At 41.3% G+C, this 144179-nt stretch overlaps 1 protein-coding gene across 2 annotated transcripts; it reads left to right on the top strand.

Annotated features, from left to right (window-relative positions):
* Positions 1-72506: 72506 nt before the first annotated feature.
* On the top strand, positions 72507-142966 carry LOC127567342 (NEDD4 family-interacting protein 1-like). 2 transcript variants are annotated; one of them, XM_052010133.1, is made up of 6 exons: positions 72507-72597; positions 72858-72945; positions 86031-86092; positions 87519-87585; positions 135498-135603; positions 142864-142966. In XM_052010133.1, the coding sequence occupies exons 1-5, from the start codon at positions 72559-72561 to the stop codon at positions 135599-135601; spliced, it is 360 nt and encodes a 119-aa protein (XP_051866093.1). In that variant the 5' UTR covers positions 72507-72558; the 3' UTR covers positions 135602-135603; positions 142864-142966. The 2 variants fall into 2 exon arrangements, with proteins under 2 accessions (XP_051866093.1, XP_051866092.1); XM_052010132.1 differs by having other exon boundaries at positions 85968-86092.
* Positions 142967-144179: the final 1213 nt, after the last annotated feature.

Here is a 144179-nt window from a genome sequence, read left to right as displayed (position 1 = left end):
GCTGGTTCTCGTGTTTATTAATGGCTACTGCCCTATAATTCCTTATTATAGCTGCTTCTCCCTAACATATCTCTTATAATAACAGGATCTCAGAACTGTAGGGTTCATTTCATCAGCCAGTTTTCTCGTCCTCATAGATGCCATAACAATAGTTCTCAAATGATTTATATTTCTGGACCTTAAATCCATTTCATTTGATTTTACAGGATTTGGAGACATGTGTTAAACACATGAGTATATTAGTTCACCAGTTTCTGTCTCAGGCAAGGATCATTTTCATTTCTGATTGGCTGATTACGTTAGTGAGCCATGATTGACAGCAAGAATTGATCAACCCAAAGCAAAAGTGTTCAACGATGCTGGTTTGCAGCCAAATTCTCCATTCTGATCCATCTAGTAATGGTAATGGCAGTAATGATTTCTTCAAAATCCCATATACAAATCTGACTTCCTCAAATGTCAGGGCAAAATCATTTTTCAACTCTGAAATGAAATTGTCCTTTTGATATTGCATGTAACTAAAATTATACAACAAATAACAATGCAATAGCACCTAAATGAATCAATAACAACTTCAACAGTTATGACTCACTAAGCTGGGATTGGACCAACTAAGGTGAATGAGTCAAGGCTGAGTATGATTGACAAATGCACTTCCAACTGGCATCAATAAATAAAATCCAACCTTCCATCTGCCTATCACCCCTCCTCACCTGGAATCACCCATCACTTGCCAGTTCTTGTTCCACCCCTCCCCTCACCTCTTTATACTGGCTATCTCCCTTCTATCTTTCAGTCCAGATGAAATATTGACTGTCTATTTCACTCCACAGATGCTACTTGACCTGCCGAGTTCCTTCAGCAGTTTGTTTTTGCTGCAGATTCCAGCATCTGCGGTCTCTTGTGTCTTCATTCTATTTATATGCTGGGAAAAGTCATGTCACATAACCACAGTGATAGCAATAACATATCTTCCACCCATGAGTTCTAAAATATTCTATCAAAGGTTGCAAAAGACAATTTGTTGTAGATTGCAAAACTAAAAACAAGTTTTCATTTCAAGAATAAATGAAGTTCCAAGTTATTGAATGTCTCCATTATACTGCAGCTGACTTGAACCAGATCTGCCACGTTCCACAGGTGTTTACTTGTCCTGATCACGACTTTTGCTTTGACTGGGAAAGGACTGCATGTGTCAGCAATATTAAACAAAAATCAAGTTGCTGTGAGCTCTGAGATTTGGCAGCCTCCACTGGCTCCATTTTAAATTAATTGACAGAAGATTGAGGACTAATTCTGTCTTGGGAGGATATCTCTGTTGTTTAAAACACTAATGTTGAAGAAAGGAGTACAGAAGAGAAAATTGTTCTTTCATCTCAGAGAACATGGGTTTAAATTCAGTGAAGTAGTGAAATATTTCTCTCAATGAGTAGTCTTATTTCAGTCAGCCAGGAAGTGGTACAAAATTGTCCTATATTGATAATTTCATTCAGATGCAATTAACAGATTGGTAGGAAAAGTACAGTTGGCAATGATCTTCTCAGGTGCAATTGGGTGGCACAGTGGCATAGTAACAGTGACCTTGGACGGTCTGTGTGGAGTTTGATAGCTCTCCTTGTAACTGTGTGGGTTTTCATAAGGTGCTCCTGTTTCCTTTCAAATCCCAAAGATATGCTGATTAGCATATTAATTCGCCACTGTGAATTATCCCTTGTGAGGAGAGTTAGAGTGAAGTCAGTGGGCATGTGGGAGAGAATAGGTTACAGGGAATTAAGTGGGGAAATGGGACCAATGGAGATTGGTCTGAGAGCCAGTAAAGACTCGATGGGCCAAATGATCTTCTATGTTGTAAGAGAACATAAGATTATGTTTTTAGATGAACCTTCCTCATATATGAGATCTCTAACTTCAGGTAATGCCACCCCTTCTTTTTCCTTCCCCCCCTCCCCTGCCCCCACTCCTTTGTATTCCCTTATTCCTGTGGCTCCCTTCCCCTGCCTTGATGACCTGCCCATCTCCTCTTCTTTCCTCCATCCGTTATTCCACGGTCTACTGACCTCTCCTGTCAGATTCCTTCTTCCTCAGCCCTTTGCCTCTTCCACCTATCACCTCCCAGCTTCTCACATCACTCCCTTTCATTCCCCCCTCCCTACCCACCTACCTTCCCCCTCTCACCTGGACTCACTTATCACCTGCCAGCTTGTGCTCCTACCCCTCCCCTCACCTTCTTATTCTGGCTTCTGCCCTCTTCCTTTCCAGTCCTGATGAAGGGTCTCGGCCCAAAATGTCAACTGTTTATTTCCCTCTATGGATGCTGCCTGACCTGTTGAGTTCCTCCAGTACTTTTTGAGTATTGTTCCAGATTCCAGCATCTGCAGAATTCATTGTGTCTCCACATGAGATATCTCAGTGTATAGGCAGTTATATGCTTTTACAATAATATGGCACAGAAAGAGACCATTTAACTCACTGTGTCTATGCTCACTATGTAAAAGAATGAACCAATTAGTCCTAGTTACCGGCGCCTTCCCCATAGTCTTTTATTTTGTATCTCTCATATACCTGTATGATGGCTGATCTGTAAATATACTTAAAGGAAAACAGAAAGTTTATCAAGTACAGTTGACCGTGTAGAATTGACTCAGTCCACAAAGGTAACAGCTGGCTAAGTGGTGAAGTTGTCCAAAGCTCCTACGATTATCCTAAAGGGAATCTCCTTAGTTTTATGCTTCCTCCAGATTGCTTGCAGATAGCCAATCTGCAGAATGTTTGTAATTTACCTCAGGCAATCCCAAAGGGTGAAACTGTTGAGAAAGAGTGAGGATCAACCAAACATGTCCACTTATCGGCCTTTTTAGGTGACACGGGGGAATAATGCAGCTTTGTGAGATTTCCTGAATGTTCTTGTGATTTTCGTTTTAAATCCAATACTGAGAAAATGCTGAAGTCTTATCGCGGGAATGAAAATCTTGACATACAAATGCATTAGGCTCATAGCAGCTGTTTAAAGCAGCATGCAAAACAAAGATATGGATATTGTGAAGGACTGAGTGTCCCAGTGTGTTATTTAGTGTAATCATGGGAACCTGTAACAGATGTCTTTGTGAAAAACAGAGAATAGGCATAAAATCCCGAGGTTTCTTTGTGCAAAAGCAGAGGGTGGAATTAAATTTTGGGGTGTAACTCCTAGAGTTACTTTGGCTCGAGGCTATACCCCAAATTCTGGTTCAATTAGTTACTGGTAGAAATGCTTCAACTCTTAGCTAGCATGTGTCTACAAATGGAAGATTAATGAGAGCAAAAGCTACTGTCCCAAAGAATGGCACACAATTCATTCTTAGGGGAAAGACAGTGTACCAAAATCAACAAACAATCTGCTAGAGGAACTTAGCAGGTCAAGCAGCATCAGTTGGGGGAATTGTCGACGTTTCAGGTTGAAATCTTGCATCACTCTTTTACCTCCACAGATGCTGTTCAACCTGCTGAGTTGCTCCAGCAGATTGTTTGTTGCTTCAGATTCCAACATCTGCATTCTCTTGTGTCTCCAAAAGTAAAGCAAAACCAAAAGCAAGTTGCTCATAATCTTGGAAACTGGGAGTAAAAATAAAAATATAAAATGCCAATTAAACAGCATTCATGGAGGAAGAATCAGAGTTGATATTTTAAAAATGACAAAAGGTTATTCACTCATAGGAAACAGGCCCTTTGGCCCTCTGAATCTTCACTGTCCATCAAGCATCCATTTATATGAATCCTACATTGGTATTGGTATTGGTTTATTATTGTGACTTGTACTGAGGTACAGTGAAAAACTTGTCTTGCATTCTGTTCATACGGATCAATTCATTACACAGTGCATTGAGGTAGTACAGGGTGAAAACAATAACAGAATACAGAGTAAAATGTCATAGCTACAGGGAAGTGCATTGCAGGTGGACAATAAGGTGCAAGGTCAAACAAGGTAGATTGCGAGATCAAGAGTCCATCTCATCGTATAAGGGAACCGTTCAATAGTCTTATCACTGTGGGATAGAAGTTGTCCTTGAGTCTGGTGGTATGTGCCCTTCAGGCTCCCGTACCTTCTGTCTGATGGGAGAGGAGAGAAGCGAGAGTGACCCAGGCAGGTGGGGTCTTTGATTATGGGACATTAATCCCATTTCTATGCTCCCCACAATTGCAAAGACAAATCCAGATTTTACCACTAACCTACACAATAGAGGCAATTTGCAGTGGCCAATAAATGTAACAACTTGCATGTCTTTGGGATGTGGAAGGAAATTGGAGCACCCAGAGGAAACCCACAGAGAGACAGGGAGAACATGCAAACTCCACACAGACAGCGCCCAAGGTCAGGATAGAACCCTAGTCTCTGGTGCTGTGAGGCAGGGGCTCTACTAACTGAGTCACTGTGCCACCATTATCAATCTGAATTGTTAATTTTATTTCTCTCACCACAAATTCTGCTCAAAAGCTGAATATTTCTTGCATTTTCTTTGTATTTTCATTTATGAACTGAATACGGTGATACTGGTGGAGGATTTTCACTTTCCTAACATTGACTGTAGTTGCCTTAGAGCAAGGGCTTAGGTGTGTCAGAATTTGTTAACTGCATCCGAGGAAGTTTCTTGAGACAATATGTAGAGTCCTACGAGACAGCACGCGACCGTATCTTAGGAAATGAAACTAGGAAGATGGTGGAAGTGTCAGTGGGGGAACACTTTGGGAACAGTGACCAGAATTCCGTAAGTTTCATAGTTATGAAAAGGGATAAGTTGGCCCTCAAGTTAAGGTCTTGAACTGGGGGGAAAGCTCTCAGTAGCATAAGAGAGGACCTGGCAAATGCACATATTTGCAGGTAAAATGCCATCTGACAAGTGGAGTCTTTTAAAAGAGAGTTGGTAGGAGTTCATGGCCAGCACATTTCATTAATGGTGAAATGCAAAGATAGCAAGGTTAAGGAATCTAAGGGTATGGATGGTTTGATCAGGAAAAGTTGCAGGTATAGGCAACTGGGATTGAGGGAATCTTTGGAGGAATGTGGAGTGGTATGGAAACTCTAATGCACAGGAACACAAAAGGCTACAGAGTGTGGTGGACTGGGCCAGTTCCATCATGGGCACAGCTCTCCCAACCATGGAGGACATCTATAAAAGGTGAAGTCTCAGGAAGGTGGCATCAATCATCAGGGAGCTCCACCATCTGAACCATGCCCTCTTCTCGATGCTGCCATCAGGCAGGAGGTACAGGAGCCTGAAGACCCACACCTCAAAGTTCAACAACATTTTCTTCCTCACTGCCATCAGGTTCTTGACCAACCTGAAAAACTTTAACACTACCTCAGACTACCTCTTAATTTTGCACTGGTGTCATTATATTTATTTTGTTGTTTATTTTGCACATGTGTAAGTTATGTATAATTTATGGTAATTTAAGTCTATGTTAACTTATATTTGGCCTTGTCTTGTAACGTACTGTGCTGCTGCTGAAGAAAGCTAATTTTCATGGCACCTATACCCTGTGTATGTATGCCCATTAACTTGAACTCAAACTTGAGTATTTCAGAGAGGGCACTAAGGGGACAGGAAATATCCTTGGCAAACAAAATTATGGAGGATCCCAAGTCATTCTATAACAGGATCAAAAGGGTAGCCAGGGAAACAGTGTGTCCCCTTAGGGACCAAAGGGTGGTCTATGTGCAGAGTCCAAACAAATTCTTCTCATTTGTATTCACCAAAAAGAAGGGAATGGAAGATATTAAAAAAGAGGTGTTAGATATCGTGGGATAAATAAGGGCTGATAAATCCCCAGGGCCAGATGAGATCTATCCAGGTTGCCATGGGAAGTAAGAAGGGAGATAGCGAGGGTGCTGACAGAGATTTCTTGCATCTTTATTAGGACCAGGTGAGGTACAAGAAGACTGGAGGATAGTTAATGTTGTTCCTTTATTTGAGAAGGACAGAAGGGATAAGCCGGGTAACTACAGGCTGGTGAGCCTTGGCAGTGGTAGGGAAGTTATTGGAGAAAATCCCTAAGGATAGGATTTATGTATATTTGGAAAGGCAGGGACTGATCAGGGAGCGTGAGCATGGCTTTGTGTGGGGGAAATCCTGTCTTACTAATGTGATTGATTTTTTGAGGAGGTAACTAAGAAGATAGCTGAAGGCAACACAGTAGATGTTGTCTATCTGGACTTTATTAAGGCATATGACAAGATCCTGCATGTTAAACTGGTCCAGAAAGGCACATGGGATCTAATACGAGCTGGCTAATGGCATCAAAAATTGGCTTGGTGATAGGAGGCATGGGGTAGTGATTGCAAGTCTGTGACCGATGGTATACTGCAGGGATTGGTACTGGGACCCTGCTGTTTGTGTGTACATTAAAGGCTTGGATGTGAATAATGGAGATATGATTAGTAAGTTTGCAGATGACATGAAAGTTGGTGGTGTTGTGGATAGTGAGAAAGGTTGTCTAAGTCTACAGCAGTATATAGCTCAGACAGTATATGGGTGGAGCATTGGCAGATGGAACTTAATCCTGACAAGTGCGAGGTGATGCATTTTGGGAAGTCAAATAGGAGTAGGACATAGTAAATGTTAGGGTACTAAGGAATGTTGATGAACAGAGGGACCTTGGAGTTCAAGCCCATAGACTCCTAAAAGTGTCAACATAAGTAGATAGGGTGGTAAAGAAGGTGTATGGCATGCTTTCCTTCATAGGTCAGGGCACAGAATATAAAAGTTGGGACACTACGTTGTGACTTTACCAAATAGTGGTAGGACTGCACTTGGAGTATTATGTGCAATTCTGGTCTCTACACCTTAGGAAGGATGTAGTTGCACTGGAGGGAGTGCAGAGGAGATTCACCAGCATGTTGCCTGGATTGGAAGACTTTAGTTATGGGGAGAGAATGGGTAGGCTGCCTTTGTTTTCCATGCAGTGAAAGAGGCTGAGGGGTGACCTATATGTTCATAAGAGGCATAGCTCTGGGTAGATAGTATCAAAAATAAGAGATTATGGATTTATAATGAAAGGAATAAGTGTTAAAGGGGATTTGAAGGGAAAGTATTTTTACACAGAGAGTGCTTGTTATCTTGAACTCTCTGCCAGAGGAGGTGGTGGAGTCAGATATAATCACTGTGTATAAGAGACATTTAGACAGGCACTTAAATTGGCACGGCATAGAAGGATACAGACCTAGTGTGGGTAAATGGTAGTTGTGGAGAGGACAAAAAGGTTGGCATGGACATGCTGAGCTGATGGTCCTGCTTCTATGCTGTACAGCTCTATGCCTCTACGAATTAGTTGCATGATTTAACACTTAAGGAAGTTCACAAGCTTTTAATGTCCAGAAAACATATATCTGAAATATGAGGAATAATTCTTTCCAGGGAATCTCACAACTTTCCGCTGTGGCAATGTCACACTTCCTTCATGTAGTACCTTAGTGTGATAAAGCATCTCAAAATGCTTCACAAGAAGTCTAACAAACAGAGTTCATCACCAACTCACATGTAAAATCTGAAGGCCCCTTGGTACTGCTGCTAATTAAGATCAATAACAAGGGTGGAGCTACTAAGAAAACATCCTTTCTCGAAGACAATCAACACTCAACTAATAGCAGTGCCTCTATTGAAAATAATGGTATATTCCAGTTTTTAAAGGTACACTTACGCTTATATATGCTGAATAAACTGACAGAAACCATCAACCTGCTACATACATAAAATAAGACCATCAGTTGTCTATTTGTACATATGAAATTATGTAATTAACTAATTATCTATAATGTTAAAAGATTCATCAACAGAAACATGCTCAATCTTTTAGTCTCATGGACTACAAAACTCTTCACTTATGAGCTGCACTTAACATCCCTGAAGTATCTATTGCATCTACTGACAATTCCACGATTCAGCTCTTCAAATGGCTCCACATGCATCTGATTTTATATCCTTTACTGCAAATGTTAGTATAATACAGCTATAACGATGCATAACTATAAATACATTATATTGCAATATTCTGAATATCAGCTGCTAATTGCAATAGTAATTACAATCATACATTGATAAATCTTTGAAATTTTGAGGTTGTCAAAAATCAAAAAGAAGATGATTTTATTAAAGCTTATGCACAGGTTTTATTTCGATGTCAAGCATTTAATGTGTCAAATGGTACAGAAAAATGGTTGATACAAATGGAATTTAATGCAAACTGAATTTTTGAGCCCCCGAATTTATTATCCTCTTTCTGACAGGGAATGTGGCTAAGTTTCAGATTTTGAAGGTTGTAGATTGCTTGTAAATATTGATAGAACATCAATAACAATGAGAGCAATGTAGTAAGTCTTGTTAATGCACTGCCTGATTTACTAATATTTTAACAATTTAATAGTATAATTTAATACTGCCTAATGTCAGTTGATATTCAGGATAGTGCAGTACAATATATTCATAATTATGCATTGTTATATGCATTAACTTGCAAGTCTAGGATCTAAATTAATGCAGAAATGATTGAAAGAATTTTTAAATGCTCTCCTAATACAGTTACATGAAGGGATATATATAAGTGTTACTTATAATAATAACACTTGCAGTAAAGGATATAAAATCAGATGCATATGGAGCCATTTGAAGAGGTAAATTGTGGAATTGTCAGTAGATGGAATAGATATTTGAGAGATGTTAAGTGCAGCTCACAAGTGATAACAATGCAAGGGGAAGGGAATCGGAGGAGTAGGTCAGAGGAAGAAGGGGATGGGGAATAGTCAGATCTGACAGGTAGAGAGGCTTTGAAGAAGGAGAAGCAGAGTACAGGCTACAAAAGTAGTAGGGTGGATGGGCTAAAGTGCATTTACTTAAATGCAAGAAGCATTAGGAATAAAGGAGATGAACTGAGAGCTTGGATAAGTACACAGGACTATGATATTGTGGCTATTACAGAGATATGGCTGTCACCAGGGCAGGAATGGATATTGAATATTCCTGGTTTTCAGTGTTTTAAAAGGGATAGGGAGGGGGGGAGAAGAGGAGGAGGGGTGGCAATACTGGTCAGGGACACTGTTACAACTGCAAAAAGGTAGATAATGTAGAAGGATCCTCTCTAGATTCAATATGGGTGGAAGTTAGGAACAAGAAAGGAGCAGTTACCCTCCTGGGAGTATTCCATAGGCCCCCTGGTAGCAGTAGGGATACTGAGGAGCAGATTGGGAGGCAGTTTTTGGAAAGATGCGAAAATAACAGGGTTATTATAATGGGAGACTTCAACTTTCCAAATATTGATTGGCACCTAATTAGCGCCAAAGGTTTAGACGGGGCGGAGTTTGTTAAGTGTGTCCAGGACGGATTCCTGACACAGTATGTTGACAGGCTGACTAGAGGGAATGCCACATTAGATCTACTATTATATAATGAACCGGGACAGGTGACAGATCAATCGGTGGGTGAGCCTTTGGGGGACAGTGACCATTGCTCCATAACCTTTAGAATTGTCATGGACAGGGATAGGAGCAAAGAGGATGGGAAGATATTTAACTGGGGAAAGGCAAATTATGAGGCTATAAGGCGAGAACTTGAGAGTGTAAATTGGGATGACGTTTTTGAAGGGAAATGTACTATGGAGATGTGGTCGATGTTCAGGGATCTGTTGCAGGATAAGGATAAATTTGTCCTGGTGAGGCAGAGAAGGAATGGCAGGGTGAAGGAACTGCGGGTGGCGAGTGGGGTGGAACAACTAGTTAGGAAGAAGAAGGCAGCATACATAAGGTGTAAGCAGCAAGGATCAGACAGGGCTCGTGAGGAATATAGAGTAGCAAGGAAGGAACTTAAGAAGGGGCTGAGGAGAGTGAGAAGGGGACATGAAAAGGCTTTGGCGAGTAGGGTTAAGGAGAATCCTAAGGCTTTTTTCTCGTACATGAAGAGCAGAAGGATGGCTAGAGTAAAGGTAGGTCCGATTAAAGACAAAGGTGGGAGGATGTGCCTGGAAGCTGTGGAAGTGGGGGAGGTTCTCAATGAATACTTCTCTTCAGTATTCACCAAGGAGAGGGGTCTTGATGATGCTGAGGACAGTGTTGGAAAGGGTAATGTTCTAGAGTATGTAGATATCAAGAGAGAGGATGTGTTGGAGTTGTTAGAAAATATTAGGACAGGTAAGTCCCCGGGGCCTGACGGAATATTCCCCAGGCTGCTTTGTGAGGTGAGGGAGGAGATTGCTGAACCATTGGTTAGGATCTCTGAGTCCTCGTTGTCCATGAGAATGGTACCGGAGGATTGGAGGGTGGCGAATGTTGTCCCCTTATTCAAAAAAGGTAGTAAGGATAGTCCAGGGAATTACAGACCAATGAGCCTTACGTCTGTGGTGGGTAAGCTGTTAGAAAGGATTCTAAGAGATAGGATCTATGAGCATTTAGAGAATTATTAACTGATTAGGGACAGCCAGCATGGCTTTGTGAAGGGAAGATCTTGCCTCACAAGCCTGATAGGGTTCTTTGAGGAGGTGACCAGGAAGATTGATGAGGGTAGTGTAGTGGATGTCGTTTACATGGATCTTAGTAAGGCATTTGATAAGGTTCCATATGGTAAGCTTCTTCAGAAGGTCAGAGGCCAAACGATCCAGAGAGGCTTGACAGTGTGGATTCAGAATTGGCTTGCCTGTAGAAAGCAGAGGGTTGTGGTGGAGGGAGTGCATTCGGATTGGAGGGCTGTGACTAGTGGTGCCCTACAGGGATCAGTTCTGGGACCTCTACTTTTTGTGATACTTATTAATGACTTAGATGAGGGGGTGGAAGGGTGGGTTAGCAAGTTTGCAGATGACACAAAGATCAGTGGTGTTGTGGATAGTGTGGAGGGCTGTCGAAGCTTACACAGGGATATTGATAGGATGCAGAGCTGGGTTGAGAAGTGGCAGATGGAGTTCAATCTGGAGAAGTGTGAGGTGGTACACTTTGGAAGGACAACGGAATACAAGGTAAATGGCAGGATTCTGGGCAGTGTAGAGGAGCAGAGGGATCTGGGGGTTCATATGCACAGATCACTGAAAGTCGCCTCACAGGTAGATAGGGTAGTTAAGAAAGCTTATGGGATGTTAGCTTTCATAAATCGTGGGATTGAGTTTAAGAGCCACAAAGTAATGATGCAGCTTTACAAAACTCTGGTTAGGCCACACTTAGAGTACTGTGTCCATTTCTGGTCGCCTCATTTTTGGAAGGATGTGGAGGCGTTGGAAAGGGTGCAGGGGAGATTTACCAGGATGCTGCCTGGATTAGAGAGTATGGATTATGAGGAGAGACTAAAGGAGCTAGGGCTTTACTCATTGGAGAGAAGGAGGATGAGGGGAGACATAATAGAGGTATACAAGATATTAAGAGGAATAGCTAGAGTGGACAGCCATCGCCTCTTTCCCAGGGCACCAATGCTCAAAACAAGAGGACATGGCTTTAAGGTAATGGGTGGGAAGTTCAAGGGAGATGTCAGAGGGAGGTTTTTCACCCAGAGAGTGGTTGGTGTATGGAATGTGCTGCATGGGGTGGTGGTGGAGGCTGATACATTGGTCAAGTTCAAGAGATTGTTGGATAAGCATATGGAGGAATTTAAAATAGGGGGATATGTGGGAGGAAGGGGTTAGATAGTTTTAGGTGTGGTTCGAAGGGCGGCACAGCATCGTGGGCTGAAGGGCCTGTATTGCGCTGTATTGTTCTATGTTTCTATGGTAACACTTTCAGATGCATATGGAGCCTATTGAAAAGGTGATTTGTGGAATTGGCAGAATATGGATTGGATACTTTTGAGATGTTAAGTGCAGCTCATGAATGAGGAGTTTTGTAGTCCATAAATAAACTGATTTGTTTGCTGTTATACATATTTCAGAGAGATGGTGATCTAATAACTGAGAAATTTTCTATCATGAGTCTGGGTATTTCAAAAATGGAGTGCCATTGTCAACTGGAGTGCAATGATCATCCTAATAAATGTTACCCTGGAAACCCAGTGGGCTCAGTGACCCAGAGATCTTGTTGGTCTTATGAGGTGCCACTTAGTCTCCTCTTTTAATCAAAATGTTACAAATTTGGAGGAGAGCAGGAGTTTTATTTGAACAATGCTGTATTCAAAGTCCATCCACGTCAAGTGTAAAATGCCCGGTTGATTCCTGAACATTATTCCTTCCACCATAACATGTTAAAACAAAAATCAAAGTACTTTAGAAGGATGGGAAAAGTTACTTCACTGCTGAGTTCTGTTGCATATTCAATGGATCTCCTGAACTTAATTTTCCTTTGGTTTTTACAGTAAACTCAAAAACATTGCCACCTTCCCTTAGCTACCATCCAAAGAACACTGAAAATATAATTTTCATGTCATCCTTTCTGCTCTGAAAAAAATTCCACCTAACACAAAATGTTTAATGAGTAATGAATAACACTTTGTTGAAAATCCCAATTTAGTCTCTTTGTAAACAAATTCAATGAGGCAGCATTGCAACAATGAAGGCTACAGCGCTTACACACCCCCTGCTGGACTATCTAATGTATTAGGCTTCCATCTGACGTCCGAGATTTCTTGGTTTAGGTGCAGAAGATAATTTGATTCCGTATAAATTTACCGATAATTTGAATAAACTAGTCTTCATGTGAACAGGCGCCGAACCTTAGTTGACATAAAATAATTTGATGCAGTCTGCTGGGCCATTTTGTCTATACATCAAAATCATCTTTTCATGTAACTGTATTAGGAGAGCATTTAAAAATCCTTTCAATCATTTCTGCATCAATCTAGATCCTAGATCTACTTAGCCGTGCTTCACTTAATATTAACAGGCGTTGAAAGCACATTAGTGACATTGATATGAAACAGTAAAGCTTACTTAATGATGGTATGAAAGCCTTGAGTCCATGCATCAGAAGTACAGAGACACTGTACTGCAATGGAATGAGTGCACCACCTCACAAACTACTCCCCCCTTGGCCATGTCCAGTATCTCCTTCCCCCATTTGGGGTTCCCACACCAGCCTCATAAGTCACTTCAGAACCCACAAAAATCAGAATGAAAGCCTCAGTTCTGATGGTTTGACTTAGATGGAGAAAGATATTTAAAGATGCATTGTGCAGTTTTATCAATGTATTATACCTGGAACACAGTATTGTAAAAGCTGTTTAGATTTGGGGCAAAAGTTAGTTAATTTAGGCCAAAGACCTTTGAATTGCAAGCCACCTGCACATAATTCAGCACTCCATACCCTTTCATTTTTAAAAACCAAGGGTTGCAGCCTTGAATGTATCTGATACTCAACAGGCTAAACCATCTATTATTAGACCCATCAGAACCACACAAGGTGCCTTTCTCACCCTTGACAAAGGTGTCCTGTACTCCTAATCATTCCGAAAAGCAGAATCCACTGCTCACCATCTCCTCAACCTTCCAGCTGTTAAACACACCTTCATAAACAACGTACAAACTACACTTTGACTTATTTGAGCATTAAAATTGAATACGTCCAATCAGCTGTCTCTATTGCCTTTTCCCTTCCCTTCGCCCACCAAACCAAAACTTATCCAGGTTCTCCTCCCTTGGCCCTGTATATGCATGTTTCTTTAGTTTTACTCCCAACTCCTCTCAGTTCATTTCCAAGCATTCATGAATTAATCTTGCCTGACTCCAATCCCACCCAGTTGTGGACAATCTGATTTCTTTCTTTGCCCTCACACTACCCTAAATGGTAAATGGTTTCCCCTCTCATTTATTTGTCTTCCCCCGCATTGATATCATTTCCCTCCACAAACTTCTGTCCAAACATGGTTGATTATATTCATAGATTTAAATGAAGAATGGTAGGGCATTGCTCAAGGAGAGTATTGTGCTGGCACACACCATCAAGTCCCTGCTTCTGTGCTGCATATTTTATTAGCATATGGGGTAATCTGTCAAAACATCTGAACTTCATTTCCTTCCCTCTTCCTTGACCATTACCTGTCATTGAATCATACTGAGCATCTCACCACATAACATCTCTCTGACAATATTTGTACCTTTGACAAAACTTGTGTCTCCATGCTGCTGTTTTTTCTTCCTCTATCAGCCCATCCACTGCATTTGTTAACTCCATTGCTCCAATGCTGTCTTGACAAGTCTTTCATCTCTCACTTTCTATTACTGTTCGTTTATCAGGAATCCTGTTGCATCCCTCACATTCTACTCTCCCATTCTTCTGCCTGTGTAACTCTCTTCTCACCTCTTTCTATCTTCCTCTTTCTTTCTTTGGCCCCACCACACTCCCCGGTTTCTCTTTTCCTCCGACTCTTGCTTCTTGAGCAAGCTTCTTCCATTTGTTGCATTAATACTAGATGTGCATTCAGCTGTACAGTGCTTTGAAGCTCCCTCCTTAGTTCTCCCCACCACCTTCTTTAATGAAATAGCAGCTCAACTCTTCTCTCAGCAGTTTCTCTTAACTCCAGATCCTCCACCAACACCGCTCAGCATTAGATCTTCATCCAGTTTAAGCTTACAACCTCCTAAGTTTCAGTGAGTGCTTTTACTGCAGAATATCACCAAATGAGATCCTATTTACATAAAGTAACAAATTACATATTCAGAATTTAATTTTTTCTTTACTGATACTGAACAGGAGCTGTCTACACAATTTATGCATATTATTAATGTACTGTAGAAAAATGTTATGGTTCTAAAATACCACAAATATCCCAGTTCAAACTAAATGTCTGTATGCTACTATTAATATGCAGACATTAAGGTACTCAAATATCCACCATTTCAGTGAAGATAACAACCTATTTTAATTAAATGATTTAACAACTGCATTGAAAAGCAGTATGAACATTTAAGTGTCTGTCAGATTCACATTACCAACAGCTTTGTTCCATTTACACCAAAATGCCTTTATCAGACAGGCATGCTCAAAATACAGTTAGTATGCTGGCAATAATAGAAAAGAGAAGCTAAAAATATAATTGCTAATCAGTGTATATCATATACAATGGCATGTTTCTGATTGTTGCCTTGAAAGAAGGGTAAACAATAGACAAAAGAATTTCACATAATAAGTGGGCATACAGCAGAGGTTGAAGAGTATAATTTCCAAGCTGAAGTCTGAGCTGGCAATACTGAATTATACTGCTGGCTTTGCAACACTTTACATTGATGATAGACTGAGCATAGTGGGGAGCAGGGATATGCATTGGAATTTTAATTTGTTGCCTTTTACAGGCACACTTCCTTAATAATATCAGGTCCATTATCTCAAATTATACTACAGTTTGGATTATTACCGGGGAGGCCAGTGTGCACTGCTTCGCTCTTCCATGCACACACCAGTCCTCATTGAGGGGTCAACGGTGGAAAGGATGAGCAGCTTCAAGTTCCTGGTTGTCAACATCTCAGAGGATCTCTCGTGAGCCCAACACATTGATGCAATCATGAAGAAGGCACAACAGCAGCGCTATTTCATTAGGAGTTTGAGGAGGTTTGGTATGTCACCACAGACTCTTACAAATTTCTATAGATGTATGGTGGAGAGCATTTTGACTGGTTGTGAGAATGCACAGCCTGGTATGGAGGATCAAATGTGCAGGATCGCAAGAGGCTGCAGAGGGTTGTAGAATCAGTCAGCTCCATCACGGCACAAGCCTATCCACCATCGAGGACATCTTCAAGAGGAGGTTCCTCAAGAAGGCAGCATCCATCACTAAGCACCCTCACCATCCGGGACATGCCCTCTTCTCATTACTACCATTGGGGAGGAGGTACAGGAGCTTGAAGAGCCACATTCAACGTTTCAGGAACAGCTTCTTCCCCTCCGCCATCAGATTTCCGAACGGTCCATGAGCCCATGAACACTACTTCATTAATTTCTTTTTTTGCACTATTTATTTGTTTTGTAATTTATAGTAACTTTATGTCTTTCACTGTACTGCTGCCACAAAACAACAAATTTCATAACAAATAAGTCAGTAATAATGAACCTGGTTCTGATTCTGATTCTGATGGGGATTAAAACAAAAACAGAAATGCCAAAGAACTCAGTCAATCAAGCAGCATCTGTGGAAAGAGGAAGCAGTCAACGTTTTGCGTCTGTGACCCTTTGTCAGAATTGAAGGGAGAGTGGTAGGTTAACGGTTTTCAAAGCAGAGCTGCAGGGAGGAGTGAGGTCTAAGACAAAAGGTAAAATGGAGATAGGTTAAGACAGATCAGGTGATAAGGAGCATGCGTACTGACCATTAACAGGACATTTTAAAGAAACTAGTGAGAAAGGGAACATCAACGTGATAATAGAAAACAATGAGAGAGCAGCTTACCTGAAGTTGGAAAATACAGTGTTCATTCTGGAAAGTTTGCAAGGTGCCTAGACAGAAGATAAGATGTTATTCTTCTCCGTTACACTGGGCTTCACTATGGCAGTGGAGGGAGCTGCAGACAAACAAATTGAAATGGGAGTAGGACTGTAAATTAAAGTGTCATCAGGATCAGGGTCACCCCTGGGGACCAAGCACAAAACAATCACCCAATCTGTGTTTGGTTTCTCCATTGTAGACGAGGTCACTTTGTGAACACCTAATGCAGTACACTGGATTGGAAGAAGTGCAAGTGAATTGTTGCTTGAATGATTGGATCTCTGGATGGTGGGAAGGGGATGAGGTGAATGGACAGAAGATGGAAATTCTGTTTTTCTTTTGAATCCCAACATCTGCAGTTATATTTGTTTTCCATTAGTGATTAAAGGCTTTGCTTACTACTTGCTAAATGACATTCAAATGGAAATGCAACCTTTAAAATATGTGGATATCTGAAGGGTAATTACTGCTTTAGCAACATTTATAGTAGAGGACAGTCCTCAGAACACCAGGGCAATGTAATCAATTTACATTTGATTATAAAAGTATTTTTTTCCTAATTGTGTGAAGTTTCAGTGCTCTGAAAGCACTGCTTGATATTATCTCATGCTTGAAAAGTGAAAACCTCATGTTGTTATTGCAATTGCTACATCACTGTAAAGTCATAATCAATTTGTAATTATGCTGAGGTTGAAGCAAAACAGCAGGAGATCAAAGTCTTGAAATTATATCTTCAAATGTGTGAGAAAAAATGAGGACATCTCATTCTCAAAAGTTGATAAGTGATTGGAACACATTTCAATGTCTTACCCTGGAATAAAAAAAATCTATCACAATTGATAGGTTTCTTTTGGCCAGCAACAGATCAGATAAATACAAGAATATTGGGAGGCAAGTCAATAGCACCTAATTTAGAAATATGTATGCTACCACAATTGCGTGATTAGAACTCCAGATGTATAGGAACATCTCTTCTTTCTGTGAGGCGATACAACACAAGACATAATGATCAAGACATTTTCCATGCTTCAGAAAGCACATTAAACTGCACAGCATCAGAGTGTTGGGCTGTACAGTTGTCCTCAAGTATAACATCCACCACTCCTATCTTCTGTTGTACTGATGGATTCCCTTCCTTCCTCCCTGCCACATTCTGAAACTTTTATTATGACCCAAACTTGTTTGGTTCCTTGGAATCAGCTCAGGGTCTATGGCATTCTGCCCCTGGAGTTCCTGCCTGGAAGTCCCTTGCCTTGCTACAGAGTGGGAACTGGAGCTGAAGATACTAATGAGTTCCTCCCATTATATCTAGCAAGATATCCATGTTTCTGGCTTTTCCACGTTTCTGGGTCACAAGTATGCTCCTGTTCTCCATTCCTGCTTCCGTATAAATATCAGGGCCAATGATTGCTCTTTCCCTGGAAGCAACTAATGGTCTTAGTACATTCTCTTTGCAAAGCAAGAGCATGTTAGTTAAAGAGGTGTTCAAACTATTCTTATACTCACCTTAGTCAATCATCTGAGGTCATGAGTCTGTTTGATGGAGTATGCGGCAGTATCTCATAACTTGCCACGTCCTCCATCAAACAGACTCATGACCTCAGATGATTGACTAAGGAGAGTATAAGAATTGTTTTAACATGCTTTTATCATCTCTCTCCACGGAACTTGAACGACTTACCAACAAGGCTGCCTGTTCTCAGTCCCAGGATGTCATTCTTTCTAGCCTCTCCTTCAGTGAATAGGACAAAGATCTATCAAAGATTCTTTCTTTAATCATAAGTCTATCACCTCCTGTGTTATGGGTTCTTTTTAGTGACAAAGGTTTTTGCTCCTTTAATCAGCTGCAGAACTTCAAATTCTGTAGGATAAGTCAGCAGATACATTTTTATAAATTCATTCCACTTAAGTAATGAGCCACTCCAGAAAAATAAAGCAGGATGTTAGTTCAAGTCACATGGGAAGGCTAAACTCTCCCCACCAATAACCCAGTAATCAGAGGGAAATCCAGTCCCTTGTGACCAGTTCAAGGATCAAAAGGTCAGTTATATCACAGACCAATGTGTCTGCTACCTTGCCCTGTCATTAAGCTAAGAATCATTACAGCATGAATAATGCAAAGTGCTTAATACATTCATATGATATTTGCTGGTCCGTTTTAATGGAGATGTTAAGCCATTTAGTTAATTAGTTTAAGCATCAATTTATATTACAGGCAGTTGCTATGTAATGGGGGCTTCAAGTGTTCTTAAGCAATAATTGCCAACAATCTTAATACAACATAACTCTGACCTAAATAAATCACCCTTTAGGCCTCGATGTATATGGGCTGATTGTGCCATTGTCTAATTGGTGGTCCTGCAGAGAAATGCCAGCTCTCTGCAATGCAAGTGTCAGTATATTCCAGACTTCCACACCTTTGCTGGAACTTCTGACCTCCTGCTCCATTTCTGGGCTCACCATCGAGCTGAGGTGTTTTGTCCCTGATCATCAGAGACACTTAGAGACAATAAGGAAAGCTTTCTGACAACATGAGCTTTCAGAAGGCCATGAGAGTGATCACTGGGTGGGGAACCCGTTCATACTGTGTGAAACCTACCTGTTGCTCCCTGCCCGCTCCTCTTTGCAGAATGACTGTGGCAGCAAGTCCTTAAGGTCGGTAGGGGCCATTCAATGACAAGAAGTAAGTGTGAACGTAATGATCTGCAGGAGGTAAATGTGAGGAGGAAGTCTCACCAAAAATGATCTGGCCCATTATTTCTGTCTGTCATTCAGTGCATTGTTCTTAGTGGACTCTTTGAATGAAAATGCAAAGCTAATAACAATTAGTGTTGACTTGTGGAAATTTCTTTAGCTGTGGAGAGACTTCACTGAGACATATCACGTTTGTTTCTTGTGACACCAGATACCAAAGGAAAGGAAAATCCATTATTTTATTCCCCATTCCTTCCCTTCACTCTTTCCCTTTAGTAGGCTTTGCTACATTATACAAGTATAAATTGCAATGGTCACAGTGGCCCGGCTGGAAGTCCAGAGCAGTAGAAATTTTACTTGTTGCTTTGACCTGGATATGATTCCACCCCAAGGCTTGGGAAGGGAGTAATTGCCATGATGGTGTGCCTGTGCCAGTTGTAACACGTTAGGATTACTTGCAGTACCATGTCAATTCCAGAAATTGCAAACAGACACCTTATTAAAGGTTGCTTACATTGACAATGGAGCAGAAATGATTTGTTAAGTCCTGTGTCAGTAGAATTTGGTTAACACACTGTTAGGAGTAAGTGAGATTGACTTTAGAGAACAATACTCCATTCACTTTATTTTTTTTAAGGGGACAGTATCCCATTCTTACTGATAAAAATTGCTTAATTTCTATTTCCTCCATTTTTAGACTTTGTCTTATGAGGAAATTGACTTTGTATGCTCTATAAAAGACCGTTGCTGTGAGTTATATACGTGTTGTAGTGCTCTCCAAAAATGTGCCATTTTGTAAATTATTTTACCGGTTTGTTAACTGTGGTGCCTTCGGCTCTTTAGTCTTGCTACTTGCAAGACAGCAAGAGGTAGATCTATGAACAGAACATCCTTTATTGAAGGCAGTAACGCTCAACTAATGGCAGTGTCTGGTCCAACAATGTCTCAAAAGTCATACCACATGATACAATCTCTTTTTAAAGGTACATTTACACTTATAAAACTAACACTGCTTCCCCTTCAAAAAAAAAGTAATAAATCCATGCAAACCATTAACTATTGTATAAAATTATACAATTAGTTAACTATTTATATCTGTGACATGTTACACCTAACTAATTATTTATATTATAGTTACTGGTTTCACCAGTTTTACATTCACTCAACTTCTTAGTCTCATTGTCTGCAAATTACTTCATATAAACAGTAATCAATTTCTTTGAGATATCCACTTCGGGCACATCGGTTCTCAAGATAAGTTTCAAAAACATCTGGTCTTCTGTTCCAAAACTGTTGCTTCAACATAGTTGTTTTCATAAATATGAAGGTACTGTATTACATACCCTTAAATACAACCTTTCTGGTATCAATTGCAAATTCCAAACCATCCAGATAAAACAACACAGAGCAATAATTCTTATCAACTGTGATAATAGTTAACAATAATAAATTGTATTTGGTACATTACTGGACAGCATGAACTCAATCACAACAGTCTCTGTTTTGATTACTTCTTAAGGCTCTGTTTTCTCACTGCTTTGTATCTTGACTCCAATTCTAATTCTTGTAATTATGGAACCTCTATTATTTCCCATTTCTTTTAAATCACTAAACCATCTGCTCTGGCTTTCTTCTTCTGGATAATTTCCAAGGTGTTCAGTTCTATCATAATCACTTGCAGTCTGCCTTCTCACACTCTGGTTACACAATATTTGGCTAACATTGTCCATTCCTACTGTGACATTCCTCATAAGACCTTCAGCGCTGTTCATCTGCCTCCACATTGCAATGCAGTCCTCTCTTAATAAACTGTGCTTGAAAAAAAATCACTAGACTTCTTTGAGGATGTTACAAACTGGTGGATAAATGGGAACCAGCAAATGTTTTGCAATTGGATTTCCAGAAGGCATTCAATAAGTTGGCACATAAAATGTTACTGCACAAGATAAGGGTTGGGGGTAATGTAATGGCATAGACAGGGCAGAAGGTAACTGAAGGCAGTGAGCGAGGATAAAGGGGTCATTTTCAAATTGACAATCAATACTTAGTAGTGTGCCACAGGATCAGTGCAGGGACCCCAATTATTTATTACCTTGCACGAAGGAACCACATGTAATGTAGCCAAGTTTGTTGATGGTAGAGAGAAGTGGGTTAGTAAATTGGGAGGAGAACGCAAAGAGCCTGAAAAGCATATTGATAGGTTAACTGTGTGGGAAAGTTGACAGATGGAGAATAGTGTTGGAAAATATGAAGTTATTCACTTTGGAAACAGTTATTATTTTAGTGGGATAAGTCTATAAATTGTTGTGATAAAAAAGGGATCCAGGGATCCTAGCATATGAAACACAAAAAGTAAATGTGCAACTACAGCAAGTAAATAGGAAGGCTAATGGAATTTTGACCTTTATTGAAAGGATACAAAAGTAGGGAAAACATGATGCAACCTCACAGGGAATTGGTGAGACAACACCTGATGCATAGCATGCAGTATTGGTCTCCATTTTAAGGAAGGATTTACTTGCATTGGAGGCAGTGCAGAGAAATTTAACCAGGTTGATTTACAGGGATAAAGGAATTAATATATGGTTGTGAAAGTTGGATCTCGACTCAAGAATGAGAGGGATCTTAATCCATCTAAGACACCCAAGTCTGAACCATTGGAACAGCAGTGATGTTCAACCTCGTCCTTTAGGTTACTCACTACATGCAGATCCCCCTCTACACTACCTTGAATGCCACAAGGTGCTATAATTGGTGCTGGTGAAAGGTTCATCAGATGCAGTGAACCATGTTGTCATCTCCATCAAACAGCTCAAATGCTAGGTCCTCTGCAGACAGTCTCTCTGAAATGAGAAAAACATAAAGTTATGAGGTTGATGAGGGAAGGGAAGGTGCAGGGGAGCGGGCCATGTTAAAACCATTTGAATATTGTAAGGCGAAAGAGAAAATGGATGAAAGGAATATGGAACGGAGAATGAGCCTTAGAATGAGCCTCAAAACCTGTTTCTGGTAGTTTGTACACACAGCTTGGTGGATAAAATAATAAGTGGACACTGGAAGGCCTTCAAACAGAAGGCATTTCAGGTGCATTCTGGACAGTTTTCTGTGAGAGAGAAAGAGAAATACTCCAAGGTCTTGATAACTAAAGGTAAGAAACTAAGATGATAGGTATGTAATTCATAACATAGTAGAGAGTAGAGAAGCATGTCATAAGTGTAGTGGAGGACTGAGAAAGGATATAAGAGACTGCGTACGAGACAAAATTACTGATTGAAATAAAAGGGAACTCTAATAAATGACACCTAATATATCACATTGGCATAAAAACAGCAAACTTGACTACATTCTTTGATAGAAATGGTTGGTGAGGCTGGTGTGGGTGATGGTGGGCATATAGACTTTCACAAGGTTCTGATTAGAGTAACAGAAGATTTCACAGTTTGAAGCTGATGAAAATAAAGTTCCATGTGGATATACAAGTTTTTAACTGAGAGAAGCAGAGAATGAGATTGAACAGTTGTTTTTTCAGCCAGGAACTATAAAGTGGTGATCCCCTCAGGGTTGGTATTGAAATCACTGCTCCATTTGGTATATTGTAATTGTTCAGACATGATAACCAGGGCATTATTTAAGATTTCAAATCACAAAAAAAACTTGCAGATGTAGTGAATTATTAGCAGGATAACAGTGGGTTTCAGGAGGTTTAAATCAGACACCATTTGGTCTCAAATGGATTATTGCATCCACTTTTGTACATCATGCTTTTGGGAAAATATCAAAGCCTTGTATAAGATGCAGAGATTTTCTCAAATGGTATCAAAGATGAGTGGTTTTGGTTAAGTGGAGAGACCAGGGAAGCTGCGATTATTCTCCTCAGCGAAGAGAAGGTTAATGATAGATTGGTAATTGAAGGATCTTCAAAATCAAAAGGGTTTTTGAATACAGTAAATGCCAAAATTAGTAGAGCTAGAAAGATACAGATTTACAATCATTGGCAAAAGAAGCAGATAAGTGTGGATAGGATTTATTTCAAGTCAAGTCGAGTTTATTGTCATGTATGCAAGTATGGTGAGAAATGAATATACATACAATGAAAAACTTGCTTGCAGTAGCATTTGCAGGTACATAGGTACGGACAAAACACTGAATATAAATTATACGTAGGATTATACCATACAGTGAAAAAAAAGACTGCAAAAGCAGACACAATTAAAGACAGTGCAAGAGGTGGTCTGTAGTATTCCATTGTTGAGGTAGGGTTAGGGTTGCGTAAGTAGATTCGAGAACCTGATGGCTGTAGGAAAGTAGCTGTTCCTGAACCTGGCGGTGTAGGATTTCAGGCTTCTATACCTCCTGCTTGATGGTAGCAGCAAGAAGAGAACATGACTTGCACTGTATGGAAGGACAGTGGAAACAGATTTAATATCAGCTTTCAAAATGGAATTTGATAAATATTTGAAGAGGAAAATTTTGGTAGGTTATTGGGTAAGAGCAGAAGAGCGGGACAAATTTGATAGTTTGTTGAAAGAGGTTACCTAGGCACAATGGGCAAAATACCCTCCTTGTGATTCAGCACTCATAACTTTCATTATCCAATGTCTACCTACAGTTCTAAGATAAGAAGTTACTGTCACATATGTATGGTTTTTAGTTTGCAAAGCCTAACTCTGAAGACCAGCCAACAACTGGAGAAAGTATTATGTGCATTTGTGGAATGTTATTCTACATCCAAGCAAACAGCTGTTAACACAGAACTACCTTGAGGCAAAACCTTCTTTCCCTGTCTCAATGCACCTATGCTCACATTATGGTTGCTAACTGTAGCTGTTAAAATGTAGTCTTTCACTGTGATATTTAAGTCAAATGAGTTTAATTTACTCATAAATTAATCACATCTGTCAATTCACACATATCCTAGTTGAAGTAAATCAACAAAATCTTAAGTCACAAACCTCAGTGTAAAGAAATGAATGTGCATCCAAATGCTGCTGAATGTTGCTCCAGGGATTAGTTTTGTTCCAGCTTTAATTTATTAAGCCAAAAAAGGTAAACCATCAAAGTAAAATATCTCAGAAAATAAATTAATTTAATGACCCTATAAGAATCTAAGTACATGGAAGAAAAGATTTTACTGACTAAAACAGAAAAAAAAAGACTTTGAGGTCTCCAGTGTAGAACTATAAAGTAGACAAGCACCTCGAGTGATCTTTGACCTTGCCTGGTTTAGTTTACTAAAGTTACCAAGAGTACAGCCTGAAGTTATCATTAATAATGCAGACTATGGTGGTTTCTTCCATCAATCTTTAATTCTTACCACATGTTCTTCAGTGCTCCAGCACAACATAACCTCTGTAAAGCATTCCTAAAGAACCATTCCATTTTCAAGAGGAGGTAGTTCTTGTGTTCCTCCTTCACAGACTGTTTGAAAAGTGACCCCCACGAAATCTATCTAACCTACCCTCTAACCACAATACCCACCCCCACCACCTCCCTCCCCCCTCACCTCAATTGAAAGGAAATCTGTGATCTTGGTTACTTTGTTCTTTCAATGGAGCAAGTCTTCTGTGTCGGCTCAAGTTTACTGTGTTCATTTCTCTGTAGTAATGCAAATTACACATTAAAGTGATCCTGGAACAAGAATAATACTTCTTGGTGTTAAGAAGTAATTAAGAATAATTTCCATCTTCATATTTAAAAATAGATAAAAATGTCAAGAGCCAATTTCAAACACTTGCATTTCAGAGAAATGGAAGCTGTCCTGATTCATACAATACTTTTAAACTGTTGATCTGACCTTGAATTTCTTACCTCTTTTCTGAAGGTCATCAGAACAGATCCACATCTGCTGGCTATCCTCTGTTACCTGATCAAGGAGACCATTCTGCACTTGTCCATTAGGACTGTGTATTAGCTGACTGTCACACAGTTGGAGAAATCACAGCCAAGATCAATTCTTATCCAAGGTTAGTACTCAGCCGAGTTCATTGCTTAACCTGTTTCTTTCAATCCAAACAAAGTAATGAAAGGTAGATTTATTTGATTTAAATAATACAAGAAAGAATACAATTTGGTCTTCATTGTATTTGTTTTCTCTGTAAAATTAGGGAGAAAAGACCCAAAGCACTTCTAAGAAACTTTGCTGGTATGTTGTGGTATGCTCTGGGCTGTCCTGGTTTGTTGTTGGTCTCTCCTGCTTTGTTACTTTCCTCTGCTGGTGTGCTCTGGGTTCTACTGGTGTGCTGTTGGCCTCTGCTAGTATGCTCTGGGCTTCTGTTGATGTGCTCAGGGCCTCTGCTGGTGAGTAGTGGCTCCCTCGTAGTGTGCTGTGGTCCTCTGCTGGTATGCTTGGGTCTCTGTTGGTATGCTCTGAGCCTCTGCTGGTATGCAGTGGATTTCTTCTGTGAGTTGTGAGTAGTATGTTGTGAGCCTCTGCCATCATCTGCTGGCCTCCACCAATTTCCTGGCCAAATTGTTTCCCGTGATCTACTGGCAGCTGATGCTGGTGAGTTGGCCCAACTTGCCTAACTTGGTCCTACTTGGAAAGGCAAGCTGCTTCTGGAAGTGTTACAGGCACATCCAACTCAATGCTAATAATAAGAGGTCTAAGCCTTATTTTCCCATGAGCACTATGATTTCCGGCACGTGTTTGGAGGACATTAGTAATTCTGCACATAAAATGACCCTAAGTTATTGTTTAACCCATAGAGAAAATGGCAGTAACTCATTATTTAGGTTACACTGTATGAGCATCACTCGGGAATTTGATTCCCACTTTCTTTCAGTTTGCCATGCAGTTCATAGGTGAAAGTGGAGTGGTGATTGAAAGTAAAATTGATTTTTATTGCACCTCTTTGAAATGTATTGGGGCATTTGCTATGTCAAAGGTGATTTAGAAATGCAATTTGTTGTTGGAAAAGCAAAATGGGATCATGCAAAAGAGGGTATGACTTAGAAGATATGCCCTTGTACATTTATCTTCCTGTTCCCTTAGAATAAGTTGAGGATTTACATTACGTATTCCATCTTTACATCTCGTCTACAAACCAATCTGCTCTGAGTTTATTGTGCTTCTGTCCAAGACTGTTCTTTTTCCTTGTAACATTCAATTTGTCGCACTGGTTGACAGTTTATTACTGCTATCCAAGCAGATCACATTCTTTTTTTTATTACCTCTTTCCCTTCCGTAGTAAGGCAAACATTTAAGTTTTGTGTCCTCTGAGAGGGAGATTAATCCTCTTTGAGGTGAGATTATCTCAATACATAATAAGTACACAGTTCAGACCTGCACTGTGTGCCATTTGGAGCATTGGCTTTATTTCTCTATTGCCCAGTGATCATCAATCTAAGAAAGCACATGATTTAAACATTACGACAGGCACACCACTTGACAACTCATTAATTCACTACTAGATCAAGAAAGTGTGATTTTGCATTTCTTATAGAGGTGGTGGCAGAATACTACTTGCAGTGTAAGAATCAACACATTTTGCTCAGGCAAAGCAAGTTCTTTCTAAATGCAGAGTTGAACTAATTGTCATAGAGATGTGAGGAACTGACCTCCACTGAAATGGTATGAAATGAGCAAGATGTAACAAGAGCATGAGTACAATTTGATAGGTCATTGACTGTTCATCATGTGGGTGACAACATACTGTACATTGATTCAACAGTCTGGAGAACAGATCACTGGCAATAAAGCGCATGAAAGAAACTGCTGCAGGAGTTGAACACGTCAGGCAGTGTCTGGGGAGGCAGAGGGACAGTTGATGTTTTGGGTCAAGACACTGCATCCAGATGCTGCCTGATCCACTGAGTTTCTTCAGTAGTTTGTTCTTTGCTCCAGATTACAGCAACTGCAGTCCTTTGTGTTTCCAGAACACTGACAACTATTGGTGTGACTTCCAGAGTATCTGTAGCCTGCAGTGTCACAAAGACCATTGGAAATTTCAGTATGCTGGAGCCTCATGGTCTGGATTTTGTGTTTAGTGATCAGTCAATGGTATTTCAGTACTTAGCTTTAACGGTTCATCCATAGAACATAGAACACAAAACATAGAACAGTACAGAACAGGGACAGGCCCTTCGGCTCATATGTCTGTGCTGACCATGATGCAAAATTAAATTAAACCTATCTGTCTGCATCTGGTCAATATCTCTCCATTCCCTGCATATTCATGTGCCTATCTAAATGCCTCTTAGATGCCACTGTCGTCTCTACTTCCACCACCACCTCAGCAGCCCATTTCTCTCTTATCTGGTTCCACCTATCACCTGCTAGCCTGTGTCTTACAACTCCCCCCTCCCTCACCTGGCTCCATCTGCCCATCATCTGCCCCTCCATCTGGTTCCAGCTATCACTTCTATATCCTGGGTATAAGAACCTAAGAAATAGGAGCAGGAGTAGGCCATCTGGCTCATCGAGCCTGCTCCGCCATTCAATAAGGTCATGGCTGATCTGGCTGTGGACTCAACTCCACCTCCCTGCCTTTTTCCCATAGCCCTTAATTCCCCTATTATGCAAAAATCTGTCTAACTGTATCTTCAATATATATTTAATGAGGTAGACTCTACTGCTTCCCTGGGCAGAGAATTCCACAGATTCACTACTCTCTGGGAAAAGCAGCTTCTCCTCATCTCTGTCCTAAATCTATTTCCCTGAATGCTGAGGCTATGTCTCCTGGTTCTAGTCTCACCTACCAGTGGAGACAACCTTCCTGCCCCTATCTTATCTATCCCTTCCATAGTTTTATATGTTTCTATAAGATCCTCTCTCATTCTTCTGAATTCCAGCAAGTATAGTCCCAGGTGACTCAATCTCTCCTCATAGGCTAACCCTCTCATCTCCAGAATCAACCTGGTGAACTTCCTCTGCACTGTCTCCAAAGGCAGTATATCCTTTCTCAAGTAAGGAAACCAGAATTGCACGCAGTACTCCAGGTGCGGCCTCACCAGTACCCTGTACATTTGCAGCATAACATCCCTGCTCTTAAATTCAATGCCTCTAGCAATGAAGGCCAACATTCTATTTGCCTTCTTGATAACCTGTTGCACCTGCAAACCAACTTTTTGGGATGCATGCACAAGAACTCCCGGGTCGCTCTACACAATAGTATGCTGCAATCTTTCACCATTCAAATAATAATCTGATCATCTATTTTTCCTTCCAAAGTGGATGACTTCACATTTATCAACATTGTACTCCATCTGCCAGACCCTTGCACACTCACTTAACCTATTTATATCTCTCTGCAGACTCTCTGCATCCTCTGCACTATTTGTTTTTCCACTCAATTTAGTGTCATCAGCAAACTTATATAAGCTACACTTGGTCCCCTCTTCCAAATCATCAATGTAAATCTTCCCTCTTCACTCTCAGTCCTGATGCAGGGTCTCGATCCAAAATATCAACCATCCCTTTGCCTCCACAGATGTTGCCTGACCTGCTGAGTTCTTCTAGCAGTTTGTTATTGCTCCACATTTGGAAATGTCTCTTTGTATCTCCATTCACCTAAGTCTTGCCCAGAACTACCAAAGACGAAGCCTTTCAAACATATCTGTGGGTTTCTATGACATTTAAAATAATTAATGATATTTAAAAAATTTCCAGAATGTTAAAAAGAAAATGGGCATGCACAATAAGATGTTTAGTGCACCAGCAAACCTGGCTGAAAGCCTGCACAAAATGTCAAGGAGCATTGAGGAATCCAGCTTCAATCTTTCGGATAGGTTTCACAGAGTTTGGAGCTCATTGTTTCCAGTGTGGAAGTGATGCTGAGCTCAATTTCAGCTCCTGGGAACCCAAAAATCCTGCAGCATCTAAGCAAGCTCAGCTTGGTGTCAGGGCACAATCACTGTGGTTCTGGAATGCAGGGTTCAAAGAAGCTTTGAGGATTTAACCAGTCTTTCCTCACTGACCTGAAATGTTAACTGTTTCTCTCTTTGGATGCTGCCTGAATATTTCCAATATTTTCTATTTTTACTTCAAAAATTATTGAGATTCATGATCATACACAAAATCTAAATTTCACTGCTTTAGGAGAAGAATGTAACAGGGTGATGAGCAATGTACTTTTTTACCCTCTTTGTCCTGAAGGTGTTCATTCTAAATTATAACCCAGAGCAGTAAGTGTATTTAAAATCCAGACTTTAAAAGTAGATTATTAACAAAATTAAATTATAAATCAGTAGTTGAACTTAATAATTAAATAAAATAAATTATGATGTACATGGCAGGGCAGGTGATGTTGCCTCTGCCAGCAGATAGAAAACCACTGTATAAACATTAAGTGCAGCTTGAACTGGAGTCCCAGCTGCTAACACTATGATGCATCAGGGAGTGAGAAAGTTACTTTGACACTTTGTTGCAAGTTGCAGTCATGTACTTATGTTAAGTACTGTATGTTTGGTCAGCAGACAGGTACAGAAAGTCTGACTGCAAGTGAAATAATTATGAAGAACAAAAGGTTGCACTAGAGGTCTTGCATTTTGTAGTATTGTTATTTGATGCTATGTTAGTAAATTTCCTTGAGAACAATATGTGTAATCCTAAATCCGAGCATAGTTCTGAGCATCCCCAGTATCTTGGGTGCAACAATAAAGAAAACGGTAATTGTTTTCATTGCGCTCAATGGTATGCCTACATAATTAGTCACAGATACTTAAAAGGCACACTTTGCACTGGTGGAGGAGCTGGGAGTGCAATTGCTGTCAAGTTGAACATTTTGTGTGTGGAATCTTGCTGTTATCTTTTGATCCAACATGTAGAATTTATTGTAGCTATGTTAATAACTGAGTCACTCTGCTGTTTAGCTCTCCGATTATTGAGGAGACAATAAATTATCCCACCCACAGTAATTAATCCAAATTTGTGCAAGCCAACCAAGGCTGGAAATTTATGTCAAAATAAATAGTGATGCCTAGTATGTTCATTTCACCTACACTGTAGTTGCTTACTGTTTAGATGGTGATGGATATACCAGCCTTATGTCGTTCAGTGTCTATTCTGACCCATCCTTGGCCCTGACAGACCGGGCAGAAACAGGATTTGTAATCACAGGTGACAAGATTGGGCAGCACAGTGGTGCAGCTAGAGAGCCGCTGCATCAAAGCACCAGAGATGCTGGATTCAATCCCAATCTCTGCTGCTGTTCTGTTCTGTTCTCACTGTGACCACATGGGTTTCCTCTAGGTGGTCAGGTTTCCTCCCACATCCCAAAGACCTGTGAGTTGGTAGGTTAGTTGGCCACTGTAAAACCTCTAGTGTGCAGGTAAATAGTAGAATCTGGTGGGAACAGATGTGGGGAGAGTAAAAAATATAGAATTAATGTAGGATTAGTGTAAATGAGTGGATGATGGCTGATGTGGTCTCGATGGGCTGAAGGACCTGTTGCCATGCCTTATCACTCTTTGACTCTAAGAAAAAAATCTCTCCCATGACACTATTATGTGAAGAATTACAGGATATCTATGAAGCACTTCTCTCCTACAACTTTTGAGTCATAGAGCATACAAAAATGTCCTTCGGCCCACTGAGTGCATGCCAACCATCAAACATCCATTGACACTAATCCTGCACTAAAGCCGTTTTTTTTATTTTCCCAGCATTCCCATTAACTCTCTCCAAACTTTATCTCTCATCTATACCCTTGGACAATTTACACCAGTCAATTAACCTACCAATCCACACGTCCTTGGTATTTGAAAGGAAACCAAAGCACACAGCGGAAACCCATGCAGTCTCAGGGAGAATGTACAAACTCCACACAGACAGCGGTGGTGGTCTGGATTGAACCTATGTTGCTGGAGCATTGAGGCAGCAACTTTGTTAGCTGTGTCACTATGCCACTCCAAAGAGCAGATGATTGCAAATGAGCAAAAGCCACACTGACCACATATTTCACTCTACTGCAAAATGTGGCATTTGTGACTACTGGATCCTATCACACAAGATTAATAATGCACACACCTAAGATAACTTGCTGCAAAATGTGGAGCAAGAGCTGAAAATGCAATTCACTGAGGATATCTATCAGTGTACCTTTGATGAAAAGCCCATGGATAGAGTAACAAGTGGTTCAAAAGTTTGGGTTATCAAGGTCATTGTCACTTTCAGATTCTTGTACAATTGATGCTGAAACACCATAGGGTACTGCTGTGAATAGAACCAGGAGAGAAAGTAAATACCAGGTGACTTTTCACTTGAGATCATTAACAGTGAACAATTGCCTGCAATAGTACACCAAACAGAACTGAAAACTGTATTGTTTTTGTGGTAGAATAATGATGATGATAATGATAATAACAGAAATAAGTTCAATGCAAAGCAAAATGTTCTGCTATGGAAAAACGGTATGATTTTGATCAGCAAATTCAAAGTGTACACTAAGTGATCAAGTTAGTGCTGAGGTCAATAAAAATTCTAATGATTCTGAATATGCATTTGTTATTGAATACACTCAGCCACAGGTGGAGGTGAACATTTGCAATTCATTAACGAACATAATGGTTGATAAAAGGGCATCTGTCAACATGTTGAGTAAGCAAACCTTCAATCATCTTCCTTTTCATCCCTCTCTAATACAATGAGGAAATGCCAGGATATTTGCTTACTATTTCAGCATACCTTTAATCATTTTGGGAGAATGTTCATTGCAAGTGACATTCAAATCCAAGAGTGTTAACAGGACATTTTATGTAATCCCAAATGAATGTAAAACATCTCTGAGTTTCAATGCAACATCTGCTCTTCACATTGCAAAATCACGTATGCCGTGCCTACCGTCAATGTGATCTATAGCAGATTCCCAGATCTCTTTGCCGGTACTAGGAAGCTGAAAGGTATCAGTTGCAAGTTGCATGTTGATCATGGCGTACAGCCAGTTGTACAGCTACACTGGAGGTTTCCTTTTCATGTTCACAAACGGCGAAAGAACTTGAATGCCTGCTCGTTCTTGACATTAGTGAGAGATTTGGAAATGAGCCAATCCGATGGGTTTCTCTTTGATGGGTTGTCAAAAAGCCAAAGGCAAAACCAGGTTCACATCTGTGTGGATGCACATGTACCAATTAAACATGAGTAATCAAACATGAGCACCGACAATTGGTGGAATTATCATGGGAGTCAGTGGTTCCAAGCATTTCACACAGGCAGACCGAAATGTTGGAAACGACCAGACTGAGGTTGGGAAGAATTTCGCTATCTCACTGTTTTCTCTGCACATGTTGGATGTTTTGAAAACAAGACCTTTTGGAGCAGCAGAGCAACTGAGGTGCTTTAGAACCCCATAGCATCTGCTCTCCAAGGACTTGAAGTGATGCTGTATTGATATATGGCCATACAAAACATAAGCTCCAAGTGTAACCTGAAGTATCTTTGTACTGACTTCAAGGTTGCAACCTCACTTAAGTGGAGTCAAATGTTTACTCAAAGAATATAACAGGGAATTTTTTTGGAGATCAAGAACACAAGAAGAGCAGGAAACAGCAACAGGAGTAGGCCTCCAGGCCCTCCAAGCCTGTTCTACCTGGGCTGATGATGTCTCACGTGATCTGAAGAAATTTCAAGTTATCACTGATGCTGCAATCCCTACTAATGTGCATTGTTCGTAGTTTGCTTGGGCTTATCAATTATTGCAGCCAATTCAATCCTAGTTTAGTTTTGGTGTCAGTTCCCCGTGCCACCAAACAAAAGTATTAATTAAATGGAAACAGACTGCCTAAACAACTGCTTGACTAAACAACTTTTGACCACCAGTTGTGTTGCTGCTAACCCCAACCCAGAGAAAGCTCCTCAGCTTTTTGTAAACTTGAATCCAGTTGACCTTGGCACTCTTCACCTACAGAGAAACAAAGTGGGCCGAATGCCAATTGTCAAGATAGCAAGTAGAAAAATCATAGAAGCCAGCAAAATATGACAAAAAAGAGATGCAAAAATAAATTACAAGATTAAACTCACAAGAAATGAAAAATCAAACTCTTTGAGTATTGAAGAGCAAAAATATCTGGATGCTGGAAATCTGAATAAAAATAGAAAATGCTGGAAGTACTTAACAGGTCAGATAGACAAATACTTCCGATGCTACCTGGACAGGTGAGTATTTCCTGCACGTTTTGTTTTTAGTGAGAGATTCTGCAAGTATGGAACAAATGAGATAAACATTGTCTCCTGAGAGGATAAGGCTGGGGAATTAAAAATGGGAAATAAGGAAATAGCAGAGTCTTTGAACAAATATTTTGTGTCTGTCTTCAAGGCAAAGCACACTAAAAGCATCCTAATAATAATAGAAAATCAGAAGGCAAAGGGAGGAAGGAAGTTAAACAATCATCATCAGAGAAATGCATGAGGCAAACTAATCAGAGTAAAACCTAGCAAGACTCTTGGACTTCTTAGCCTGCATCCCAAGGTCTTAAATGAAGTTGCTGCAGAAATAATGGTTGTATTGCTTGTGAACTTCCAAAATTCCCTGGATCCCGGAAAGGTCCCAGCAGGTTAGAAGACTGCAAATTTAACAAACTATTCAAGAAAGGAAGGAGCAGAAAGCGGGAAACCAGTTAGTCTGACAGCAGTCATTGGGGAAATGCTTGAATCCACTGTTAAGGAAAAAATAACAGAACATTTAGAAATTCAAAATACAATTAAGCAGTGTCAACATAGTTTTATGAAAGGGAAATATTGCTTGACAACTTTATTGGAGGTTTTGAGAACACAGTGAATAAGGTGGATTAAAGGAAACCAGAAGGTATCACATATATAGATTTTCAAAAGGAATTTGATAATGTGCCACTTAAAATATTATTATGCCAGATAAGATCTCATGACATTGGAGGTTATATACTGACATGGTTTGGAGGATTGATTAACTAATAGAAAACAGAGAGCACGGAAAAAATGGCTCTTTTTCAGTGGGAATGCTGTAACTAGTCAGGAGTAGCAAACATTAGTACTAGTCCTTCAACTATTTACTCTCTATGTTAACGATGTAGATGAAGGGATCCAATGTATCCTAACTACATTTGTTATCAATACAAAGATGGGTTGGAATGCAAGTTGTAGGGAGGACACAAAAAAATCTGCAGTGGAATGTTGTTGGATTGGGTAAATGGCAGATAGAGTATTATCCAGACGAAGTATGACCATTCCCATCCACGGTTAGCCATGACTTCCATCAAAGACTTGACAGATGCCATTTAACCAGTTATATCACAACTGATCATCAGCCTGGGAGCTCATTCGGTACAGTCTCGATCTACACTATCCCATCGTCAGTCTGGGAAGTCTCCTGGTACTGTCCTGATGTACACTGTCCCATCGTCAGTCTGGGAACTCTCCTGGTACTGTCCCAGTGTACACTGTCCCATCGTCAGTCTGGGAACTCTCTTGGTACTGTCCCAGTGTACACTGTCCCATCGTCAGTCTGGGAACTCTCCTGGTATTGTCGCGATATTGGTCTGAGAGCTCCCTCCAACCTACACTGATGTTGGCTCTGAAATGCTGATTATTGGACTTACTGGTTAGTGAAATGCCAACAAGGTGTTTATTGCATCATGTTGGTAAATGGGAGATTACACACTTTAATGGGAAGAATAGAGAAATAGAGTATTGCTTAAATGAAAAGAGGTGACAGCATGTTGCAGTACAGGAGAATCTGGGTGTCCTTGCCTCTAAAGCACAGAAAATTAGTATGCCAGTACAGCAAGCAATTAGGGAGACAAGTGAATGTTTGTTTTTTATTGCAAGGAGCATAGTGTATAAAAGTTCTACCACAGCTGTACAGGAAGTCATTGAGACCCCACCTGGAATACCATTCACTGTTTTGGTTAAATAGGAATGTACTTGCATTGAAAATATTCTACAGAAAGTTTACTGGATAGATTTTTTAAGATGAAGAAGATGTCGTAGAAGGTTAAATTGAGCAGATTGAGACCATACTCATTATGGTTTAGAAGCATGCAAGGTGACATTACAAAAATATATCTGATTCTGAAGGATGTGGCGGGGTAAATGCTGCAAAGGTGGTTACGTGCATTGGGGAGCCCAGAATTAGTTTCAGAATAAGGAGTCAGTCATGTAAAACCGAGGAGGTATTTCTTTTCTCAGAGCAGACAGTAGGGAATCTTTGGAATTTTCTACTCCAGAGAGCTCTGGAGGCTGATTTATTGAATTTATTCAGGGCTGAGATAGACAGGTTTTCGAATACTATTGGTGAGTCAAGGGTAATGAGGAAATGACAGGAAGGTGGGCTGAGGCCAAGATCAGATCAGCCATGATCTTATTGAAAAGCAGAGCAGGCATGAGGGGCATATGCTCTACTCCTGCCCTATTTCTTTATATTCTTAATTGCCCTTGATACTGTGGTAGGAATGCTCCTTCTTGAATTGCTGTTTTGTGGTGAAGATACCGCACAGTGTTAGCTAGTGAGTTGCAGACTTTCTCTAATCTTTTCCTACATATTTGAGGCCATTAAACTTTCTGCAGTGCTCTCATACATCCTGGAAGTCCACTCCCAGCATGGACCTCAACTGAGGCCTCCTGCTAATATCACCTGTCATCTGAATATTGATATGACCATTCCCATCCACGGTTAGCCATCAATCTCCCTAAACCTGCAGATTACCTTTCACCATTGGTTGTAGGCAAAATCACCTCCCCTTTAAGAAGTATGGGTTTAGTTTCAGTCACTGTCAGTCAGCTTGGAATGGTGCTTGCAACTCATTAATGCTGCCCAGATACAACAACCTTTCCCTCAATGTCAACAAAACAAAAGAACTGGTCATTGACTTCAGGAAAGGGGGTGGTGTACATGCACCTGTCTACATCAATGATGCTGAGGTCGAGAGGGTTGAAAGATAAGATAAGATCAGATCAGATCAGATCAGATCAGATCAGATCAGATCAGATCTCTTTATTAGTCACATGTACATCGAAACACACAGTGAAATACATCTTTTACGTAATGATTTGGGGAGCACCCCGCAAGTTCCTTCAAGTTTCTGGGAGTGAACATCACCAATAGCCTGTCCTGGTCAAATCACGTAGATGCCATGGCCAAGATAGCTCACCAGCACTTCTACTTCCTCAGGAGGCTGAAGAAATTTGGTTTGTCCCCTTTGACTCTCACTAACTTTTACCAATGCACCATAGAAAGCATCCTATCTGGATGTATCACGGCTTGGTATGGCAACTGCTCTGCCCAGGACCGCAAGAAACTGCAGAGAGTTGTGGACACAGCCCCGCGTATCACGGACACCAGTCTCCCCTCCTTGGACTCTGTCTTTACCTCTCGTTGTCTTGGTGAAGCAGCCAGCATAATCAAAGACCCCACCAACCTGGGACATTCTCTCTTCTCTCTTCTCCCATCAGGTACTACCAGACTTAAGGTCAGCTTCTAACCCACTGTGATAAGACTATTGAACGGTTCCTTTATACAATGAAATGGACTATGACCTCACGACCTACCTTGTTGTGACCTTGTACCTTATTGCACTGCTCTTTCTCTGTAGCTGTGACACTTTACTCTGTACTGTTACTGTTTTTACCTGTACTACATCAATGCACTTTGTACTAACTCAATGTAACTGCACTGTGTAATGAATTGACCTGTACGATCGGTTTGTAAGACAAGCTTTTCACTATACCTTGGTACAAGTGACAATAATAAACCAATACCAATACCAATAATTAAAGTTTGACTTGACAGAGGTGTACAAGATGATAAGAGGCATAGATTGAGTGGACAGTCAGAGACTTTTTCCCAGGGCAACAATGGCTAACACAAGGGGACATAATTTTAGGGTGATTGGAGGAAGATATAAGGGGGAAGTTCTTTACACAGAGAGTGGTGGGTGTGTGGAATGCACTGCCGGCAGAGGTTGTGGGGGCAGATACATTAGGGAGATTTAAGACACATGAATGATAGAGAAGTGGGGGGGCTATGTGGTAGGGAAGGGTTAGATAGATCTTAGAGCAGGATAAAATGTCGGCACAACATTGTGGGCTAAAGTGCTTGTACTGTGCTGTAGTGTTCTATGTTCTATAAAGTTGGTGCCTGTATTCTATGTGTGTCCTGCAATGGATCAAACAGGCATGACACACGTTTCGTCACTCACCAGTTTCATCCCTGAGACCCAAGTCATTAAAAAAGGCTTGCAAAACTTGAATATTTATTTCTTTGGCTGGAACTTTAGAACAAAATTATTTGGGCAACATTAAAGGACGCTGGTAGCTTTTAGAGATTAATTGGACCTTCTGTATTGTTATTCTTCATTGAAGCAATAATGTATTTTTCAATAAAAATTGAAGTGAAATCTTGCTTATATGTGCAACAATTCTTAAATTTTGTTTCACATGTTGGAAAGAAAATTATTGACATGGCTGCTTCAACCCCAGCAGAAATTATAACATTTATTAAAGCAAATGAGATCATATTGGGCTCATACCTCTAAGTGATGTAACGGCTGATTTTCTAGACACTCTCTGTGAGAAACATTGGCTCAGACTTTGTTGGGTTTTGCCAGAAACTCCATCTACCCATGTAAATATCAGCAAGTTCATGACTTTGGCAAAAATGTATTCGAAGACTGGAGTCCCAAACTTACCCACAGATTCCTGCCAGCGAATTTGTTATTTGGCTTCACCACAGGAGTTGGCATGGATTCCAGCGGCAAACCACAAATTTGCCTGAATTCTGCAGCATTGAAGCCTGGGAATCTGCTTGCAGATCATTAACAAGGTAAGAGCTCATGCAGGATTCATTAGCCCAATCACTTGAATGGAGTTTACATTTGCAAAAAAGGAAGGTATGAATAAGTTATGTTATATTTTAATTCTTTATGTTTGCAGTATTGTATTTAACTATTTAAAATTACTTATAAGTATTATAAGAGTTTTAAATAATCATTAAATGCTTCAATTGTTTAGCTTTTTATATTTTTTGAATAAGGGAATCTGGAAGCATTATGTAAACTTGACAGTTTTGACGGGCAGGAAAGCTAGTGGTGCATACTTGATATCAGTCAAAGGTTTTCCCAGAAGATTTGTGGGCAGAGCTTCTCATCCACACACATGACCTGATTATATCACATTGGGCCCTGGTACCACATGCATCAAATTCAGAAGGTTTTCATCCAGCAAAATCTTCTTTATGGATGTGCATTAGCTAGTAGCTGGACAATTGAGGATGTCAGCAGAGAGTGTGAGTGCAGAGTCTCACTGAAAAAATCCAAATGAATTACCATTATAATCTAACAAGCTTTATCTTGGTATTTGAAACTCTTGTCATAATATTGAAGGGACTAAATGCCATAAGCCATGGCCACTTTTATCATTTAAATGATTAATTTGTTGTTTCCAGGTGGCTGCATGAATGTAAAGACAAGCTACTTAATTTTAATAAGCCATGCTGTGTGATTTGTTCAGAGAAATGCCTGATTGGTGTATTTTTAATCTAATGGCTGTTTACTTTCTCCTTGGCATTGGGTATTGTTACAGTGTGATTTATCAGCCTGCCTCTTTCAAATTCCTCTCTCTGTTCCTCCTGCTGAACAGAGTAAAATGTGCAGCTGTCTTGCTGCCACCTGGTGGGAACATTTAAAATCCATGTCATATCTGACACCCAAAGGGGACTTCGGTAAATTGCCCTTTTCCAAAGGCAGCAAAGCTGACAATGGAGCAGTCCCCAACTAAAGCCCGAGAGTGAGTTTGAACATACAATTATCAGTCACCAAGCCTTAAGAGGTACCAGATGAGCAGAGGCTGATACAAAAGTCAGGAACCTTACTAGTTGTCAGGAATATTAATAGTCAGCCTGGTGGATCTATAGCTGGTGAGATGTTAGTAAGAGGATTAAGATTTATTATCTGTTTGAAACAAACATTGTAGATTGGCCCAACACAAAAGATGCTGGAGGAACACAGCGGGTCAAGTAACATCTATGGAGAGAAATGGACAGTCGACATTTCAAGTCAAGATTCTTCATCTGGACCAGTCTTGACCCAAAATATCGACTATCCATTTCCCTCTGTAGATGCTGCCTGACCCACTGAGTTCCTCCAGTACTTTGTGTGTGTTGCTCCAGATTCCGGCATCTGCAGAATCTCTTGTGTCTCCATTATAGATTGGCCACTAGTTGAAGAAAATCCACACCGTCATGGAAAGGAAAATAAAACAATTTTTATAAACCATGGCAGATCTGTATCACGAATTAATGGCTAGAAGATAAAATTGAAAGTTTTGCTCTTTATTCATAACAGTTAAAATAGTAGTTTTCTTAGTATGAAAGTAATATATCATTGGTTGTTTTCAATTACAATGTTTTATTTAATTAACTACAATTATTTACTGTATAATATATTTATTTAAGAAAAAGCTTAACTATATGGCTATACTGTCCTTCTGTCACTTTTTGAAGGCACTAGATCACTTAGACACGGGACAGAACTGGTATCTAAAGCAAGTGAGAAAGGTGGGGTGGAATACATTGTTCTCTATTGTCTGGATGTACATTGCAAATTGGCCACCAATTGTAGAAACCAGCTGTTTTGTGGCAGATCTGCAATGCCAGCTTTACTCCCAGGTACCAACTTGAAGGTCTACACTGAGGTTTCTCTTCATTACCCAGGCTACACTCAGACACTACTGGCTGATGAAGCCACTCACAAGGATGAAGGGACTTCACCCCAAATAATACTCCAAGTATTATTTGGGGTGAAGTATCTGTTGCAAAAAGATAAAGAAAAAGCATAACACATGTCAATCAGAAGGGAACCATGTAAGCCTTCTTTGTACATCACCAACATCATGACTGTCGTCACATTCATGGCTGGAGATATGTTGGTAACACATTTTTGTTGGCCTGATTTGCCTGACAAAGCTGTTGGTGATCTCGCAGTATTCTGAAAGTATGCATTCCCTGCTTAACTTTGTAACCACTTAGATTTTATATTTATGGATCTTCCACAGCATTCTTTATAAAGCAGATCCCATATTCTTTATAAATCAGATCCCATAATGACTGTAGCACTACATAATGTACTACTAGTGTGCTGGTGGTTTTTTTGAGATCTGCTGGCAAAGTGGTCCTCATGGCTTAGCTTGTCTCTGACTGCCATCCTTGCCCATTGCAGCGCACAATTCAGAAATGAGCAGGAGATCAGATGATGGTGTGTTGTACTTCCCCTCTGCTGTTGTGCTGGCATTGAGCTTAGCCAAAGGGCCAGGTTGACCGTGTCAGGTCCCTCACATTTATGTCATGTGCAATGCTGCCCCCATGCATTCAAATCACTAGCCTGGCTTGCAAAGCTAAGTGATTCATTGCTATTTCTTTAGTTTTGCTTGTTCTTAATGTTTTTAATTTGTTTACATTACTTACTGTCTAACTGCTGCCACCTGAGGTCTAGCTACTGCTTGTAATTCCTCCACTTCACAGCAGCAAGGCCTGGAAATCATCTCCACCTGCAAGGCTACAAAAAGTGAAGCCATGGACTAGTGCCGGGAGTGAGTGTGTGGAGAGGGCTGGATCAAAGGTAGTCTGGCCCATTGTTCTATTGACAAGGTGCATCTGTATATCATAAGACCTGTCTCTACATAATTATCTGAAGTATGATTGACACAAATATATAGACTGTGGTTAGAATTCTGTATCCTATCTTGGGATGGATATAACAGCCATGGAGAATATAAGGGAAAGAGAATACCAGTATAGAGGATATGGTTCCAAGTGGAGTTTCTTGAGAAACTGAAACTCTTACCATGAGGAAAAAGAGGTAATGAGGAAAGTTATTAGAAACATTCAAAATTATGACCAATTTTCAGAAGGTAAGTTAGGAAGAACTTTTTGCTCTGGTCAAACACTTGACAACTATGAGGAATAAGTTAAAGACTGACACCAAAAACACAGAAAAACGTAAGTATAGCTTTTTAAACATGGACTTGCAGGGTCATGAAAATCTTGACTTGAAGCAAAGGTGGAAGAGAATTTAGCCACTTTTAAAATGGGTGTTAATTCATACTTGCAAAAGAAAAAAGAGTACTAAAAATTATGGGAGAAAGTCACCGGAAGGGACAAAGTGGTAGCCCCTTTAGAGAGCTGGCATAGTCACAATGACCATCTGTGCTATAAAATTTTATGATTGCGTGATTCTAGCTTATGTTAGTGTTTGCCAGACTTTGAGAAGTTCCAAAGCTTTTATTTTTATTTACAATTACATATGTCAATGCTGGCATGAGGTCATAGATTCAAGTCAGCCAAGGCCCTGGTCCTTTACTTAACAACAGCACAACATTGGCAAAAATAACATTGCCTCTTGAATCTAAGGACAATGTCATCATTATATAGAGGAGAGGGTGGATTTTTCATCTTTGAATGACTTCAGTGGAACCACATTTTGGAAGGACATTACAAATCATAATATTCCATGACTAGCATTGAGACGCAGGAGGAAACTCCAAGCCAACTCTCTTGGCAACCCATGTTATTCAGCATGCCACTGTCCATTAAAACCCAAGGTTGCACATTAATCTGTGATTTACTTTTCACCAAAATTTATGGATTTTGGATTATGGATCCCCAGCTATCACTTTCAACATTTTATACACTAGTAGCCTGGTTAGCACTTGTGAATCTATTGAGGTTATTTGCAGACTCCCAATTACGGACTTCAGTTAAGAAGACTCTGTGGGTTGCTTGGGCAGCAGCAAAAACCTTACTGTTTGTATTATTTTAGAGCACTCTTGATCCTCCAATTCAAATGCACACAGGTACATAACTCCTGTACCTTGGACTGCATGACTTTTTAAGCAGGAACTGGGTGTGAAGCCCTGCCCTCCTCAGTGCTGCACATTGCTGTGCCATGAACCTGACACAATTACCTGTCCTCCGCTGGTGCTCCTGCAGGAATGAATCTTCCACAGCTCAGTTGTGAGGTTGCCTATGAGGGCTGGTGTGGGCAGGCTGGGGCGAGTGCTGTGGCTGAATGAGAGACTCAGGGCTACACGCTAGCCAGCACGGTAAGTGTGGGCTGTTGCTGCGGAAGGGGAGCGGCAGCTCCATACGTTTGGCTGCACTGGTCTCCCCATCTCATTGACCTTGTGACTGTGCCAGCCAGGGTGCAGCCCTGAGCTGCAAATCTCAGCAATGAGTGGTCATACTGCTCTCCCTGGCCCACTCAACATCAGTCCCCACAGGCAGCCCCTCCACATCAAGCCACTGAGCATTTCATTACTGCAGGTGCGGCAGTGGAGGCCAGGATTCACGCTAGGTTCTTGACACAGCAGGGCACAACAATGGGGAGGGCACGGTTTGGGCCAGATTCTGGGCACAGCAGTGCTGTCAGTAATGCACACCTCTCTTAATGTTATAATGAACCCTTTTAACGCTGGTTCCATTTGCGCTCTAACATAACCTGCAACGCTGAGCAGTGTGTATTTCAATAAAATCATCTCTGTAACTCTCTGTAACTGTCACACTTTATTCTGCATTCTGCTATGGTTCTCCCGTCTACTACCTCAATGCACTGATGTGATGAAATGATTTGTATGGATAGCATGCAAAACAAAGTTTTTCACTGTACCCCTGTACATGTGAGAGTAATTAACCAATTTACCAATTCCATTTTCCTTAAACCAGTGGGTCAATCATAACCTATCCTGATTGGACATTCTCCTCCTCACAGGAATCAATCCCATCAATCTGCGTACAATCAGGTGACTCTGTGCTGCACCAACTGCGCACAGCACTCTGGTCTGCTCTCACCATAGACCTGTACAACTGGAGCAAGGCATCTTTACTTTTATACCCCAACCCACTTACATAGAAGCCAATATTGTATTCGCATTCCTAATTTCTTATTTAATGTATGCTAATTTTTTACCCTTCACAAAGCAGCGCACCAACATCCCATAAGATCTACCAGCCCCTTAACGTCCAAAAATCTGCTTTTTCTATTAATCTACCAATGTGAAGAGCCTCACCTTCCATCCTTTCCCACTCTCTCAGCCTGCATGTGCCCTTTAGCATCTTTTTCACAATTCACATTTCGAGGTAGCAAACCGAGATACAACGCACTGCCTTTTCATCAAAGCCATTAATATAGCTTTTAAACTGCTGAAGGCTTGGCTGTGTGCTCCATTAGTAACATTCTACCAACCTGAAATAGATAGATTTGGTTATTTGTCTGATGGGAATACTTGGGATGAGCTTCCCACCAGATTCTTGCTAGGAGACCACAGGACAGGCAGCTAGGAATGGTTATGCTGGATTCCCAGCTGACTACCTGGCTGCAACTTCCCTGGAGGCAAGGAGCTATGCTGAGCTCTGGGATATATCCACACAGAGGTGAAGTGGCCCCAAATGTGGTACCTGTCTACTTTGAAACCTGCAGTGTAGCGGCAGCAATGTGGCAGAAATGGAAGGAATCCGAATCAGAATCAGAATCAGGTTTATTGTCACCGACGTATGTCATGAAATTTGTTGTTTTGCAGCAACAATACAGTGCAAGACATAAAGACATAAAAATTACTGTAAGTTATAAAAGTAAATAATTTTTGCAAAAGAGGAGTGCAAATGAGGGATAATAAGTTAGTGTTCATGGGTTCATGGACGGTTCAGAAATCTGATGACGGAGCGTAAAAAGCTGCTCCTGAAATGTTGAGTGTGGGTCTTCAGGCTCCTGTACCTCCTCCCCGATGGTAGTAAGGTGAAGAGACCATGTCCCGGGTGGTGAGGGCCCTTGATGGTGGATACTGCCTTCTTGAGGCACTTCCTCTTGAAGATGTCCTAGATAGTGGGGAGGTTTGTGCCTGTGATGGAGCTAACTGAGTCTACAACCCTCCACAGCCTTTTTCGATCCTGCGCATTGGAGCCTCCTTACCAGGCAGTGATGCAACCAGTCAAAATGCTCTGCACTGTACATCTGTAGAAATTTGCAAGAGTGTTTAGTGACATACCAAATCTCCTCAAACTTCTAATGAAGTAGAGCTGCTGGCATGTCGTCTTCATGATTGCATCAATGTGTTGGGCCCAGGATAGATCCTCTGAGACGTTGACGCCCAGGAACTTGAAGCTGCTCACCAGATTCTTAATTGTGGATGACTGCTCGATGGACAGATCTAGTGTTCCAGAATTACAATGGCAACCGAGATCTGCCTCTGCAATGTATATATCCTCCTCACACTTCAGTACAGCTCAGAGATGTGGTCAATTGTGACATCTCAGTGCAGGAACCTGGATGATTGGACCACAGGTGTCTGTGACAGATACATTGTTTCCACTTCATTGAGCACATCAGCAGTGCTAAGTTCTGATTTTGAACAGCACGTGTTGGTGACTGGAATGGTCGGGGTTGTGATCCTTCGCTTCTACACGGTGCCTCAGCCAATCACACCACAGGCCTGTGTACCATCAATAAGCTGGACTGGAGCCAAGTTTGGGGCAGACCTCTGGTTGATGAGCGAAAAAGGGTTGAGGCTGACTGTGGTTTTCTACTATGCTCTGCATGCTAGTGTGTTCAGAATACTGGAGAAATCTCATGTGTATTATTGTCCGGTAGCCAAGGGCAAACCACTAAAGAAGCTGAAAAAGCTTTGTTTATTCTGACTTTTGCCCTTTAACCAATCATTGCTCCATGTGAATATTACACCTCTGCAAAGCAATGAGCTTTTACTTTGTACAACTTTCTTCTGTGTGGCACTCATTGAATGTCTTCTGAAAATCATCCTTAATGACCCTGCAAAAAATTATTAGATTTAGCAAACGTAATTTTCCTTTCATAAAACCATTTTACCTCTGCCTAATCATATTATGATAGTCTAAATGTCTTGTTACCACATTATTAATAATAGATTCCACCCTTTCTCTGACAAGTGAGCTGACTGGTTTAATAGTTCCCTAGTTTCTCTCTCTCCTTTCTAGAATACCAATGTTACATTACCTATGTTTCAATATACAGAGACTATTCAAGAATGCAGGAAATTTGCATGATCGCCGCTAGTTTTGCAGACACCTCCTTTAAAATCCTAGGATACTAGCCATCACGTACAGAAGATTTGTGGCTTTTAGTCCTCTTAGTTTCCCCAGTGTTCCTTATTAGTGATAATTACTTTTAAGTTTTTAACTGTCATTCAACTATTCAATCTGAACTATTTCTTCTGCACAGAAAATGCTGAAAAAACTCAGCAGATCAACATCTATGGAAAGAGAAATAGTTAAAGTTTCAGGTCAAACACTCTTCATCAGAACTGACAAAAAGAGTAAACATGTCTGGGAGGTCTGTTCTGATGAAGGATCTTCAACCCAAAACAGTAACTGTTTCTCTTTCCATAGATCTGCCTGACTGGCTGAGTTTTTCCATCATTTTCCTTCATCTGTTTTTACTTCGGATCCCCAGCATCTGCAGTTTTTGTTTTTTTGCAGTTTTTGTATATTTTTATTTCTGCTACACAGCAGACACATGCAAAATATTTGGTTCAGCCATTTCTTTATTCCTCAATATAATTTCTCTTGGATCTGCTTCTAAAGGGGCCACATTTATTTTAGTTACTTTATTTTTATATGGTTACAGAAACTCTTGAATTTCATTCTATATTTCTTGTTCGTTTACTATCATATTCTAACTTTCCTTTTTGTTGCTGATTCCTGAAACTACCCCAGTCCTCAAGCTTACTGCACTTCTTGATAATCTTAGAAATCTCTTAACCTTGTACTATCTTTCACTTCTTTAGTTAGCCATAGATGGAAACCCAGCAAACTAAAATTGTACCACATAGGTAGAACTAATAGACAAGGTCCTGCATGTTACCTGAATGTAGAAATCCACTGGTATGTGCCAAGCTGGAATAGCTATCAGAATTGAACCTTGCATGGATACTTCCCTGGGATGTATCAGAATTTCAAAACCTAAGGAAATGCAGAAAATACGAGCAAAGCACCAAAATTAGATATGAAAGTAAAATAGTTTTCAAATAAGGATATTTTATATTTGTTTTGTTTTAGTGAAATGGATATTGCTAGCAGCCATGGATGGTAGACATAAGTAATTGTTTGAAATTATTGAAGTCAGGATTCAGAAATCCCTCAGAGAAAGCTAAGATTTAAGGCAGAATGTTCACCTGGAAAAGCTCTTAGGTCTGGGTGCAAGTGGAGATTTAAATCAAGAAAAAATTACATTGAGTTGGGAAGCCAGCCAACTGTTCTGTTTAACTCAAGTTTGTAATTGGTCACAAGCCCCCTGAACTGACATGTAGGAATTGCTCAGCTGGAGTGGCATTTTAACAAAAAATGCCACTCCCACATGTTTCTCAGGCAATTTTTGCCTATGAAAGCAATTCAAAAACACAACAGGTCACAGCTCTTCAAGTACACATCCAAGCATTGGTCCAAAAGGTTAGATCCCACAGGAAATTAGGCAAGTTGATAAATTAGATCCAAAATTGGTTTGGTAATAGGAGACAGAGCTTTGCTTCTATGATTGGTGGAGGGTTGCTTTCATGATTGGAAGCCAGTGACCAGCAATGTACTATAGGAATTGATACTGGGATCCTTGCTGTTTGTTATATACATTAACAACTTAAATGTAAATAGAGGAGGTATGATTAGTAAGTTTGCAGATGACATGCACATTAGTAATGTTGTTGATAGTGAAGAGGGTAAATTTAGGCTACAGAATAATATTGATCAACTATTAAGGTAGGCATGGCAGTGACAGATAGAATTTAATCCTGGTAAGTATGAGGTGATGCATTTTGAGGGGTTCTAATAAGGGTTGGGACATATACCATGGATGGTAGGGCCCAAGGGTGAACTGATGAATAAAGCAACCTTGATGCACAAATCCAAAGATTCCTGGAAGCATCAGCACAAGTAAATGGGGTGGTTATGAAGGCATGCCGGATGCTTACCTTCATTAGCTGAGGCATAGAGATCTTGGTATATATTTATAAAACATTGGTTAGGCTACAGCTGGAATATTGTGTGCCGTTCTGGTCACCATGCCAGAGGAAGGGCATGAACGCTTTGGGGAGGGTGTGCAGGAGATTCACTATGATGTTGCCTGGGCTGGAATGTTTCAGTTATGAGGAGAGACTGGGTAGGCAATTTCTAGGCAATTTTATTTTTTGTCATCTAATGACTGTGGGGATTTTTGGCCCTGTTTGAACTCACATTGACAGACAGGTGGAGTTTGAAACATTGCTGTAGGAGGCCAATGAAACACATTTCATGACATTTTTGCCATTTGGCTTATGCATTACTTAGACAAAAGGAAAGTGTTAGTGTGTGTTATATTCATATAGGGAATTTCTGTACACCAATGAATGCAGAGTCAATGCTGTAGTCCTGTCATGAGGAGACATAGGAAGGTTGCCAAGGGATCACTGCCAGAGAAACTGTGTGGGTTAGAAATTCCATGCATCTAAAAGCATGCCAGTATTATTAAGAAGAAAACATTTGTCTTGAACAGGGTGACAGAAGATGTTTAGTGCAAACTTTATATCTGATGCAACATATGAAAACTTTATATTATATTAGTCATAGAGTACTATCACACAGAAACAGCTATTTGGTATTGGTATTGGTTTAATATTGTCACTTGTACCAAGGTACAGTGAAAAACCTGTCTTGCATACTGTTCATACAGATCAATTCATTACACAGTGCTTTGAGGTAGTACAGGGTAACAACAATAACAGAATACAAAGTAATGTGTCACATATACAAGGAAGTGCATTGCAGGTAGACAATAAGGTGCAAGGTCATAACAAGGTAGATTGTGAGGTCAAGAGTCCATCTCACCGTATAAGAGAACCGTTCAATAGTCTTATCACAGTGGGATAGAAGCTGTCCTTGAGCCGGGTGGTACGTGCCCTCAGGCTCCTCTATCTTCTGCCTGATGGGAGGGGGAGAAGAGAGAATGACCCTAGTGAGTGGGGTCTTTGATTATGCTGGCTGCTTCACCAAGGCAGCAAGACTTATATACAGAGTCCATGGAGGGGAGGCTGGTTTCCATAATGTGCTGGGCTGTTTCCACAACTTTCTGCAGTTTCTTCTGGTCCTGGGCAGAGCAGTTGCCATACCAAGCCATGATGCATCTAGATAGGATGCTTTCTACAGTGCATCAATAAAAGTTGATAAGTGTCAAAGGGGACATACCAAATTTCTTTAGCCTCCTGAGGAAGTAAAGGCACTGGTGAGCTTTCTTGGCCATGGCGTCTACGTGGTTGGAACAGAACAGGCTTTTGGTGATGTTCACTCCTAGGAACTTGAAGCTCTCAACCCTCTCGACCTCAGCACCATTCATGTAGACAGGTGCATGTACACCGCTCTCTTTCCTGAAGGCAATGACCAGCTCTTTTGTTTTGCTGACAGTGAGGGAAAGGTTGTTGTCATGACACCATGTCACTATGTCACTAGGCTCTCTGTCTCCTTCCCGTACTCCGACTTATCGTTATTTGAGATACAGTCCACTACGGCAGTATTATCGGCAAACTTGTAGATGGAGTTAGAGCAGAATCTGGCCACGCAGTCATGAGTATATAGGGAGTAGAGTAGAGGGCTGATGACGCAGCCTTGTGGGGCACCAGTGTTGAGAATAATCGTGCTGGAGGTGTTGCTGCCTATCCTCACTGATTGCGGTCTGTTGGTCGGAAAGTCAAGGATCCAGTTGCAGAGGGTGATGTTGAGTCCCAGGTCTCGAAGTTTGGTGATGTTTGCTTGGGATTATAGCACTGAAGGCGGAGCTGTAGTCAATAAACAATAGTCTAACGTAGGTGCCTTTACTGTCCAGATGCTCCAAAGGTGAGTGTGGACCAGGGAAATGACATCCACTGTAGACCTGTTACGGCAGTAGGCAAATTGCAGTGGATCAAGGTTGTGTGGGAGGCTGGAGTTGATGCGTGCCATGACCAGCCTCTCGAAGCACTTTATGATGGTGGATGTCAGAGCCACTGGTCGGTAGTGACTAAGGCATGTTACCTTGCTTTTCTTAGGTACTGGGATGATAGTGGCCTTTTTAAAACAGGTGGGAATCTCAGATTGAAGCAGGGAGAGGTTAAAACTCCATGCCGGCCTGGTTTTCTGACTAGTCCCATCTACCTGCACCTGGACGATAGCCCTCCATACCTCTCTCATCCATGCACCTATCCAAATTTCTCTTAAACGTTACAATTGAACCCACATCCCCCACTTCTGCTGGTAGCTCGGTCCACACTTACACCACCCTCTGAGTGATATTAGTTAATGTCCATATTAAACTACAGCAAGCTCTAACCAGAAAGAACTGGCTCTGTGCTATAAGGTTTATATAAATCTGTTCCTACACCTCCAGACAAATTTCAGGCTTAACCTTTAGAGCAGAGTTGGTCCAGAGAAGAAGCTTTTGGACTTGGCCTTTAGTCTAAGTCCCCAGTTCCACAGTTGATTGCAAATCCAATATTCACAAACTAATTCATGTTGAATTCCACTCATGTTACATTCACAGCTGTAATAGAATAAGAACAGTAAATATTGGAAATACTTAACTGCACAGGCAGCATCTGTGGGAAAAGAAATAGACTCCACACATCTGTTTTCAGATTTCCAGCATTAGCAACATTTTTCACCTACTCCTCACTATTTCCTTATGAGCATTAACCATAACTACCTGCCGGAAGCTAATCTTGCTAACATCATAGACATTGCAAGCAGATCAACAATCACTACCACACTTCACATTTGCCATAAGAATGTCTGTTCACTCATCATTGGGACCCAGCCACACAAGCTCTTATTTTGAATGATTGTATTAACTTTATATTCTCAACAGAAACTTGATTCACATTTGCTAATACCTTCTCGCATGTATCTTCTTCCTTTTCGAATCTCCCCCAACTCCTGCTCTTTCCAAATCAGTATGGTGCTAGTGAGGAGCTTATCACTATGATATACGTGGCATATGTAATATTGGTGCCACTTTAAAAATTGTATCATGTCCTGGAGGCTCTGTTGTTGCTACATTTTTCAGAGAGTCTGTATGTCTCAGAAGAGAAAATCACAGCGAGAATGCTGTCTTGATACTTTAAGCTTCTCTTTTTTATAATAGTATCCTTATTGATTGAATTACTGACTATACTACAGTATCTTAATGAGAAATAGTAAGACAACCACCAAATCTCAACATGATCTGTTTATTACCCACACTGTATCTCCACCTTCCTTGAGCAGTTGACCTTGTTCCAATCCTTTGAATTTTGCACGAAAATTCTCGGTCTCTAACCAAGCCTTATGTCAATTTTCTCAGTGAGGCACCCTCAGTCCACTCCTCCTCCTCCTTTTATACTGAACACATCTCATCCTCTGTGATTCCAACTCACTTCAGCCTCTGAGTTCAGGAGTCAACTTTTCTTCCTTAATTTCTCCCTCCATTTAAAACTTTGCATCTTCCTTTACAGATTTTGACCTTGTCATTGCACCTAATCTCAAAGTTCCAGTTATGGACAAGGTCAGCACGGATCACCTCCTTATACCCCTCGCTATTCAGTCCACCCATCATGAGAAGCAACTCTTACTCATCAAAACTGGATTTTGTAGGCTTTAACAATACCATTCAATTGAATAGACGAAGGTGCAAGAAATGGAAAAGAATACTTTCTACCAGAGCTGAGTTATGGCTTACTAACATTTAGTTTTACACCATAAACATCTTAGTAAAGTTCATATCAACCAACACTGTGTCAGGAGCAAATCCAAATTTATTGGTCTTCGTGGAGGTGTGCATCATCTTGCTAAATGTCCCTATAATTTTCTCCCACCATGACTTAAATCCATATGAGCACAGCACTAAATATACTTGCCAATCTTTTTTTCTGCTAGATGATTCAAAACTTTATTGCAGCAGTGTCAGCACATGGTGACTCATGGATCAACCTCCAGAGGTGGGTGTGAACTCTGGCACTTTTAAATTGGGGGCTGAAGTTTTTTGCAAACTCTGACAAATAAACACTGGATTCCAAACACTAATTCTCTGTTTAAAACATGGGCAACTTGCAAAGGGATAGAGGAGGATCATTGAGCTGACGTGTATAAAATGTTTGAGTTTAGGTGGACAGACAACGTACTGGAGATTGAGTCATATCATGCATGTTTCTCACATTAGGATCATACACTGGTAACTTTTAAAGCCAAAATAATGTTTGAAGATGAGGGCCCTGTGTTCTATCTATTTGTTATTTTGCATCATCCCAGTGTGTAACCATCCATGTGTTGACTTGCTTACTGCAATGTGACATTCAACAGAGGAAGGCTTCCTTTATTGGTGCTACTGAAAGGCATCATACAGTATTCAATATTTAGTGGCTGGTTTGCTATCTCTGCTTGATTTTATTTGTAGGCCATTGTTGTTGTATTCCAGCATTCCTGGAAGTTCTGCATAGGAAATATTCTTGCTGCTTTAACGCTGTCACTAATTTCTATTTTAAAAAATGCCCGGCTGCATATGGGCTGACAGGGATGCCTTTTGGAATAGAGGACAATTGGGAGCTGCAAGGTAGATTTACCTGAGCAGGATGGGCTGCAAAAAAAATGTGGAGAACATGGACATTCAGTGGGAGACCATATAACAAAGGGTATTAACAAAACATATCTGTTGATGGAGCAACAATCTATGAGTCACCTTTTCTTTATTAATAAGCCTGATACTGACCCATATCTTATCTATTACCCCACACCAAGGCATGGACAGCACCACCTGTAGCTGTCAAGTTTATCATTGCTTTCCACATTCATACCAACAATTTATTTTGGAATCAGAGAGATCTTGCAGTGAGCAGAGTATTGATACATAAGAACATTACTGAGGCTCTCTATCCAAGAAGGAACACCTACAACTCCGGCCTTATTGGCAGTTTTGAATCAGAAAAAGCACAAGGTTTCACCCTGTATGCCAGAGTTCCCCATGATGTTAGTTGTCATTGACTGCATGCCCATTCTTTTGAATCCTCCAACAAAACATGGAATATCTTAAAATTAAAAGGGAGTCCACTCACTCAATATGCCACAGGCATTGCATCATGCAAACTCTACCTGTAAAGTATGTAAATGGAAGTGCACCTTGAAGGACCAAGTGCATCTTGTGATAATATAATTGTTGTACTGGACTCTGCTGTTAGCTGAGAGTTCACTGCCTCTTTTGATAGCTTAGCCTCTGTTAATTGTCTTTCTAATCAATGAAAGAGCCCACAGACATTACACTGAGCTTGGGATGTTGCTCCTTGAAGAAGTCACAGAAAACTAATCAGGTATGAAGAATATAGAAAAGAGGGTTCATTTGTTGAGCAATGTGATGTTGAGAGGCAACAGATGTGGTAGATAGATTTGTATCTTGAGAGGTACAAGCAAACTCATACACTATGTAGGTAATGAGCACAAATATTCCTGAGGCTGACTGAAAACATTGAGCTCCTGGGGACAGAGTGAAAGACCTCAAAGTGGCGTTTACAGCAAGAGATTTTTCAGAGTTAGAAGTCTGGCACATGCAACCAGGGATCAGAAGAGACCATTGATAAATGTGTGGTCAGCCTGAAGACATTGGAAAAGGTACATTTTAGTGACCTTTTCAAATTCTGTATTGTTGGATGGCTCAGTGTTCAGACTGGAAAATAGGAGCATTCAGGAGAAGCTATTGGATGACCTGGAGGGAGCATGTGGACCAGTCACCAGTGCGAAGATAATACTTAAAAATGTGAGGAGTTTTGCTGAGGGCACAATTCCGAGTTGCAAACAAGGAACAAACCCACAGAAGTGGCAAAAGCAGTGTGCTCTTCTTCATTGTCTAACCTTGTGGACTAGCGACTTCAGCAGGAAACTAGTAGATTCCATGGTGCAAAAGGAAGATTTGGAATATTGTGTTCAGTTTTGGTCACCCTGCTATAGGAAAGATGCCATTAAGCTGGAAAGAATTCAGAGGAGATTTACAAGGGTGTTGCTGGGACTCGAGGGACTGAGTTATGGAGAGAGGTTGAGCAAGTTGGGACTTTTTCATTGGAACCTAAGAGAATGAGGGGAGGTGTATAAAATTATGAGGGGCATAAAATGGGGTGAATGCACATAGTTTTTTTTTCTTAGGATTGGGGAATCAAGAACTAGATGGCATAGGTTTAAGATGGGGGAAATTTAATAGGAAACTGAGGGGCACTTTTTTCACCCAGAGAGTGGTCAATGTATGAATGAGCAGCCGAGGAAATGGTTGAGGCAGGTACATTAACAATATTTAAAAGATGCTTGGACAGGTACATGGATAGGAAAGGTTTAGAGGAATATGGGCCAAATGTGGGTAAATAGGACTAGCTTCGATGGGAATCTTCATCGGCATGGACCAGTTGGGCCGAAGGACTTGTTTCCGTGCTGTATGGCTCTATGACTATTATTCTATGACTCTGTGATTAATGGGTGGCCTAGTAATGGATATTTTGGGGACTTCCTGCCTTCAGAGTGCTCTGGGTAGAGCTACAATTGTCACAGGGCAGGGCAGATTGCATGGCCAACACACACAAAAACTGCTGGGGGAACTCAGCAGGTCAGGCAGTATCTATGGAGAGAAATAAACAGTGGACGTTTCGGGTCGAGACCCTTCATCAGGACTGGAAAGGAAGAGGGCAGAAGCCAGAACATGGTCATGGGAGGGGGAAGAGTACACACAGCCAGGTGGTAGGTGAATTCAGGTGATAGGTGAGTTCAGGTGAGAGGGGAAAGGTGGGTGGGTGGGGAAGGGGGGAGATGTAATAAGCTGAGAGGTGATAAGTAGAAGAGGCAAAGGGCCGAAGAAGAAGGAATCAGGTAGGAGAGGGCAGTGGACCATGGAATAAAGGGAAGGAGGTGGGGAATAGATGGGCAGGTCATGTGGGCATGTTCCTCCTCTACCTCCACGTTGAGACCAGACACAGGATGGAGGAACAACACCTCATATTCCACCTTAGTAGTCTCCAACCTGACGGCCTCAACATTGATTTCTCGAACTTCTGGCAACCTTTCCCCTCTTCTCTCCCCTTTTCTCTCCCTCCTTCGCTCCACTCCTTTGTCTTCCCTCATTCCTATGGCCCCTTCCCCTTCTCTTTCCCCTTCCCCCGCCCTCATGACCTGCCCATCTATTCCCCACCTCCTTCCCTTTATTCCATGGTCTACTGTCCTCTCCCACCGGATTCCATCTTCCTCAGTCCTTTGCCTCTTCTACCTATCACCTCTCAGCTTCTTACATCTACCCCCTCCCTCACCCACCTACCTTCCCCCCCTCACCTGGACTCACCTATCACCTGGTTGCGTGTGCTCCTCCCCCTCCCCCTCCCCTCCCCCCCCCCCCCCAACCTTATTCTGGCTTCTGCCCTCTTCCTTTCCAGTCCTGATGAAGGATCTCGACCCAAAATGTCGACTGTTCATTTCCCTCCATAGATGCTGGCCTGACCTGCTGAGTTCCTCCAGCACTTCTTGTGTATTGCTCCAGATTCCAGCATCTGCAGATTTTTTGTGTCTCCAAATCATGTCAAACTCTTCTTTGGCTGTTTTTTAAGATTCTTCATCCTTTCACACTGGTTTGCATTCTGGTTCCCTATTGATACTCCGGCTTATTTCCTTTTTACTCTCCCTTTTGAAGCATAAAGTCATCACCCTCTGATTTTCCTTTCTTCTTTTCTGGATAATCTTCAAGCTTTTCAGTTTCTTGACAGTTTTCAGACTGCCTGACACCTTTGCAATGCAGCCCTCTGTTAAGCAGATCCAATTCAATTTGTGCTTAACTCAGACCATTCAGCAAGTTTGTAAACAAGAATCTTGTTGATGCTGAGCTCAACTAATGGCAGTGTCTGGAACATGAAAAGCTCAATTTCTAAAGGTACATTTGCACCAGTATCCAGAGGTCTAATACCACATCGCCAAACAATTCACTAATTTACACTGCACTGAAAGTGGGATTTGCATGTAATATGGCCACAGGTGTGATTTGTGAGAAAAATAGCTCATCTGAAGTTTGGCCCCAGCTGACATAAAGTACCATCAGAGTAATAGACAAGAAATATAAGCTTAAGAACTTTAAATCCTTATTCTTTTTTTTGGTGGGGGGTAGAGGCTGACCAGTTGTACTTTTCTAAACACAATCCTTAACCAGTCGTATTTTTCTACTGACCTGTCATAGCTTGACTGGGTGTGACCACTGGGTGGTTATTTATCATACTTTGTCTATATTACTCAAGCTGTTCATCATCAGCAGCATCAAGTTCAGGTTTATTGTCATAGGGTATGAATGCCATGAAATTTAACTTTTTGCAGCAGCAACACTGTATATTACAAACATGCCAAAAATAATTTAACATAAATTAACATTCTTTATGGCAATCTGCAAAATACATTGTTTAATAATGCAGGTGGCAATATACCACTGAACATGTATTATTCAGTCCTGTTAGTGATGCAAATGAGCACATTTTGGGTTAAATTAAACCCTGTGGCTCCCTTCCTCCACCTTGATGACCTGTCCATCTCCTCTCCTCCCCTCCCCCATCCTTTATTCCATGGTCCACTGCCCTCTCCAATCGGATTCCTTCTTCTTCAGACCTTTGCCTCTTCTACTTCTCACCTCTCAGCTTATTACATCTTCTCCCCCTCCCCCACCCACCTCTCTTCCCCCCTCACCTGGACTCACTTATCGCCTGAACTCACTATCACCTGCCTGCGTGTGGTCCTCTCCCTCCCCCTCCCCCAACCTTATTCTGGCTTCTGCCCTCTTCCTTTCCAGTCCTGATAAAGGGTCTCAACCCGAAATTTCGACTGTTTCTTTCCCTCCATAGATGCTGCCTGACCTGCTGAGTTCCTCCAGCACTTTTTGTGTATTGCTCCAGATTCCAGCATCTGCAGAATCTGTGTCTGCATATTGCATGGGGATGCACGTCCCTGAAAAATGTAGCTGCCATTAAAGATGGTAGTTCCTGTTTGCCTTGAATACAATGGGCTAAGGTTATGGAACAGGCTCAATGAGATACTTGGTAGAATAGGATAAAGAGAAGGTTTATCTCAACACCTAGACTTTAACATTCTCCACCCTTGTCCCTTCTTGTTTCTATAACTTCCTCTGGCTCTATAATGCACTGAGATTTCTACTCTGTTCCATTCCTAGCCTCTTGATCATCCTTGGATTTAATTGACTCATAATGAAGCTCAACTGAATTTTTATTTTCACTTTGGAATTCTCTAAATTTCTACACCTTTCTTTTTTTCCTTTCTTTATAATCTACTTCTTTGACCTAGTTTTATATTCACCTTCTACAATATCATCTTACAAGCCTCATTGTCGGAACTTATTTACTGTTGTGCTGTGAAGTGTCTTTTGATATTTTGCTATGTTGAAGGTGTTCTATTCTGAAGCTAGCAGTTTCTGGGCAGATTATCACTGAGCCAAGCAAAAGTGTTTGCTTTCTGGTCACGGTCTGGTCTGATTGCACCATCTTGTGGCAGAATGCATCCTCTTCACATCAAGTTACTGTGGTAAAATGCTCCAATGAACCTCTTGTTTCATGTTATAGCTGAAGACACTAGAGTTAAGAGTGGTTTGTCTTTGCTATTGTGTAACTCACTAGTGTGTTCTGTGCCTTACCTCCCTTTAGCTGCTGGATTTCCTGAGAAAAGGATGTGAGGCACACAACCTCATTGAAACCCTACTCATATTGTCACTTTGCTTTTTGTGATCAGCAAACTTGGAAATGTTACATTTGGTTCCCGATGCCAAATTCTTGATGTAGATTCTGAATAGTTGGGGCCCAAGTGCAAATCCCTGTAGTATCTCACCAGAGTGGTCACTAGTGTGGTGAGCAGTACTGCACACAATATTCTAAGTGAGGCCTGTCAGCCTGAGAAGGACCTGTTTATTCTTACAGTCATGAGTTATGTCCATGCCCACCACGACTGCCTTTGCCAAAATTAGAAATTATGATTATGAATGACATTGCAGTCAGATTTGTGATTTTAACTTGAATATCATACTGGAAGCGTTCTAAAGGGATAAAATATTCCCACTGTGTCGAAGACTTTGTGTTTATTTATGTCATGTCATTTACATAGCAGATTTCTTATTGTGTATTTCTTATTTCAAAGTCCCCAGAAGACATTTTAGCACCGGGTTAGAGGGAGGTCTTCAGTATTACTGCAATGTAAATTCAGGAAAGCAGTACTCTTTGGGGACTCTCCAAGCACCTACCTGAACAAAGAGTGGCCTTATGAAGATATCTAAAGTATGTCACCTTCCCTGACCTCATACACATGAGAAGATTGGAAGTTGTTCAGTCTTTTGGTAATGGGAGCAAAATTCCCACATTTGCTGTAATTTGAGCTATTGTTTGAGGTCTTTATTCTTTGGATAAACCTCATAAATGTAATTTTATATACTGAATGCTATAATACAAGTGGAAGAGCCATGATGTTGCAGAAGCTTGCTAAAGTCCTCCAATCCAGGCAACACCCTGGTGAATCACCTCAGCACTCTCTCCAGTCCAACAACATTCTTCCTATAGTGTGGTGACCAGATATGCACACAATACTCCAAGTGAGGTCAATCAAGTGTTTAGTGAAGTTGCAACATAGCATCCCAATGTTTATATTCTATGTCCCAACCTACGAAGGCTAGCATGCTGGTAATGACTGACTAAACTGAGCCACACGGAAGCTGTAACTGGGAGATATAAAAGATTTTTATTCACACAGAAGATCTTTTGGAGATAATCTAGAATCATCTCTCGACACAATGTTTTATATTTTTTAAAAGACAAAGATAACAATAAACTACAGTTTCAATGGCTATAATCACTTACTTAACTTTAACATTTTTAATGTAGACAGGTAACTTGCAGAATTACATATTCATAATGGTACCACATCCCAACTAGCAGAACCCATTTGAATATTCAAATACTAGTAACTGGTCCAAGAGCTTCTAAGCACAAACTCCAGACACTCAAAATATGCATCCTTTTGTTACACAGTTAAGGGGTGGCTCTCTGAATCTACAACTAGCCAGAATACTAAATGAAAAAAGAAACCTGTCCTGAAACCATATTAAGTGGCAGGGATATGCCTTTAAGGATGCATTATTACAGGAGATGGTCACCGGTGAGCCTGACTTCAGTTGTAGGGAGGTTACTGGAGGGAATTCTGAGGGACAAGATCTGTCATTTGTATAGTCAAGGCCTGATCAGGAATAGTCAGCATGGCTTTTTGTGTGGGAGGTCATGTCTGACAAATCCTTTGGGAGACTTTTGAAGAGGTACCTAAGGGGATAGATGAAGGTAGGGCAGTGGCAATTGTCTATATGGACTTTAGTAAGGCCTTTGACAAGGTCCCGCATGACAGGCTGATCTGGAAGGTTAGGTCGCATGGGATTCAGGAGGAGCTCGTGAGGTGGATCCAGAATTGGCTCGATGATAGGAAGCAGAGGGTGATGGTTGAAGGTCAATTCTCTGACTGGAGGCCTGTGACCAGTAGGAGCCTCAGGGGTCAGTGTTGTGACCTCTGTTATTCATTATGTTTGTAAATGATTTTGATATGAATATGTGGCACAATTAGCAAGTTTGCTGATGACACTAAATTAGGGGGTCTTGTTGATAGTGAAGCAGATTACATTGAAATGTAAAGTGATCTTAAGCAACACACACAAAATTCTGGAGGAACTCAGCAGGTCAGGCAGCAACTATGGAGGGAAGTAAACAGTCGACATTTCGGGTCGAGACCCTTCATCAGGACTGGAAAGGAAGAGGGCAGAAGGCAGAATATGCCTGACCTGCTGCATCCCTCCAGCATTTTGTGTGTGTTGCTCTAGATTTCCAGTATCTGCAGAATCTCTTGATCAGTTAGGGAGATGGGCTGAGGAATGGCAAATGGATTTCAACTTAGGTAAGTGTGAGATGATGCACTTTGGACATTCAAACCAGGATATGACTTATAAAATGAATGGCAGGGTTCTCACGAGTATTGTAGAACAGAAGGACCTGGGAGTACAAGTGCACAGTTCGCTGAAAGTAGCCACACAAGTAGACAGGGTGAAGAAGGCGTTTAGCATGCTGGCCTTCATCAGTCAGTGCATTGATTTTAGGAGTAGGGACATTATGTTGCAGTTATATAAGTTGTTGGAGAGGCTGCACTTGGAGTATTGTGTACAGTTTTGGTCATCCTGTTATAGGAAAGACATTGTCAGGCTGGAGACGGTGCAGAAGAGATTTACAAGGATGCTGCCTGGGCTAGAGGGCCTGAGTTATAGGGAGAGGTTGGCCATGCTGGATCTTTATTCCTTGGAGCATTGGAGAATGAGAGGTGACCTCATAAAAGTTTATAAAATCATGAGTGGTACGGATAAGGTAGACAGTCATACTCTTTTCCCCAAGAGTCCAAAACTAGAGGGCACAGATGCAAAATAAGAGGGGAGAGATTTGAAAGAGATCTGAAGTAACTTCTTTACACTGGGGGTGGTCAGTACCTGGAATGAGCTGCCAGAGGAAGTCGATGAGGCGGATTGCAACATTTAAGAGACATTTGGATAGGTACATGGAGGGGAGGGGCTTGGAGGGTTATGGGCCAAACGCAGGCAACTGCGACTAGCAGGGATGATGCTGTGGTCGGCATGGACCAGTTGGGCCGAAGGACCTGTTTCAGTGCTGTGTTACTCCATGACTCAACTTTCCATCTGATCCATGTCCTATTGTGGCCTTAGACAACCTTCCAATTGCTGTGGTACACCACCAGTCAGAGACTTACAATCAGAAAAGCATCCTTCCACCACTACCCTCTACCTCCTATTATCAAGCCAGTTTTGGATCCACTAATCCAGTTGACCTTGGATCCCATGTGCCTTACCCTTCTGGACCAGCCTACAATGCAGAACCTTGTCAAATGCCTCACTAAAGTCCATATAGAAGCTGTCTAGTGCACTGCTTTCATCAATATTCTTAGTTTCTTTTTCAAAAACTCTAAAGGATTTCCCCTGCATAAAGCCATGCTGACTATCCCTGATCAGGCCTTACCTTTCCAAATGTACAGAAATTCTGTTCCTTATGATTTTCTCCATTGACTTCCCGACCACTGACAAAAGGCTCATCAGTCTACAATTGCCTGGCTTATCTTTGCTGCCTTGTTAAAATAAAGGAACAATGTTAGCTTTCCTCCAGTCTTCTGGCATCTCACCTGTGGCTTATCTCCATCAAGGCCCCAACTATCTCCTCCCTTGCTTCCCACGGAAACCTAGGATAGATCTCATACAGCCCTGGGGATTTATCTTATGCATTTCATGACACATCCCCCTTCTTAATACTGACATGCTCCAAACTATAATCATGCCTGTCCCTGAACTCACTATCTTCCATGTTTTTTTCATTGGTGAATACAGATGAGGAATTTTCATATGCTGGAGTGGAAATTTCCTGTGTGCAGTTTCTTTTAAATGGGGTGGCTATTCCACACAGGCTTCACAGAGCAAGGTCAAGATCAAGTGGCAAGGAGGACCGAGACAACTGGAGACCAGGCCTTCTGCATGGATATTAATGATCATACATAAAGATAGGTACAAAGTCACCCACAGGAACACACGGCCACAGCTGTGGACTTAGTGCAGGGATTGGAGTTCTCCACTGGGAACTGGCATTGTTTAGATGCCTGAAGAACCTCCTTCCATGTCATGATAAGTATAAGATAAGAAAGTCATCACCAATGCAGTATCTGTTGACTTTTCTAGGTTGCTACTTTCAAAGGCAAACTAATAATAGAACAGCCTTTATTGAAAGATTTAACTCTCAACTCATGGTAGTATCTGGTTCAACAATGAATCAAAGGTCATTTCAGATGGTATGCACAGATCTGAAACGTGGACTTATATATAGTACAGTTTGGAAGAGAACAGAAGAGCTCAGGACCCAGAACCAAGACAACAGAAAAATTTGTGATGCAGGAGATAAAAGATGCAGGGAGTAAGCACTCCAGCTGACAGTTCCACCAGGGGCAGAGCAAATTACAGGGCTCTTATGTAAACATGTTTAATTTAAAAATTCAACTAGCTCTGTACAAGTGTTTATGCATGAAAAATATTAATCTTAGAAAAAATCTTTGTTATTCCTTTGATTTTTTTTTTAAACAAACAATGCTTCAAAGGAACCCCTGCAGATGAAATAGATCAATGCCACTCCTCATTTCCAAAACTTGGTCTTTCATTGATCTTTAAGTTTTGACAGTATGAGACTCTGAACAGTAGAGAAAGGCAAGAATCAAATTCACTGTTCACTGAGTTCAGCTGCTTGGAATTATAATTACGTTGAGGCTGTGCCCTAATTTTGTTGTCATACTCTTTGCTTTCTGAATATTCGTCAGGGAGGTTACAAACAATCTTCTGGATGAATTCTGGGAAAGTTCACGAGAAAATTGTCATCATACTTTTCTGCAGATGTTTTTATGGTTTCCAGTGAACTCTGTAGGTTCATCTACAATAGGACATTTGACCTGTGACCAGTGGGTTTGATGCGCTATAGAGAGAAAGCTTGACACTTTCCACTCCCAACCTGACCCAAACTGCCAGCTGGCCCAACGTAGAAACCAACTAATATCTCTGTCTCCATGTCTGTCATGGAGTTGCCCATTTCCTTCTGTGTTTTACTGGCACCATTTACACAGTTTGGACTTTAGGCTGTGTGGATGAAATTTTTTGTTGATTTTGCATTTGTTTTAGGTATAAACTAAAATTCTCAGCATCAGTATAGACACTTGCTGATTACAAGACTGGAACTGAGTGTGATGATTCTCACGTCCAAACAGCTAACTGAAACTCATTATCTGACGTCACATTGGAATTATATCAACCTGGCTGCATTGGAGGGGTCTTATTATCAGTAAATCTGTGAGAAAAGGGGAAGATTGACAAAAAAATTGTCAATAAAATTGCACACTGGTATGAACTACTGACTATTCAATTAACAAATTTGATTCTCCTAGAGATAATTTAAGGATGTCAAATGTTACACATCTTGATATAGGTATGTCCATATCTATGAAGCTGGAAGTACAAGCACCTAATTAATCCCTAGGCAACTATTAACTGAGCCCTGAAGAAATAAATGAACAAAGAAAAGCATTCTATATTTAGAGCTGCTCAATGTCCTATTTCATGAATATATTCTCTTAGCTACCTCTGTTGCCTATATAGTTGTAAATTACAAGAGATTCCTCACAAATTTTCTCATTTTGATTTAATAAATGGAAAGATTTGTGTGTCCATAATCTGTTGTAACCTCTATACTCGGTAGATACAATATATAATTAAAGTGCTTGCTTGTAGAAATCATTTAAACAATCTCTTTCAAGAATTTTGAAATGCTTGTGAATAAAAATAAAAAAAGGAAATACCATAAATGGGAATATGGGAGAAATAAGAAAGGCCTTAGATATGTCCACAGATCCTTAAAAGGAGAACTTCAGGTTGGTAAATTGGATAAAGGGCATACTGCACAAGAGGTTTTCCTTTATTAACCAATGCAGGGAGGTTATGGTGGAATTGAGTACAAGTACTAATTAAACCATAACTTAAGTACTGCATACAGTTTTGGTCAGTATATTAAAGGCAAAACATGATTGCATTAGAGACGTTGCAGAGGAGATTTCTGAGGATGTTGCCAAGATTGGAAGACTTTAGATAAGAAGAAAGATTGGATGGACTGGGGATATTTTCTTCTGAACAGATAAGACTGTGGGGAGACTTATTTGAGGTGTACTACATAATGATGGGTCTGGATCAGTTTGAAAAAAGGAAGGACCTTTTTCCCTTAGCAAAGGGGTCAAAAATCAAGCAGCATATAAAATACCTAGCAGCAAGATTAGAGAGAAAATGAAAGATGTTTATATCCAGAGGAACTCTCTGCCAGAAAGGGTGGGAGAGGCAGAAAACCTCATCACATTTAAAACATGCCTGGGTGTATATTTAAAAAGCCCTGACTTGCAGGTCTATGGACAAAGTGACGGAAGGTGAGATTAGGTGGGGCTAAATAGCCTCTTACGAGTTGTAAATGTTCTATAATTCTGCATTCTATGATGACGACAAAGAGGAAGATAGTGACTGATTCAAACTCCCAGCTACCTGAAATCTCAGACTTTCTATGATTCCTGAAGAGTATCCATCTTGCAGGTTCAAAGTAGTGAAAAGCAGTATGGTCAATGTCCGGTAACATGTTCCTTACATGCATTTATACGAGGAATATTTTCTGTGAAAATTAGTCTTAGTCTGTGTTTCTACAATATTTTTTCAGTCCCTCTGTTGAAGGCAATGAAACCCTCTGAGCTTTAACTCTACAGGTCTCTAGATAGCAATCAGGAGCCTCAGAAGAATATTTTCTCTTAGTCCGGGGAGAGTTATTTCAATTCCTTGAAATGCATACTTAAGCAACAAATGACAAACCTTCTGACTCAGTATGCCTCAAGACAACATTAAGTCATTGGAGGAGTGCTAGTCTTATAGTTAATGATCAGGAGATTTTTTTGTTGTGTCCAAAGGAGGCCGTCCAGGAACCGACTGAATGCATTTGTTGACATTGTCTCAGGCAGCACTTAATACAAGTGCAGCCCACTATTAATCAAGCATCAGGCAGGCAGCCAGCATTACCCATATTGTCCATTGGCTGCATGATTGTTCGGGAGGGTGATCTTCAGGCAGCTTTCTTAGGCCTTTTACACGTTGAGCTCTAACAGGTGAAGGAAGCAGAAGTTGTGAACAGAAAAGACGCTGTAACAGTGACAGACAGTTCTCTGATTCGGTCTCATATGCACTGATGACAGCTCCGAACAGAACTATGTTCTCTTTTCCCATAACTTTTATTTCAGAGATGTACTTTATTCATAAAAATATATACAGGAAATACAATATAACCAGACCATGAATGCAAACTCTTTCAGTCTAGATGAAGGACCCAAAATATCGACTGCCCACTACCCTCCACAGATGCTGCCTGATCCATTAAGTCCCTCCAGCTGTTTGTTTTTTGCTCCAGATTCCAGTTATGCAGTTTCTTGTGTCTCCATAATCGGAACATGCCTTTCTTTACATTCATTATGCCTTCAGATCAATACACTCATCATATCATCAAACCAATACATACTTTTACAAAACACCAATGCACTCATGTTTCCTCTAGACCCATGAAGCATTTGAAAGGCTGTTACACAGGATTCAGACCCTCAGTGTCCAGTGGTGACAGGACCTTAGACTCTTCTTCACAAAGCCTTTGTGGCGGCTGCACCAAGCTTCTCAGCACGTACTCCTGCAACATTCCCTTACGGACCTCGAGCTACACAGGAAGACCAACAAGTTTCGGGCAGACCAAAGTGTGTCTTTCACCAAGCTGATGATCTTCCAGCAGCACTTGATATTTGCCTCAGTATTCATCCCTGGGAACAGCCTGCAGATCTGTTATGCAGTTGCTTGGGACAATCTTTGATAAGGACCACTGCATTCTTTTCCAGACCTTCATGGCAAATACACGAGGCAAGTCCACAAAGCCTCTTATGGGCAACAACTTTCTAGTCAAAGGGACGTTGCCACTGAGGAAAATGCTGCAAGAGGTCAGCCCTTCATGTCATGATGACAAAACAAAATTAATGATTTCACCAGAGTCCTTCACATAGCTGCCTTGTTCTCTCTCTGAGGACTCTGCTTCAATGGGCTATGGATGCTCAGTTACAGATTAATAGATTTTTTTCAGACACTAAGGCAGTAAAGAATATGTAAATAAGAGATAAAAGGGACTTGAAGTATAAGGTCAGCCGGGATCTTACAGAATGGCAAAGTAGGCTCAAAAAAGTGTATGCCTTTTATTTCTTCTGTTCTCTGATTCTCTGCTTATATTTCAAACAAGTCAAGTCACATTACTTAACAATATTTCTCTCGACTTGCTCCATTTCCCTTAATCACTGTACTAAATCACACCTCATTTCTCATCACAGATATCAAATGCAAAAGTACTTTAGACAGAAATGTAACTATTAATGCCAGTGTTCAGCAACCAAGTAAGAGTCATGATGCATTTAAGATGCAGTTGTCTGTAGTGCTTCCGTTATTCAATGTGTTGTTCTGTAAGAGGAGAGGACACTGTGTTAATGGTTATAATCTGCATCTGTTACTCCTGACCAAATATCAGGAATAACATATTTCTGCGCCAATATCTGCGCCGACTCCAGATAGACATACAACAACTCTCCTTCTGCAGTCAAGGGGGGGGGGGGGGGGTGGATGTAAGAGAGGAAGTCCAAGAGTTGAAGAGCCAGCAAGCTGCGTACTTTGCCTCTGAATCCTCCAAGATCATCTTCCAATCCAGGGTCCACTTTGTGGAGTAGGATGAGACGTGCTCACTAAGGAAGATGGTGGTGCAGTTACATCCTCACAGACAGACATGCTGAGGATCTGCAGATCCTTCTACGCAGGTCTGTATGATGGAAAGGCTACAGACAACACACACTCCCAGAACTTCCTGTCCTCTGTCACAGAGGTGTTAGATGATAGCAAGCAGGAGAGTTTGGATCAGCCAGTGACCTTGAGGAGCTGACTGGCTCCATCCATTCCTTTGGCATGAATAAAACTCCCAGAAGCAACGGCTTACCAGCAGAGTTATACTCGGCTCTGTGGAACTGGATGGCGCAGACCCACTGAAAGTGTATAACACTATGCTTCTGGTGGGCAGCATGTCAGACGCCATGAGGAAGAGCATCATTACCCTCATCAACAAGCAGGAGGAGGAGATGGAGGACATCAGGAATTGGAGACTAATTTCACTGTTGACTATGGACTATAAGATCCTGTCCAAGACCATTGCCAGTCGGGTCAAGTCTGCTCTGAGACAGGTGATCCGCCTAAATCAAACCCGTTCTGTACCAGGCAGGAAAATCTGACAGCCTTGCGCTACACAGGGATACCATTGCTTACGTGCAGGATAGAGGGGTGGATGCCTGCCTGGTCAGCTTGGACCAGGAGAGGGCCTTCGGCAGGAGATCACACCCATAGATGATGGATGTGCTCTCCAAAATGGGTTTTGGGGAGGGAATCAAACTGCTGGAGGAACTTAATGGGTCAGGCGATGAGAGGTACCCTCCTAATCAGAGCTAACCTCTCCTGTACGCTGCCCTCGAGATGGCTGCAGTGGGGAAGAAACGGTCACCCACCATTTTGCAGAGGGTGGATTTGCTAAGAGGGTGTGGAGATGGATGTGAAGGTCTGTGTCCCGGTTCATCCCCAGCAGCTGCATAATAGAGGACTCTCCGGTCTACGGGCTGTTCCCAGGGACACACACCGAGACAGACATCAAGTGCTGCTGGAAGGTCATCAACTCAGTGAAGCAGACCTTTTGGTCTGCCCGAAACTTGTTGATCTTCCAGCACAGCGAGATGTCCGTAAGGGAATGCTGCAGACTGGCACAGTCCAGGCTGCAGGAGTACGTGCTGAGGGACACACTGAAGCTCAGTGCAGCCAATGCTAAGTCTCTGTGGGGAAGGACCACAGTATCGGCTCCTTCCGCTACTGCACATGGAGGGGCAGAGTTGGGTGGGGAAGCCCTTCGAACAATGAAAGGAGTATCACCTCAGGGAGCCACGTGAGTTGCAATGGTCTTATGTTTGTTTGTGTTTTTTTTAAAAAGGTTTACACAACTGAACGCAATGACCATGAATGTAAAAGGGTTTGGCACTGTTTCTTCCTTTGTATATATTTTTTATTATGAATAAAGTCTATTTTTGAAATATGTTAAGAAATCTGTTATTCCTGACCCCATGGACACTGTCGTCCTGAGAGGGGATAGATGATTCATCAGTCATTCTCCACGGAGACATTGCCACTCTATCAGAGCAGTGTTTCGCAATTACATAGAACGTAGAACATTACAGCGCAGTACAGGCCCTTCGGCTCAAAGTGTTGTGCCAACATTTTATCCTGCTCTAATATCTATCTAACCCTTCCCTCCCACATAGCCCTCATTCATGTGGCTATCTAAGACCCTTTTAAATGTCCCTAATATATCTGCCCCCACAACCTCTGCTGGCAGTGCATTCCACGCACCCACCACTCTCCGTGTAAAAAAAATTTCCTCTGATATCCCACTTATACCTTCCTCCAATCACCTTAAAATTATGTCCCCTCGTGTTAACCATTTTCACCCTAGGTAAAAGTCTGTCCACTCGATCTATGCCTTTCATCATCTAGTACATCTCTATCAAGTCACCTCTCATCCTCCTCTCCAAAGAGAGAAGCCCTAGATCACTCAACCTATCCTCATAAGATATGCTCTGCAATCCAGGCAGCATCCTGGTAGATCTCCTCTGCATCCTCTCTAAAGCTTCCACATCCTTCCTATAATGAGGCGACCAGAACCGAACACAATACTCCAAGTGTGGTCTAACCAGAGTTCCATAGAGCTGCAACATCACCTCATGGCTCTTGAACTCAATACCCCAACTTATGAAGGCCAACACACCATACACCTTCTTAACAACCCTATCAACCTGCGCGGCAACCTTGAGGGATCTATGGATGTGGACCCCAAGATCCCCCTGTTCCTCCACACTGCTAAGAGTCCTGCCATCAACCTTGTATTCTGCCTTCAAATTTGATCTTGTGAAGTTTATCACTTCACACTTTTCCGGGTTGAACTCCATCTGCCACTACTCAGCTCAGGTCTGCATTTATCAATATCCTGTTGTAATTTACAGCAACCTTCTACTTTGGAGTATGGATTCCTACATTGCCATGACACCCTGTAAACTCCTTTAATTATAGATATTGAGTCATAATGTCAGCAATGTGAATTTAGACAGCAGCAAGCTGACCTTGTATGCTGGAAGTCGAAACTTCTATTCATATGTAGATAACTGGTATAATCATATATCATATTATAGTCCAGTGAGTCTAACATCAATGGCAGGAAGGTTATTAGAAAAAATTCTGAGGGACAGGATTTATCTTGAAAAAGGTGGTGATTAATCAGATGGTCAGAATGGTTTTATTGGGATGCAATCCTTTCTAACCACTTTGATTGAATTTTTCAAAAAGATAACAAATGCTTGATGAAGGTAGTGCAGTTACTGTGGTCTACATGGACTTCAGCAAGGCCTTTGACAAGGTCCCATATGGGAAACTGGTCCAAAGTTTGAGCTCATGGGATCCAAGTTGGCAAATTGGATCCAAAATTAATTTGGTAATAGAAGACAGAAGGTGATGGTGGAGGGTTGTCGTTGTGATTGGAAACTTGTGACCAATGGTTGACCACAGTGATTGATGCTGGGACCTTACTGTTTCTTGTACACATTATCAATTTGGATATGAATGTAGGAGGTATGGTTAGTAAATTTGCAAATGGCTTGAAAATTGGTGTTGGTGTTGAAAGTGCGGGGGATAGTTGCAGGCTACAGGAAGATATTGCAGTTGCTAAGATGGACAGAGGAATGGTAGATGGAATTTAATCCTGATAATGTGGAGATGCACTTTGAGAGGACAAATAAGGGTAGGACATTCACAATGAATGAATGATAGGGCCCCAGGGAGTATTGAGGAAAAGAGGTTCCTTGGTGTACAAATTCAAGGTTCTTTGAAGGTAGCAGCACAAATAGTTAAGATGAAAAAAGCATATGAGATACTTGCTTTCATTAACTGGGGCATAGGATAAAAGAGCAGGGAGATTATGGCACAATTTATAAACCTTTGGTTAGATCCCTGCAGTATACTGTATATAGTTCTGGTTACCACACTATAAGAACAATGTTATTGCAACGCTTCACCTGAGAGTCCAAGGGTGTCATTTATTGCATCCAGTACTCCCAGTGCAGCATCCTGTACATCGGTGAGACCCAACGTAGATTGGGTGACAGCTTCGTCGAGCAGATTCGCTCCATCCGCCACGACAGTCAGAACCTCCTGGTGGTCACCCACTTCACTTCCACATCCCACTCCCGTACTGACGTGTCTATTTATGGCCTCCTCTACTGCCATGTTGAGGCCAGACACAGGATTCCTGCCTCTTCTACCTATCGCCTCTCAGCTTATTACATCTTCTCCCCCTCACCCACCCACCTACCTTCCCCCTCTCACCTGGAGTCACCGATCCCCTGCCTGCATGTGCTCCTTCCCCTCCCCCAACATTATTCTGGCTTATTCCCTCTTCCTTTCCAGTCCTGATGAAGGGTCTCGGCCTGAAATGTCAACTGTTTATTTCCCTCCATGGATGCTGCCTGACCTGCTGAGTTCCTCCAGCACTTTTTGTGTATTGCTCCAGATTCCAGCATCTGCAGAACTTTTTGTGCCTTAGAGTGAGGTATATTCTGGGCTGTGAGGTTACAGATTGTGCTGCTGTACATTTCTGATGTTCTGATGGTTCTTAGCCTCATGGATGTACAGTTTTGAGCTCCCAGGTCTGTTCTGAGTCTCTCCTATTTAGCATTATGATAGTGCTACAACATGGAGAGTGTCCTTCATATGAAGATGGGTCTTTGTCTCACAAGGACTATGCAGTGGTCACTTCTGCCATTGCTATTGTGGACAAATACATCTGCCACAGATGGATTGGTGAGGACAAGATCAAGTAGATTTATTTCTTGTGTTGGTTCATTCACTAATTACAGCACTACCAGTCTGATCCATGCCCTTCAGGACTCCGCCAGCACAGTCTGTGGTTGTGCTACCAAACCATTCTTGGCAATGGACGTTTAAGTCCCTTATACATTCTGCGCATTGACTGCATTCAGTGTTTCTTCCAAGTGTTCTTCAACATGGAGAACCATTGATACGTCACTGTGTAAAAATGGCAGGTGGATCAGCCATGATACAGTCAAAGGCATGAACATCACCAATAGCTTGTCTTGGTCCAACCACGTAGATGCTATTACCAAGAAAGCACACCAGCACCTCTACTTCCTCAGAAGGGTTAGGAAATTTGGCGTGTCCTGATTGACACTCACCAATTTTTATAGAAGCATCTTAGAAAACATCCTATCTGGATGCACCACAGCTTGCTATGGCAACTGCTCTGCCCAAGACCACAAGAAATTGCAGAGAGTTGTGGACACAGCTCAGTACATCATGAAGACCACCCTCCCCTGCATGGACTCCGTCTATACCCCTCGCTGCCTCAGTAAAGCAGCCAACATAATCAAAGACCCCTCCCACCCTGGACATTCTCTCTTCTCCCCCCTTCCATCAGGCAGAAGATACAAAAGCTTGAAAACTTCTGCCACTAGGCTCAAGCAAAAGCTTCTATCCTGCTGTTATAAGACTCTTGAATGAACTTCTTTTACGTTAATGATGAACTCTTGACCTCACAATCTACCTCGTCATGGCCCTTGCATCTTATTGTCTACCTGCATTGCACTTTCTCTGTAACTATAATTGTAGCACTCTATTCTGCATTCTGTTATTGTTTTTCCCTTGTACCGCCTCAATGTACTTATATTTTGAAATGATCTGTATGGATGGCTTGGAAAACTAAGTTTTTCACTGTTTCTCGGTATTGTTATGGGAGAAGGTTCTTTCGGGTCTCAAAAACAGAGGTATCTGGACACAGTCTTTGGATTTTAAGAAGAACTTATTTGCAAAGACAAACGTGGGAACAGAATGACAGGAATGGATGTACACTCACACGCACGCACTCGGGTAATCGTGAAAAGTGAGGGGAGTCGCAACGGGGAAGAAGTGTACACACACGAACACACACACACACAGTAAGCTAGATACAAATAGTCAGGGAAAAACGCAATACAGTGCCTGAACCCCTCCCTGCCTCTGGGAGGAGCAACTGCTCTACACTACTGGGAATCTACTTAAAAATGCCCCTAAACCCCTGTGGACGCACACACTCTTACCAGTGGTCCCTCGACGTGGTTTTGACCCTGGCAGCAATCAAAAGAGAGAAAGAGCCACACCCATGTGGCATCCTTTATTGTGCTGGAGAGCTGGGTGGAGCTAGCTCAGGTAATTCAAGAAGTCCAATGGGTCGTGGTCAGGTATGAGAGATGTGCATAGGGACCAATGGTCAGAGTTTGCTGCTAAATGGTTGGGTGGGGCTAGACCCTGATTGACAGTGGTGTCACTTTCAACAGCCATGACCTTTCACATTACAGGTATATGTGACTATGATAAACCAATTCCAATTTCAATTCATGTGGAATGGCGGCAAGCTTATGGGGCCTGGTGACCTGCTCCTGTTCCTACTTTCTTGTGACCTGCTTCTTCTCCTGTTATGACAGTGCCACAACATGATGGAGAATGTCCTTCATATGAAGATGGGTCTTTGTCTCACAAGGACTATGCAGTTGTCACTTCTACCACTGTGTATCCAAGAGCCCACATTTGAACTGATGGGATCTGAAGTAAATGTTGAGCTACCCCCTCCTGCCTGTAAACCACTGTGCCACCACCTCTGGTGGGTCTGGTGTGCTGCTGAGATGAGACATACCCAGGAATTGTAATGATGATGGAGGAGTCTGGCACATTGCGTGAAAGGTGTGATTCTGTGAGTACAACTATGTCAGGCTTTAGCTTGACTACGTTGTGATACAGCACTCCTAATTTAGACCAGTCCCCAGTTTTAGTGAAGAGGACTTTGCAAGGTCCAATGGCTGAGAGCAACTATACTGTGTTTGACTTTGATGCGTAGGTCAATGCCTAATCAATGTAAGATGGTCCATCTGGTTTTATTTCTTCTCTGAACATTGCAGTGATATTACAACTGAGTGGCTTGCTAGACCATTTCAAAGGTCATTTAAAAGATAACCACATGTGGTTGCATGTAGGGTAAGGATGGCAGATTTCCTGACCTGAAAGAGATTAGTGAATCAGATGGATTTTTATTAGAATCCAATAGTTTTCATGGTCATCATGACTAAGGTTAGTTTTTATTTCCACCCCTCCACCCCAGCAAAATAATTGGTTGAATTTAAATTCCATAGCAGCTGTGGTGGGATTTGAACTCAGGTCTCCAGATTGTTAGTCCAGTAATTCATTTGTGTCACCACCATATATGTGTATTTGGTAACATCTGGCTTTCAGAATATATTTAAAGAAAAAAACTATCTGATTTATTTTTCTTTCTTTCTCATTAACATACTTTGCTATTAAATTCTGATATAAAACAAAGAGCAAATATATCCAACACAATGCCAAGAGGTGCTTTGATATCAAATGTCAGTACAACATGTTAGAAAGCATCAACATTCCAGACGTGAAATGAATCCAACTGCTAATGGACGTGCTTATGTACTTAAAATAGCTCCCTTCTCTTGGTGACTATATATTCCAAGCAGGGGGCAGATGTGCCTTTTTGTGTATCTTAATGACAAGGATTTTTTCCGTGGTTCTAAACTGAATACCACAGGAGTTACATAATACATTTAGGGAAGGGGTCTATTTTTATTGCCTTTTCTGTTTTCCACCCCCTTGTTGTAACGTAACTTAGTTTATCCCAACATGGCTGTCCTCCTCCAGTGAGTAAAAAAGATGTGAAACTTGACAAGGTGACTTCTAGGTGATGGATTTTAATGGCAAGCCAATTATCTTCTGCGAATATGTGAGTGTTTTTTGTTACGAGCTAGATTTCAGTTCAGCTGTACTTATTTGCTAGCTCATAATAGAACCCAAACGCCACAACAATTCTAAATTATAGCTTAAATAGATGTAGGAGAGAGAGAGAAGGGATTTGGACTTTTGGTTTGTGGCTTTTCACTGTGCAGCAAATTAACTTACTGGTAGCAGATCATGAGTGCAAAACGACAAATGCGATAGAACTAGCTTTTGTACGATAACTTGCTTGTCTTTTGGTGAAAATAGGATGATGATTTCACATTAGGAGATGGTTACGATGAAGGCAATCAGCTGATCCTAGGAAATGATGGGATTTTTCTTCTGACCTTCATCAGTAAGTTCATTTTTAATTTATTTCCAACAATAGCTGATCAGCAAAGCCATTTTCAAATTGATGTAATTTAAAAGGGACTGGTGTCAATGTGGCTTTTAAAAGGTGTTAGAAACCCGCCTCTGGCTGTAAATTTATATATAGCACATTTACAGATTCCACGACACAGTCCAGAAGCCATTTGAATTAATTTCATTGACAGATTTGGACATTTGCTCAGAATTTATATACTAATGTGGTTTTGCTGTATCCTATGTGACTTACTCTACTTAAAGCTTTGCATTAACTGAATAGCATCCTGTATGTACAGCATGAAATGCTGATAGATGTGTAACCTTTCAAATTCTCTTTTTATATTTGTGCTCCTGCTATAGTCTTGATTCAAACACTTGATGTGGTCTGCAAATACTGTTGATAAAATGTTACAGCTATGGCAACTTGTCAAAAGAGGCAGAGTGAACCTAAGCATTACTGAAACCCATTTGGAAATCATTTTTCAAGGAGTATCACTTTCTGTATCTTTAAGTTAAAAACATACAGAAATAGAGTCATTATCATGAACTTTATTTCTCTCTGTCTCTGTCTGTCTGTCTCTCTCTCTGCTAACTTCTTCAATGTATATTGACATTTCTAGGTTTTCCATAAGTATTTTAAAGATCAATAGATGAGAAAAATTGTGATCGACAAGAGAGAATAGGAATAGAAGGAGAAGTAAGGAAGAAAGCAGTATAGAACAAGATAACTACATTTAACAAGACAAGAGTCAGAAAAATGAAGGCTTTGTCACAATTTGCCTCTGGTTTTTTTACCCAACCATTGCATTTCCAATATCATTTCAAAATTCCTGATCAATTAACATCAATTTGGCAAGATAAGGATATACGTGTCAGTTTCAACTCCAGTATTTAAACAAACAATGTTAAAATGCAAGATGAAACATTGGAGTCCAGATGTTTAAAGGCTGTGCCTCATTTTAGTGACTTCCTAGAATGAAATGCTGAGCTCTAAGGGGCTTCAGGTACATTGTACTCCCTACTGACAAGAGGAAAAGCCTGAGGTGAAACAGAGAGGGGCAGATGGTAGTTGCCAGTGATGTCAGCAGTAAGATCATGGCATCAACATCCTGGACTCAATGCCAGAAATGGACGTTGAGCTAGCACAGCTGGAAAGGTGGGTAGACTGTCACACTTAATTACATCCCAACGTGAACATCACCCTCATCCTTCACTTTTCCTTCTCCAACCCATCCTTCTTTACACCAACTTAGCCTGTCAGTACCTCCATTCCTCTGTATATGCACTTTCTTTTATCCCTATATCTGATGAAGACTCACATCTTGCAGACAGAGATGGAAAACCTTACATACTGTTGGTCCAAAATTATTGGTAGCAGTGAAAATACTAGAATTTATAATGAAGGTTGTGATATCAAGAAATAATATGAATAGAATCAACCTGGGCTTATAGAAAGGAAATCATGTTTAACTAAACCATTGCATCTATTGAGGAAGAATCAGTGGATGCGATGTGTTTGGATTTTCAGAAGGGTCCCAGTAACTCAACACAGGAGGCCAATTTACAATAGCAGATCACATGGAATTGGGGTTAATATTCAAGCATGGCTTGACAATTGGTTAACGGATAGAATTGGAATTGCAATTGGTTTATTATTGTCACTTGTATCGAGGTACAGTGAAAAACTTGTCTTGCATACTGTTCACACAGATCAATTCATTACATAAAGCATTGAGGTAGTATAAAGTAAAACAAACAGAATGCAGAATAAGGTGTAACAGGGAAAGTGCAGTGCAGGTGGATAATAAGGTGCAAGGTCATAACGAGGTGGTTTGTGAGGTCAAGAGTCCATCTTATCGTACTAGGGAACTGTTCAATAGTCTTATAACGGTGGGATAGAAGCTGTCCTTGAGCCTGGTGGTATATGCTTTCAGGCTTTTGTATCTTCTGCCTGATGGGAGAGGGGAGAAGAGAGAATATTGGGGGTGGGTGGGGTCTTTGATTATGCTGGCTGCTTTACCAAGGAAGCGAGAAATATAGACAGAGTCCGTGAGAACAAAGCATGGGAATATATTGGTTGTAAGACAGTGAGCTGTGATTAGTAGGGACTGCATTGATTGGAGTTATGGCCTCAATTATTCATAATCTATATCAACTATTTAGCTGAAGGGACCAGATATAACATTTCCAAGTTTGCTAATGACACAAAACTAAGTAAGAATGTAAGCAGTGATGAGGATACAAAGAGGTTTTAGGGGAATATGGACAAGTTATGTGAGTGACAGGATGACAGGTAGAGTGAAATATGGCAAAATGTGAATATACACTCCAGCAGAAAAAAGAAATGCTGAGTATTTTTAAATGCTGAGAGGTTGCAAAGCCTTGATATTCAAGGGGGCCTTGGTGTCTTTGTATGCAAGTCACTGAAAGCTGACATGTTGATGCAGCAGGCATGTTGGCAGGCAAATGGTATGTTGGCTTTTATTGAAAGGGGATTTAACTACAAGATTCTTACAATAATTATGTAGGGCCTTGGTGAGATCACATTTGGACTATCTGTGTACAATTTTAGTGTTCTTATCTAAACAAAAAGGTGCATTTCCTGTAGAACTGCAGGAAATATTCACCAGACTGCCTCCTGGGTTAATCCCTTTGTCGTGGGAGGAAAGATGGGGTATTCTCTAGAGTTTAGAAGGATGAGAGGTGACTTCATTGAAACACACAAAATTGGTCAATATGTTAGATGCAAAATTGGTCAACACGTTACAAAGAATGGTCAACACATCAGATGCAGGAAGGATGTTTCCCTAACTTAAGAGTCTAGAACTTAGAGTCTGTTGTGTGAAAAGGTTCTTTTGGGTCTTAAAGATGGAGGACTCTGGACACAATCTGTGGATCTTAAAAACAGTTTAATCGCAAAGGCAAATGCGGGAACAGAATGAATGGGAACAGATGCACACTCACACACACACAAGCAGGAGATCGTGAACATGAGGGAAATCGCAACAAGGGTGCGATACACACACACACACACACACACAATATCTGGTTATAAATGATCAAGGAATAAACAATACAATGCCTGAACACCCTGACTCTGGACAAGCATTGGTTCTAACACTCCCTGGAATCTACTAGGACACTCCTAAACCTTGTGGCAGTGCCCACTCTTACCAATGGTCTCTTCAGCATTGTTCCACGATTCCTGGGGCAGTCGAGAGAGAGAGCCAGGAACATGCGGCACTCTTATAGTGCTGGAAGGCTGGGTGGAGCCAGACCAGGTAATTCAAACAAGCCAATGATTTGGGGTCAAGGACAAACATGTTTACCAAAGCCATTGGTCAGGTATGCCCAGGAACAAAGGTGATCACCAAGACCAATCCTTAGGTGCATACCTAATGGATGGGGTGGAGCCAAACCTTGACTGACAGTGGTGTCACTTCCGTCCCAATGAGCAATGCTGTCCTGTGACCAGAAAGGTCAGTGTTGTCACTGTCACATGACAGCCATGTGCTTTCATACTACATTCCACCCCTCGGAAGTTACGCTATCTGCTAATCATGGGGATAAGTAAAACTAAGCAAAGAAATATGCGTCAGTATGTGGTACTAATGGAAGGCTGAAGTGCCTCTAATAACTTGACAAGCACAGCACAAACTACAAAAAACTATAACAACTAAAAGGAGGGTGGTGGCCCAGCAGGTGACAGTTGCCCACCGTCCCCCTAGTGACCCAAACAGCCACATTTTCCCATAAGGGGGTCGTGCTGGAGGAGCTGGTCCCTCGCGTTTTGAATTTTGGCCACCAAGTCCCTAATGTGAGCAGCCAGGTTGGTGGTGTTGCTGGATTCATCAGGGATAAAAGTGCAGTACTCCTTACTAATCACTGCACACATACCACCATGCACAGCGAGTAGGTAATCCAGGGCCATCCGATTCTTCAGGGCTACCAGCCTGATGGCAGCCAGCTCCGCTGCTGTCCTCATTTCGTCAGCCAGCGTCTGGAGCACGCTGGTCACTTGTATGACATTACGGGACAGTCGGCCCATGCCATACATGGGGAAGGCTATCATCCAGAACCTCTCCACCTCCATGATGGCCCTCCTGTCCCTGTGGCAGCTGTATGCAGGGTGCTCCCCAAGTTCATTGAGAATGTGGATATAGGGCACCATGAACACCAGAAAGCAGCAGCCATACCAGCTCGTGGGGAGTCACAGGTAGGCACTGTAGCCGCAAATCCAGTGGGACCCATTCAAAGTCCAGAGAGCCCCCAGTTTAGCAGCACCATCGTCAGTGGTCACTGAGGCACCTGGATACCAGTTTCGCTCACACTCACTATGGCCAACTGAAAAGGTGGAAGTCTGCTCATTCCGGAGTCTGCACCAGCATTCCCTTGGCTTACTCAGCAGCTGTGGGATGACTCTGAGGGTCGGGACTCTGGTGGAGGCCAAATTGTAGGAAGGGAAATACCAGCTCCTGAAACACCCACCCCATCGGGGATCGCTGGAAGGAATGTGCTGTAGTGGTGGGGGGAGTGGTGGGGAACTGCCATTCGGCTCCCCCCCCCCAAACCGATATACCGAACCCGACAGGCACAATAAGTCAATGTAAACAGTTCATTTGAAGATCATCCAGGGAGGGGAGTCCTGATGGAAGTTTATAAAATTATGAGAGGCATAGATAGAGTAGACAGAATCCATTTCCCAGGGTAGAAATGTCAAGTACTAGAGGACAAACATTTAAGGTGAAAGGTGGAAAGTTTAAAGATGCGCGGGCAAGTTTTTTATGCAGGGTAGTCAGTCCCTCGAACAATCTGCCAGGGGGAGTGGTGGAAGCAGATACGATAGTGTTGTTTAAGAGGCTGTTAGATAGAAACATGAATATGCAGGGTTGGAGGGATATGGATCATGTGCAGGCAGAAAAGATTTAGTCTAATTTGGCATGGTGTTCAGTGCAGATGTTGTGGGCCAGGGGTCCTGTTCCCATGCTGTACTGTTCAACATTCTATGTTCTATCTATGATCTTGTTGAATGGTGGAGTAGACACAAGGGACCAAATATACTTCTCCTGCTACCATTTCCTATGTTCTTTATGCATTTTCATGCCTCTCTCTTGTTATCAATGCCAATAAAAATGCTCCATCTATCCATTCAACATAAATCTGCTGGATAAGAGAATACAGGAAGAGATAGATGATCTGAGGTTTTCCTTCATCTATCTCTTCTCTGAATGTGATCTAGGAGGAAGTCATAGACATCTGTGGAGTCTTGAATAAATGCAGAGAATTCTGGATTTTCTCAGCTAGTCAGGACAGATCTGTCGAGAGAGAAAAAAAATAATGTTTCAGGTTGACAGCTTTCATCTATAGTTCTTTCACTTTTTGATCAGTGGAGTCTTGATGTACTTGACTGTGGAACTTGGATGCTTCATATTGACATTGAGACAGAATAAAATATTGTCCAGGCACAAGGCATATCATGCATAGCAATCTTGATTTGGTGTCGAAAGCAAATGAAATATTATGATGATCACCAAAGCATTCATACCTAGGCAGTTGTAATTTGTGCCTTTTATCTACAAAGAGCTTTCAAGCATTCATCAGGAGATACCTCAGGAGAATGACCCCTCAGAGGATGTTATTCGCCCATGGAGACCCTGTGCCAGCTGAATTACTTCACCAATGTACCAGTGTAGAGATTCTTACCTCACAACCCACATGTGACAAATGAGCAAGAACAGATGGTGACACCAGTTGAAATTCCATGTCAGATAGTAGAAATCTGTCCCAGTTCTGCTGAGCTGGATAGAAATGCAATGCCATTGGCGCTGACAACAGGCGAGATACTTCAGGAGATGCATTGGCAGGAGTTCCAACTGCCTGCAGAGAACTCGGAAGGATCCATCTCAAGTATGAGAGCATGATGCCATATGCATTTGCACTGTTCTATCGAAAGAGTGGCCACCCACATCAAATATGCCAATGAACACCTGTGGGTTTCCTCTTTGGCTTGAAAAATGAACACCACATTTAAAAGAATAAAAAAGCATTAACTGTTCATTACCTGACTGGTAAGGCAATGACCAGCGAAAGCTTTTTTATTCTTTTAAAGGGATGATGGTATAAGGCAGCACAGAAGTGGGAACTCAGAAAGCTTTGCTTCTTCCCAACCACTACACAACATCCTCCTCATCCTTAGACAATGCCCACAAGATACCCATTACCGTGATGGCTGGGTCTACCCCTGCTCGGACAGAGGGGGTAGAGTCTGTAGTAGGTGCTCAAAGGCCCCAAGACCCAAAGGAAAATCAAGAAGAGTGTATCAGTAGTTAGACAACGGATCAAGCTGTCTCCACTGACTTCTCTGGAGCCACAGGCTATGAAATATGCAGAAGTACTAGGAAGAATGGTGGTATGTACAAGATGCATTGATGTTTCTTTCAATTTATGTTTTAAAATAATAAATATTTCCACCACTTACCTACCTTGCCCATATTTAGGTGGTGCTTGACAAGTTCCCATTTTATTTGTGATAATTGTGAAGACATGAATTGACGCTGAGCAATGGGGGATTGGTGAAAGGGTTCACAGTGCGTTTCTGTGTCCTTCTCATCGGGATCATCAGAAGAGGTGCTGGTTTCTGTACCGGTCTCTCCAGCAGGTCCAGCTATACTGTTGAGCAATGTTGTGCAGAGTGCAGCATACCATGGCCACAAGCCATGGTTCCTGAAGCACGTCTCCAGCATGGCAATCACTTGTCGGATGATGTATCTGGTTGTCATATGGATTTCATTACATCACCCTTGGGCCCCTTTGTGGGTGTCATCATGTTTTAGATTCCTGTCCAATCAGCCAACTGATGAATCTGCTTCAAGTTGCCCAGAGATGAATGAATTCACTGCAGGATGAGAACATCATGACAGCTATTTGGGAATATTCTGCACACCTGCACAAAGATCCTCTGGTTACACACCACTTAACAGTCTGATGGTGGAAACCCCTAGGGAGTCATCTGGAGTTGCCTTGATTGTTAGCAGATGTCATGAGGGATACCTACTTAAAATGTGCCTGATGACACTCCCAGTAAGGCCCAAGGGTGATACAATGAATTCCATATGACAACCAGATGTATCACTGAGCAAATCATTGGCATGCTGGGGATGTGCTTTAGGAACTAGAAAAGATCTGGTTGTGCCTTTCTGTGTGCACCAGTCAGATTACTGTGAGTGGCCAATGTGACACACTCAAGAACACACTCATTTTGACTGGGTGCATTGCAAGAAAAGTGTACAAGGTGACATCCTGGCAAAGAACCATAGGTCACCTGCTATATACAGTAAAACTCTGATAATGTTATCTGAAATCCAGATGATCCAGCATCTGGCTCATTAGGTGATTCTTGCTGTACTTCCTTCCCACTCCCCAGGGCCCTGGTTTCAGCGCCTCCCTCCAACTCCATGAGGTCCTGATTCCCGGACTTCCTTCTGACTCCCCGGAACCCTGATTCTGCTGCTCCCTTTCAACTGACCAGGAGCCCAGTTCCAGCACTGTCTTTAAACTGACCAGGATCCAGTTTCCCATGTTCCCTTTAAACTTATTGAGTTCACTGCAAAATTTATGATGAATCTATGTGCATTGGGGTATTAATAGGAAGAACATCCAATAGTCCGGAAAATCTGCCAGTCCAGCACCATCAAAATCCCAAGCATGTTCGATTACCAAAGCTTTGCTGATTATCTGTAGATTGCTGGCTATGAGATCCTGTAAGCTTCCCCAGCAGATCTGAAAAGATTCAGAGGGAATATCACTGAGTGGTTACTTTGATGGACCTCCTGGTAGTAAGTCTTCTTCTAGCCAGCTACAAATTGAGCCTCCTCGAACATTTCTCTGCTGATCTCCTATTTCCCTTTAAAGCTGCAAGCCTGTTATGAAAAAGCTATTGCTCTTTCTGAAGTTCTTTTTCCTACTGGTGTTGTTCCATCATTTCATGCTGGTGCTGGTGAAGTTACTGTGACTGGTCCTCACCTAAGTTCCAAAGTAACATAGCAACCAGCCTGATCTGATACATCAGGGCTCCACAATACAAACCTGATGTACAATGCTCCAAAGTTGTCAAAATAACTTCCAAAGTTTTTGAGGTAACCAGCAAAGGTGTTAAATGGCCTCAGTATATGAACTGTGAACTAGATCTTCCACGCACATAGTCAAAAAAACAATTGGTTGTCAGAATCAGAATTAGATTTATTATCATTGACATATGACATGAAATTTGTTGTTTTGAGGCAGTAGTGTAGTGCAAAGACATAAAAATTACCATAGATTACAAAAATAAATAAATAGTGCAAAATTAAAGGAATAGCGAGGTGGTAAAGGTTCATGGACCATTCAGAAATCTGATGGCGAAGGGGAGAAACTGTTTCTGAATCACTGAGTGTGGTTCTTCAGGTTCCTGTACTTCCGCCCTGCTGGTAGTAATGAGAAGAGGGCATGTCTCAGATGGTGAAGGTCCTTAATGATGGATGCCGCCTTTTTGAGGCACCGCCTCTTGTAGATGTCCTTGATGAAGATTTAATTCTTGTTTGCTTATCTCCCTGACATAATGACACCTTCCGTCATTCCCAACTGGCTCCATCTGCCCATTATCCCTCCCTTATCTGGTTCCACTTTTCACCTTCCTTCCTTATCAGATTGCAGCATCTGCAAGTCTCTTGTGTTTCTGTTCATCACCTTCCAGCGTCTGCCTCTACATCCACCCTCCCCTTCCCCATCTTGTTCCATCTGTCACCTTTTTTCTCTCTCCTTATCTATCATCCACTAGCCACTGTCTCCTGAATCCACCCCTCCCCCTCCCCTGCCTGGCTTCATCTGCCCATCATCTCTCTCCTCACCTGGTTCCACCTATCACCTGCCAGTCTCTGCCTCACCCCTCCCTTTCCCTTCTTTATACTGGCTACCTCCCCTCCACACTCTCAGTCCTGATGCTGGGTCTGGACCCAAAATGTCGACCATCCCTTTGCCTCCACAGCTGTTGCTCCACCCACTAAGTTTCTACAGTAGTCTGTGTTGTTACTCCAGATTCCAGCATCTGCAGTCCCTTGTGTCTCCATTACCAATGTATTTTCACTGAAATTTCACTGATGAGATCCATGAAGCCCAGGAGATTCAAAATTAAATTGAAGAAGTTGTTTAAGTTTAACTGAGTCTCTAACATATTGAAACTAAAGCCAATCTCTCCCGAGGCTGACCGTGGGCACTCAGCTGAATGCATGCATTCAAATGTGGAACCAGGCAGGTTGGAGCTGGTCAACTTTGCTGGTTGTAACTCATTCCATTCTTTAATATACATTCCTGGAGATTAAAATCTTCCTCACCTAGTGCTTATAATTTGGACTCGATGTGACTGTGACAAAACACAGTTTGTCATTTTGTTCACTTGTTTCATTTTTCTTTATGACATAGAAGGATGCTATTTGGTGCACAGAGTCTATGCTGGCTCTCAGGGCAATCCTGTTCCTCCTCGCATTTCCCTGTAAACTGTTCGCTCTCACCGGCCCATCAACTCTCCCACCCACTTACAAGATAAGATATCTTTATTAGTCACATGTACATCGAAACACACAGTGAAATGCACCTTTTGTGTAGAGTGTCCTGGGGGCAGCCCGCAAGTGTCGCCACGCTTCCGGCACCAACATAGCATGCTCACAATTTCCTAACCTGTACGTCTTTGGAATGTGGGAGGAAACTGGAGCACCCGGAGGAAACCCATGCAGTGACGGGGAGAACATACAAACTCCTTATAGACGGTGGCTGGAATTGAACCCGGGTTGCTGGCGCTGTAATAGCATTACGCTAACTGCTACACTACCATGCCTGCAGGGGCAAGTTACAGTGGCCGATTAACCTACCAATCAACACGTGCTCTAGTTAGGGGAATAAACTGGAGCACCTAGGGGAAAATACACACAATGACAGGGAGAACGTACAAACTCCACACAGATCACACTGGAGGCCGGATCGAACCGGGGTCACTGGAGCTGTAAGGCAGCACTTCTACCTGCCGTGCCACCATGCCACTCCACGAATTACTTCTCCCCATTAACTTTAGATACAATGTAAATCAGGATAGATATTTAATGATTATCTGTTTTACACCAGTAACCACATTCAAAAATTAAACAAAAAAAGACAGATAGGGGGAAATAACAATAGAGAACAATCAGACAGGCAAAGGATAGAGGTAAAATCAGAAAAGTTAGCAGAAAAGGCAAACCGAGGCTCAGGAATTCAGCTTTGGTTTAGTCTTGGTTCAGAGGTTTAGAAGGATCTGCCCCTGCAACCTCCTCATTTGGTAAATTCTTAATATTGTTCGCAATATATAGTGGAGGAGGGTTAGTTTCTGTAAACAGCTCTTTACTTAGGACAGAGAAAACTGGGAGAGCTACTTGCACCTTTCATATGACTGAACTCCCCAAAACATTTCAGGTAAGTGTAATCAGACAATGACTGGTATTGAGCCAGTAAAGAGATAATAAGGCAGGTGGTTAAAAACCTGAGGAAAGTGCAATGTTTTAAAAAGTGAAGAGAGGGGTGGGATATTAGGAAAGGAATTCTAAAGCCTGGGTTTAGACCATCGAAGGCACAGTTACCTAGGGTTCAATGAAGAAAGTAAAGGATAGGCAAGAGGCAGGAATGGAAGATTCTCAGATGGTTTTAGAACTGCAAGGGTTTACAGAAGTAGGAAAAGGCAAGGCCACATCAAGATTTAAACCTGAGGATGAGAATTTTATAATTCAAACACCTGTTCGATGAGCAGCAGAGCATTGGGTGAGTGACACTTTAGTGTTACAGTCAGGGGAGTTTTATAGGTGGTAAAATACTGAAGAAGAGCCAGTGGAACTTTGAAATAACTAAGTGGAGGTAACTAGAAGATGAGAGGGTTTAGGAAGAAGTATTGGTAGAGATGATTGATATTGCAAAGGTAGATCTAGGCTTTCTTTGTAATAGAGACGATATGCATCATAAGTAAAGCTCAGGGTCAACTAGTACACTGAAGTCGCTCAGTCTAAGAATAGAGGAGGTTTGAAATGATATCTAGGCAACTGATACAACACCTGTTCTCGGTTGCTTCTCTGAACATTATTCTGTCTATTTGTCTTTAAATGGGCAGATAAAGATACACTTTAAATATTAACGCAAGTTAATAGTGGTGTCAGATCATGTGACATTAGAATTTTTTTATGGAACTGGTTATACTTAGTATTGTTCATATGAGAAGTTATTCTATATAACATGTCAATGGTAACTTAATTATTATCCAGATTTGACTATTGTCTCCAATATGGTAAATATTAAAACAGTTTTCAAGCACTGTTCTGTTGAACAGAGGTATATGTACATACAATGAATCTTGGATGCACTTCTGCGAATGAGCAGCAACCCACCATCACCAACTGTCCCTACTGCCCCTGCCCACCTCCCCCCCCACCCCCACACCACTCTGTGCATTTATAACAGTGCACAATTGCGAGCTATGGATTCTTGGAATGAAATCATTATTGTTGACTTCTGTTTCTGGAAACTTGTCAATTAAAAGTTTTGGCAGAAGAAGTGGCATAGATGGCATAGCCCAGCGAGCAATTTTGGAAATAAGCCACATCTCTAAACAGCCCTGATCTCCAGTCAGTAAAGACAGTAGATTGTTGGTTTGCTTGGCCCACTGTTCTCAGCTCACTACTATAGTCAATATAATTCATATAGCCATAACATTGGAAATATCTCTGGGCCCATAAGTATCAGTACTTGATGTGGTCAAACATTAATATGAGCTAGAAGGCCTCCGCGCACTGGCTCATCCAATGGCAGGGCCTAATCCCAGAAATGTGGTAGCAGGTTGAAAGGGGGAATAAAGATGGGAGAATGAGCATAGCAAAAAAAAAAATTAAAAATGACCTCTATTTCCCTGTCTTTGACTGTTACTTGAACCCTCATACATTTTCTGGGGAATAGTGGAAGAGCCCATAACATATTGCCAGCAATAATCTGAGGAAGTGAAGGAGATCTAGGAAGTTTCCCTCGCCATTGCTATAGCCTCAATGGATCTACATCTGTTGCAGATTTGGGCACTTCCTCCTTTCAGAAGCACCTGGAACCTGGGAGAATGTAAAGTCATAGAGCTGTACAGCACAGAAACAGACCCCTTCGGTCCACGACATCCAGACCGACCTTTTTGCCCAACTGCATCAAAGTCATTTGCCTTCATTAGGACCATATCCATAAGAGTGTTAAAGATTAATAAATGGGATTCTTTTTATTTTGCTTAACCTCTGCTCCAGGGTAATTGGGATTCTGCAAGGATATGGCAATGAAGATACACATTAATATTTTTGAATGTATTAAAAAAGATTGCTTTTGTGTTAGATGAAAAGAATTGAGACTTATCTGATAGATGTCTCATTGACTAGTTTTTAACTAGTGTGTTTTCAGACAGAATTTAGGTCAAAAATAAAGAGTCTGTGCAAAAGATTTCTCTAACTCTTCTGGAGAAAGATTTTCCATTCCATTTATAAACAAGCTCTGTTGGTGTGTCCTTTTTGGCTGTAAGGACATGAGTGAATTTCCTTTGTAAAATAAATTGCAAAATAAGTTGCAATTGACACACTAGAATTATCTCCGTGCTTTCATAAATTGGGCATAAAAGTTTTTCCAGACCTACATCGGTGACCAGAGTTCCAATGTTTATTCTGATGTCCTTAAAGGGACATGAAAGGGTCTTGATAGATTTGTCTTCTTTTCTTCATAGGAAATTTTGGGTTTAACATTATACAAATGAGTTTGTTCAGAAATCTAAACCATAACCTCTGTTTGTTTTACTTCCAACAGTGCCCAAACACAAATTCTATGTCCTAACTAATTTCAGTACACATGAATGTTAGCGCTAGGCAGTGTAAATAGCAAAGTTTGTACTTCTATTAACTCTTCCAAGTTAATGACTATTTTCATTTTGTTTGGTTTTAGTTGCATTCATATTTAACTGGATTGGATTCTTTTTAACCTTCTGCTCAACCAATACCATTGCAGGAAGATATGGGGCCATATCTGGATTTGGGTTGTCCCTTATAAAGTGGATCCTCATTGTTAGGGTAAGTATTCAATATCTGTGACATAATCATGCACCATTTGGAATAAATCTACCCCTTTAATTGGCTATGTTTTTCATGTTCTAACAATTGCTATGCTTAAGAATGTACAATGACATGGTGAACATTATTGTTCTTGGGAGTATCTATATGTCAAGGCCCTAAGTGGCCTTGGAGCACAGACTATTGCAGGTTTGCTCCTTGGGAAAACTGTGGATCTTAGCTGGGATTTGTGTTTTGCCTTGGGATATCTGTTTTGTAGCCAGAAATCTTGAAATTGCTGGTTTCTGAAATGTCCTTTAGTTTTTATGGGTAGGATGTTTTTAATTGAATATGCCTAAATTCCAAGGGTGCTGAGACCCTTCTCAGAGCATGCAAGAGGTTACGGAGAGGAGCACCAATTGTAGTTTCTAATCATAGGGTGTCCAGTAGTGGACAGGATGGGTGGGAAGAGGTGGAGAAGGGCTGGTAATCAGATATTGTTGTGGGGTTAACATATACATTGAACATACAACAGTGCAGGAACAGGCCTTTCACCCACCATGTCTGTGCCAACCATGATACCAATCTAAACTAAACCCATTTGCTTGCACATGGTCCATATTCCTCTATTTCCTGCCTGTTCATGTGTCTGTCTAAATGTCTCTTAAGTGTCACTATCGTATCTGCTTCTTTCACCACCCCTGCCAGCGCATTCCAGGCACCTACAACTCTGTGTTAAAAAAAAACTTGCCTCACATACCTCCTTTAAACTTTCCCCCTCTCACCTTAAACCTATGCCCTCTAGTATTTGACCTTTCCACCTTAGGGAAAAGACTCTTGCCTAATCTCTCATAATTCTATATTCTTTTATCAGAAAGGATTTAAGAACCATATTCTAGTCCATCAGCCTCTGATGTGCCAACAAAAACTATCTGTTTGTCCAACCTCTCCCTATAGCTAATGTACTCCAAAGTCAATAACTTGGCATCACAAATAGTGATAAATGGGTTTCATTTAATGACTACTATTAATAATCAGAGAACTGAAAATACAGACATTCTTCAGATGCATGCTGAGAGATCACTTCCCTTGCCTGGAGGGTCTAAAACCAAGGGGTATAGTGTCAGGATAAAAAGATTCAAAATTTATTTTGTTTTACATGTAGCAGAATGTGAGACTTTGCACTTCTCCAGAGTGTGGTGTATGTTCAGTCACTGAGTTAATTCAGGGATGAGATTGATAGATAATCCAGATATTAATGCAATCAAGGGAAACTAGGATCAGAATGGGAAAGTGGAGTTTAGATAGATTATCAGTAATGATTTTCTCAAAAGGCAAAGCAGACTCAGTGGGCGATGTGGCAAAGTCTTGCTCATACTTGGTTCTTATGTCTTAGGTTTCAATGCAGAATTGTCTTGTAATTACATACAAACATTTGTATTTTCAGTTCTCCGATTATTTTTTCGGTTATTTTGAGGGGAAACTATGGCTCTGGTGGATTTTTCTGGGTGTTGGTAAGTCATATTTCAATTTAAGTTGATCTGTTTTATGGCTTTTTTTGCTGAAGCTCAGTTCTTTGAATGGAATTTTGTTGCATGTTAGGCATACACATTGGTAAGTGTGGAAATAGAAGTAGTAGCATTTCTCGTAGCTTAAAACTATTTTCAATAATATTAGCAGTCAAATAACTAAATTACATTGAATAATATCTGGAATAAAATGCAGAGATTTAAAATGTCACCTAGATGTCTTTTGTTTACTAATTTACTAAGAGTAATTTCTAGATAATAACTGCATCTCTCCCCAGTTTACTTTGTGTTACGTAACAAGGAAGTTTCAATCTGCGCCATTCATTATGTTCTCATGAAAGGCTTAACAGCTTCACTTAACTGCTTAGCTTCTGATTCAGGTTGTAGGTTTGATCATGAGTTTATCACAAGTCTTGTGGCATCTTGCAGTGTATATGGGATATCACAGGAAGGTGCAGTTACTATGATGTTTTTCTTCCCTTTTTGTGACTGAATTGTTGTCATACATGGTGACAGATCCACACTTTCTTTCATTGCTGCTTTGATTTTACTCAGTGTCATCGTTTTGGGAACCACATTCATGTGACTTCTTTTTCACTAGTGGAATAAATTGCAGGCACTGCAGATGTGATGTCTGCAACAGGATCATCTGCAACATGGAGATGATTGCACTCACCTGAGATTACATAAAAAGTTATGTTGAAACTCTTGGATTTGAATGAAATTTGTATTGAAAGTGTTCCCAGAACTAATGAATTGACTAGTACGATTGGTATGCAAGACAAGTTTTTCACTGTACCTCGGTACAAGAGACAATAAAAACCAATACCAATAAAATCATAGGGAAATATAGGTTATTTCCTTACTGAGTTAGGGTAGGATGACTGAAAAGATTGTTGAAGGTTTGGTCACTTGTCACATTGACAGCTGTGCTTCTATTAACCTGTATGAGTTATAACTGTTTATTTTACTTGTGGCTTAATCTCTTGGAGAGCATGGCTAACAGCAAATGTGTACTCGGCAATTATTGTTAACCTCCATCATATCTTCATTACATGCTTTGATGAATTTCAATGCACTAGATACGATTTAATTTTTCATCACCATATTGAAATTGAAGTGCCTTTTTTGTATGTTATCTGTGATTCCCAACACTAATTTCTTTTTGGCAAAGCCATTTCTCCCAAGGCCAAGACTGCTTGAAAGTTGCATGGCATGAGCTTAGGTGTGCCCCTCACCATCATAATACATAGAACATAGAACAGTACAGCATAATATGGGCCCTCCGGCCCACGATGTTTTGCCAACCTATATAAACCTTAACCCCATTCAATCTATTCCCCTCTCTACCTCACCTCCCATAACTCTCTTTCATCCATGTGCCTATCTAATAGTCTCTTAAATGACCCTATCGTGTCAGCCCCTACCACCACCCCTGGCAGTGCATTCCAGGCACCCACCACGCTGTGTAAAAATCTACCTCTGACATCTCCCCAGAACTTTCCTTTATGCACCTTAAACAGGTGACCTCTAGTATTGGTCATTGTCACCTTGAGGAAAGATGCTGGCTGTCCACTCTGTCTATGCCTCTCATAATCTTATATACCTCTATCAAGTCTCCTCTCATCCTCCATTGCTCAACCTCTCCTCATAAGACATGTTCTCCAATCCAGGCAGCATGCTTGTAAATCTCCTCTGCATCCTCTCTAAAGCTTCCACATCCTTCTTCTAATAAGGTGACCAGAACTGAACACAATATTCGAGTGTGGTCTAACCAGAGTCTTACAGAGCTGCACCATTACCTTTCAGCTCTTGAATTCAACCCCCTGGCTAATGAAGGTCAGCACACCATACACCTTCTTAACCGCCCTATCCACTTGTGTGGCAACTTTGAGGGATTTATGTACTTGGACCCCAAGATCTCTTTCTCCACACTGCTCTAAGAATCCTGCCATTAACCATGTACTCTGCCTTTAAGTTCGTTCTTCCAAAGTGTATCACTTCACACTTCTCCAGACTGAGCTCCATCTGCCACTTCTCTGCCCAGCTCTGCATCTTGTCTAAATCCCGTTGCAACCTGTGACAATCTTCTTTACTATCTACTACACCACCAACCTTTGTGTCATCTGCAAACTTACCAACCTATCCTTCCACTTCCTCATCCAAGTCATTTATAAAAATCATAAAGAGCAGGGGTCCCAGAACAGATCCATGTGGAACACCACTGGTCACCATCCTCCAGGTGGAATACTTCCCTTCTACAACCACCCTCTGCCTTCTGTGGGCAAGCCAATTTTGAATCCACACAGCCAATTTTCTATGGATCCCATACCTCATGACTTTCTGAATGAGCCTACCATGGGAACCTTGTCAAATGCCTTGGTAAAACCCATTTATACCACATCCACCACCCTACCTTCATCAATTTGTCTTATCACTTCCTCAAAAAACTCAGGCTCATGTGGCATGACCTGCCCTTCGCAAAGTCATGTTGACTATCCCTAATAAGACTATGCTTCTCCAAATGCTCATAAATCCTATCCCTAAGAATCCTCTCTAATAGTTCACTGATGTAAGACTCACTGGTCTATGATTCCCGGGATTATTCTTCTACCTTTCTTGAACAATGGAACAACGTTTGCCAACCTCCAATACCACTCCTGTGGCCAGGGAGGACTCAAAGATCATTGTTAATGCTCCAGCAATCTCTTCCCTCACTTCCCATAGTAACCTGGAGTATATCCTGTCCGACCCCAGGGACTTATCTATTTTAATGCTTTTTAGTAGCTCCAACACTGCTTCTTTCTTAACCTCGACATGCTCCAAATCATTTGCCTGTTCTATGCTAACCTCACACTTGTCTAAGTCCCTCTCCCTGGTGAACACAGAAGCAAAATATTCAGTTAGGACCTCCCCTACCTCCTTCACCTCCAGACACCTTATTCCCCCTCATCCCTTAGCAGTCCTACCCTCGATCTGGTCATCCTCTTGTTCCTCACGTATGTGTAGAAAACTTTAGGGTTTTCCTTAACCCTACTTGCCAAGGCCTTCTCATGTCCCCTTCTAGCTCTCCTAAGTCCTTTCTTAAGCTCCTTCCTGGCTACCTTGTAACTCTCAAGAGCCCCGTCTGATTTTCGCTTTCTAAACCTTAAATATGCTTCCTTCTTCCTCATGACTAAACCTTCCAGCTCTCTTGTTAACCATGATTCCTTCACCCTACCATCCTTTCCTTGTCTCAGTGGGACAAATCTGTCCAGAACACCATGTAAATGGCCCCTAAACAATCTCCACATTTCTGAGGTGCATTGTCAGAGAACATCTGTTCCCAGTTTACTCTTCCAAGTTCTTGCCCAATACCATTGTAATTTGCCCTCCCCCAATTAAATACTTTTCCATAATATCTGCTCCTATCTTTGTCCATGGCTATGCTAAAGGTCAGGGAGTTGTGGTCACTATTCCTAAAATGCTCGCCCACCAAGAGGTCTTTCACCTGACCAGGTTCATTGTCTAATACCAGATCCAGCATAGCCTCTCCTCTAGTCGGCCTGTCCACATAATGTGTCAGGAATCCTTCCTGTACACACCTAACATATTCTGCCCCATCTAAATCTTTTGCACTAAGGAGGTGCCAATCAATATTAGGGAAGTTGAAGTCACCCATGACAACAGCCCTGTTATTTTTGCACCTTTCTAAAATCTGCCTAGTTATCTGCTCCTCAGTTGCCCAATGGCTACTTGGGGGCCTTAGGGAAGGTAAGGGATGAGGTCCTGAAGAGCAAGTATTGGGAGTCAGGAAGGAAGCTAAAAGCAGGACCCCAAGGGTAGTAATCTCTGGATTGCTGCCTGTGCCACACACCAGGGAGGGAAAGAACAAGAAGATACGCCAGACTAATGAGTGGCTGAAGAGTTGGTACAGGGGGCAGGGCTTCAGATTTTTGGATCATTGGGATCTCTTCAGGGATAGAGTGATCACTCCCCTTCCTGTTTCTGACTTCGACCCACACTGACTCAATAGATGATCCTTCTATGATGTCCTCCCTTCCTACAGCAGTGATACTATCCCTGATTAGCAACTCTACCCCCACTGCTTCTACCCCCTTCCCTGTCCCTTTTGAAACATCTAAACCCCAAAACCTCAAGCAGCCACCCTTGTGGCCCTTGCGACAGCTATGTCTCTAATGGCCATAACATCATAATTCCATGTACTGATCCATGCTGTAAGTTCATCACCCTTATTCTTAACACTTCTTGCATTAAGGTAACCACATTTCAACCCATCTAACTGATTCAATTTATGCCCCATCCCCTGCCTATCCTTCTTCACCTTCTCTGTACACATCTACTTGTACACCAACTGATCCATCTACTAATCTAACACTTCAGTTCCCATTCCTCTGCCAACCTAGTTTAAACCCTCCCCAACAGCTCTAGCAAACCTGCCTGCAAGGACATTGGCCGCTCTCTGTCTATTTCAGGTGTAACCCGTCCCTTTTGTACGGGTCATACCTTCCCCAGAAGAGATCCCAATGATCCACAAATCTGAAGCCCTGCCCCCTGCACCAACTCTTCAGCCACTCATTAGCTGCCATATCTTCCTATTCTTTCCCTCCCTGGTGTGTGGCACAGGCAGCAATCCAGAGATTACTACCCTTGGGGTCCTGCTTTTTAGCTTACTTCCTGACTCCCAATACTCGCTCTTCAGGACCTCATCCCTTACCTTCCCTATGTCATTGATGCCAATGTGCACCACAACTTCTGGCTCCTCCCCCTTAAGAATGCCGTGTACTCGATCTGAGATGTCACTGACCCTGGCACTTGGGAGGCAATGTACCATTTGGGAGTCTTGTTCTTGTCCACAGGATCTCCTGTCTGTCCCCTAACCAATGAACCCCCTAACACTATCCCCCCCCCCCCCCCCCACTTCCCCCCTTTCTGAGCCACTCAACCAGACTCCACACCAGAGACCTGGTTGCTGTGACTCTCTACCGGTGATTCATTCCCTCCAACAGCATTCAAAATGATATACCTGTTATCAAGGGGAGCGGTCACCAGGGAATCCTGTACTGACTGCCTATTCCTTTTCCTTCCCCTAACGGTCACCCAACCACCTACATCCCACACCTTAGATACAACTGCCTCCTGGTAACTCCTATCTATCATCTCCTCAGCTTACCGAATGATCCAGAGTTCATCCAACTGCAGCTCCAGCTCCCTAACACGTTCTGTCAGGAGCTGCAGCTGGACACACTTCCTGCAGGTGTAGTTATCATGGACACTGGGGGTCTCCCTGATTTCCCACACCCTACAGGAAGAGCAGACTTCTGCCCTGACTGCCATTCCCACTGTTCTATACAAAGAAAATTACAAATAACAAAGAAAGAAAGAGAACCTACCAGAGGCCTCCACTCACCTACTCTGCTTCTTCACACCGAAGCCTCAGCTCCCCCACTCTAACACTGGCCCACTCCCACAATGGCCACTCCACAATGGCTGCTCTGTTTGACCCTGACTTCTTTTTATTGGCAGCTGCTGCCTAATTATCCAATTAGCTCATTAACAGGCCTATCAACTCACTACAGCAACAAGAACAACAACAACGGGCCTACCATTTCAAACTGCTTCCCACTCTCATTCTTGCCCTAGTTCTCGCATATTTACCACGGCAACGAGACTTCCCGCACCCGTACTCGTACTACTCACCACAGCAACATGTAGACAAAAACAGTGCAGGTATACTCAGTGTACTTGGCATTATTGTTCATCTAAACATACATTTTTGATGTTTGTTGACTTGCACAAAATTGGGTATAAAAAGTTATTGTCTTCTCAACAGCTGCAAGATTAAGCAGCAGTCTTCCTCAGTTAAGAGCATAACTGCAAGGCATTCTACACAGGGAATCAAAAATCAACAGCATGAGTCATTTTGGCTGGTACTCTTGCATTAAATATTCATACCAACACCAGGTGCCCTCCTCGATTGTTCACCCTTGTTGCTCATGTATACTGCAACTGTTTAGCCCAAGTAACTAATTAATTACATAGATTCACTGCTGAGTATCAGGTAAACACTGCTACTTTCTTTATTGGCACAACCAAATAACTGGCTATGCTCAGAACTATACACAGTATTCTTAAAAAGGAAATACACTAACCTAGCATAGCAATAATCTGACAACACTATTGTTTCCAATCTATATCTGTGTGATTCATCCCTTGTCTTTGATGAGGGTTTTGCTGATCAAAATCTGAATTTTATTGTATAACTTTGAGAGGTTCAAAGAATATCTTTGCCTTGTTTGTACAAACATAATTTCAAATGTCTTTTCTTGCCTATCACTCATCCTGCATTTTCTTCTGTCAGATTAAACAATATTCTATTGGTGTTTAAATTGGTAAATCAGTTTACTATTGCCACATATATCAAGGTGCAGTGAAAACTTTGTTTTGCATGCCATCCATACAGATCATTTCACCTCATCAATAGATCAAGGTAGTGCAGGGGAAAAGCAATAACAGAATGCAGAATATAGTGTTACAGTTACAGAGAAAGTGCAGTGCAGGCAGACAGTAAGGTGCAAGGACATGAGGAGGTAGATTGTGAGGTCAAGTTAACGTACAAGAGGTCCATTCAGTAGTCTAATAACAGTGGGATAGAAGCTATCCTTGAACTGTCCTTTTTATATTAACAACTTATGTGTTTTGAGTTGGAGGTGAGTTAGTTATGCTATTTATCTTTGCTTTCTATTTTTCTATTCATTTTATGGGATGCAGGTATCCCTGGCAAGGCCAGAATTTGTTGCCCATTTCTGAACTCCCTTGAGAAGGTGGTAGTGAGCCACCTCCTTGAACTGCTGCCGTCCATCTGGTGAAGGTGCTTCCCCAGTGTTCTTGGGTAGGGAGTTCCAGGATTGAGATCCAACAGCACTTTGGCATTTAGTGATGTCCTCATTGTTCTCATCAAAGCAATCCTAATGCTGTCTTTTCTTTGGCCTGGATCTTAGAACTGCTTTTATTCTTCTGCTGGGTAGCCAGTATGGAGTGGGCATAGTTAAACTTGTCATCTACTAACTGTTGAAACTATATTCCTGTCACTTTGAAGCAGCTTACTGAGTTTGAGTAGATATATTCACTATAATTAAATATCAATCATACACTGCTCTTACCAAGCTGTGTTCTCTCTAGCACTCTGCATCATTTATCGCTCTGATAATGCTGATGCCTTGTTGGTGAAAGACCATGTACTTGATCATGTACCATGTTGTTCACCTATGTCATTTTGTGCTTTTTTTTTCATGGCAGTCGTAGTGAATAAGTTGTTCTCTACATGTATGTAAGAGGAGTTTGTTACCACTGCTGTTCATCCATCCCTCTCCTTGTTGTCCAGTCATCGCGGTCTCTATCACCTCTATCACTATATTCCAGCAGGGTGAATTTTCCAACTGCAGGTATTATTCTCAGGATGAATACATTACGTATGAAATAGGACTAAAAGGAGGCCAAATGACTGCTCAAGTCCAGTCTGCCATTCAATGACATCGTAGTGGAACTGATCTTTTGACTCATTTCCACTTTCCACCCTTGTACCTTCAAACGTCTATCTATCTCAGGCTTGAATACACTTAAAGATTTGGCATCCAGAGCCTTCTAAATGTCACAACCTGCTAGCAAACTGTCTCCACTGCACAACACTGTCCCCCGCCCCTCTTCCCCCACAATGATAATGGTTCACCGCAAATGTAGGCCACTTCTTATATCTTGGGAGCCACCTCTTAGTGAAAGTGGACGTCAGTGATAAAATACACCACTGCTTTCAATGTGCCAGAACCGTTACCCACCTCCTGCTTTATCTGTGAACATTTGCCTCATCAGTGATCTCAGATGTCACAAAGCTGAAATGAAATTAAGTCATCCACAACCCAAAGGACTGCCTACAAAGAGGAAAGTCCTTGTGGGTGCCTGTGTTTCTGGAAGATGTCTGTTCAATATCCATGTCATCCATGAGGAAGAGTGGCAGCTCTGGACAAAAGGTCATTGTAAGTCAGTTTTGGCTGTGGCAGTGTTTGAAAGTGCAAGGAAGTCAGTGTGAGTGGCATTCACAGTAAGCAATGAGGATATATCATGTGCTGCAGTTTGGCTCTGAATTTAAGTTAGATATGATTGACCCTTTACCGTTAATAAAAGCTGGTTCTCCTGTGAGTAAACAGTGACTGTCGTATTGCTAACCAATCATTCTGTTGATGAATTTTGGGCCTTGCACCACCTCTGGGGAAGTTTGACACTGGAAAACGGTGCTTGTATACAAGAAAATCTCACCTCAAAATAAGCCGATGACATGAGAAAAGGGCGCAAAATTGCATCACCACACTAATTTTCAATATCACAACACTATTGTTTGATGTTTCTAGCCTTTTGTCTTTGAAAGGCAAAGTAGAAAGTAATCCTTAAAATGCATTAGAGCTATGGTGGGGAAGATATCAATGATTTATATCTCTTTAAACCAAATCGAAAGTCTATAATTCTTGTTTAGACTTCATTTAATCAGATTGATATAATATTTAAAAGTAACTGATCCCCCTAAAAGGTTCCCCTGCATTTTCTTTGGTTACCACTGAATTTATGGACATTTGCAATCTTGAGTTTTGGGGAGAAGAATTTTTACTCATCTGTAACTTCAGGTAATTGAGGGTAGTATCTTTCACATTGATAAATTCACCAAAAACATTTCAACATATAAAGGTATGTGAAGAATGAAGTTATTATATACTAGAGAGTGACTGTCCATGAGTAGGTAGCCAATGCTTCATGGATTTCCCATAAAATTTCAAAAAGACAGATATGTAATACTTAGATTTGTCAAATGGCCTGAGTTTCACTGATAAGTATTTATCTGTTTGACAGAAAGTAAGTCTGGAACTTTTATGTATGCATAGTCAACAATGAAATTTTGAACTTATTAATGGATGTAAGCATTAGATCCATTCAAGTTTTTCATAGGCGATATCTATTGATTGAAGGTGATTTATTTCCATGCCAGTTTTATGGGTTCTGAGATGCCTAATGAGGCCAATGTGGGAAATACCAACTCATCCAAAGCTGGGGCAAACAGTGGCCAACAGGGTGGGTAGGTGAGTAGTTTTCGAGCCGATGCTCTCCTTCCAAAGCTTTGTAAGGCTTCTGCGTGCTCCCAGATGCATGAACTCAACGTTCTCAATACCACCCTGAATGCTCCTTCTCCACTTTGAGTCATGGGCCAAAGATTCCCAAGCATCAGTGCACTCCACAGCTAGATTTCACAGGGAGTCCCGTGGCAGAACTCAATCCCATTGAGATTTCCCATTGCACAGTTGGTGCAGTATTCATGACCCCCATTGATTTCAATAGGGTTTGTGGGTGGCAGATGAGGAAGTGGGGAGGAAAGGAAGTTCCTTAATTATTTATTTTAAGCTTTCTTTTTCAGATTTAATGACATTTAAAAATTCTGTGTGTCAGAGACAGTCAGAAAAATTTGAAAACCTCATAGCTTTTACAGTCAGCAAAACCTGGGAGCAGGGGTTTACCTGGTTATCACAGCTGTCAGTGACATATGTGAAGCAGGTCTCCTTGAGTACACTGCTGGAGACTCTGCCACCAGTCAAGCCACACTGTTGGAATCTGGGGAGCTTTGGGCTAGCAAGGTAGTCCCTCTTTATCACGATCAGATAAGTGGGCGTGGGATGATCACAGGCTTCAGCTGTGAGTGGTGAGCCTGTGCCAGTACGATTTGGCCCAATATAGTCTACCAATATTATTTTTCATTGCCTGGGTAAATTATATCGGGGCACCCAGTAGCATAGTGAGAAGAACTGCTGCCTCACAACTCCAGTTACCAATCCTGTTCTCTATTGCTTTCTGTGTGGAGTTTGCATGTTCTCCCTACCACTGTGTGGGTTTCCTCCAGGTACTCCAGCTTCCTCCTTCATCCCAAAGGTGTGCAGGTTGGTAAGTTAGTTAGCCACTGTATATTGTCCATAGTTTATAGATGAGTGGTAGAATCTGAGGGGAGCTGATGGGAATGAAGGGAGAATAAAATAGGATTAGTGTAATTAAATTGGTGCTTGATAGTCAGTGTGGACTCAGTGGGTCCAGGGCTCAGTTTCCATGCTGTATGGTTCTATGACTATATAATTGTCAGTTGATTTATGCCTTGATGTTTGTTACATTTTTCTAGAATTAGGCACCATCCGATGATTGGCCATTATTTTATGGCAATAAAGCTTACAGATACTATAACTAAGTTGACGTGGGTCAACAGGTTGGTGAACAATTTGCATTTTCCATTTGATTCACGTTTTGCATATTGGTTGCTTTTTTCTGTGTTAGTCTGGTTAAGAACAAGTATATTGCCACTTGAGGGCACTGTGGTCATTTTCAGAAACCAGCAGATTAATTTGACTTGACATTTACATATCCAGACACTACACACAAAGTCAACATTTGGCATAGATAATCAAATTACATCAAGTAATTGCTAATAACAATCAGTTTTGTTCTACCTGTTACTGTCAATTTAGCATATATTAGCAAACATTATAACAGAATGGTCCTGCTAACCCTTACCAAAACATTTTTTGATAAAGTCAATCTACAGCTGCAAAGCTTTAGAAATGTTTTCCACTAAAATACAAATGATGTGAAAGTTGTAACTATGTTGAAATTTAGATTGACTCATTCAAGTTGGTTCCAGAGGTAATGATGTTAGCTGACTTTCAATGAAGTTTTCATCTTGCACCTCATACCTGTATTGCCGTGGGCTTATGCTCTGGAGTCACTCATTTGCTTTGTAATTCAATCTCAGGTGGCTATTGTTCTTCCACTAGGGATTTACGGACACTTCATTATTAAATGTTTTGCCATAAACTTCCTTGAGGGGCTGCAGTTTCTATCAATTAATTGAAAAATAAGTTTGTTCTTTGGTCTTAATAGAGATGTAATTGAAATAGGTTTGTCTGTAATTTGGTAAATCCTTTCTGTGACAAACTTTAAATATATTTATTTTGAATAAAGAAGGGTAGGTTCATGTTTACAACTCTCAATATAGGAGTGCTAACTGGGTAACATGTTTGTAAGGACCAGAGCAAAGATGAGAGAAAAAAAATCAATGATCTGAAATGCACTGTTCGAAAGGGTGGTGAAAGAAATCTCTTTGGTAAATTGGAAATAGCAGTTACGTGGATTAATCGAAACACTCTTTCAAAGAACTGAGATAGTCACAATGGGGTAACTGGACTGTTCCAGAGTGTACTATTCTTTGGGAATTATGAATTTGAACCTCATATTTAAGTACATATTCTAGTTTAGCACACTTGAGTGCAGTAATGAGGAAGTTTTTTGGAGGTGCCTTCTTTTGGATGAGATGTGAAATGAGGTCTGAAGTGAAAATGCTGGGAACTCTCACCTAGTGCCAAAAGAAGCCTTGTTAACATTTCAGGTCAATGACCATTCATGAGAATGGAAGAACTTAGCAGATTTAATAGTTTATAAGTACATGCAGAGCCAGTGAAATGTTCGGAGCAGAGTGGGTTCTTTGGAAAATAAAGGGAAGATCTGTGCAAGTGCTTACATGACAGAGGAGATCATGGTGAAAAACAGTCTTGGGTAGACGGGGATGGTAATGGGACAATAAAAATAATAAACAATGAATCCAGATGTGTAAGTGTTTACAGCAAAACTTTACCCAACTCCCACTACCTGAAAACTTGGAAGGGTTGCTATGACTTGAACAAATTGAACATGGAGCTGAAGTTGGAAGGTTATAAAGTATCTAATCATAGGATGAGATGCTGTTCCTTTAGTTGCATTGACCTTCAGACAAACACCCTACAGTAAGTGGACAAGGACAGGAAGTTCATAGTGAAATTGGAGCAGACAAAGTGTCCAGAAACTCAGAACCATACTTGCATAGACGTGTTCAGCAAAGTCTGCATTTGATTTCCCAGTGCAGAGGAGGGTTCAACCTGGGGAATGAATGAAGTATAGAAGGGTGAAAGAAGTAGAAGTAAATCTCTATTTTACTCAGAAGGATTGCTTTGGACATTAGATGTTAGAAAGAGGAGAGATGAAACGAGGGGCATTGCATCTTCTGTGCTGACAGTGGAAGATGTTAGGGGAAGGGGATAGAGGATTGGGGGTGAAGGAGGAGTGGTCAGGAGTTTGGGAGGAAATGGTGCCTTCAGACTGGTGACAGGGAGGGAAAGCTTTGTTTGATTGGAAAATTGTATTGGTGAACGATCCCTGAATGGTGAGGCGGGAGATGAAGGCAAGTGAAACCTCATTATGGTTCTGTCAGAGAGGAGGCTCAAGGCCAAAACTACAGGAAATGATATGGATTTGTTCAGACTGTCACTTTGTAAAAGAGCATGAAAATTATCCTGACTTTAAGATATACCAACAAAAGCAGTATAACTGGTCCTTTATTGTTATAGACTTACATAGAACAGTACAGCTCAGGAACAGGCCCACAATATCTGTGCCGCACATGATGCCAAATTAAACTAAACCCTTCTGCAGGTTTCAATTGAGTTGATGACCTCACTGCTATTAATAACTTTCCACATGGCTGGGCGACTAAAAGTAATTTATAGTTGTAAAATATTTTGAATAGTGCTGATAATGTGAATGTCAATGCGTAAGTGTAAGTTTCACAAGTGTGTGGGGGGGGGGAAGAGTTAGAGAGAGAGAGGAGGAAAGAAAGCTAGAGGAGGGGAAAGAGAGAGTGAGGGAGCAGAAACATGAGAGAGGGAGCAAGTGAGGATAAATGTGAGAGAGGGAGAAAGAAGAAAGATGTATAGTAATAAAAGAAGGGGAAAAGAGAAAATTAGAGAGAAATAGAGAGGAGAGGTTGAGGGAAGTCCTGTGGCTGGAGAACAGGCAGTGAATCAAACTGATCACTGGCTTTTAATCAAATAAGCCTAAGTCCAAATGCTTTTAACAAAAGAAGTTCTGACCCTCTGTGACTGGGACAGTTTAGGGCTTCTCTAAATCTACTCATCACTCTGAAGAGTATAATTCACATTGAATACCAAATGCATTTTCCCTGAAGAAATATTCACGTTACATGAATATATTGGAAAAATGTAATGTCATCTCCGTGTTGTTTAATTCATTATCTCATTCATGCTCCCTCTCAGCAGCAGCAGAAGACACTTATCAACCAAAATTTAACCTTGGCCACATAAGGAGGTCAAAGAGATGGGCTTTGAGGATATTTTAAAAGGAAGAATCAGAGGCAGAGAGAAGAGAGGTTTGTGGAAGGTATTTCAGATGTTGGAGTCTTTGTAGCTGAATCCATGTCTCCTCATGATAGAGAAATTACAATCAAGAATGTTCAGGAGGTCAGAATTGGAAGAATAATCTCAATGGATTGTAGGACTAGAGGAAATTAGGGGGAAAATAATGAGTATTAGATACTTTAGTTTCCTGAAGAAATAATGGAGAATTATGGTCTAAATCCTGTGGTCAATAGTAACCAAATGGTGCAACAGTATATTATACCTCTACTTGTTCACAAATTTTCTGCTGGTTTTGCATGGTTGTATGCAGTAACTAGAAGGCCAAGATAGCAAAGAGACATACACACAGAAACATGAGCTTTGGCCCACTAAGTCTGCACAGACCATCAACTGCATATTTACACTAATCCTTCACTGATCCGATTTGTTACTCTCCTCACATTCTCATCAACTCCCTCCAGATTCTACCAATCACCTGTTGTGACTGTGACTGAGTCACTGGAGGCTGAAGCTGGTAGACATTAAAGATCTTTATTCATCACAAGCAGGCTTACTGGAGAATCTATTTCTCCTCTCCTGACATACAATAGTACAGTGACATTATATACTTTTTAAACACATAGACAACAATAAATGATTAACTACAGTTTCAAAGGCTATAATTACCTACTTAACTTTAATATTTTGAGTGTAGACAGGTAACTTCACAGAATTACATATTTATAAAGGTAGCATATCCTAACTGGCAGAACCCCTTTGAATATTCAAATACCAGTGGCTGGGCCAAGGGACTCTGAGCACCAGACACTCAGAATATACCTCTTTTGTTACTGTGTTGAAGGATGGCTCCCTGGATATACAAACAGCCAAAATATTAAGTAATAAAATAGACATGTCCTGAACTGTGTATTAAGTGGCAAGGATATATCTTTAACAATGTGTTAATACATTCACATATGTCTTTAATAATGTGTTAATACATTAATGCATGGTCACTTAATACCTTCCCTGATCTATCATGAGGGTTTCAATGAGGGCTGATTAACATGAACATTCATTTATTGTCTTCCCTTGTGTAGCTGCAATGGTGCAGAATCAGAATGTCCCACACCTGATGTCTGGTTTCGATGGTCTTTAAGTATCAGTGGAAGTTAAATTGTGAACAAGTTTTTTTGGAAAACTGTTTCTTGTTTGAATTAACCGGCTGCTCTCCCTATTTCATAGCTCCTCAAAGATGTCCCAAATAATCCCTAACATCACCTACATACCAGGGGCAATTTACAGCAGTCAATTAACCTACCAACCTGCATGTCTTTGGGACATGGGGGGAAGCCAGAGCACCCATTCACAGAAAGAACATGCAAATTTCATACAAACAGCACCCGAGGTCTCTGGCACTGTGAAGCAGCAGTCTATTTGTTGTCCTTTACAAGAGATCTGGGATCTGTGTGAATAGGGCATGGAACAAAATACCTCCCTAAATCAATCAAACTGAAGAATCCTTATAGATGCATGCCAAGTTATAATGTAGAAGCACAAGGTAATATTTACATAAATACAGAATCATGTACAAAAAGAAAGCTGTGATTAAAATTTGTAAAAAAAGAGACTCCACAATTTGACAAGTTAACTTTAGGTGAGATGATTAATTCTCTTGGTGTGAAACAGTATAGCCAAGCTTCTGGAGGAGCCAGGCAACTTGAACAGTAAAACAAGGATTTCCACATCTAACTGCTCATGTGTGTATGGCAACGTGCTATTCAATCTCTTCCTTAGTAGAAAGAGATAATAACCACAAATTCTAGACCAATATTTCATTTATTTAATAATATTCTCAGTGACAGATTGCCCAACTATTTGTACTGAAATTACCATATTCCTAGCGATGTCAACGCAGTAACTCATAATTCATGCTTATTTGAAAAGACCCTGGAGATTCACCCACTGTCTGCTGGTACTGCCTGGGGTTGAGATTTACCAGGAATGACTTCTGAAGTCTGCGGTTTTAAAATTCTGGCTTTCCTTTACCCCTTTATCGCTTGGAGACATACATAAAAATACTGGATAAGATTACTATTCAAAAAATACTGGCTGCTTAAGAGATTTTTTTCCCCACTGTGCGTGTGTGTAACTCTCAAAGCCACAGAGTTTGAAATGGGCTAAGGTGATCACCCTGCAGCATTGTGAGGATTATTAGTCTTTTATGTCATAACACATATTGTCTTATTGCCCCATAGTGGCCACGTTACTTTATGTATGATTACGCAGTTGTCCTGCCCACTTTGCTCATTTACAAATTCATAAAATTTTCTTCTGTATGATTATTTTGGAATTTTCTTTCTGTCCCCCTACGCCAAGTTTGCATGTAATTTACATTGACACGCAAGGGTATTTGGGAGTAGGATGATTTATTTAATTAACAAACATCTGTTTGTGTTTCTTGGTGTGATTCCTTTTTTAAGGTATTCTGTAAACCTGATGCATGCCTTCTCATTAAGAGCCAGGTTCAATCCTGATCTTAGGATCATAGTAACATAAAAACGTACATAGAAATGGACTCCTACGGTGCACCTTGTCCATGCTGACCATGATACCTACCTAGGCTAATCCTGTTTGCCTGCATTAATCCTGTTTCCCTCTACTTTCCTAACCAAATGTGTGTCCAAATGTCTTTTTAATGTTGCAATAGTATATGCCTCAACTATCTCTTCTGGCAGCTCATTCCATATACTCACCACCCTCTGTGTGAAAAACTTACCCCTCAGATCTCCTTTATTTTTTCTCCCCTCTCACGGCAGGCATGGTAGCATAGTGGTTAGCGTGACACTATTACAGCCCCAGCGACCCGGGTTCAATTCCGGCCACTGTCTGCAAGGAGTTTGTACATTCTCCCCATGACTGCGTGGGTTTCCTCCAGGTGCTCCAGTTTCCCCCCATATTCCAAAGGGTTAGGAAGTTGTGGGCATGCTATGTTGGCGCCGGAAGCATGGCGACACTTGCGGGCTGTCCCCAGAACACTCTACGCAAAAAATGCATTTCACTGTGTGTTTCGATGTACATGTGACTAATAAAGATATCTTATCTTATCTTAAACCTGTGTCTTTCATTCTGGATTCCACTGTCCTGGAAAAAGATTCTACCTATACTATTTATGCCCCTCATAATTTTATAAGCCTCTATTAAAGTCACCCCTCAGCCTCCTACATTCTAGTGAGAATAAGCCCAGCCTATCCAATCTCTCTGTAACTACAGCCTTCCATTCCAGTCAATATCCTGGTGAATCACTTCCACACTCTCTCTATTGCTGTCATGTACGGTGGCGACCAAAACAGTACACAACACTTTTAGTGCGGTCTAACTAATATTTTGGACAACTGCAACATGACATCCCCACTTTCATCCTGAATCCCTCAGCCTATGAAGGCAAGCATACCAAATTCCACTTCGCTTTCCCTTCCACCTGTGTTGCCACTCACAGGGAGCTATGGACTTGCACCCCAAGGTCTCTCTCTGTACAACAACGCTCCTAAGGTCCCTGCTATTTACCCTATATGTCCGAACAGAATTAAACCTGCCAGACTGCATTACCTCACACTTGTCTGGATTGAATTCTATCTGCTATTGCTTCACCCAACATTCCAGCTGATCTATATCCCACTCTACTTTTAAACAATCTTCTTCACTATCCACGATTCCATCAATTATTGTGATTGCAATTGAATTCAGCACGACTGCTCCAATGGTTTCAATCTTACCTTTAACAACAATGCTATAATATAAAAGAAGCAGTGTTAACATGTTCAGTGGCACAGAGCCGTAAATTCTTTTGCAATGTTTCTAGAGACACAGCGGAATAAGCTTTGCTCCCCCTCATTTTGGTAGTGATCAGGCTACACTTTTATTCCATCTGCAGAGAGCATCATGGATGGGCCAATACCAGAACACAAAAATTGTAAAATGCTGTTAGTTATAATCATGAACAAATACAAATTCCTCATATTTTATGCAGATGATGGGCATTTGAGAACTTTGTCACCATTTGACCATGAGAATGAGGCCCCAACTGAAATACCAACAGTTATGTTTTAATGTACAGGCAATGTTGCCCTCAGAGTTTCCACATCTTGTGGGACTGTATTGGACTAATGGACAAAGAAAAGTGACATGTCTCTGCGTATAACTTAATAGCAGATGAGTTTCCATCTAGAGGAGAGCACAAGTTACTGTCTGACCCAACACTATTTTTACATTTTGTTAGGACAGAACATTCTTTAAAGAGCTTTAAGGTAACACTTTTCCACTTGTTGAAGCAATTGGCTGAAGCTTCAGGCTGAGTTTCAGAACTGCAGGTCAAATGAATTGTTGCAAGTAAAATTTTAATGAGTAAAGTATATGGTCCATGTTTAATTCAATGTCATAAGGCTAGAAACATAGATTTGTTGATGATTGCACATGCTCTGTTCCATTAATAACTCCTCAGATAATGTAATATTCTGTTTCCATACATTGCAAGATCTAAACAACAATTAGACTTGAGCTGATGTTTAGTGCAAATAATACTTGATACTTAAGTACCAAATAGCTAATATTTCCCACAAGAGAGAGTCTAATCACTTCAGCTTTAAATTTAACAATATTAACATCATCAAATCCTCAATCATCAACATTGATATGAAAGTTATTTGAATCAACCACACAAATACTGTGGCTATAAGACTGGCTATTCTATGGTGAGAGGTTCACATTCTGACTCCACAAAGCTTTCACACCATGGTGAAAGATATCATATAACAGATTACTCTCCAGTTTGTTAGCAGCTCCAAAAACATTCAGAAAGTTCAACACCACCCCTGACAAAACAGCCCACTTAATCGGTATCCCATTACAACCTTAAATGTTTACTCCCTCCACCATCAGCTCCCCAGGTGTGTACCACCTAAAAGATGCAAAGTCAAACCTTCGACAATTCCTCACAAATCCGAGACCTGTAAAAGGGCAAGGTATCTTTATTAGTCACATGTACATCGAAACACACAGTGAAATGCATCTTTTGCATAGTGTTCTGGGGGCAGTCCGCAAGTGTCGCCATACTTCCGGCTCCAACATAGCATGCCCACAACTTCCTAACTTGTATGTCTTTTGGAATGTGGGAGGAAACCGGCGTACCCGGAGGAAACCCACGCAGACACGGGGAGAACATACAAACTCCTTACAGGCAGTGGCCGGAATTGAACCTGGGTCGCTGGCACTGTAAAACGTTATGCTAACTGCTACACTACCGTGCCTGCCCTGGCAGCATGCACACTGGAGCACCTGACTAGCACTGATCCTGGAAATCCCTCCTTGACAACACTGTGGGAGCACTTTCACCACAAGTGGTGCAGCACTTCAAGAAAGAAGGTTTGCTGCCATCTCCCCAAATATAATTAAAGAAAGGCACCCAGTGTTGGTCTTAGCACACCCCATGAAAGAATATAAAGAGCCAGTTTTAAGATGTAGACAGGACAGTCCTTTGATCTGATGTTCAAAGGGCAGAAGAACCCCTTTGAAACGTTAAGGCAATATTGTAAAATTTTGGAGATTCTAAACAAAAATATCCTGTAAACAATGCACATAACTTCATTGTTCCTGATAGAGCTTTATAGAAAAACAAATCCTGTGGAAATTACATGCAGGCATGTTATATACAAATAAATTCAAATCCTAAACCAACACTTTTATGTGAGGATGCATCCATTTTAATTTCACAGTCTTAAGTGGAATGTAATGTTCCCTTTCCTTATTTTTACTCTGAGCCATAACTAACATTTCTGAGGTCTGCCTCGTCTGATTTTATATTTTGGATCAATGCTTCACCTCAGTCCTGCTCTGTTAAAGAGCTGAATTTGTTGGTTATGTTCTCTGCTGGGTTTGTTCCCCTTTAAATATAATGTTCTGCGAGAGTAAAACACCATCAGAATCAGTACTGAAATTATGGTATAATGAATTCTACCCTATACCACAATTAAAATCAAAGTAAAGTATCAAAGGACACAGAAGTATAAATAAAACCAACTATTTGTGATAAGTAAAGAGTATTGGATTTTTAAACTATAGACACCACACTGAAAAACAACATTTTTCAGTCCCAAGATCGATGGATGTCAAGTTTAGGATAATACAACATGTGTTGTTAGATATTTGCAAATCACGCATTGCAAAGCAATAGTAAAGCTATTCTGAATAACAAAGATCTGTAACGTTGTCTACCTACAGTTTACAAGCCTCAGGCCTCACCTTACTTATGTTCTGAGGTGGTACCTTTAATTATCTGTCCCTAATGCTGTAAGTAGCTACTGTGGTATAGCTGACAGGTCGGTTGTCTGTGGTGCTGTATTTCCCCAAGGTAATGAATGAATTATTGAGGGAGCCAGATTTATGGTAGACAATGTGCCAGTGTGAAAGCAGTTGATTATAGAGCTTTAATTACAGCTTTCCACTCAGAATGTCACGCAGAGATGCAAAGGCTGCCAGATTTCTCAAGGGCCTTTGCAGCATGTAGAATTGGAACAAGTTAGTTTAGTTCCCTCCTATTTATTTTGTAATATGCATTACTGAGTAAGAGAAAAATGTTGCTGAGGATGTCCCTCTACAATAGCATAATGTTTATACTAAAGTATGCAAATGTTTTAAAATTTGAAGAATGGTCAAGGCATGAGATATTTTATGAAATATAAATGGTTTCAGAACATCTTTTACTGTGTAAGAAAGCAGTATTCATCAATTGTGTTTCGACAAGGTTTTTTCATGGTGTTATTTTATAAGTGCTCACAATTTCTCCAGGACATGCACCAGCTGTACTACCACTGTAAAATTTAGCATCCTGTATATGTAGCTCTTTCTAAAAAATCCCAGACTGAGTTCAATTTGCCATTATTTCTGGCATACAAATAAAAACTCAAGAAGGTAAATCAGTTTGACCCCAGATGGAATGGTATTCACAAATATTCATTGTTTATAGTGAGCAAAGAAAACTTCAAGTCAGTCTTTATTAAAACATAATTACCCGCAAAATAAGGATTTGTGTCACTAAAAAGTTACAAGAAGTAAAATATGACTATGTAAACAAAATCATCAGTTATGTTTTATCACCGGAGGGTACTTTTCAAGCGGTCACAGAATTAATTTTTTTCCTTCAGTTTTGTGAAATAAAGTTTGGATGAAATAATGCACAAGGAGCAACTCTAACAAAAATAAATAAATGGGAATCTAATGACTGTTGAGAAGTGTTAATGGAGATTCATGTCTTGCTGAACATACTTCCATCAAGTGTGTCTCAGCAGTTATCTGTTAAATATCTGATCACTTCTTGTAATCAGTTTCCCAACATCCACATCAATGAATAAATATGTGCAGTCTACACCACTTCTTGCTCTTAGACCATGGTACGTTAAAAGAGTGCTTGGCTCCAAAGCTCTTCAGTCTCACCAGCTTTCAACAACTGCATTTTTGCTTTGTTATACACAATATTGTAAGGCAGCACAATAATTTGAGAATGAATGTGAAGCTGGCAAAAATTCAATGAGTTTTGCATTCACATTCATGTAACACAGAGCAAATAAGACTAACAAAGCCTTCTAACCTTGGGCATCTTCTAACACAACCCAGAACACCCAGTCAGCTGCAAGCCTCTGCAAGGCAGAGCCAGTTAGTGCATCGCCCTTCAGATACATACAGAATTACACTCCTGGTCAGCGTGCAATTCTGCCCCTTCATGTTAGGTAATTCTCATTGAAATCCTTTGAGTATTCCTCTTGATGAACATGTTTTTATAAAATTGCAAAATTAAAATTTCTGCTAATGTATTTTTTTAACAAATTTCTGCGAACAAATTATTGTGCTGCCTTACAATATTGTGTATAACAAAGCAAAAATGCAGGTGTTGAAAGCTGGTGAGACTGAGAGCTTTGGAGCCAAGCACTCCTTTAATATACCATGGTCTAAGGAGCAAGAGGTGTGTAGACTGCACATATTTGCTCATTGATGTGGATGTTGGGAAACTGATTGCAAGAAGTGATCAGATATTTAACAGATAACTGCTGAGACACACTTGATGGAAGTACGTTCAGCAAGACATGAATCTCCAGCAACACTTCTCAACAATCATTAGATTCCCATTTATTTATTTTTACTCAAACTACTATGGTACAATAATCAATGCTTGCCACCTTCTATTCTAAATAGATGACTCATTTTAAACTGAACAGGTTTCTACTGTATCGTGTATTACTCCCCGTTGCACATGTGCAACATTCCTGACATACCCGTGGCTATGTACAGGAAATTATCCCACATTTGATGTTGTGGTCTGCATTGGTGGTTGGAAGAAGGGTCTTGGAGTGAAAGTAAAGATAACTGTGCCATGAGGAGCAATACTTGTAGGCTCCAGTGCACAGCTAGGATAATAGGAGGTTGCTATCTGAATACTACCCACCCTTTGTTCTACCTTCTCTTCTTTCTAGTACTTGATAATCAATCAGTGACTAGCAGGCTGCTTTGCTTTGCTGCCAAAAAATGTAGCATCCCTTTAGTATGTTGAGCCTTAGTTACGCACTTTAGCTAACACATGTTCCTTTTCCGAGCTCATCGAACGAGCACACACTAAGTATTCCTTTCCCTCAATGTACTTCCCAGGTTGTGGGAAATCAGAGAGGGGAATTCAGGGATCCAAAAAATGGCATGAATCATACAGAACAGAAGGAGAACTTTTAGATCAAGGTCTACTTTGTTCGTTGTCATATCTAATCCTACTGCTCTGTTCCCCATCGCCTTGAGATTTTTAATGTATTATTTAATAGTATATTGAGAAGCACAATCTGAAGCACTCGATACAAGTAAGAAGGACAACATGTGAACTACAACCAGCAGAATGGGGTATTAGGTTTAGGTAGCCAAGAATAGTTTGTTCCATCTTTCTCACTAACCAAAATTGGACTTATTTCTCAAATAGACTAGGTTGAGCACCATGCAATAGCATTTTGAAAATAAACAATAAAACATATGGGAAGGGTCTTTCATTCCTCTAGTTTCTGTCCTTCCCGCATTGGAGCCTCCTTTCTTGAAGCAGAGCCTGACATATTTCCAGCAGTTCAGGATTCCTGCAGTCACTACCCTGAGGGGAAGAATGCCCAGGGCTGCTGTGGGTTGGCAGCGGCTCAGCGGGAGGATGATGCTGCTGTCCTTCCACCACTGGTTGCTGCCCCAACACTGCTCTCTGTTGCTCACATCCCATGCTGAAGGCCACAGCAGGGCATTACTGGCATCCCATCCACCTATCTCCTCTCCTCTGGACTGCCAGCAGCCATGGGCAGCTGGTAAGTCCAGGAGCCATTGCATTCACACATTACAGCCCAGCAGCAACACTGATCCCGTCCCTGATCTAATTAATCCCCTTCCTCTGCATCTGACTGAAAAGTAGACATTGCGCATTTTTATTGCCACCCAGATATCAACAAACAGACTTTCCCAGTAAAATCTGGACAAGTACATCCCTGGGCAAGAAGTGAGGCAACTGTTGGAATTGGAATTGGTTTATTATTGTCACTTGTACCAAGGTACGGTGAAAACTTGTCTTGCATACTGTTCATACAGATCAATTCATGACACAGTGCATTGAGGTAATACAAAGTAAAACAACAATGGAATGCAGAGTAAAGTGTCACAGCTACAGAGAAAGTGCAGTGCAGGTAGACAATAAGGCGCATGGTCAAAATGAGGTAGATTGTGAGGTCAAGAGTCCATCTTATCATAATATGGAACTGTTCAATAGTCTTATGACAGCGGAATAGAAGCTGTCCATGAGCCTGGTGGTACGTGCTTTCAGGATTTTGTATCTTCTGCCTGATGGGAGAGGGGAGAAGAGAGAATGTCCAGAGTGGGTGGGGTCTTTGATTATGCTGGCTGCTTTACCGAGGCAGCGAGAAGTATAGACAGAGGCCATGGAGGGGAGGCTGGTTTCCGTGATGTGCTGAGCTGTGTCCATATCTCTCTGCAGTTCCTTGTGGTCCCAGGCAGAGCAGTTGCCATACCAAGCCATGATGCATCCAGATAGGATGCTTCCTATGGTTCATTGATAAAAGTTGGTGACTAAAACTGTAGGCAGCACAAACTGGATTTTACTGGAATTGCACTGAATAATTTACAGGTGGTTCACATTTCTGGCAATTAGAAGATGGGATATTGGCATAAAGATAACTTAATGGAAAGTTTTACACTTTTTAGATCTCTGGTTAGCTCCATGGGATACCACCTATTGGGAGGATCTAGTAGATATTGGAAGGGAACATCTGGATAGTACAGATGCTGGGGAGTGGCAGACCCCTCTCACAACAAGGTAAAAATAATCTGCATGCTGCAATGAATCACTAGAACTCATTGAGAAAATGAAGCAATATATTAACAATTACTGAACACGTCAGAGGAAGTCCAGAAATCAATGTTACATAATGTTACAATGTTACAATGTTACATACGCGGCACGGTAGCATAGTGGTTAGTGCGACGCTATTACAGCACCGGTGATCGGGGTTCGATTCCCGTCGCTGTCTGTAAGGAGTTTGTACGTTCTCCCGTGTCTGCGTGTGTTTTCTCCGGGTGCTTCATTTTCCTCCCACATTCCAAAGATGTACGGGTAGGTTAATTTGGGTTTAAAATGGGCGGCGCGAACTCGTTGGGCCGGAAGGGCCTGTTACTATGTTGTAAATAAAATTAAAAAAAACATTTAAAACAGTAGCCATGGGAATGTACAGCCAGGCTAATTCCAGCATACATACCAGGATTCTAGGATTCGCCTATGACTGCATAAGAACATATTAAACAGAAGCAGCAATAGGCCAGTCAGCTGTCTGTACCTGCCCTGACATTCATTAAGACAACGACTTATTTTTTACCTCAGCACCACTGTCCTGTCCTAACCTCATACCCTTTAATTCCCTTAAATAAATCACTACTTGCATTATACTCAGAGACTGGACCTTCTCTTGGGTAAAGAATTCCAAAGATTCACTACACTCTAGATGGAAAAAAATCTTCTCATCTTAGACCTGAATGGCCAACGATATTGAGACTGTGACTCCTGGTTCCAGTCTCCCTTGCTAAGGAAACATTATCCCCACATCTATCCTTTCAAGTCCCTGGAGCATTTATATGTTTCAATGAGATCACCTCTCATTCTTCTAAACTTAAGACAGTATAAAGCCCAGTCTGCTTAATCTTGCCACAGAGGACAATCTGGTGGACCTTCATTGCACTCCTCTTTTGCAAATAGATCCGTTCCTAGGTAGGAAGATCAAACCTGAACACAATTTTCCAGGTGCATTCTCAGCAGGACCTGGAATGCTACTGTTGGAGAGTGTAGTTAAGTGTGAGACCATCACAAGTAGAGATTTTGTGCTTGTAAGTATAGTTAGGAAGTAGAAGAAGAGGCTGTATAATGCCAGAAAAAGCGACTCCCTAGGCAGGAACATGGATGCCCACCCCATCTTTACATTTCCCACACCTCTAAACCCCAGAATAAAAATAAGCCAACTCAGTAAATGGCTGCTTCTGATCCTTCTTTCCTTACAGGGCCTGGAACACTGTGTGGAATCCACATGCCAATATGGGGGGACCAGATTGCCCTTTTCCCTTATCATGTTATGTAGGGTAGCATATATGGCAAGCAGAGTCCAGTTATGGAAGTGTATGCCTCCATGCTTGCAGTTCCTCTGCAGGCATGATCTTCCTGATTTTTCTGGAATTAAAATCTCTGGAATAGATGACAGATAGAGGTGCATAACTGAGTTTACTTGTGGAAAGCCTGCATTTAATATCATGTGAATGGAGGAGAAACTGAAACCAAACAAGCATTAAGCATTGAGCTATTGAGAAAGTCTTGTTTAGTATTATGGTGGTTGGATTGTTTGTATATCAATTTATGGCTACTGGGTGATGCTTTGATCTTTGTATTCTATACCATTCAGAAATGGCTTATGTAGCATGCAAAAGCCCTAGAAAAATACCACTAATACTGCCTTTGTAAAATCCTCCAAAAGGTTTGGAAGATTTGAACCCACATCAGCTGCCTCTTGCAGGCCAACATTCCCAGCACTGAGGCCCTAGTTACTCCCAGTCAACTACCTTGGGCAAGTCATGCCCAACACTAGACAGCTGAAACAGGTATTCTATTCTGAGTACGGTCATGGGAAGATATCACCCGGGCGCACAGAAGAAAAGATTCAAGTTATGTGTCTTAAAAACACAAAGCAACCCCACAGATCCCTGGGAATTTCTGGCCCACAATCACTCAAGGTGAAGGAGAAACATTTGGGATGGCATTGACGTGGCATTTACCTTTCACAGAATTGATCCGGCCAGCTTTGCACCAATCTCCACTGTTCCATTAGACTGAGGATAGTGTGGTGATGATGTTGTATGAGTGAATTTCCACTTAGCCACAAATGTTGCAAACTCATCTGCAGTAAATAGTAAGGAGTTGTCTGGTACAACCTCTGCTGGCAACTGGACTTTCAGCTTGTGAATGATAGCTAGAGGTGTGGTTGAATCAAGGTGGTCTACTTCTAGGAAGTTAAAAACAAACAGTTGGTTCTAGGCCTCAGCTTTGAGGTTCTCAGGTTCAAGCATAGACTCCTTCTGATCCCTTGCCTACGTACACATCACCACTGGTGTGAAGTCCTTCATTTCTGTAGTTCTGACCATTACAGTGATTCACAAGTTCTCCTCAAACAGACATTCTTTCCTCGTTGTAATGACAACATACAGCGTAGCATTTCTTTCCTCATATATTTTGTTACCACCACCTCTTCATCTCTGAGGAACAGTCATTAGGAACAAACTCACCATCAAGCTTGACTTGCCCAAATCCATTCTTGGCATTCAGCACAGTAAATTTTTGCTCTACTCAGATCTGTCAGTACATGACTAATTTCTGAACTGGATAAAGATTCCTCTTCAATGTTTTATTCAGATCATGTGGATCCAAACTGATCCTCAGCTTGTTTGGCTATCCATGCACATACTAAGCCTGATACCCAAGAGGTGAGAACATTTACTGGTGTGGTGATCTCTTTCAAGCTCTGCTTTAACTTTCCCTTTCTTTTTGACATTTGCAGTGTCGTTTGCGGTGATATTTGAGTGGAGTGAATCTGTGGAATTCATTGCTACAGATGGCTGTGGAGGCCAAGTCATTGGATATATTTAAAGCGGAGGTTGATAGGTTCTTGATTAGTAAGGGCATCAAAGCTTATGGGGAGAAGGTAGGAGAATGGGGTTGAGAGGGAAAAATAAATCAACCATGATCGAATAGCAGAGCAGACTTGATGGGCTGAATGGCCTAAATCTGCTCCTATATCTTATGGTCTTATGGTCTTCTTTTAGACATTTACTAACATACGTCTTGGAGAATATACTACTGCTGCTTCTTCTCATCTAGTTATAGATCTTACTTTCTCTCTAGCTTTCCATTTCCTTCAAGTACACCTGCAAATTCATCGAGCAGATGCTCCTTGTTGAGTCTAGTAATTGCATCTCCAGTGGCCTGCACTCTCATTTAGTTCTTTGTCTGTACTATGATCTGTTCTATTTGCTGGGCTGTGTGGGACACCATTCTCTTCAAGTACAACAAACTCTGCTTTCTTTGATTTTTAAAAATTTCATCTTGTATTTGCCCTGAATTAATCTATGTGTAGAGCTGTTCATTAGCAGTAGATTTGCCCCTTCAAGCATGATTTCAAGCTACTTAGGAATGATGTTACATGTTGCACCATTGTTTACCTGAGCTATAGTTTTCTTCCTTCTGTTTCCATGCCCATTGAAGACAAGGAGTAGGTATTCTGGCTGGAAGTCCATGACCAGTGGTGTTCCGCAAGGATCGGTGCTGGGACCTCTGTTGTTTGTGATATATTATCAATGATTTGGATGAAAATGTAGATGTGTGGATTAGCAAGTTTGTGGACAGTGTAAAGGACTATCAAATAATACAGTTACAGATATGGGTAGAGAAGTGGCAAATGGAGCTTAATCCAGGCAAGTGTGAGGTCTTACAGTAGTATACAGTTAATGGTAGACCCCTTAATAGCATTGAGGTACAGAGGGATCTTGGGGTCCAGGTCCATAGTTCATTGAAAGCAGCTATGAAAGTGGATAAAGTGGTAAAGGAGGCATATGGAATGCTTGCCTTCATCGGTAGGGGTGTTGAATGTAAGAATAAGGAAGTCATGCTGCAACTATATAAAATTTTGGTCAGACACCACTTGGAGTATTGTGTGCAGTTCTTCACACCCCTTTATAGGAGGGAAATGGAGACTGTGAGAGGGTGCAGAAGAGGTTTACCAGGATGCTGCCTGGATTGGAGGGTATGAGCTATAAGGAAAGGTTGCTCTTCCTAGAGCATCTGAGGCTGAAGGGAGACCTGATAGAGGTCTTTAAAATTATGAGAGGCATAGATAGGGTAAACAGTCAGAATCTTTTCCCCAGGATAGAAACGTCAAACACCAGAGGACATGCTTTTAAGGTTGGTGGGGGGGGGGGGATGGGGGAGAGATGGGTGACATTTAAAGGCGACATGAGGCGCATGTTTTTTTATGCAGAGAGTGGTAGGTGCCTGGAATGGGTTACCAGGGGTAGCAGTGGAAGCAGGCAATTTGGTGGAGTTTAAGAGGCTTTTAGATAGACACATGAATATGAAGGGAATGGAGGGATATGGATGATAAACAGGAGGAGGACATTTAGTATAAATTGGCATCAAGATCGGCACAACATTGTGGGCTGAATGGCCTGTCCAGTGCTGTCCTGTTCTATGTTCTATATTCTATGTTCTATGTTCATTGGTGTAAAGACCTATGTTGAGTGCTTGTTCTTATCTAGTCTGTTCATTTGTTTTCTTTCCTCCCTGCCTGGGTTCAAAAGCATGAACTTGATTTTGACTTAACATTTCAGACCAAAGACCCTTCATCAGAACTAACAAAGAGTCCTCTACCCAAAACTTTAACTCTGTTTCTCTCTGCACAGATGCTGCCTGATCTGCTGTGTGCTTCCACTATTATTTTTGTGTTTTTTTTAATTCAGATTTTCAGCATCTGCAGTTGTTTTATCTTCATGAATTTGATTTTATCAGATATCTCAGAGGAATTGTGGTCTGACTGTGTGACAGTATTAACAAGGCCTTTTCCCTCTACTTGGACACTTCTTGTAGCTACTCGTCTCAGCTCTGGGATACAAAGTGATTCAACCTTTTGTATATTAGAAATTCCATATCGTAAGCTGGTCATTCCTCTTTCTACAATTCATATTGTTTTTCACAATACTTGCATCTTATACAACAATGCCATTGTTTCCTTCACTGTATGGATAGAATTGCATTCTCTATCATCCAAATCATCAACTTTGGCTTTGGACATCTACGAGGCCCAAAACGCAACAAGATTTTTCAGGTCACTTTTCCAAGCCTAACTTTGCCTCTTTCAAACAGAGGCTCTGTTCCTTCAGTCCTTCATCTCAAATTTCATATACAATCCTATCGCATATCAACGGGTCCCAGCGATCTCCAAAGTTACAATTTGCAAGCAGCAACTTCATGTCCATCAAGTAGGTGTCAAATGTTTCCCCTTTCACCTGACACCACCTGAAAAACTTGAGTCTGTCCTCCATTTCATTGCATGGAGGTTGCAATAATTCTCGAAGCTCTGAGGCCCTCTTTCAGCATCTCATTGGGATGTCTGATTATTCAGCAAAACTCTCTGTTTTAATGACCAACTAGATATAACAGAAACTCACAGTTTCAGTCACTCAGCCATGCATCTACTGTATGCTATCTCAGTGTGTTTATACCTATTTAATTGCTGGTCACAGGGTTCTTGACACACTGTTCTTGCAGATGAATCCAAAATCTCTCTCTCTCAAATCTTAACATGCACTCCAATAGGTGCAAACCTATTGTTTGTCGAATATACCTCTTGTTCCTCTGAACAAATCTATTGTTCCTCCAGTAGGTTTCCACTTAGCATTTCTTTGATGCATGTACAGCATACTTAAATCATTTTCTGACATAATGTTGTCATTGGCTGTTTATTCTGTCTTTTACTATTCTGTGGGTTTTTGGTAAGTGATGTTATAAAATGTCTTTGAGCTAGTTAAAAGCCTGCAGTATGCTCAACAATCAACTGAGGAACACCTTCCAACTTTGAAATGCTTGAAGCTTACAATTGTTGTATTATCATGAAAATGGAACTAAATGGCACTGCATCTCTTAGTTGATCTAAAATCTACCTCAGCTGAATAGCATGAGATGTTCTCACCTGAATGTCACTTCTTCCTTTGTACTGCCACACAGCTTGCTTCACCCTGTGGTAACAAAAATCATGTCATGCACAACTTGGCAAAAGAATGACAAATTGATAACTCTTTTGATTTTAACATAAGAGAGAATAATTAGAAGCCACTTCAAAATGTAGTAGAATCCTCTCTCCCATTTTGTTTGATGAGGCCATAATTTGGTGGTATCATTCATTGCTGTTTATTTTTGCTCTCAGCAAACTAAATTATATAGGTATAATTCTTATTTGGAGAATGCAATTTAACACATAAAGCAATGTAAAGATATTTTTTGATGTAAAAACTTTCTCAGTAAGACGAATGCCTGCTGGAATGTAATGTCAAAGGTGTCTTATTATCACAGTTCATCAAATGTCACAAGCACGGTTACTGATGTGCTGTTTTCTTGGAAATTAATGGACAATATAAAAACAGTTTCATGACATACTGATAACATTCTGGAAAAATTGTTATTTTATAAAATGGAGTTATTTGTTCATCACCAACCAATAGAATAAATGTAGTTAGAAATGCAGAATATATTCCCCAAAATAATATAAGCCAATCACCAAAAGTCAGCTTTTCCCAAGTTTCTTCTTTTTGTTCCCATATTTTGAATTTGTTTGCAAAATTTGATAAAGTTTACAGTGGAATAATAAAACTGAGTGGACTGAATGCCACATAGTCTTGAAATGAACCCAGCAATTGAAAGGGCTAGCTGTTCCTGGATGAAAAATGTATAAGAACAAGGAACAATCCAAGTAAATGTTTTACTTTAAATCTGTAAGCATAGAAGAAAACTTGACGTTTTCTGAGGGTGAGTTGGAAATCTTGGATTTTAACTGAGGGCAAGGTGCAAATCTGAGTCCAGTCGCAAGTCCTTGGGCTCTCCAAAGTCATGACCCTTTACAGTTAAACTGGAGCAGATTCCCACTTGAAAGTGGCATCAATGATGGAGTTTGAAAGGTGGATTCTAGCAAGAATCTATAGCGGGGACCAAAGAGAACAGTCTCCAAATGTGATGAGAGAGGTGGGGAGCAGACGATCATGGTCAGATTGTAGAAGCAGATACAGTTGCGACGTTTAAGAATCATTTAGTCAGACACATGAGCGGGCAGGGAATAGAGGGATGTAGACCATGTGCAGGCAGATGGGATTAGATGGGCATCATGGCTGGTGCAGACATGGTGGGCTGAAGGGCCTGCTCCATGTTCAATGTTCTCTGGTCAATGAAGCAAAATCTGGTCCATTCTAACTCTACATTCAGTGGCAAACTTAAAAGGCAACACAAGGCTAAGTTTCCTTCCAGACAGCAACTATTTCCCACTCTTCTAATCAAGAAGTTGGGCACATTTCCTCCCTGTCCACCTTCAATAACCACTGTACTTGGCAACGTCAGCTTTGTTTGGGAGTCCCTCAAGTTTATATACTTGAGCCTGTCTCTAACAAGAGTACAATCTGGGAGGGAGGCTTGTGGTGGTGATGGCAAATCACTGTCCATTGAGCCTTCTCTAGCTTTTTAAAAGAGCTCTTTAAAAACCCCGGTGTTTTATAGCAAATGGCCTGTGCCCACCAGCATTGTACCCCAATGATATATGGTGACAGGTACCATGTCCGCTGGTAACGTACACCAATAATATACAGTGTCAGAGGTATGCCTGCCAGTACCCCAATGTTATAATTCTAACTTATTCCCAGCAGTCATGTACCCCAGTAATATAGAGTGACAGGCCTGTGCCCACCAGTACTGTTCCCAGGGTTGTACAATGACAGACTATATGTCATTGTATTATAACCCAATTAATTACCTCTAATTAGTGATAGACCTGTACACATTGATGTTGTTTCCATGTTGTTTTGACAGACCTGTGCCCATTGGTACAGTACACCCGATGAGATACCCATACTCCTGAAGTTCTGCCCACTTGCACATCCTTGTGTTTAATTGCTCCACCAGTAACAGCCGCTCCTTTAGCTTCTGAGGTCCTAAGCACAGGAAATCCATTCCAAAACTTATCCAACTCTCTACTTCTTTCTCTTCCTTTAAAATGTTCCTCAAAACCTTCCTCTTTGAGCACTCCTTTATTCATTTGGTCAGAAATCTCCTTCAATGACTCAGGACCTTTTTTTGTTTGATAATGCTCCGATGGAACACCTTGGCACATTTTTGTTAATTCACTTTTGAGCTTCAGATTCACACCTAATGTTATTGCTGCCATTGAATGCCACCCTACCTCAGTCCATCTCCTGACCAAAGGAGCAGATAGGTAATGTGTATCTTCATATCGGGAGTGCTGTTTTCTAATCACTGTTATAGCTAGTGCATCAATATCACTTGACTTCAATCCTGATTTGCCCAAGCCCTCAGGGAAAGTATGCCTCATCAGCTTCCTCCTTCTCACAGGTTATCCATCCAGGATTTCCTTGCTCATCACCAATGCTCCCAAGGCTTAATATCACCTCTATTCTTGTCAGAATCAAAACATAATGGTAGAAACAGTCTCAGCAGTAATTATAAGCCCTGAGAACTAAATACTATACTCCTTAAAGCAGTCTTTGATTTCTTCCTTGTAATTATTTAATTTGAGAGAAGTAATCATTCTTTTTTCTTAAAAAAATAAACATACTAGCAAACTACACATGACTGCACTGTAAGTAATTATACTCAAAGGATTGTTAATTCTATTATATACAGGCATATTGGGTCCTGAAATATTTCAGTGGTCTCCCATTTTTCTGCTGTGACCTCTAGTGCAAGACCGTCAGATTCTTTTTCCAGGGAAACAATGTAAATGGATGAACCGAGATGTTTTATACCACTTCACTAGTCTCTGGCTAACAAAACAATAAGTGAGTTCCTATAGAAATTCATGGCAGATCATTTTTGAATGATGGAAGGACTGCAAGTTTCAAATAATGGAAACAAAGACAGAAGGTACTTGAAAGACTCAGCAGGCAGCATCTGTGGAAAGAGAAACAGTTAATATTTTAGGTCTGCAACCCTTTGTCAGAACTGGGAAAAAGAAAGGTGCAAGTTTGTTTACAGTAGCATAGAAAGTGTGGGAAGGATGTGTAGAACAAAGGAAGTGTCTGTGATAGGATGCATCGAAATGGCTTAATGAGACACATTAAACTTCTAGGTCTGTGTAATGAGTTATTAGTGATAAGGTAGTGGGATCTGCCTGACAGACTAAACTTATGCGTGCAGGATAACAAAAACTGAGAAAACATGATATGAAGGCAGAAAAGGGAAAAAGCTGGAAAAACTCAGCAGGTCAGGCAGCATCTTTGGAAAAAGAAACAGTTAACATTTCAGATGAGAGACCCTTCATCAGACCTGAGAAAGAGAGAAATAAGTTGGTCTGGGTAGCAGCAAAATTTAAGCAGGGGAATTTCACTGATAGAGTGAACATACATGACAGATAGGATAAGGCACTATGGTTCTGTAATTTGTGGCTGATGTGGTTCTGGTATACTGGGACATGTTCAGCAGGATAGACTAGACACAGAGAAGTAAAGAACAACAGGATGGCAGGCAGAAATAGTTCTTATGTAGACAGGCAGAAAAGCATGTTATCTAAAACTTGAGAGTTCAATATTATGCCCAGAAGGCTGCACCATACCCAGATGGAAGATGAGGTGTTATTTCTCGAGCTTGTGAAGGATCTTGTAACAGTACAGGAGGCCACAAACAGAGAGATTAGAGTGAGAGGGGCATGGCGAATTAAAATATTCTTTAATTTTAGGTAACATCTAAATTTTATCTGAACGTCTAAGTTACGTAACTTTAGATAACATGCCCTTTCTTCTTGCTGCCTGACCTCTTGAGGTTTTCCAGCATTTTCTGTTCATTGTGGATGAGGGGTTAAATACTGGAAATACCAGGGACACCCAAAGCCTGTAAATGAATGAAAAATATGTACACCCAGGGCAGATACAGACTGGTTTATCATCTTATCCAAAAGACTGCACCTCTGACAATGTGAGACTCTCTCAATTCTGGACTGAAATGTTTGAACCCATATACTTCTGATGCAGAGACAATGAATCACAGCTGATAATAATGCTGTATTCAGAGATGAATGCAGGTTATACTATAATGGATAATAAGAAAATGACAACTTCAGAGTATTGTTTCTCACTGTCTGCTGATCTTACTAATATTATTGATCCACCCTCTTGCTGATCAGAAAACATAAGTGCAAAATATTCCTCATAGAACACATCTCCATGATGACATCTTCTCTGCTATTAATAGCTGTAGCCACCTTCCTCAAGTACTTTCGTAAGGTAGGTGAAGCAATTTGCTGAAGAGACTGTCTTGGATTCAGTAGGCAAAAGCTGTCTCAAAAGCACAAATCAGTGCTGTTGGGTATACAGTTACTGAAAAAAATAGCTGTTTTAACATGAGATAGAAACTGTTCTTTCCAATACTAAAGGACAAATGCTCAAGGAGTTTGTTAAACATTCATCTGTTCACAATTTTAATGGAAAACTTAATATTTTTATTGCTTACAGTGGGCAGAGAGACATAATACAAATGTGTAAAGTATTTGTCCATTAATATTCTCAATAACAGTGTCTAAGTTAAGAGATGTTAAAAAAATACATTGTAGATACACTATCGAGATAAGTTGAACATTTTGAAAAGAGCCAAATAAACCTTTTCCCATTCTCTCAACATTAGTCATGTTGCCATGACAGTTACATCAAGATCTTAGGAGCAATTATCAGTCTCAGCAATGATAGTCAAAACAAATGATATTGAATTAGCTCCCCAATTTAATTTCACTGACATCAATGGAAATTGAAAATAAATGGGAGACCTATAACCTTACTACACTGAGCTGAGAAAAAACATGAATTACAAGGTTTGAAAGGACTTTAAATGGGTTCAATATAATTACTTATTTCCATTGACATATTTTGAGCATGTCTGAGGGGCAATCGATGGGAGAGGAGGGTAAAATTTGATTAAGCCAGCAGGGGTTCAAAGTGTCTGGAGTATCATTGTAAAACCTTTTACTGGGCACCTTGGAGATGTTTCTTGGCTGTGCCCTTTTTTGGAGGTGGAGGGAGACCTCATACTCTCCTCCACTGAATATATGGGCCCAGCAGTAAAATATTACCATGGTGTTCCATGTCAGTCACCTAAGGAAAGGTTATATTGTGCAGTGTAAATATATCTCCCCAACTTAATGAGGCCAGAGTTCCACTCTATATTCTTCCCTTGACAGCTGACCCCCCTCACCACAGACCTACTCCTTGGACACCATCCCATTCCAGATTCCCCACTATTGCCCTTCTGATACGGGCAGGACCATCTCCCTGCCACCATCACCCCCGATCCACAGATCCCAAACTGAACTGGAGAAACCTCTTCCTTCTTGAGTCTCATACAGTCAGAGGGTTCTCACCACTCAGCAATCAAGGTATGCTGAAAATACTTCACAGACTTTGGATCTCTGAGTAAGGAGGCAGCCTGCCAACACACAAGCCAGGAGATTAAGTTCTGAGAGGCCAAGTGAGGGATTGGTGAGGGATCCCTATTTGCCAATGGGCTGGATGTCAGAAGGCTGACAGGCAATCAGTGAGGAACATCGCCAATCTGACCACCTCCTGACCAGAAATGACGGTAAGCACTCGCAGTTACTCCCACAACTGCCAGACTACAGGTCAGATTATTAAGCCCATAAATGCAAATATCATGTTGCAAAAATCACTCTCAGCTGTTTCCTCATTTATCCACTTGGAATCATAGCAACCAAATATTGGTTCTGGCTACTTTCAGTAAATTCATAAACTTAGTCCTCCCTGGAAGTTTTCATTGCTGTGGCATTATTTCTTTAATATCTTTGCATCCAATTTCTCCAAAACCAGAAGCAACAATATGCATATAAGTCTAAAATATCACCTTATCCCATTCATTTTTTAGAGATGAAGTATAGCCTAGTTTTGTCAGCCACTCTTATTCTTGTTACCACTTATGTTCCAGAATCTCTCTTCTGATGTTTATGTCGCTGAAGTGCACAAGAACCAGCACAGAGGTGTAGTTCTTCTCACTGTCAAACCAGCTTGCTTTTGAAGGCAGATGTTGTATCGTATGAATAATTTTACCCTTTCCTTTTGTCATCTGCTGTCTTTGACTCTAATATGGTCTTTGTGCATGCCAGTTGATTGACAGGTTGATGTGTGTAGCTGCGCCAAAGGGAAGTAAGCAAAACCCAACCTATGATGCATCAGATCCTATGGTTACAGTAGTAAGAGTATCCTTCGCCTGGTGCACATTCTTCCACCCATTAACATCTGTTATTGATATGATTTGCAGTGCCCTTAACAGAAGATCAAAGTCAAGTATTGTGATTTACCATGTGCTCAGGATAAATAGGCCTGAGTAACAATAGCTGATTGATGTTTCCCATATTGCTGCATATTATTATCATTCTGTTCAGGTTTTCAGGAGTCCTCATATTTTGTTACATATACTTGATTCATTTGATGAAAGAAACACCCACCAGATATTGATGAACGTGCTATCTTGTATTTTGCTTTGTTGATCAATCGAGATGATGTCTCTACATGTTGCACATGTAGCAGAAAAAAGAACGATTGGATTTCCTGAAGGGTGGAATGATTTGTATCTATGCATTATGAATAACTTTTGAACAAAGTGGAATGAGAGCAGGTGAGGGCAGGAGAGGAGGGTTATTTAGTTGCTGGCTTTATGAGTCTTATTGTTTATACATGTTCCACCAGTTTAATAGTTTAACCCAGGAAATCATCATGAGTTGTGGAAAATGGATTTCTTCCAATAAAGGCTCATCAGCATGCAGTGACTAATCAAAAGTCGATCCTTCTAAAGCTGAAGACTAAATGGGTCACCTGTTCCATGGTATCATGTGGAGTCTACGGAGTAAAGGCAATCTGCAACCCAGATCAGCGAGGAAGCTAAGAGATTCTACAAGAAACATACATAATTTACCTCCACATGATTTAGCAGGAATATATGATCTTTATTTATAGCAAAAGACAAGCAACTCGGTCGTCCACACTTTGTTCATGCACCCACATATATGCATGCTATATTTGCCTAATGCTAGAAAAACAATGACTCAGTAAAAAACACATAAACAGATTGGTTTTGACACGAAGCATGCACTCATGTTCATTAGCCATGATGCCAGAAAAATAAAATTTAAGGTCTATATGTAATGGTCAATTAATAATAAAGGACAATGCGGGAAAAATACAGTCAACTTTTCATCTTACCATACAAGTTGTAATACTCACCAACATCACTCCCCCACACCCATACTGCTCACTCCCCTGTCCCCACACTGCTCACTCCCGTCCCCACACTCTCACTCCCCACACTTCACACTGCTCACTCCCCACACCCCACACTCTCACTCCCCCACACCCACACTTCTCACTCCCCCACACCCCACACTGCTCACTCCCCCACACCCACACTGCTCACTCCCCCACACCCACACTCTGCTCACTCCCCTGTCCCCACACTGCTCACTCCCCCACACCCACACTCTGCACACTCCCCCACACCCCACACTGCTCACTCCCCCACACCCACACTCTGGTCACTCCCCCACACCCACACTGCTCACTCCCCCACACCCACACTGCTCACTCCCCTGTCCCCACTCTGCTCACTCCCCCCACACCCACACTCTGCACACTCCCCCACACCCCACACTGCTCACTCCCCCACACCCACACTGCTCACTCCCCCACGCCCCACACTGCTCACTCCCCCACACCCACACTGCTCACTCCCCCACACCCCACACTCTGCTCACTCCCCCACACCCACACTGCTCACTCCCCTGTCCCCACACTGCTCACTCCCGTCCCCACACTCTCACTCCCCACACTTCACACTGCTCACTCCCCACACCCCACACTCTCACTCCCCCACACCCACACTGCTCACTCCCCCACACCCCACACTGCTCACTCCCCCACACCCACACTGCTCACTCCCTCACACCCACACTGCTCACTCCCCCACACCCACACTGCTCACTCCCCCACGCCCCACACTGCTCACTCCCGTCCCCACACTGCTTACTCCCGTCCCCACACTCTCACTCCCCCACGCCCCACACTGCTCACTTCCCCACACCCCACACTGCTCACTCCCCCACACCCACACTCTGCTCACTCCCCCCCGCCCACACTCTGCTCACTCCCCCACACCCACACTCTGCACACTCCCCCACACCCCACACTGCTCACTCCCCCACACCCCACACTGCTCACTCCCCTGTCCCCACACTGCTCACTCCCCCACACCCACACTCTGCTCACTCCCCCACACCCACACTGCTCACTCCCCCACACCCCACACTGCTCACTCCCCTGTCCCCACACTGCTCACTCCCCCACACCCACACTCTGCTCACTTTTTCACACCCACACTGCTCACTCCCCCACACCCACACTCTGCTCACTCCCCCACACCCACACTGCTCACTCCCCTGTCCCCACACTGCTCACTCCCCCACACCCACACTGCTCCCTCCCCCACGCCCACACTGCTCACTCCCCCACACCCACACTACTCACTGCCCCACACCCCACACTGCTCACTCCCCCACACCCACACTGCTCACTCCCCCACACCCACACTACTCATTCCTCCACACCCATACACTCTGCTTACTCCCCTTCCCCTCACACTGCTCACTCCCTCATTCCCATACACTGCTCACTCCCCCACTCCCACACTCTGCTTACTCCCCCATACCCACACATTCTGCTCAAGCCCCTGTCCCCACACTTCTCACTCCCCCAATCCCACACATACTGCTCATTTCCTGTCCCCACGCTGCTCACTCCCGTGTCCCCACACTCTGACTCTGCTCAGTCCTGTGTCCCCACACTTTGCTCACTCCCGTGTTCCTACTCTCTGCTCACTCCCCCGAACCCACATTCTCCTCACTTCCAAAATCCCTCCCTGTGCTCACTCTCCTACTCCATGCACTCTGCTCACTCTCAAAATCCCTCCCTGTGCTTGTGCCCCTTCTACTACACAATACCCATTCGTCTATTTGCTGTCTTCTCACTTTTCTACCATTGCTTTGTATTTACCCAGCTGCTTTATTCTTGCCGTATGATCTTTGATCCATTTACTCTCAAATTTAGCCTGCCTGGATTAAATTTCAACCAGACTCCTAATTTCACTGTTAGGGCCTTGATTTTAATATTACAATATGTAACATTAGCTTTCACAAGCTGGACATTTACACCCTTCACTATAAAATTGTCAGCACATGTATACATTTTTCTGCTGTGTTTTGGTAATGGAACTTTTTTATTTTTTAACTCATGGTCCTTCCAGCCCTGACCCTCTCCACTGCATCACAAGGAGAAGCAATAAGGTTCACATAATTGTCAAGTCCAGTTTATTGTTGTGTACACAAGTACAGTGATGTACAGGTACAGTGAAATACTTGCATTCAGCAGCATCACAGGCACATAGGTAATAGACAATGCACAGAATATAAATCATACATTAATTATATGCAAAATTATACCATACAGTGAAAAAAAATAAGTGTTTATGAATTAATTACATTTGAGTTAAAATAGGTTAATTTTGTGGTCCCTATCACAGACTCTTTTCCTTCTCTGCAAACTCTATCCTATTCCTTGACAACTGTTCTGAAACTGAAGAAGACCAATTGGAAACCTGGTTTCATACTTGATTTCAAGAAATTTTTAATGCATACATTTCCAATTCTCTACCGTTCTCTGGCTCACCTCAAGTGCTGCAGAAATCTTCATCTCTTTCTCACACCTACTCTTGATTATTCTAGTGTTCACAGCCTCCCTCACTCTACCCATCATAAATTCGAGATAATTAGGATTTCTTCTATAAATGTCCTAACTTACACTCAGTCCCTTTCACCCTACATGCTGACCTACATTTACTCCTGGTTAAGCAACGCCTTGATGTTAAAATTCTGCAACTAATTTTCATTCCTTGGCATTGTTCCTCCATAAATATGTAATTTCCTCCAACTCTACAAACCTCCAAGATTTCTGTGCTCCAGTGTAGTCTCTCCACTATTGGTGCCTGTATCTTCATCAGCCTTGAGCTTAAGGGTTGGTATTCCCTGTTTATGTTTCTCCATCTTTACCTCAGTTATTTTCTTTGTACTTATTCTTTTGCCCAAATTTCACTCAATCATTCTAAAATGTGCTTTCTTTTCAAATTTTCTTTGATAATATTACTGGGGCATTTTATTGACACTTTATAAATACAAGTCGTTGTTATTGTTATTATTTAGTTCACGAGAAATAGTTGAGATAAACATTTGTTGTCTTCTACAATTCAATCAATTATGGAACAGTGCCTGCAAATTAGAGGGGAGCAAATATAACCTCACTATTTGAGAATAAGAGGGAGAAAGAAGACAAAGAACTATAGACCAGTTAGCCTAACAGTAGGAGGGATAATATAGCAGAAATGCAAATATGCGGGTCTATTATAAAGGATGCGATAACAGGGCACTTAGAATATATCTGTAGGACTGGCCAAAGGATTTACGAAAGGGGAAATCATGTTTGACAAATCCATTAGAGTTTTTTGAGGATGTAACTGGTTGGATAAGGGAGAACTCGTGGAGGAGATGCAAATGGATTTTCAGAAGGTCTCTGATGCAGTGCCGTATTAGAGTTTAGAGTATAAAATTAAAACACATACAATTGGGAGTAACACACTAGCGCAGATTGAGAATTGGTTGGCAGACAGGAAACGACATACAAATGGAAGTTTCTTGGGGTAGCAGGTGGTGACTAGTGGAGTACTGTGGAGATTAGTGCCTGGGCCTATCATTTCATAGTAAATGTCAAAAGATTAGGATGAGGAAATGTAACATTTTCAAATTTGCCGATGACAGTGAAATTGGATTGAGATAGGCAAATACATTGCAGATTGAGTATAATGTGGATGAATATGAAGTAATCCAGTTGGTAGGAAAAACAGAAAGGTAGAGTATTATTTAAGTGTTGATAGACTGGAAATTGTTGATGTACAAAAGGATTTGGGTGTCGCACTTCAGTCATTAAAAGCAAATATACAGGTTCAGCAAGCAGTTAAGAATATAAATGGTATTTTAGCCTTCATTTTATACACACATTAAAAACAAAAGCGTAACTAGAAAGAGGGTAGGATACTTATGGACAAAGGAGGAGAATGATGCCTGTAGCCAGAGGAAATGGGCATGGTACTGAATGAGTGCTTTTGCAATGGTATTCACCAAGGAGAAGGATATTGAGGATAGTGAGATCAGGGAGGGGTATGCTGATACTCCAGGGCCTGTTGATATCAAAAAGGAGGAAGTGTTGGGTCTCCTGAAGAACATTAAGGTCATTAAGCCTCAGGGACAGAGAGGATCCATCCCAACTCATTGAGAGAAGCAAGGGAACAGATTGCTGGGGCCTTGACAGAGATCTTTATATCCTCTTTAGCCACAAGCGAGATCCCAGAGGAATGGAAAATAACCAATATTGTTCCTTTGTTTAAGAAGGGCAGCAGAGACAGACAATGAAATTTTAGACCAGTGAGCCTTACATCACTGGTAGGGAAATTATTAGAGAAAATCCTTGGGATAGGAACGGCTTGCATCTGGAAAAGCATGGACCTAATAGAGACAGACAGCATGGCTTTGTGTGGAGGAGTTTATGTCTTACAAACTTGATTGAGTTTTTGAGGAGCTAATGAATATGAATGATTAGGGCAGGACAGTGGCTATTGTGTAAATGGACTTTAGTAAAACATTCGACAATGTCTCTCATGGTAGGCTGATCCAGAAGACTAAGGCATGTGGGATCCACAATTACTTGGTAGAATGCATTTACCATTGGCTTGGCCATAGTAGTGGTGGATGGGGTGTTATTCTAACTGGAGGTCTGTAACCTGTGGTGCTCTGTAAGGACCAGTGCTGGGATCTCTGTTGTTTGTGATATATATAAATGATTTAGACAAAAATTTTGGTGGCTGATTAGTAGGTTTTCAGACGACACAAAAATTGGAGGAGTTGTGGATAGTGAGGAAGATTGTCGAAGGTTTCAGCAGGATATAGACCAGCTGGAAATGTGGGTAGAGAAATGGTAGATGGAGTTTAATCTGGGCATGTGTCAGGTGTTGCACTGTCTAACTTAAGAGGAAAGTATACAGTAAATGGCTGGACCCTTAGGAGCATTGATATACAGAGGGATCTAGGGATGCCTGAAAGCTTCGTGAAAATGGCAACACAAGTGGATAGGGTAGTAAAGGTGGCGTACAGCACACTTACCTTCATTGGTCAGGGTGTGGAGTATGAAAGTTGGGAAGTAATGATACAGCCGTATAAAACTTTGGTTAGGCTGGCATTTGGAGTATATTGTGCAGTTCTGGTGGCTACATTACAAGAAGGGTGTGGAGGATTTGGAGAGATTGCAGAGGAAGTTCACCAGGATGTTGCCTGGATTAGAGAGTATTAGCTATAAGGAGAGGTTGGACAAACTTGGATTATTTTGTCTGGAGTATGGGAGGCTGAGGGGAAGTATATTAAGTTATGAGGGGCATAGTCAGAGTAGATAGTCAGAGTCTTTTTCCCAGGGTGGAAATGACAGATACTGTAGTCTTAAGTGAAAGGGGAAAAGTTTCAACAAGATTTATGTGGCAGGTTTTTTGCACAGAGAGTGGTAGGTGCCTGGAACACACTGCTGGGGAGGTGGTGGAAGCAGATTCAATAGCAAAATTTAAGAGGCAATTAGACAGGCACATGAAACAGGCAGGGAAATGGGGGATATAGACCACATCCAGGCTGATGTACAGTTTAAATTGGCATCACGGTTAGCACAGACGTCATGGGCCAAAGGGCCTGTTCCTGTGCTATGCTGTTCTATGTTGTACGTGAGGGGAATTGAGTACAGAAGTAGGGATGTCTTGCTACAATTATACAGGACCTTAGTGAGAACAGACCTGGAATATTGTGTGCAGTTTTGGTCTTCTTACCTAAGAAAAGACATGTTGCCTTAGAGGGAGTACGATGAAGGTTTACAGATTGATTCCTTGGATGGTAGGACTGTTGCAGAGGAGAGATTGGATCAGCTGGACACATATTCACTTGAGTTCAGAAGAAAGAGCAATATTCTGACAGGGTTCGATAGGCTGGATGCAGGGAGGATGTTTCCCTTGGCATGGGCATCTGGAACCAATAGTCACAATCTCAGAATGTGGGGTAAGACATTTTGGACTGAGCTGAGAAGACTGTTCTTCACTGGTGGTGAACATGTGGGATTCCTTCAGAGGCCCAGTCACGGAATATATTTAAGAAGGAGATGGTTGGTTTTTAGACACAAAAGGCATCAAACGTGTGGAGAGGTCAGGAATATGTTATTGGGAGGATCAGCCGTGATGGTATTAAATGGCAGAGCAGGCTTGAAGGATTAAATGGCCTACTTTGGCTCCTGTTTTTCTATGTTTCTATGTTACACATATGTTATTGATATTGAATAATAGTAGTATAATTTCCAAGACATTAGTTGAATTTCATTACACTTGACAACCCCAACCAAATGGAACAAATGAGATAGAAGGTCAAATGGCTTTGAATTGATTGTTCCATTGCTAAATCAATATGTTGAAAATCTTCATAAATTATCATAATTATCTATTTTATCTTTAAATATTTTATGCAAGTTTTCTATTTATTTATTTTCTGTCAATGTTTTTTCACTATTTCCTGTTTAGTTTTCCCATTAGTATTATAACAGCCCAGTTGAGCTGCACTCAAAGGTTGAACATAACAGTCAATGTCATCAGTACACAGTCGAAAAGTGAAGATGTTGTCCAGAAAATTGGTTGTTCAGTCAGATGCAGTAGATTATTTCACAATAGGTAACAGTTGCTCTGCAACTTAGCATATCATTGCTGACGTACTTTGTCTGTGCCTCTTCTTGACAACTCATGATCCTGATTCACTGTGTCTCTGTACTGTTGCTGGTAATTCTAAATACTTTTTATATTACTAAGCTATTGTACTTGTTAAGAAAACAAGAATGTTGGCAGCAGTCTAAGTAAGACTGAGAATAATTATTGGGAAAAAATGCATTGTGGTATGGTTTCCTCCTGCATAAATAGTTTTGATATGGTTCGGGTGATTATCAGTATTATTGTGGATGACTACTTACTAACCTGTGGTTGTGTTCTCAAGCAGTTACTTGTGGTTTCCATAATGTTTTCAATGGTTTGATTTGGAGTTTCCTAGATGACGCATCCTCTGGTCTCTTTGGCGATAAGTCAACTGCAGTTGGTTAGCTGACTCATGTGTTTGATAGATATGCTAGACATTTCATACTTAAAAATACTGGGCTTCATTAAAAACAAATCGGCCTGGGAGCATTTTACATTGAGGTTTTATTAAGCTGATGCTGTTGCAGACTCATTTTTAATATCATTGGCTCTTCCTGAAAGAGTTTTTAAAAAAGTAAACTCCTTATGAAGCAAATTTAACCCTAAATCCCTCTATTAATCCTTCCCCTCTGTTCTGTCCTTAGCAGGGACCTTACTTTTGTCCCCCTGCACCTGCACCTCAGCGAGTTCCATGCCCACCTTGATGCCGAGCTCTTCTTCCGTTGCCTCCCATCTCCGGGCCTACTTCTTTGTCAAGGATTACCCACGCCCCACTGATGACCCCTTCTCCTGCCTTAAGCCCTCTTCCTCCGCTTGGACACCTCGTCCTGGCCTTCTGCCCACTCTGGATCTCTTCTCGACCCGAAGCATCAACTGTATTTCCCTCTATAGATGCTGCCTGACCTGCTGAGTTCCTCCAGCATTTTGTGTGTGTTACTCCAGATTCCAGAATCTGCAGTCTCTCTTGTGTCTCCCTCTATTAATTGTCTTGTTGATTAAGATTTCTCACTGTTTGAGTTGTTAACAAATCTTCACCTGAGCCTCAGGGATATAAAGCACACCCAGACAGCAGCTGATCCAGAGAGAACCTCTCATCATTGCTGCCTTCTCATTCCCCTCCATCTCCTACTTCTACTGCTGCTTGGGAAAGATTATCCTCCCATGACAATGAAATAATGTAGCATGCAGCTATGATAACGATGCGAAAGAAACTCCCTGGAATATTCTGAATTAAGCCCCTTGATTGGTCCAGCCAACAAAGCAGTAATGTCAGGGCCCTATGGCAGTGCCTTTGATGCCTATGGCTGTGATTATAATTTCCACTGCACAGCATTGCAAGAGCCCAGACTGGTAGTGTCACAGATAGACAAATGCCCTCCGCCTGAATGACTGTCTCCCTGATGACAAGGAAAGTGGTCTTTCTCAGGATGAAAGAAAACAGATTTCTTAGATGGATAAAGTTAACCAGAAAATGTGCACACACTTGGAATGATTGCCTTTCCAATCAATGTAAGTGTTCAGGATGTGGAGGACAGAGGAGTACATGTTGCAATCCATACTTCCCTGAACCTTAAGGAAGCTCACAGTCTGGGAAATCTACTTGCCTATCTTTTTTTTTACTTAGGAAAGGATGAATTCACCTTTCCTTGAGTGGAGAGCCTCCACAAACAGTGAGCTCAAAGCTGACATGTGACAGATATCAGCTGCTGCTAATGGGAATGTTCCGGAGGCTCAGAAGGCCAGACCGACCATCACCTTCACCTCTATAGGCAAGGTGGCCCAACATGGATGGATGGCTGGAGTTCTATCTCCAGAGGGTGGCTGATCCATCTTTATGTGCTTTGAACTGCTTAGTTATCAGATGCATTGTTCCTTGATGTGATGGAGGTTGGATCATGGCTCCCAAAAAATTCTTGGAAGATAGGCCTTCCTGAGCAGAGCCATTCTTCTCCTCCTAGTTCAACCTCCTCCATGGTGAAAGCCTTGCCTTTGGCCTCTCTCCTCCTGCTCTTTGTCATGTTAGAGTCCCAGAGGGATCACATTTTATTGTTACCAAATGTAAGACTTCGCCTCAAACTTGTTCAGAAGTTTCCCTAACTATTGTAGTTCCACAGTTCAGTTTTACTGTGTCCAATGAACTCTTTTCCCACTGATTTCTGAACAAAGCAGCAAGTCATTGATGATCCCTTTCAGAAGAAACTATGAACCCCTTTGGTGCAATGACCCTAGGCACACTTATGTGGAATGGCAGGAGCCTTGACATAGTCAAGTTGCTCATAGCTATGGTCAGTTTCCATGTTCTAATTATATTGAGTCATGCCACCTACTGGCCCTGATGGGCAATGCTCTCCAAACTCAAAGTCAAAGTCGAGTTTATTATCACATGTACATGTATGCACAGGTGCAACAAAAAACTTACTTGCAGCAGCATCATAGGCACATAGCATCATACAAGCAGCATTCACTAGAAAAGCATAAATTAAACATAAATTACACATAGTTTTTACAAGAAAGAACACAATCAGAACAAAAACAAACAAAGTCAACTTTAGTGCAAAGTGATCAAAGTGGTCATAGTGTTCCTGAACTATAGTGATTAGGGTTTTGCCAGTTGGTTCAAGAACCGAATGGTTGAAGGGAAGTATCTGTTCTTGAACCTGGTGGTGTGATACTTCAGACTTCTGTACCTCCTGCCCGATGGTAGCTTCAAAAAGATGGTATGGTGCGGATGGTGGGTATCTTTGACGGTGGATGTTGCCTTCTTGAGGCAGCACCTCTTGTAGATACTACTGATGGTAGGGAGGGTTATGCCCGTGATGTATTGGGCTGAGTCCACTACTCTCTACAGCTTCTTATGTTTCTGCACATTCAAATTGCTGTACCAGGCTACAACACAACCAGTCAGGATACTTTCAACAGTACATCTGTAGAAGTTTGTTAGAGTGTTCAGTGACAAGCCCAACCTCCTTAACCTCCTAAGAAAGTAAAAACGCTGGTGGCTTTCTGCAGTCTTCGCTGAATGCAACTGTTGCATCCATTCTTCAACATCGTCGAAACTGACTGACTAAAATTAAGCACTTGTTAGCAATAGTCACATCAATGCAGGAGGGATTAGTACAAGCAAAAGCAAATCATCTTTCAACCAATCCTATGGTTTTCCCCCCTATGTTGGGCCATACACCTGCCTGCATAATTATCGAGTCCCAGATCCTTCCAATCATCAGGCCAGATTCCCTCAGAGAGAAACATTCGAACACAGGTTGGTGCCACTGAGTGGGACATCCTCACTACTGGCTCTTGCCAGTGTTTACTAAGTAGCATTTTTGTGTTGAGAAGGCAACTATTTTGGATGCAGAGCTTTTCTATGGACTTGTATCCTGAGAACAGCATTGATGAAGTACCTACAGTCGGTGGTTGTGAATCTCAACTTTGGTTATCACCATGGTAACTTTAATTGCTGGTACAGGTCTGTAGTTCACCATTTGTGGTTTCATTTGTTGCATTTGTCTGGTCTAGGATGATGTACTCAATTATAACAACATGATGCTGTTGCACTTTCTGCTCCCGTAATGGTCACGATAGTGAGAAAGTAACAAGCTGACAAAAATTGTGAAATTGGGGTCCTTGCCTTCTAGGATTTAACCTGAAAAGACTAATTCCATCTAGGTTCTTACCTGTGCCTCTGTTCCATACACATAGCTCATCAAAGTTATGGTTTATTTGTTGGATAATTGTTCTCATGTATGAACTGCATTAATACTTCCAACAGGTACTCAATTCAATGGGTCGTATCCCATAAGTGTATACAAATGGCAAAAGTACAAGGCTTGTTCCTACTGTCTAGGCCTGGCAACTTGTGCATAGTTCAGATAGTTGATAATATGTAGTTGTGTCAATTTGACAGGACAGGTGTCCAATGTGTCTGGCACACTCCTGTGTGCTCTGTATGCTTTGGACACTTGCATGTGTTATGCATGTAAAAGTGTGATTTTATGTTTCAGTATGTATGTGGCATAGTAAAAGCTATCAAACACTATTTCTAATCAATTTTATGCTATGATTCAATCTCACAACACGACAGAAAAAAGGCTATGCAACTGAATTCATAGTTCAGTAAGATCAACTTGTGCTTTTTTGAAGTTCCTTGTGGTTCCAAAATGTTATTTAACAATCCACCACTATATATTGAATTTTATGTCAAGATCCGATGACCAGGTTAAACATATTCAAACTCTTAACTGTACCCATTCGAGAAACAATACTAAATGCAGCATTAAAGACACTTGTATTTCTTGTGATATCATAAGGTAAACTAAAAATGTATAACTTGTACCTTCCCCTCCTTTATATTGCAGGGACTTTGCTTTTCACAAGTGGTTTCATCAATTATGCAAAAGCTCGGAAAGTAGCTTCAAAGATCGCCAGCTTGAAGAAGTCCAAGTTCCTTTTCATTTTCTGATGGTAAACAAATCACATTTTGCTAAATTGTGTGCGACTGTGGTTTGCATATAATGGGAATGGTAATTGTCTTTCAATAAACCATGGATGAGTTTATTTCTGCATCCTGACTAGTTCCGCTGTTGTCAGACAATGTCCAAAGAACGTAAAACTGAGAGTCAGCAATATGGTGGACTGAGTAACAGTGAAGTGTCAAGATCTTGTACTGGATAGCTAGTGGCACATCAAATTCTTTTGAGCAATATTGCCTTCAGCATTTAGCTTATTGTTCCAGTACTTTGGGCAATGATTTAACCTCTGCAGGCCTTAAAAACAGTTGCCACTGTCCTAATCTATTACATAATATTGGGTACCTTGAGACTACAGTGTGTTAACACTGGTCTTTCATGACTAACAAAGAATAAGTGCAGATAAAAGTGAAGTGCATATACCTAATGTATAGTTGAAAGATCCTCTGCAGCTTTGAAACTCTACTATGAAACAGACTACTTTAATTGTCAAGTATGCTTGGGTTTTAGTACCCTGGTAGACACAACTGGATGTTTCCCCAAATCCTTCTCCAAATTGATACATTGCTATGTTTTTCTTGTCCTAAACTTGGCGTTAATTCAATTAATTTTTGAAGAAGTGGACTGATGTCATGCTTATTTAATTTAGATTTATGGGGTTCATTCTCTAGGACTAAGTTTGATGTCAATGGAAGTGAAATCAGGAGAGATGGAAAATGAGTAGAAATCTTGACCATTTCATATAATTGTCAAAGTACTTCCCTTTTGGTGAGTGCAAGAGCTCTGCCCACTTCCCTGACAGTCTTCCAGATGCTAATTTGAATACTAGAAACAGATTGTGTTGAACGTTTCAAGAATATGTCAGCAGTTTAACCAAAGTGGGGTCATTTCTGGCAAAACAGATTCTTCATGAAATTCTTAGTAATGAAAGGCATTTACTGCAATGCCATTATGGTTGTGTAGTTTTTTGGTGTGTGGACTGTTGTAAAGGAAGGCTTATTGGTGCAATGGATTAACACACTGGCTCTTCATACCTTGAAGTAAGTTATATTGGATGCTGCTCAGACTAAAGGAAGAAAGGTTTCTTGGCTATATTAGCCCAATATAAAATGAACTTGGATAGTCTTGGTTCACATTCTATTTAACCCAAAGCCAATGTTCACGACCAATTAGTACTAAGCTTTTGGACTCACTCAGAGAGGCTATTAGAATGAGCCATACTCAGAAAGAATATAAACATGTTGGGATTGATAAAGGGAGTGGATCCATCTTCGAACAAAAGTTTAAAATTGTTTCAACTACCTCTTAGATATCTCTCCTGATTTTGATTTCCAGTTGTTTTAAATTGGGAAAACTGTATTGAGGCATTATATGCCAGGAGGATTCAAGTCATCCTCATGGTAAAGCAAAGAATTATTGTGGCAAACACCACTAGAGTTCCCAGCAGGACTCTCTGAAATTGTAGTCAGTGGCAGTGCTTTCATAGACTTCTGCTCCATTGAGTTGAATGCCATGTCAGTTTCACGGCCTCAATGTGGAGCCAACAAAGTATATCTTGATTCACCTCAGAGGACATCAGAGAGCACTTTGATAAGGAAATGTAATTAGCCATGAGAGGAAGCACAATGTTAAGAGAATGCATTGTCTGGAGTTCACTGTGTAATTATCTTGTGCTATGTGCGCTATGATTATGATGGTCTCACAGGTATAATAATAAAACATAAATTAGGCCATTCAGGTTAAAGGTATGTTACTGTCATAGAGTCATAGAGTTATACAGATGGAAACAGGCCCTTCAGCCCAACTCCTCCATGCCGATCAAATTGCCTACCTGAGCTAGTCCCATTTGCCTAGTTTTGGCTCCCCTTCTTCTAAACCTGTCCTATCCATGTACTTGTCTAAATGTCTCTTAACCACTGTAAACGTGCCCACCTCTACCACTTCCTCTGGCAGCTCGTTCCATTTACCCACCACCCTCTTTGTGAAAAAGTTGCCCCTTAGGTCCCCTTTAAATCTTTCCCCTCTCACGTTAAACCTATGGCCTCTTGTTTTAGACCCCTCTACCTTGGGAAAAATACCATGACCATTCACCTTATCTATGCCCCTCATGATTTTATGTACTTCTCTTACATCGCACCTCAGCCTCCTACTCTCCAGGAAAAAAAGCCCCATCCTATCCAATCTCTACTTATAACTCAAGCCCTCCAGTCATCTTAACATCCTTGTGAATCTTTTCTGAATCCTTTCCAGGTAAAGACATCCTTTCTATAGCTAGGTGACCAGAATTGTACACAATACTCCAAGTGCAGTCAATAACATAACGTTTCAACTTTTGTACTCAATGCCCTGACCGATGAATGTGAGCATGCCAATCTCCTTCTTCTCCACCCAGTCTGCTTGTGTTGCCACTTTCAGGGAACTTTATATCTGTACCCCTCGGTCTCTATGTTCTACAACTCTCTCCAGGGCCTTGCGATTCACTATGTAAGTCCTGCTCTGGTTTAATTTCCCAAAGTGCAAGATTTTGCACTTGTCTGAGTTAAATTCCATCTGCCAGTCCTTGGCCCACTTTGCCAAACTTACTAACCATGCCACTTATATTATCTTCCAAATTGTTTATATAGATGACAAACAACAGTGGACCCAACACTAATCCCTGCAGCATACCACCGGTCATAGGCCTCCAATCTGAAAAACAACCCTCCACTACCACCCTCTGACTCCTACCACCAAGCCAATTTTGTTCTAATTGGCTAGCAAAGCCTGGATTCTTTGTGATCAACCTTCCAGGATCAGCCTACCATGTGGAACCTTGTTAAAGTCCTTGCTAAAGTCTACATAGATAATGTCTACCACCCTGCCCTCATCGATCCCATTGATCACCTCTTCAAAAAATTCAATCAATTCGAGAGGCATGATTTCCCATGCACAGAGCCATGCTGACCATCCCTGATCACTCTTTGTCTTTCCAAATGCAGGTAGTTTCTATCTCTTAGAAACCCCTCCAGTAATTTTCCCACCACTGATATTAGGCCCAATGGCCTGTAGTTCCTTTGCTTTTTCTTGAGTAAAGCACAACATTAGCTGCTCTCCAGCCTTCTGAACTTTGATTATCACTTGGGATGTTGATTACAAGTTCTTATTACTTTCCATAACAATGTTTTTGAACTTTTGATGCAGGTTCAAGTTTGAATGTTCAGTTTGATTAGGTGAGAATATTTAACCCTTTTATGAGTCCAAGTTTTGTTTGCCATGAAAGTTTACAGGTCACAAGGCTGGAAATTAGTCATTAACCAACATGCTTGACATGCCTGTGCCACTGAATGGGAATATTCATTCAGTGTGCACTGCTAATCACACGCAATACTCTGTGGTAAGGTCCTTTTGGGAATCTATCTGAAAGAGGAAAAGATTATAAAATTGAAGTATTGCCTCTGTGGGAGATTGGTTGATGATGTCTTGAAGAATATGCTGTGTGTTCATGCAATGTTGTGCGGATATAGCCTACTCTGGATTTCAAGTCAAACACTTGCAGCATAAAAACATTGTCCTATCACATATATCAGCAGCTACTTGATAGATCCCCCAATGTCATCACATGGTCCATGGCAGCCTGGGGAAATGCAGAAACCCAGGACAATTTCCTAGATGTATGCCTTTGGTGCCGGGGTGTGATATTTGCACAGAGGAATCAAACCGAAGGAATAAGGAAGAGGGCTTGCATCAGTTAAAACCTTGCTGGTTAAACTGACTCCAATTCCCCTGGCAACCTGAAAGGAAGCTGTAACTCTAAACTTGAGGATTGCAGGCGTGAAGAAAATAGTTGCAGCAGGGGAATGAATTTGCAATTTGTTGTGATGAAGTTCACAGAGGTGGCCAGTAATATCTGGAGAATCACAGCTTCATTTAGAGAGATCTTTATGGGGTCTGTAAGGTTTGAACATAGGATTAGGAGGAGCTTGCAGAATTTTTTGCCCTCAGTCTTGCTGCCTAAATCTTCTGGGTTGAACACATTGCTGAAAGCACTGCACTGTGATGGCGGTGTAGAGTGATACATCACTGAGAAACGATATCCAGAATGGTATTCAAGATGAGTTTGAATTTATTAGTAGAAAAGTCAGAGGTCCCATAAAGGTCCTCAAAAACCTTTAATCAATAAATGAAGTTGTTGTCCTCACAGGTTACCAACTCATAACATTAATCAGACCCGCTAGACCATTTTCTTGAGCTGTGAGGAATACAAACTGAAGCAATGCTGTAAACTCAGGAAAGGTAATGTTTGATCAGTTTGATGATGAGGAAGGTACTTGTACTGTTCAAAAGATGAAGGAAAATTTCCATTTAGTGCAATAACAGGAATATATCTTGGAATACTATTCTCACTTAGGTATATACACAAAGAAATTGGTTTGAGTAGCATTTATTTATGAGGTGCTAATCATGGATAAATCAATTTTATCCTAAGTATATCATGCCAGCAATCATTACCTTCATAAAACTGGATCACGCACTTCCAATCAGGATGAACAGTAACAGGACTGATCTTTTATGGAGCAAGTGGTGCGCATACAATTATGCTGCAAATTAGGCATCACACCTTTCACCTCACAGACAAAAATAAGGAGCAAAACATATTGAAGATCATTAATGAATTAAAGTATCTCCATCCTGACATCAATGTATTGATGCAGCCTCATTTTGCAGTGCTCTAGACATCAGCACTCTTGTTTTTGTTCATTGCATCATTGATTACAGTATCTTTTGTTTCATGCACCTCAGTGCAACATGCTGTGATGTTCTGCCTCACTGATTATCGCACACCTTGCAGTGGCACAGGACTCCATCAGAGCAGGTGATTGCAAAGGAGGTGGCCACACACACACACACAGTGGCCTCCTCCCCCGTGTTTTCCCAAATCTCCATGGCAGCCTTTTATATACGTAGGTAATCTGTGGGCTGCTGTGGGGAAAACTAATTAAAGGTCTGACAATATTTCCAGCAATCAGCATAGCAACAACACAACAGTTATGAGTCTTTCATGCAGCTCCACCCCACCATGTGCTTTCAAAGAACTTTCCATTCATTGGGATCCTTAGCTGGTGGTGGACACAATGACATTTTAGCCCATCTAAGTATGTCTGATCCAAGTGCTCGGTAAAAGTATCATTACAAACAAGTTCATAAAAATGATTTCACTCAGTTTGATAAAACTGAGACTGAAAAGAACAATCTTTCCTTTCATACTATTCAGTAATGGAACTGACCTTGTATGTGCTGGAGAAAATAATGCAACTGTTTGCCATCCATGCTTCTGAAGCTGGCTGCTATCCCCTGCTCCCCTCCACCCCCAGGCCCTCCAAGTAATCATTGAGAACTACACCGTGAGTCAACTTTGTTTTAAGTAGAAACTTTGTCACAATGAATCTCTTGTGTTCAGTGGAGATGGAATAACCTGCAGCAGATTTGCAAGGATGACAGACTCACTAAGACTGATAACATTTTTGAATGCCAGCCCTCTAGGTAGCTACATCCGTTCTTCCTCTATTCTGTTTAGTGGCAGTTGTGTCCACAGCATGGTGTTGCAAATGGGAAAAAGAGACTGAATGCATTCAATTGCGTGCCACATAATTGCAACTATGTGAGATGTAGTGTAAGTGGAATTGCGTAGCTACATTAGAGATATTGGAATAATGTCTAGATAATTAAATTCCTTTAAATTGAAGATCTGCAGTATGCAATTAAAAGAACAGCAAACATTTTCACGATAACAAGATTCACCAGTAGGGCTATTGTTCATACACACTGGATTTACCCGCAAATCCTTACATTAGTATGAATCTTGTATTTAGCTGTTCTACCGAAATGTACAAATAGAACTACAATCAGGTATGTTATACTGCTGAACACTTCCCTGCTAAGCTTTTCTGAAGTTACTCGGAGTAACTATGTGGATTCTTTGCTGTATCCTCATCAGGTCTGACCTTCATCACAATCTCTGTCAGTCTGGATTCGCAGCAGGCTTTTATATAGTGAATCCAAATGACTACTCTGGAAAGGAGTCTTGATGATAACAACTAGTTTTCAGAAGTGAAATGGGGCAATTGCCTTTCTTTGTATGCAGGATTGTTTCTACTGTGACATGTACAGAACTCCAATAATAAAAAAAGGCTCCACCCAGACAAGATAGTACTCTGAAAAATGTCAACTTCAAAATACTTCGTATTATCTTTTGACATGTAGTAAAGCACCCCTGGCACATGCACAAGCAAAAAAAGTTAAAATATGTAAAAAGACAATTTTTTTTGTAATGGGTTGGATTTTGCAGTCAGCTGTGAATGAGTACCGCCAACCTTTCATTACTTGCACTTGTTCAGCAACTTCCCTCTAGCCTTTGCACTGGAACTTGCAGTCTTCAGAAATTTGGTTTAGAGTGGAGCTCTATGCGGTGATCTGACATGGCAAGTCTGTATCTCCTTCATCAATCAGTCTTAGGTGTTATCTATGGCCCTTGCAATCTGAAACCGGAAAGTGTAAGTTAAAATAACTCTTACAATAACAAATCATCCGCAGAAATAAAGAGGAAATAGATAAATGTGTGAAACTGGCAGAAAGGATGAGATGAGGCCTAGGGCAGATCAGCCACGATCACATTGAATGGCAGGATGGGCTTGAGGGGCCAAGTGGCCTACCTCTGCTCCTATTTTCTTACATTCTTATTTACAGAAAGAAAAATAAGGAGGTAGAATTTGTCTTGGGTATCAGCTGCCTAAAAGTTAAGCAGTGTAAGGTGAATACAATGGAAGAGGCAAAATTTTAAACTTACCTCTCTCATTCCCCATTGTCCCAAACCAGATCCAGACCTGGAAGGCTGATCTTGCTGGTCGAGACCATCTTATATCCAAGCAGTGAAGCCCTGAGAGGTTCCAAGCTATCAAGTGGTGTAACTGGGTTACGTGGGTGAATCAAAACAAGCCCTGCCCACGAAACTCCTCTGGGAAAAGCTTTGCCAAAACGTAAAGACACATCCTTGAGTTTCCAGTCTAGCAAAGCTGTCCATGTTTTGCAATACTCTCAAAATTGGAATCATTTGAGATCTATTAAAAGTGAACTAAACAACTCAATTTCATTTAAGATTTATTAAGCATTTTAAAACAAATAAAAAGGCAACTAAAATCAACTACATTTTATTAAAATCATTGAAGCAAACATAAATAATTTTTATAAAAACTGACTTTCTTCCTTTTCCTTTCTACAGCTCAACAATGGCTATTGAAATGAGGAGATCATGGATCCTGTACCATCTCAGCAAGCTCTTTATCCACAGTCATGTCAACAAGTTCCAGGCACTTATGTTTTTAAATGGTCAATAATACATAAAATTTGAAGGAATGAGACCTTATCCATTAAAAACTTAATGTGTAGTTCAAAGAGGTTGTTCATTTACTTTTTATAGTTTTAAATTTATATTTACACTTCAATGGACAAGCCCCAACCTTTCCTGGCAAGTTTAGTGGGGATCCAATGGGTAAGTACAGCAACCACATGCCATTTCAATACTAAGCCCCTTGGTGAGAGACTGGTAAGGTGCAACTTGTGGAGCAGCTGAGAGTAACTTCTTGATTTCTATGTCTTACCTCACATATGTAGACAAAAGACTAAAAATATTATTCTCACAACTCCAGAAAAGTGGTATCATGCTGTTGAAATTTAACCCAGAGTCAAGGAACCTTGCATGCATTTCCAGGTGTCTTTGTGCCTGTCAGGAAATTTGTCTCTTTAATTTTTGTGGCATTTTCATTTTCCCTAGCACTTCCCTTCTGGTCTAAAACTCCCACAACTCACATTAACACAGGACATTTCACAATGACATTCTTAACCTCACCAGTCTGAAAAAAAGGTCTGATTGATTCACAGATCCACCAAGTTTCCTCCTTCCTTCTATTTAAGGTACTTAACAGTACAGTGCCAACCATTTTCTAACCTTCAGAAAAGTGTTCAATATTTTCACAGTCACCATCAATGCTGTTCTATTTTCAGTCATTGTGGAGGTGAAATTTAAGCACAGCAAATGAATCACCACCAAGAAACCATTCCAGTCATCTCCATGCAGCATTCATTTGTTCGCTCTGCATTACAGTTTCCAATATTAGGACATGCTCTTTACTTCGGAAGTGTTGAATCAGTCATCGCTCAACTTTGGCATTTCTTCAGTTATTTAACCACCATTGTACTTTAGCGCTCAGTCACTCACTGGTCCTCACTGAATCACACAGCACTTGGCCAGCTACTGCTGAGTCATAAACCACTTAAAGTTCTGCATCAGACAATAATGCATCAGTTGTGTATAGTACATATGAGTCATTTGACTTTAGATTTCCTATTGTGATTGATTAAAAAGGATATCACATTAAGTTTCACTGTGCCAAATGAAAAGAAAATTAGTGAGCATGTATAATCACATTCTTCACTTATGAAAATGAGTGGTGATTATCATTGAGCTATTTAACTGCAGCTCACCCCAATTCTGTTCTTGTTTGGCATCCATTCATCCACAATTTCCTTTATGATTTA

This window comes from Pristis pectinata, chromosome 2 (assembly GCF_009764475.1).
Source record: "Pristis pectinata isolate sPriPec2 chromosome 2, sPriPec2.1.pri, whole genome shotgun sequence".
Classification (NCBI taxonomy): domain Eukaryota; kingdom Metazoa; phylum Chordata; class Chondrichthyes; order Rhinopristiformes; family Pristidae; genus Pristis; species Pristis pectinata.
The sequence above is the reverse complement of the archived record's forward strand: the minus strand, read 5'-3'. Positions and strand labels throughout refer to the sequence as shown.

What these genes read in the sequence shown, in the direction of transcription:
- LOC127567342 (XM_052010132.1), top strand. Translation starts at nt 72,559, where the DNA reads ATGGATTTTAATGGCAAGCCAATTATCTTCTGCGAATAT. An exon ending in TTTTCTTCTGACCTTCATCA is followed by an intron (nt 72,946 to 85,967) that starts GTAAGTTCATTT and finishes GTTTGGTTTTAG; the next exon opens with TTGCATTCATATTTAACTGG. An exon ending in AGTGGATCCTCATTGTTAGG is followed by an intron (nt 86,093 to 87,518) that starts GTAAGTATTCAA and finishes TTGTATTTTCAG; the next exon opens with TTCTCCGATTATTTTTTCGG.